The sequence below is a fragment of the Mustela putorius genome, unplaced genomic scaffold, assembly GCF_011764305.1.
Source record: "Mustela putorius furo isolate JIRA1106 unplaced genomic scaffold, ASM1176430v1.1 tig00003836_pilon_pilon_pilon, whole genome shotgun sequence".
NCBI classification, from domain to species: domain Eukaryota; kingdom Metazoa; phylum Chordata; class Mammalia; order Carnivora; family Mustelidae; genus Mustela; species Mustela putorius.
In genome coordinates, this window is record NW_025421989.1 from 19,181,441 (window position 1) to 19,321,411 (window position 139,971).

Genomic DNA, 139,971 nt, shown 5'->3' on the forward strand with positions numbered 1-139,971 from the left:
TGTGATTTGCTGTTTGTGGAATTCTTTAAGATCTGTCTCCTCAACCAGAGCACAAGCTCCACAAAGGTAGGAATCCTGTCAGTTACAGGTCCACCATTGCTAGGTGAGCAGGAAGAGGGCGAACATTTTGCACAATTCTTTAAAAGTGAGTTGGATTTGTCTAGTTTGACAGTGAGGATTGGCTTGGCCGTTCGGTTAACAGAGCAATCACCTTCCATCAATTGGCTGAGCAAAATGAGCTGTGCCAAGATTTTGAAACAACAAAAACAGATTTAACGTGTAGGTACATAATATATAGTATATCAGAAATCACATTCTTTGCAATTACTTAATCTATGTTTTTACAAATAGGTCAGTTTGAAATATGCATGAAAAATTTTAAAAATTAAAATTTTAAAAGACAAAGTACATCAGGGGGCAGGCACATAGTTGTTCAAAATTCTTTTAGGGCACTTGGGAACAGAAATACTTGAACAAAACTGACATAGTAAAATCACTGCCTTAATGTGGACTCCCATCTCTACTGCTCCTGTGTGGGGGTCAGTCAGCATCTACTTGAACACATTTGGTGATAGGGAAATTACCTACATGTAGCTCAAAGGATTTCTGGAAAGCTCCATTTGTGAAAAACTTCAGCTAGCCTGGACTCGAAAGCTGCCTCTTTGTTATTTGCATTCACCCAATGGTGGCCTTAATTCTGCCCACTGGAGCTGGAACAGCATGTCATCCCCTGAGCAGGCTTTTGATGATTCTAAGACAGATGCCTCAGATATCCAATCCTTCAATCTTTTTTATTAAGCATAATTTCTAGGCAGGGCACCATCCTTCTTTGAAGATCTCGGTTTCCCTTTGCCTAATTAACTCCTACTCTTCTCAGCAGTTGGCTTCAATGTCACTTCCAGCACTTCCAAGCAATGTGACCATTTTCCACACATGGAAAAGCTAGAAGGCAGAGGGTAAAATACCCAGCCTGTCCTCATATAGCTTCCCCCCCTCCAACATTTTCTTTAATTCTGAAGAAGAGCATCTTTATGCACGGCTACCTACACTTTAATTGCTGGGATATGTCACATGGTAAGCTTTGGCTGCAAGGGAGGCTGGAAATGCTAATATTTTGCTTTCCAGTTACTTCTATAGAGAAAGTCATGGTGGTAAGATGAGCAAAGTGATAAAAACATATATTGCAAGAATTACAAGCTATAATTTTTAAAGCAATTTGGAGGAGACTATAAGGTAAACTAAGTAATCAGCTAACAAAATACTTAAACAAAACAAACTTTTGCCACCGGGTAAAGCTGTGCAACTTTCCAATTGGGTTTAAAGCAAAAATATAAACAGGTCACCAAAAAATGCAAATTCTCAAAAAATAAAAAGCAGGATGTATGCCCCGACACTGCTCTGTTCTTAAACTTTTCCAGTGACTTCTCCTTCCACTTCCAACTCCATCGACCTCATCCCTGAATATTAAAGGTTGTGACTTTCATGTTATCAAATCAGCATGTAAGTCAGAAATTCTTAAAATACATTTTAAACTGTGGATCACACCAACAGATGCCTTGGTCTATTAAGCAATGTGATTTTTTTAAAGGCAACTTCTTTTTAGAAACACAAATGTTCAGTTGATTACGCTGAAGACCATTTTCTTCTGGTGCGTCAGCATGATTTCTTCATCAAATTAGGTACTTTGTCTGCTTTGTGAAACACTGTCAGTTTCATTTCCTGCTAAGGAAACAGCATCTCCAGAACCCAGATAAATTTTGCCTTTCCAATTTGAGTACTGAAAATAAACTAAGAAAAAATTTAAACACATTTATGTATATTTGGGAATAGTATAGCAAGCCTGTTTTTAGAATCGTTTAAAGGTTTAGAAAGGGATTATTGTGACTGAAAAAAATCACCTTTTAATATGAGCATTTACATATGGAAGATCTATTTTTGAAGCTTCTGCCTGATGCTGCTGGTTTTGTGCCTAACTTCTTTCTTTTTGTAAAATAGTTAAAAATCACATAATCACCACAACCTATACACACCCACAGGGACTCTTAAGTGAAGTCTGGGGTAGGTCCGGGGCCCCAGGCCTCCCCAGTATATGTTGCATCAACATCCGAAAAGCTTTTAGGAAAGTTTTTTGTTTATTAGTGTTTTGTTTTAGAAAGAGTCCAAAAGAGGACATGATGAAAATCTAAAGGCTAAGACAAGGAGGAAGAGAAAACATCTAAAAATAGAATCGCATGGTTTGCAAGTGGGAAAGAGCAAGGAAAGGGGGCACTTGGGAGAAATCGCAGAGAAAATGTGCTGAATGCCAGGGAAGACAGGCGAGCAATGTAGTGAATGTTTTCTCAAACACCTGCCTAGGGCTCAGTATGACAATGACTTTCATGTGGCATCCAGTAGGTAGTGGAGGGGGACTACATACTACATACTACATTGTTTGGCTTCTGGTGTGTTTATGAAACAGCCCAGATTGGTTGGTTTTCTGTCTAGAAAGCAAAAACTCCGAATTCCACATATCGTGGCCTGTGGTGGCTAGTCTTTGCCAAGCCCACTCCCCATTTCCCTTCTTTGGCTCCTTTGCAGAACCCCCCATTCCATCTTCTTGGCCCAGGTGTCCCAGTAAGGTTATCAGTCACAGTACCCTGCCCCCACCCCCAGCCTCCTGCCAGGAATTGGCTCAGTGCTGGGTAAACCCAGGCTTCACAGCTCCCACTATTTCCAGATAGTTCTCAAGCCAGAGGCTGTAGCCAAGGGCTGTTGGCTGCCATCTTCCTTGCCTTGAGGGAGCACCTGCTGCAAATGTAGCTGAGGCCTGTGGGAAAAAGAGCCAATTACTAAGGTAATGGCCTAGTCATTTGAGCTGTTCCTCCTTCTTAGAATCCCTCCTCATTCTCTGTCCTTGAACTCCCAGCTCAAGCTCCACCCCAGCCCGTGGGAAAGAGCCATAGCCCCAGCTTACAGACTGCTTCATATTATTGAATATATCATACGGGGGTGGCTCTTCTCCCCACCTAGGTAGGTCCTAAAAGGCTTGGTAGGGGCCATATTCCTGTTTTTCTCTGCCTCCTGTTGTGTACAGCACAAACCTGGCATGTAGTAGAGTAACAGATAAGATTGTTCAATTCAGTTCTTCTCTTGTGACAGAAAATATACTAAAACCAGAATGTTTTTCTAATAACTGATCACATTAAGGGGCTGCTTAAGAAACATTTACTGTGCATAACTTGTATCATCTCATTTAATCTGCACAATCAACCTGTGGGGTAGATGTTCAAGTTTATGACCTTGGAATTTTGAAGTTCTGCGTTATCAGCTGCAAAGAACACAAGGAACCTCTGACTCCAAATTCTGTCTAAGAAAATATACTGCCCATAATGCCTCCTCTCCAACCCCTCCCACCAACCAGCAAGCAAACTTGCACCACACTACTATCCCTGGCATCTCCACGGTAAAACACCTTCAAGGACAAGGCCTTACAAGCTGAATAAACTGGGACAAATCATCCATTTTGAGTTCTGTCAAACACATTTCCCAAGCAACAAAATATGTGATTCAGCATAGAAAAAAACTAACCATTCACCGAGATAACACGTTTTTTGAGAAAGCTTTTGGCTAACCTCAATAACCCTGCCCCCGCAGGAGAGGCGTCCGTTTGGGGAATGGAGGGAGGGATGACAAGCCAGTTGTTGGACTGTGACCTTCCAGAACCACAGCTGTGACCCTTAACAAGATAGCTGACCTGGGCCTTTCATTTGCTTTTATTTCATTTGTGTGTTTAATTCCAAGGTTGCAAATAACAGGAAATGAACCACAGTTTAGCCAGTTAACATCAAAGATACGAGACCAGGAGGCCGACTGTGAAAAAGAATTAAAAGGGTAAAAAAAAATCCAATGAGTCACACCCTTTCAATACTCCCAAGAATCACAAGAAGCAAAATGTGTGGGAAGCTACAAGTGGACACCCCAAATAAGAACAGACCTGGAGCTCTTCAAAAACTGTGAAGTTCCACATAAATGTGAAAAATAATACATAAGCCATAGTTTGGGCAAATACTCATCAGCTGGAAAAATGACTTCTAATGGTAATTAATTTGGGGACATTCTGATTTGGAATGCATACATTTCATCCACTTGTTATTTCTTTTTTTTTTTCCTTTTAAGATTTTATTTATTTATTTGACAGACAGAGATCACAAGTAGGCAGAGAGGCAGGCAGAGAGAGAGGGAGAGGGAACCAGGCTCCCCGCTGAGCAGAGAGCCTGACTTGGGACTTGGACCCAGGACCCCGGGATCATGACCTGACCCGAAGGCAGAGGCTTTAACCTACTAAGCCACCCAGGCACCCCACTTGTTATTTCTTGTAGAGAGAATAATCGTTGTGGGAACTTGTTCTCATATTTCAGACCGTAAATATCACCGATTTTGTGGTACTTCAACTTCAAAATAAAAGTTCGTATGCTGTTCTTTAATAAAAATGGCAAGCTTACAAATCATGCTGCTGGGGAGAAAGCAGTAGCAATTTGCTCTCTGTCACAGTGGCTCTCAGCCTTGGGGAGCTTTGCAAAAATGCTGATGCCTGGGTCGCGTCCCTCTCAGCTACCCTCCCCAAGATTCCAATGTCACTGGTTTGAGTATCTGAGTTTTTTAGATTGCCCCAGGTGATTCAAGTCTGTGGGTAAGGGCAAGAAGAACCACTGTCTTCAGACCTTCCCAGGAAGAAAGGCAGCTGCCCAGAGAAGGAAGGAAATTTCCAGAAGTAGGCAGAATCCCCCAGTCTTGATTCCATACCTGTTAGCTTAGCACCCTCCAGTCCGGGACATGTCCTTGGAGTGCTTCTGCTACAAGCAACCTGGACTTCAAACAGCACCTCTTAACCTTCCTATTATTTCAGATGTCTGGGAGAAAAAGGGATAGAAGTCGTACTGGGTCTGCTCAACCCCACCGCTGAGGCTGAGTTTGGACAAAACAAAAATGTTCAAAATGAGACCGTTTAAGAGATGGGACCCTCATAGAGTGTGTATGTGTGTGGGTATGTGTGTGTGTGTTAGCTGAAGTACAGCTGACATACAATATTACATTAGTTTCAGGTATACAGCCTAGTGATTGCACAACTCTACAGATGACGAAATGCTCACCATAAATGTAATTACCATCTGTCACCATACAAAGTTCTTAGAGTATTATTGACTATATTCCCTTGCTGTACTTTTCATCCCATGACTTATTTATTTTTTTAAAACAAGATTTATGTATTTGAGAGAGAACCAGAGAGAGGGAGCACACAAATGGAGAGGGAGAAGCAGGCTGCCTGCTAAGCAGGGAGCCCGATGCGTGGCTTGATCCCAGGACCCTGGGATCATGACCTGAGCCAAAGGCAGACACTTAACCAACTGGGCCACCCAGGAACCCTGAGTTATTTATTTTATAATAAGAAGTTTTTACCTCTTAATCTCCCTCACCTGTGTGTGTGTGTGTGTGTGCGCACGCGTTAACAACATTCAGAATAACCTGCTAGAAAGGGGCAGCACAGCAAAGCTTGACAGCAAATGTATGGCTAGCACATGTACCAAAGCGCACATAACCTCAGCTATAAAAATATTCATGGAATGGTGTACATGCACAGGTTTTGCTCCCTGTCGGCTTGTATTTCACCTAATAATCAAAGAGAACCAGCAGAGGGGCACCTGGGTGGCTCAGAGGTTAAGCCTCTGCCTTTGGCTCGGGTCATGATCTCAGGGGTCCTGGGATGGAGCCCCGAATCAGGCTCTCTACTCAGTGGGGAGCCTGCTTCCCCCTCTCTCTGCCTCTCTGCCTACTCGTGATCTCTCTCTCTCTGTCAAATAAATAAATAAAATCTTTAAAAACAAAGAGAACCAGGAGAGGAAAAAGTGATCTCTAACTCTTACGTCTGACAATTCATCGGAGTAAAGGAGAATGAGTTTTAATGAGAAAGGGCCACAAACAGTATAAAGAAGTGAAAACCAGACTGAAAAACAAAGACACATTCTCAAGAGTCTGATTTCAAAATGAAAGGTTCATTGCTGTGACTTTGCTCTAACTGCATTTGGATAATTTTGATTTGATTTAAATTTGCCTCCCCTTTTTTTCTCAAGGGTCTGTCAAAAACATTGGTGTTTCCCTGATGTACGCTTCTGAATCTGCCCAAGGGTTAAGATATCCATACCTCTGGGTTAACACTCAAAGAGGAAAACAGTATGGAGGTTTCTCAAAAAAAAGAAAGAAAGAAAGAAAGAAATTAATTAGAACTACCACATGATCCAGCGCTCCTGCTTCTGGGTATTTATCCAAAAGAACTCAAACCAGAATCTCAACGAGATGCCCGTCCTCATGATCACTGCGGCATTATTCACAAGAACCAAGACAGAGAACCAACCCACGTGACCAGTGATGGATGACTGGATAACAAACCACAGCAGATACATTGAATGGAATATCATTCAGCCTTAAAAATGGACAGCCTGGGGCACCTGGCTGGCTCAGTCAGGAGAGCACGTGACTCTTGATCTCAGGACTTTGAGTTCAAGCCCCTCATAGGGTGTGGAGCCTACTTAGGAAAAAAAAAAAAGGACATCCTGCCACATACTACAACACAGATGAACCTCAAGGACATTATGCTAAGTGAAATAAACCAGTCACAAAAGACAAATACTGTAAGATTTTATTTGTGTGAGGTATTATCTAAAGTAGATTCATAAAACAGGGGCTGAGGGGAGGAGGAAATAGGGAGTTATCTTTATTGGGTTTCAGTTTCGGTTTTATATGATGGAAAGGTTCTGGAGCTCTTTTTCACAAAAGCCTGAATCTATTTAATGCTACCAAAATGTACACCTAAAAACGGTTAAGATGGTAAATTTATGTCATGTGTTTTTTACCACCAATTCAAAAAAAAAAAAATCTTGGTTTCAAGCATCAAAAACAGACTTTGGGCAACTTAAAGGAAGAAAATTTTGGAAAACTATTTGATTGTTCTGGGAATGTCTGGGAACCCTGAAGATTCACAGGTAGCCTGTAAGAACAAAAAAGGGTAGGAATCCGGAAATTCAGTGTTCCTTCCCTTTAAGCTGGAGAGTTTTCTGTGTTCCCTTGACCGGAAAGCATCCAATAATAAATCTCAGGTTTGTAAATATCGTGAAAAAAACCCTAAAAACAAAAACACTAAAAACTACAAGAGGAAGACTGAGCTCAAAGGAGTCAAAGGGTTTGGGCAGCAGGTGCGCTCCATTCTAAATTAGGATGGGAACATTCATTCTAGGGCAGACTCGGAAAGAAAGGCAGGGGACTTAACAGCCCCGCTCAAAGATACTCCATTGTGATGTCAGCATTTGACCGGAGTCTATTCTCCCTGTATTAAAAAAAAAAAAAAAAAAGTCTCTCTTTGGTGGGAACTAACAACATGATCTGATTCATATTGAATTTTTCCCAAAAGTTACACAAAGGGAAGTAATAATGCTGACTGTGAGAACTGAAGTGGAAATCAGATCTCAGCCCAACCAGAACGACCAATGGAGACAATAGACAATAACTGTGACTCTGATGAAATTCATTTCTCAGCTGAAGGCACTGGGCCCATGTTTCTCTTGCTCTATTCTTAGTACTAAATCTAACTGTTTCCCTTCCAGGGAAACAGCTCTCTTCAGTTTGAAACAATAGATATTCACACCGCATTCCATATTTTCTGGGTTCTCTGTGTTGCCTAAAATGTCACGACCAGCTCACTTCCCCCACAAGGTATGGCCAAGATTTCCCCATCCGCAGGGAGTCATGGCTGTTTCCAGAACATGAATGTGCAGAGCCAGGCTGGGCAGCCTAAATCTATGCACTGGAGCAGTAGTGACAAAGGGAGGGAAGGCTCAGAAGCTGTGTCTTATTCATCTCTTCATTTCCTCGGCCATGCTTGGCATTTACTGGCATTCAGCAAATGTTGTTGAATGAATAGGGCAACTTTGGTATCCTTATACGTAACACATCGAAAGGAGCTCAAAGTTTTAAGGTGAAAGTGGTTCTTGCATTAAAACCCCTTAATAAATGCTAAAGGAACATAAACTGGATTTCCTAATGACCATGACAGGCTTAATTGCCTACCAAATATCTATTCTCCAATTTGCTCTCAAATTTAAAACAATCCCAATTTCTCGGTTGGCATATTATTTCCCAGCTTAAAAACAAAAAGACAAAAAACAAAAAACCTACATTTGTCAGACTCCATTGCAGCAAGGTTAGGTTACAGTCAACAAGTAAGCTGAAGTAATGAGCTCAAGTTCTGTGAAGTCTTGAAAGGGCAGTGGCATGTGCTCCTGCCTCTCATCTTCCATTCTGCAGCCTGGAACTAAGATGTGATGGCTGGAGCCCCAGCAGCCATTTTAGACTCTAAGGATGATGAGCACATCTTAGGGATGGCAAGGTGGAAAGCTTAGAAGAAGCCTGGGTCCCTTACAACCATGGAGATATCATAACAGCCCTCGATTGGTACCTTCGAAACCTCTTTTATCTGAGAAAGAAACTTCTTTTTTAGCCCTTAGTTGTAGGGTAGCTATGACTCACAGCTGAACCCAATCCTAACTGACACAGCTGTCAGAAAACACAGAATTAGGGGAAAGGTCTCAGGAGTACACATCCCTTCTCCCCCTCCTCTCCTAAAGATATCAAACTCTGTCTAGGGAGGGTACCGGTCCTCTACTGCATAAAGGCATTCCAGCTTAGACTGTTTTTATGATACATTCCTATAAAACAGCAAAGGTGGTTTAACTTGACTGGCAATCTCCCGGCTCCTGACTTCTCTCCCCTCCCCTACTCCTAGAAGCCAGTGCAGTGCCATGGTAATTACCAAAGACTCCCTGACTCCCTTTGGCCTATCTGTCTCCCTCACTCCTGCCTCTTTCTTTCTTTCTTTCTTTTTTAATATTTACTTATTTATTTTGGTGGGGGAGTAAGAGAGTGAGCAGGGGGAGGGGCAAAGGGAGAGGGAGAGAAATCCTCAAGCAGACTCTCTGCGGACTGTGGAGTCCAACATAGGGCTTGATCCCAGGACCCTGAGATCGTGACCTGAGCCAAAACCAAGAGTCAGACACTTAACTGACTGAGCCACCTGGGTCACCCAACTCCTGACCCTTTCTAAGCCGGCTTCATACAGCAAAATTACCTAGTGTCCCCTTGAAATCTGATTAAACTGATTCACAGTAGGAGAATAAATGGCCCTGGCCTTAATCTGAGAAGAAGAGTAGGAGAGCACATGTTCTACACGTGTATAATTCAGAAAGCATTTGTGACAGGTAGAAGGAGTGAGAGTGGAACATGGTTGTTCAGGCCACGTGGGCAGTGAGGTGCACACCTGGGACACGAATCTAGGCCTTCTAGCTTCCAGCTCAGCATTCTTTCCTTTGAGCCAAGGGGCCAGACACCTTAGGGGATCCTTCAGAACCGGTGTTACCAAGTTCAGGGTCACCACAAGGAGCATGTGGATGAGATGGGCGCCTTAGGAGCTCTGCCAAGTTGGAATCTGTTGACAGAGCTGAAGCCACAAGAAGCCACAGGAGTGGGAAGCATGTGGGAAAGATCGTGGGTTGAACTCTCAACCCAAAGTCTCTTGGTGGCACATGACAGGAAAGGAAGTGGCTCACACTGTGTGCACTTGACTTCTTTTCCTGTGTAGCCCTTCCACAGAGGTCTTCTGAGGAAGGATGAAACTGTCCAGAAAGTATCTCTCTCACTTCTTTCCAGGGCAGAGTTTGTGTATGGGTCCCCTATCTTGCTGGTGATATTCAAAAGTAACAGGTTAGGGGCGCTTGGGTGGCTTAGTCAGTTAAGCGTCTGCCTTTGGCTTAGGTCAGGGTCCTAGGACAGAGCCCCGCATCGGGCTCCCTGCTCAGCGGGCAGCCTGCTTCCCCCTCTCCTTCCCACTGTGGTCTCTCTATTTCTGTCTCTCTCTCTCAAATAAATAAAATCTTTTTTTTTTTTAAAGTAACATTATACAGAAATCTTTTTTTCCAATGTGACAGAATTTACATAACATAAAATCCACCATTGGAACTATTTGTGAGTATAGTTAAGGGTCATTAAATATTCACATTGTTGTACAGCTGTCCCCCACCATATTTTCATCTTCCCAAACTGAAACTCTATCCCCATTAAACACTAACTTCCGGTTCCCCTCCCCACTGGCCCTGACAGCCACCCCTCTCCTTTCTGTCTCTATGAATTTGATTACTCTGGGTGCCTCATAGGAGTGGAGTCACACCGTCCTTGTCCCTTTGTGTCAGGCTCCTGTTTTACTTAGCGTAATGTCTTCAGGGTTCATCCATGTTGTAGCAGGTGTGAGAACTTGATGCCTTTTTAAGGTTGAATAATGTTCCCATGTATGGATATACAAAGGAATTAAAAATTTTTTTTAAAGGTTTTGTTTATTTGACAGAGAGAGAGATCACAAGTAGGCAGAGAGGCAGGCGCGGGGCAGGGGGAAGCAGGCTCCCTGCTGAGCAGAGACCCCCCCCCCCATGCAGGGCTCAATCCCAGGACCCTGAGATCATGACCTGAGCCAAAGGCAGAGGCTTAACCCACTGAGCCACCCAGGCGCACCAAGGAATTATTTTAAAGGAAACACACACACACACACGTACATAAACACAGCTACTGACCATATCTGATATTGTACAGGGGGTCTGGATTTTGAGTCTATGGTTCCTGCAGTGAGCACATAAAGAGCTGTTAGCCTTCCACATACAAGGCGCCAGTGAAGAGAGAATACGTGGTCCTGTCCTCCAGGACAGCTCAGAATTGACCTGGGAGGCGGACATAAGTAGCTTTAACATAATATGATGGATGTTGTGTCAAACCAGGCAACACAGATGAATTCTCCCTAGGAGGCGTCAGCACGATCACACAAAGGCTGACCTTCGACAAAGCCTTGAAAAGCAATGAAGACAGGGGTATCCAGGCTGGTGACCTCAACGACAGGGCTATAACTCTCACAGGTGTGGGATGGGTGTTCCAGTTGCGACGGCTGCGTACCAAATTAACCCACAACTTGGGAGGCATAAAAAATAATCCATTCATTACGCTCCTGGTTTCAGTGAGGTGTCGATTCCATCGTGGCTCAGCAGGGACAGGTTGTCACGTCAGCTGGAAGACCTGAAGGCTGGCTCTGTCACATTTGACAGCCGGTGCTGGTTGCTGGCCCGGACTGCAGCCGGAACTGTCAGTGGAACTCCTACCCGGGGCCCCTCTGGGAGCACTGTGCTTCCTCGCAGCATGGTGACTGGGCTCTGAGGGTGAGCAGAGCGAGGCAAGCAGGTGGGAGGAAGTACCTCACCTTTTATGACCTCACCTCAGAAGTCAGGCAGCCTCGCTTCTACTGTGTCCGATTTGATAGGAAGAAGTCACGAAGGTCAGCCCATATTCCAAGGGAGGAGAACTACACTCCACCTTTTGCTGGGAGGGATGGCTGGGTTCTCCAAGAACATGTGGAACCAGAAATATTGCTGTGGCCCTATTTGATCATCACAGGTTTGGCGGTACACGCCTGGGGCTGGAACCACCTTAGCGTGGGGACTCCCTTTGGGACAATGGCTAAGTCCACGAGTATAAATCAGCTGCTAGAAGAGTGTGAAGGGTTGTAACCTTGGGCCACAACGCCAGCCCCTGTAATGCCTAATTTCTTCTTTTTTAAAAGATTTTATTTATTTATTTGACAGACAGAAATCACAAGTAGGCAGAGAGGCAGGCAGAGAGAGTGGGGGAAGCAGGGTCCCTGCCCAGCAGAGAGCCCGATGTGGGGCTCGATCCCAGGATTCTGGGATCATGACCTGAGCCGAAGGCAGAGACTTTAACCCACTGAGCCACTCAGGTGCCCTGTAATGTCTAATTTCTATAGATAAGAACCATGCATCTATGTTTCATTTAGAACTGATTAATGCAGGCCTAGCAAAACCCTGGGGTTCAAATTTCTGGGGTTCTTCTTGAAAACAATTTGGTGAAGGGGAAGGGAGGGAGAGAGAGAGAGAGAGAGAGAGAAGGAGCACACAGTACTGGATTGCCTACTAATTTGGACATGTAAGTGTGTGAGCAATTAACTCAATTATGGGGAAGTGACACTTGAACCTCCAAGCTGGTGAAGAGCCCATACTATAATTTTCATATGCTAATTTGTGGGCCGGGCTTGCCCCTCCACCAGACTGGAAGCTCTTTCCAGGAGAGAACTCTTCTTATCAGGTCTCCCCAAAAGATTCAACAAGCTTGGCCTCTAGAATCACACCTTTGATTTAAATCTCAACTCTGCCACTTCCTAGTTGCATGGCTATAAATGTTATTTGATTGTGCCAGACTTGAGTGTCCTCACCTCAGACTTATTAAAAAGATTAAGTAAGATTATCTTGCCCTGCACCTGGAAGGCACTCAATAAATGGGAGATCCTTTCTTTCCCTCTAAAAATGGTGAATGGCCAGGAACGCTCCCCTCCCCCTGTCCTCCCCCATTCAGCTTTTTTTTTAATAGTTTCCAGGAGTCCTTCCTCTCCAACCACTCCTCCTCTAATGCTTAAGGTCCCAGGGACTTTGCCTGAGTCCCTCAGGTCTGCTTTTCCCAGGGGCCACTCCCCAGAAGTTTCACTCCCTCCCTCCCTGTTCCCATCAGAGTAAGAGGAGGATCTGGGGAGGCAGGAAGGGGTCAGAGGCTTTAAGACAAAGAGAGAAAGAGGAGTTGGCTTACGCCCTAGAGGACAGGGAGGAGGTCAAGTTACTAGAGCAAATTAAATCCTTTTCACTCTTTGATGAAACAAATACGGAGTTCATCTCACTAGGACCCAAACATTGGCAGTGAGGAAAGAGGTCTCTCATCTTTGCAGACTTCTGGAATTTATATTAGTCATTAGTATACTGCACATGGAGATGGGGGATGATGGTGCAGACAAAAGACACACAAGCACAATATAACAATAGTGTAACCAAAAAAGCCCCCAAACTACTTTATGTTGGCTGATCAGGACCCACCCAAGCAAAGATCAACTGAGGTCAAGACCTGGGTGAGAGAAGGAAGGAGCTAGCCCTGCAAAGCCCTCCAGGGCACCGGGGCTGGCTTGCCTTGCTCCAGCACTACTGGATCATTTTCTGTTGGGGACTGTTCGGTGCTTTGGAGGAAGTTCAGCAGCATCCCTGACCTTCCCCCAGAAGGGGCCATTAGCACCCAGCCTCCCCAGTTGAGACAACCAAATGTGCCTCCAGACATCACCAAGGGTCGCCTGAGGGCTGAACCACCTGACTAAGAAGCCCAGGGCTAAGGCATGGGCCCTCCGGACCCCCAGGCTGCCTGACTTCACCAGTTCCAGCTGCCCCTGCCCCACAGGAATCTGTCAACCGCAAAAACTAGCTGGAGATCTTGGAGAGCAAAGGGCTAAAGCAGGAAGTGAGAATACTTTCTGGTTCAACACCACAGCTGTTGGCTGTTTGGTTTCCCCACTCACAGCCTGCAAGGGGCCAGAATGCAGCGGGAGAGGAGTGGGGGTCGGGGGGCACCAGCACTCTGCCTCACTTCCCTGAAGATGAGCAGCTCCCCGGCTGCCCACCAAACTCGGAGAAGGGCCAGGCGGACGCATTGCCATCATCCAAGACCAGATCTTACCATCTTAACCATTTCCAATTCTGCAGTTCGGTGATGCTAAGTATTTGCACTGTTCTGTAGGAGATCTCCAGAACCTTTTCATTTTGCAAATCTGAAACTATAGCCATTGACCAAGAACTCTCCATGCCCCCCCACCCCGACTCCTGGCAATCATCATTCTATTTCTATGAATTTGACTACTTTAGACAACGTCCAATCAGGGGAAGCACACAGCATTTGTCCTTTTGTGGCTGGTTTACTTCACTGAGTATAATATGTCCTCAAGGTTCATCCATGATGCAGCACAGGACAGGATTTCCTAACTTAAAAAAAAAATTGTTTGTTTTGGACTTCCTTCCTTTCTAGGGGTAATATTCCACTGTATGGATATCTCACATTTTGTTTATCCATTCGTCTGTCAATGGACATTTGGGTTGCTTCTACCTCATGGCTATTGTGAATAGTGCCGCTATGAACACGGATGTTCAAGTACACATAGAGTGTGTATTTATACCTTATTAATGATACTAATATCTTTATAGAGATATAACTCACAAACCATACAATTCATCCATTTAAAGAACATAAATCAATAGTTTTCCATATATTCACAAAGCTCTGCAACCAAGACCACAATTTTAGAACATTTTCATCAGCCCAAAAAGAAACCCATTAACAGTCACTCCCCCTCCATGCCCCACACCCACGATGGTCAGTGTTTGTTTATTTTTTCTTTCTTTTTTTAAAAAAGATTTTATTTATTTATTTGACAGAGAGAGAGTGAGAAAAAGAATACAAGCAGGGGAAGCGGGAGAGGGAGAAACAGGCTTCCTGCCAAGCAGGGAGCCCGATGTGGGGCTCCATTCTAGGATGCTGGGATCATGACCTGAGCTGAAGGCAGATGCCCAACGACTGAGCCACCCAGGCGCCCCTGTTTTTTCTTTTTAAGGAGGCTCCACTCCCAGCATGGAGCCCAATGTGAGGCTTGAACTCAGGACCCTGAGATCAAGACCTGAGCTGATATCAAAGGTAGAAAGCTTAACCAAATGAGCCACCCAGGTGCCCCAATGACGGTCAGTTTTGTGTGTCAACTCCGTAGTGCTGTGAAGATATTTTGTGGATGGGATTAAAGTCCATAATTAGCTGACTTTAAGGTAAATGGGCTGAATGGTCAGTTGAAAGGCCTAACAGTAGAAGTGAGATTTCCCCTAAGAAGAAATTCCACCTGTGGACTGTGGCTCCAGCTCCTGCCCAAGCATCTTAGCTGCGCACTTCCTGATGACTTGCCCTGTGGACTTTGGACCTGCCTAGCTGACCCCAGCAATCATCTAAGCCATTTCCCTGCAATCAACTTTTGACACATATCTCCTCCTTGCTCCGTTTCTCTAGAAGCCTGATACCCTCCACTCCCACCCTGCAGAGTGCTAAGCGACCAGTAATCTACTTTCTCTACGGATTTACCTATTCTGGACATTTCAAATGTATGGAATCATCCACTATGTGGTCTCACCATACAGTACATGACTGGCTTCTTAGCATAATGTATTCAAATGTCATCAATGTAGCACATAACCAGTACTTCATTCCTTTTTATGGCTCGGTAATATTCCACTGTATGAAAATGCATTTTGCTTCTCCATTCATCTGCTGGTAAGACATTTAGTTGTTTCTACTGTTCAGCTGATAGAAATAACAATGCTATGAACATCCGTGGACAAGTTTTTATGCACACCATGTTTTCATTTCTCTTGAGTATTTACCGAGGAGTGAAATTTGAATCAAACGAGAACTCTGTGCTTAACAGCATGAAGAACTGCTGGACCACTGGACCATTTCCTCCACATCCTCACTACACTTGCTACCGCCTCTCTTTCTTATTCTAACCATCCCAATAGATGGGGAGTGCTATCTCATCGTGGTTCTCATTTGCACTGCCCTAACACTAGTGATGGTGAAGATCTTTTCATCTATTTATTGGCCACTTGTATATCTTCGTTGGGAAAATGTCAGTTCCTCTGCTCAGTTTTAATTGGGTTGTCTTTTTATTGTTGAGTTACAAAAGTTCTTTATGTATCTGGATACAGTCTCTTATCAGATATATGAGTTGCAAGGATTTCCTGCACTCACTGGGTTATCTCTTAATTTTTATCCTATTGTTTATATATGGCACAAAAGTTTTTAAATTTTGAAGGAGTCCAAATTATCCATTCTGCCCCTGGTGTTGTAACTAGAAACCACTGCCAAACCTAAGGTCACGATTTACTCCTTTACCAAGGTTTACTCCTAGGTCGTCTTCTAAGAGTTCTGGTTTTAGCTCCTACATTTGGGTCTATGATCCCACACAGTTTCCTAAAAGTCTTACCTATTCGGTAGTGTTTTCCCAGAAAATATTTATAGCACCATCACAAGACAATTAAACTGTTTTGTTTAAAACAAAATGTGCAATGTGTGCTCTTTAGCATTCTAATCTAGGCGAGAACAATATTCGAAATGAGCCAGTACTCTGTCTGTAGGACAAATAAATGCTTTCATAACTACGTCACTGTTGAATGGAGTGCAGTTTATGACCTATTTGCTTATGAACCAGCCCAAACAGCTTGCCTCCATAGTGTTAGGGAAGGAAGAAAGACCCTATTGTGAGAATCAGAAAAAAATCTAATCACTAATTTGGTCTAACAAGGGAGCGTAGAGCTTTCTGTGGCTTTCAAAAACTACTTTCTCTTTGCTTGGGAAAGATAAATAAAACTGTTTTTTAATGTCTTGTGACCTGGAAATATTTAATATAAATATAACAGTCCTTTTATTTATATTTTAACTCTAAAGCTGAGGGGAAGAGAACAAAACATAAATGAGACGAATACCATCTCAACATGCTGTTTCGGGGGGTCCCCGAGACTACCCACGCATGCGGCAATTTACTAAAATGACTCACAGGACTCGGCATACACTTGTCCTTAGGCTCAGATTTATTACATTAAAGGGCACACGACATGACCAGCAAGGGAAAAAGACACAGGCAGAGTCTGAGGAAATCCATGCACAGGCTTCCTCCATGGGGTCCCTCCTCCCCAGCCTGCGAAGGGATACACTGAACCTGTTCTTTTCCCTCACAGAAAAAACCCCAGCCACACCAGTATAATGCTCCTACCTAGGGAAGCCCATTAGAGACTCAGCACCCAAGATTTTTACTGGGAGCTGGTCACACAAGCAGCCCTGGCCTAGTGAACATCCAAATCCCCAATGCCCAGAAGGAAATCAGGTGTTGGCCATAAATCACATCATTTACACAAACAATATACCCGTACAGTCTGGTGCCCCATCTTTTATTGGCTTGGGGAACTAGTGAGATGCCGAGCTTCCTAAGGGCCAACTATGCAAGCAGCCTTTCTAAAAGCCGGTGGCTTGGCACCTGCTATGTTCACTCTCTTCTGCACGGAGGCCGTGGCACTCATTCAAGGTCTAATTTACAGTTTACTTAGGGAAACCTTCAAATTTGGTGTCTAGTAATATTCCTAATCTATCATCATTATAGTGAGGTGAAGTTTATCCCAACTATGAATTTTTAAAAAGTCAGTATATTATTCTACTAAATACTGTACAGTGGCATGTTTAAGCTCCTAAGAGATTTTTAAAGGTCAATGGCATTAATTTTAAATAAAATGTATCTATTCATTAAAGCACAACTTGCAGGATCTCATCTGGATTTTTAAATTCCTTTTTGTACTTAAAAGGAATAAAATATCAAATCTTGTCTATCTACAGTAACATTAAGAATGAGCTAGAGGACTACATCAAGAATGCCCCAAAAGCCCAACCCTAAGGTAACTTTTGCCAGACTTGCTGGAGACAGAAGGTGTTCCAAGAAGAAAACAATAATCACACGAAGAGAGCACTGGTTAGGTCCCAATAGACTAAAAGTTAAAACATCCACTCAAAACCAATGTCCTGTTGTACGAGACTTGTTTCCTCTGATAACTCTTCCTCCTCTAAAAAAGCTAGGGTACACAAAAAATGTAAAACCACAACCTAGGTACATCATGTTCACGTTTTAGACAAATATCCTTAGGTGTTTTGCCCAAGACCAATATACGGAATTACTATCTATCAGACAGCTGCTCTGTACATTATGCTGCTGCTGCCTGGAATTACTGTTTTGTGAACTTGCTTTGTCTTCCCATCTGAACCGGAAACTCCCTCTACAATGTAAGAGAGTATCTAGACCATGCACTCAAGGGGTGCTCAACCAGTCTAAGGGGGAGAAGTCACAGAGACTGGAGGCCTTTAGGGAGTACCAAGCTCAACCTCCTCCGTGTTTAGATTCGGAAGTCAGAAACAGAGGGGCATGCGCTCTTGGGCTGGTGGCCCTCAAACAAAGTCAATGCTATGGGTAGCCTCAAAGGCTCAAATAAAACCAGATCAGAATTGCAATTCTGAACTTTAAAGCGCATGCTCAGCCCACATTTTGCCACGTGTATGTCAGCGCAGGTGGTCAGCACTGTGGGAACACTGAAGAGAAAGACAGCTGCCCCTGGTCTCAGGGAGAGTAGTCTACTGGAAGCCAGGTGCGAACTCACGAGGGTAGAGCACACATGGGGACACGGGAAGTCGACAGTGATGCGGGAGTTCAGAGAGAGAAGGTGGTCACGTCTGGAAAACGTAGCTCTTTAGCAAGGTAAGAGTGATGGTGAATTCAGCAGGACTACAAACAACTTAAAATGGTTTCGTAAAGAAACAAGCTTTTCCTTAAATCTCACATCCTGCCTAGAAATGAGGAACAAGAACAGAAGGCAACCCAAGGGGAAAACAAGGATCGCACAAAGAAATCTCTTAGTAGGAAGTTCACAGTTTTTAGCTCAGTGGGGCCCACAGAGAGCCAGGAACACAGGGTGAGGAGCAGAAAACCATGTGACGTTTGCCCAGCAGGTCAGAGAGGAGACGCAGAAAGGACGCTCTTCCCACCTCACCGGCCTCGCCAGCAGGAGGCAAGTGGGGAACACGAAGCACGGAAGGCCCTGGGAGCCTTACAGCCACGGGCACGTCTACAGAGCCTCGGTAAGTCCAACACTACATGACGGGGTCTGTTTTTCTTCACTGAAACAACATGACTTTCGATCCCGGGGAACAGGCCCTCGGACAAATCACAGCTTCCCTCTTGAGTAATGCGTTTCTGAAGGAGTCAGAATGAAATCCGAGAGATACGACCCACAAAATGCCAGAGGTGAGAGTCACACCACAACCTTCTAAATCTTGAAAAAGATGGAGACAAATGTATACTGCACGCATGGCAAGAACTCACGGAACCAAAGTTTACAAAGTATGAGACTTTTAATGTTAACTTGCTTGCTTTTCTTAGATTTCTTTTAAGAATGTTTTTGTTACTTTTATTTGTGTCTGTGTTCTAGGGGGACAGGGTTGCAAGAACCCAACAGCTCCACGAACCGTGTTGCAACGGGAGGGTCCCATTGCCTCCCTCTCCCCATCCTCCCCTTGCGTGCTGATGGCCTAAAAATTCCTCTCTTGCTAAGGAAAAACAAAATTCCCCTCTCTTACAGTCTCCCTGGGGTCTCAGGAGAAAGTCATGCGCATTCAGACACTCATTAGCTGAGAACCATCTTCTCCCAGTTTAGAAGAGATATGGAAGATAAACCAGGGACGCATGAGTGGCTCAGTTGGTTAAGCATCTGCCTTCCACAAAGGTCATGATCTCAGAGTCATGGGATCGAGCCCCCCATCAGGCTCTCTACTCAGCGGGGAGCCTGCTTCTCCCTCTCCCTCTATCTCCACCCTCCTTGTGCTCTTTCTCCCAAATAAAATCTTAAAAAAAAAAAAAAAAAAAACCACAAACCAGACAGCTGATGTTTAAAAGCTGCTATTTTCTCTCTAGTGAAGAAAGCATGCCTGGGTGGCTCAGTTGGTTGAGCAACTACCTTTGGCTCATGTCATGATCCTGGAGTCCCAGGATAGAGTCCTGCACTGGGCTCCCTGCTCGGTGGGGAGTCTGCTTCTCCCTCTGACCTTCCCACTCTCTATGCTCTCTCTCTCTCAAATACATACATAAAATATTTTTAAAAGTAAAATAATAAAATAAAATCATGCCTCCAACACACTCAAATTTGGAGTCACTAACAAAATCTGAGTATTGTGTCATCTAAGCCCTGGAAGGACTCACTGTGACTTCACTCTTTTTTTTTAAGATTTTATTTATTTTTTTGACAGAGAGAGAGATCACAAGTAGGCAGAGAAGCAGGCAGAGAGAGAGGAGGAAACAGGCTCCCCGCTGAGCAGAGAGCCGCATGTGGGGCTCGATCCCAGGACCCTGGGATCATGACCTGAGCCGAAGGCAGAGGCTTCAACCCACTGAGCCACCCAGGAGCCTCTGTGACTTTACTCTTGAGTGTGGGGAGCAGTCTCTGGATCCTGTTATTTCTCCATCTTTGCCTTTACTTTTGTGTCCACCTGTCCTTTGCACTCTCAAGACAGGCGAGCGCTGAATGGAGAGTGTCCCAAGGTGTACCTGAGAAGACAGAGTTTACAGACTGACTCTGCAGCTACAGAGTCTGAAGACTACTTCACAGGTTGGGGGTGCGCAGAGAGAGCCACTTCCTACGCTGTTCCTCTGCTTCCCAGAGTCACAGCTAAAGTGCATCAACAAAGCTCTAGAATTGATTAAGAAGACAAAGGCCCTTAAATGTGAAACACAGGTCACTCATTTCAGCACTGCTAAGTGAACAAAATGTGAAACAGTGAAACACTGGCTTATGAAAACAAACTTCTGCTCCGTCCAGAAATTTCTTTGGCGATCATTTCCTAAGTACAAATAAGCCTGAACTTTGGTCATGTCTAGAGTCTGACCTAATTGTACCTTCAGAACTATGTGCTAGCTAACTGTGGACTTGAAATGTGAACCTATCAAAAGGGAAACAAAACATAAGACAGGCGGTGTACAGGGTGAAAACCAAGACCGCAAGCAACTTTCAGCTCGTGGTGAACGAAACCATTATTTCTTTTATCATTTTTTTCTTGTCATGATAGGTATCCTCTTTCATTTCCATCTCCTATTTCACCCATTCCCCCACCCTTCTCCCCTCTGGTAACGATCAGTTTGTTCTCTATAGTCAAGACTGTTCCCTGGTTTGTCTTTTTTCTTTTCTTGTTTGTTTCTTAAATTCCACATTATGAGTGAAAGCATATGGTATTTGTCTTTCTCGGACTGACTTATTTCACTTAACGTTAACACTCTCTAGCTCCATCCATGTTGTTGCAAATGGCAAGATTTCATTCTTTTTTATGGGCTGAATAATACTCCATTATACACACACACACACACACACGTGTAATGTATACATATAAAATATAGGTCATTTCTCTACCCATTCTCCATTGATGGGACACTCTGCGGCTTCCATAGTTTGACTATTGTAAATAATGCTGCTCTAAACATAGGGGTGCGTGTATTGCCCTGAATTATGGTTTTGGCACTTCTGGAATAAATACCCAGGACAGCAATTACTGAATCCCAGGGAGTCTATTGTTATTTTTTTAAGGAGCCTCCATACTGTTTTCCACAGGGGCTGCACCAGTCTGCATTCCCACCAATGGTGCATGAGGTTTCCTTCTTCTCCACAACCTTGCCAAAACTTGTTGTTTCTTGTGTTTTTCATTTGAGCTGCTCTGACAGGTGTGAGCTGATATCTCATTGTGGTTTTGATTTGTATTCCCCTGATAATGACTGACAATGATCTTCTTTTCACATGTCTGCTGGCCATCTAGATGCCTTCTTTGGAAAAACGTGTCTATTCGTGTCTTCCATTTTTTAATTGGATTATTTGTTTTTTGGGTGTTGAGCTGTTATCAGTTCTTTGTATATTTTGGACACTAAGCCTTTACCAGATACGTCATTTGCAAATATCTTCTCCCATTCTATAGGTTATTTTTAGTTTTGTTCACTATTTCCTTCATTATGCAGAACTTTTTTTTATTTTGAGGTAGTCCTGAAGGTTTATTTTTGCTTTTATTTCTCTTGCCTCAGGAGAAGTATCTAGAAAAAATGTTGCTCTGGCCCATGTATGAAAAATTACTGCCTGTGCTCTCCTGAAGGACTTTTACAGGTTCAGGCCTCACATTTAGGTCTTCAACCCATTCTGAGTTTATTTCTGTGTGTGGTGAAAGAACATGGTCCAGTTTCATTCTTCTCCATGTAGCTGTCCAAGTTTCCCAACACCATTTGTTGAAAAGACTCTTTCCCACTGTATCTTTACTCCTCCTTTGTTGAAGATTAATTTACCATACAATTGTGGGCTTGTTTATGGGTTTTCTGTTCTATTCCATTGATCTATGTGTCTATTTTTACGCTAGTACCATACTGTTTTAATGGCTAACCCTTTGTAATATAAGGTGAAACCTGGACTTGCAATACCTCCAGTTTTGTTTTTCTTTTTTGAGACTGCTTTGGCTATTTGAGGTCTTCTGTGGTTCCATACAAATTTTAGGATTGTTCCTTCTAGTTCTATGAAAAATGGCTGTTGGTATTTTGATAGGGACTTCATTAAATATGCGGACTGCCCTGGGTAGTACAGACAATCCAATTCTTCCAACCCACGAGCATGGACTGTCTTTTCCATTTCTCTACGCCATCTTGAATTTCTTTTTTTTTTTTTTTTTTAAGATTTTATTTATTTGCCAGAGAGAGAGAGAGAGAGTGTACACACGAGCAGGCAGAGAGGCAGGCAGAGGCAGTGAGAGAAGCAGGCTCCCCGCTGAGTAAGGAGCCCGATGCGGGACTCAATCCCAGGACCCTGGGATCATAATCTGAGCCGAAGGCAGCCGCCCAAAGACTGAGCCACACAGGCGCCTCAAAGGTTTTCTATTTGTCATCTGCAAAGAGTGAATTTTACTTCCATACCAGTTTAGATTCCTTTTATTTCAAATATTTACCTTTAATTTAAATTAAGCCTTGCATGAGAATTCAGTCCCACAAAAATATTACTGGTTCCTCTGACAGAAGTTTTTGCATTAGATTGGGTGGGTGCATTGAATTAAAAGGAGACAATGTTTATACTCACTCACGGTACAACGTTCAGTTTATATAATAAGCATGAATACTGCTGGTCACAATGAAAAGAGTTTCTCTACATAGCAAACTTTTCCCAGAAAATGAGTGCAAAGTGCATTCATTAATATAGGACAATGAGGAGAACATAATCTGTCTCTTTTTCACTGAACTCAAGGATTCTGAACTTTATCCTTAAATGAATAAAAATCAGCAATATTCACCAAGGCCTAATTTTAACTGTCATTGGTTTAACCGCAAACAAGTCACATTATTTCATCTGTATATGTGAACTAAAGCATTTTACCTTATTTTGAATTTCTTGTAGGTCACTTGAATCTAATGTCATTGATCCATTAGGGAAGTACTTGGGAGTACTGGGGCCACATGTGCACTGGGATCCAGCAGTGCATTTACAATAAAAGCTAACCCAGTGGCCTCGGCACCTGTTACTATATGGACAAGGTGGGCGGTCCTTCAGCTCACCTCGGTTCTTCTATCGGCAACTGTTGTTTTAATTTTGTCCCAACAGGCCACACAGTTGATAAAATTGATGAAGGGATTCTTTAGCATCTCTGGTCTCTATTTTCCCATTAAATCAATTGTTTTACAATCTTGATTTGTGATAAAGCAATCTTTCTTAGGACTCCAACTACCACATTAGCCCAGAATAGACCACATCACATTTGTCTCTTCTGAGCACCTTAAATCACTCTATGGTACAGAACATTCCCTCCAAAGTCTCTAAATTTATTCAAATAGAATTGTGCTGATTAAGTTCCAGATAAACTGAACCGAGAGTCAGTTTTATCATAAGGGGAACTGGTCATAAAAAAACAGCATAAAAAGTATAAACATAAATAGAAAATAATTACCTCAGGACAGAGAAAAACAGAGTACAAATGTACTGAGGTCAGGAATAAGCCAAGAAAGGAAAGATATCAACTAGCACTGTGAAAAGTATAAAGAGCTGGACAAATGCAAGATCTTCTAATATGCAAATTTTATATTCCCTACAGTTCAGGGTTCATGGAAGGCAAGCAAAGGGTAATACATGTAAAAGGCAGGCAACACTGGATACAAATCACCACGGAAGGAAAGGATTATAGTATAAAGAGTAACTGAGTTAGCCTGGTTGGAAAGTGATGACCTTGCTGTCCTAAATACAGGCCACGTGCGACTCCGAGCTGGCTCTGTGACCCCCACCCCACCACCCCACTGGGAGGATTTGAGAGGTTTTAAGGTAAAGTTCAATACTGACTAAAGGGTTAAAAATGGGCAGTAATACCTTACAGGTGATCTCAAGAGCCATTTCTTCATCTTCTCTAGGTCAAGCATTCTCGAGGATGAGGAAACTTGTGGAGTTTTACTTTCCGGGGGTGATAAGCCAAGCCAATGGGAAAACTCTGAAATAATAACAGTACATTTATGAGATGTTACGTTTAGGGCACAGCTTTAATATATCTGGATGACTAGCACAGTTAACACAAAAGTATTTCAGCAAAAAAAGGAAATAAAGATTTCTGGGTCACTATGGGGGGATTAGTCTTGGGACAAATTTGCTTCAGCTCATTAGTCGGGTGATGATGCCGGCATCATTCTTGGCCATTCTGGCTCCATCAAATGTGGTGAACGTGAACATGAGTGTGTTCCATTTGTGTCCTGCTGTCTTACCAAATGCTATCAAATCTGGAAGGTCAACAATTCAGAATTAAACTGACACTACAGGGCACCTGGGTGGCTCAGTTGGTTAAGCAACTGCCTTCAGCTCACGTCATGATCCTGGAGTCCTGGGATTGAGTCCCGCATCAGGCTCCCAGCAGTACAGGGAGTCTGCTTCTCCCACTGACCTTCTCCTCGCTCATGCTCTCTCTCAAATAAATAAATATTAAAAATATTTATATATTTTATATATATATAAGTATTAAATATATATATTTATATAAATATAAATAAATATTAAAAATATCAAATAAATAAATATTTAAAAAATAAAGTGACACTGCAAGAAGACCAAGACAACTTTGACTTTCCGATCCGACTGCAATTAGGAAATTCTCAATTCTCTCTCACATGCTGTTCCCCTGCCATCTTCCCTCTCTTAGCTGATGTGTCAAAGGGGGCTCTTGCCGTTCCCACCAGCACTGAAAATACAAATTTCAACGAGCCTTGCATCCAGGGGCCACAATCATGAACACACGGCCGACATGCACAGAACCAACACACACGACCACATACCGTTCCTCCACTGGCGAGGCCGGGCTGCTTCATTACACATCTCCCACAGCATGCGAGAAGCGGAAGATCTGTTTAAGCTGGGAGGCAACGGAACACAACAAGGGGTCATGGTGACTGTTTTCCTGTCGCAGGTCTTCTCACCACTGAAGGGCCAGCTATTACTTCCGAGTTACGTTCTCACACTGGCCGGTGAAGCCTCGTGTCTCAGCTCTGGAGCTGCTCTGCTTGACTCAACTCTCGTGGGGCTTGTGCCGTGTACACCGCCAGCTGGTACTGCCCTGGGGGGAGTTAACGGTTTTCTTTCACACATGCACGTGCGTGCACACACACATGTACACTCAGACATACCACACACACAACCATGCATACCACACACATGGGCACCGGAGAGGCTTCAACTGTCACTCAAGAACATTAAAAAAAAAGCAAAACAACTTTTTTTTTTAATTTGGAATTTTAATTATGTACATAAATAGCAACATGAGAACGAGTTCTAAGGCTAGACATTCTCTCTAGGTGAAAGGATTTCCAATTAGTCCACTTGTAGTATGGTATCACCCAAGATAACAAAGAAGCCTAGCATAGTTTATCCTGAAGAAGAAAGCCAATTTACTACATTCGGTACTGACTTCTCTGCCATTTTTCTGTAGAAATATTGGTTTACTGCATGGAGTTTCCAATGTTTACCTATAACTGAAAGAAAAAGAAAGCCATAAGTAAACTGCCGGGGGAAAAAAAGAGACTCTAAAACTTTGTTTTTTGAAAATTCATTAGGGCTAAATTGAGAAACCATATCAAATATTTACATTACTATTATGACCATAAGGACCATCGTGTGCCAGAGAAAACTGTAATTATTTCTATTTTACAGACACTTAACTACAAAGCAGGAAGGTTTTGGGTTTCATCCAAACTACATTCAGATTCTCAACTGGCTGTGTACCTGAGCATAATTAAACAGACAGATGGATGAATACACAAAAAATAAATGCTTAAATGGCACAGTGCACACCACAACTCTCCCCTTATGAAAAACCAAACAACTACATTTCCGTCCATCTGCTTAAGCAGAGAGTGTGATTACATCACCGTCAGACTAGCGTAGACCTGTGCTCGTACCACCTCACTGTTCTTCTCTGGAGTGGAACACACATTATCCAAAGACATACAAAAGACAAAGGAATTCTTCTCCAGATTGCTTTCTTCCCAAGATGTAAAGAAACTACTTGGCAATTAGAGGTTTACCAACATTTTAGAGATACGGTTTTAGATACAAACATGTCTTTTAGTATAAAACCAAAACTTCTTAAGTTAAACATGTAAACCTCTAGCTTACCTTTTCCATTTTGGTTTATTATTTCCATTTGGTTTATTTGGTTATTATAACTCTTTAGGACTTCTTTTTTTTTTTTTTTTTTAAAGATTTTATTTATTTATTTGTCAGAGAGAGAGAGAGTGAGAGCGAGCACAGGCAGACAGAGTGGAAGGCAGAGGCAGAGGGAGAAGCAGGCTCCCTGCGGAGCAAGGAGCCCGATGTGGGACTCGATCCCAGGACACTGGGATCATGACCTGAGCCGAAGGCAGCTGCTTAACCAACTGAGCCACCCAGGCGTCCCTCTTTAGGACTTCTCTAAGAATTCAATACATTTACTGCTTTGTTAAAACTGCAAAGTAGAAATGACCTATACTAATAAGGATTCAATAGGCCATGGGAGTCCATACTAGGAAATTATTAAGCAGCAGCTAAGAAGAGGAATGAGAAAGATCTCTAAGTACTAAGAGAAAAAGATGCACGTAAGAAATTAAGTGGAAAAAAGGCAAGTTATTTCATTTGTTCGACACAGCTAAAGACAGTACTGCCTTATGAAGTATTCTTACCAAAACTGAGCCTCAATCTGATGGAGCCTTCAGATCTAACTATCTGTTTACAGAAAATGCAGAGAAGAGAAGAACCAAGAGGTAAACAGAACAACACTAAATGGATGTACTCAGCCACAGCCAGAATGTGGGATCTTCTAGAGGATAAATAGGCCTGTTTTTCAAAAAATGAATGGCAAGGGGAAAATGAAGGAGAAGGAACTATTACGGTTTAAAAGGGACTTAAGGGACCTATCAGTCAAATGTAATGGGAAGATCTTGTTCAGATCCTGATTCAAAAAAACCAAACACAAAAAGACAGTCAGGGAAATCTGCATACTACCTAAATATGAAATGATATTAAACAATTAGTGTTAATTTCTTTAGGTGTGATAATAAAATTGAGATATGTTCCCTCATGGAGGTTTCAATGTACTTGCAAAACAATTCTAGGAATATGAGCTCATTCTGTCAAAAAACCAAAAGAAAGTATGGCTGTGCACACATTTACACACAGAGAAAAAAGTCTGGAATGGTATGTCAAACTATTAACAGAAGTTAAAAAAGGAACAGAGGACTAGACAAACTGAAAATATTTATCTAAAAAAATTTCCTTTCAAAATGATTTTATTGGGGCGCCTGGGTGGCTCAGTGGGTTGGAGCCTTTGCCTTCGGCTCGGGTCATGGTCCCAGAGTCCTGGGATCGAGCCCCACGTCAGGTTCTCTGCTCCGCGGGGAGCCTGCTTCCTCCCCTCTCTCTCTTTGCCTGCCTCTCTGCCTGCTTGTGATCTCTCTCTCTCTCTGTCTGTCAAATAAATAAAATATTTTTAAAAAAAGATTTTATTATTTATTTGAGAGAGAGCATGAGAGCACAAGTGGGGGGAGGGGCAGGGAAAGAGGGAGAAGCAGTTTCCCAGCTGATCAGGGAGCCGGCCACAGGGCTTGATTGGATCCTAGGACCCTGGGATCATGACCTGAGCCAAAGTCAACTGCTTAACCAACTGAGCCACCCAGGCACCCATAAAAAAAATTTATTTACAAAAAATATGTATTGCTTTTATAGTTTGAAAACTCCATCTCCAACAGAGACGTAAAAAAGGGAAGAATGAAATCAAGGTTGTATATACAGTAAGCTGAACCCTGGCCCAGAGTATTTGGGAAAGAGGAAATAGATATTTATGTAGTTTCCCTGTATTCCAAGTCTCACTGTCCCTGCAGCAAAATGTAATATATTCAATGTCAAGTTTCTGGAGGACACATGTGGTTTCCTGGCTGCTCAAGTTCTAGTCTCTCTTCCAATAGCAGATCCACCCCGTATGCATCTGACCTGGCTCTCCAGAGATGCTGATTATGGGGGTGGGGCTTAGGCCTCTGTCTTTTAACACGTTCCTGCAGTAATTTGGTTGTATGATAAAATTTGAGAAGTACAACTCGGGGCTACCATAGGAAGGGCTGAGATGTGAAAGAGGATCTGGCTTTGTTTTCTGTGACCCTTAAGGCAGGATCAGAACCACTGCATCAGAGTTACAAAAAGACATATTTTTGCTTAGTATAAGAAACAGCTTCCTAAAAAATCAGAACTGTCCAAAGACGGCTGCCCTGTGGGGTGAGGTGCCTATCAGTGAAGATGAAAAGTGAGAACACATAGGGCAACAGGGTATTTATGCTTGAGGCTGGCTGGGGGGCCAGAGGACCCCTCTCAAATTCTAAGACTAAATGACTCTCTACATCCCTAAAAATATGGAGACAGCTTGAGAAAGAAAAACCTCACACTGAAGGCTTTCATGGATTGTAAATAGAAGTCATGGTTTACACTAAATGTAGCGGTGATTTAAAAAAAGACTATAAAATTCATATTCACTGCAGAATATTTTAAAATATAGAAAGTTATATAGAAAAAAACTATAAAAAACATCCATAATTCTACTATACCAAGATATATACTTAAATTTTTGTCCTATTTCCTGGTCTTTATTCTTTCTCAAAACATACCATACTACCTTGATTTTTCATTTAACGAATTTCCATGCAATTAAATATTACTGAAATATAATAACATTCCTCTTCATAGATATGGCAGAATTAAGCCACTTTTTGTAGCTCAATATTTAATTATTTCTGAACTCAATATAATCTTATCAGGAAATCACAAGTGCTATTACAGCATTTTTAATATATACACAAACTAACATTAATATAACTAGTGTTTTGTACTTAGCAGGTATTCATGAGTAAATACTGAACAAATGAATGAAGACAGTGAATCGAGTATAAGAGCAGAAGAAATCACGCCCATTTTCTGACTTCATCTGGTATCCTAAATTCCTCTAGCCTGAGGTAACTCAATCTTTAAAGAAAGAATAATTACACTTATGAATTCCCTATGGCACTTAATGATAATATTTCCATATAATCTTGAGCTTCTCTACAACCATCACTCATTCGACAAATGTTTATTCAATGACTATCAGATGAATAGAAGCATGCCTACAATAGTAAAGTGTTATTTGAAAAAAACACAAACCTAAGAAATAATGGCACTTTTCAATTGTTTGAAACAGTTTTGTAGGCAAATCTCAAGTGCCAAGTTCTAGCTTGTCTAAAAAGGAACTTCTCAGGTATGGACACAAACAAGTGAAGGCACCTAAATCCACAAATTAAAGATGGAATGAAACATCACACTGGCCCTAATGAATCTACATGAAGCTGAAACTGCTATAATTAATTGAGTTAAATCAAGAACAAGCCATTTCAGCTGGTGCTAACAAGGCTTAAAAAAGACTAGAGAATTCTCTTGGTTTTTACCTGATTAAAATGGGCAGAGCATGCAGCATTCTATTTATTTCCAGGTGAATTCTTCACATTTCCTGGCTTATAAAACAAAAATTAAGAATATTAATACAGTTTAAAAAGAAATAGTGATGCTTCTAAAGAAAGACTGGAATGTCTCAGCATGCCCACCTTCAGTATTTGGCTGAATACAACATTAAATATTCTTATAATGCAACCTGACCCATTTCTCAGTTAACTGAAGGAATTATGAGGGCTCCCTGAGGGCCCTGCTGTAGACTGTGACTTAGGCATGGAGAAGAGCAGGAACTAAAGCTCCATTAATCCTCACCACAGAGATTCAGCCAAACAGCTGATTCTATTAAAAAAAAAAATCCAAAAGTAAAAAGATTTCTTTGTTACTTCATGCTGCTGCCAAAGCTAAGGAATTTTTTTAAAAATTAAAAATAAAGAATAAAGCTGTTCTTCTCTGTGTATCATCCACCATAGGGGCCAAATCACAAAACATGTTTACTGCGAAAAAGGTTATAATTGGACCACACCCATTCTGTCTGGCCACCATCTGGGAACGTATAATTAGGTCATGTCATCTACCAGAAGTGATGTAGGAAAGTTTCTAGTAGGAAATGTTCATGCGGTAAAGGTTGAAGGCTTTACTTTCCTCCCTATATGTTTTCAATACTGTAATTCTGAAAACATGTTAGTAAGAACTGATATCCATCAAGGAGATGAACTCTCAGGAGATGGCAACAGAAAAAGAGTAGGCTGTAGGTAAGCGGGCAATAGGGCTGGGATCCCATGGTCTAGACTAGGTGCGGGTTCTCCTGGTGGACTTCTTGCAGTTATCCATGGATGAAGGGGGGGGGTAGTGAGAAAGCAGGAACATATAACCAACCCTGTAATTTCAGAGCATGGTTTCTAGGCAACTCCAGGCTTATCGGAGTGGCTGAAAACTGGTCTGTAAGCATGGTGATCATATATCCCGGCATGCCCAAGTTCTACAGGTTTATACCCACTGTCCCAGTATAATTAACAGCACCCCCTTTCACTCTCAAGCATATGCTGACTTGGATAATAAATTATATGGTTACCCTATCTCCAGACCACATCCACTTGATGATGAAGTTGTGGGGAACAAGGCCCTGTGTATTGCTTGGCAGATCATCACACAACACCCACGTCTACTTGTTGCTCTGAACAGAGTTCTCTCTACAAGACTCAGTACCGTGTGCCTTACTGTATTCCTTGAGAGCCACAATCACACACACAAACACAAACGCACCCAGAGGCCTTCTTGCTGTTGCTTTCGCAACCTGCCAAGCTCTTTCCTAGGATGAGAACTTTGCAAAATGTATCCCTTGACCTAGACTGGTAAATCCCACTTCTGCCTGGCTAAATGCTATTCATCCTCTAGATCAAGGCTTTTCCATCATGTGTCCTTCAATTTAGATGAGAACCTTTTATTCACATTCACAGCACCCACGTGCTTCCTGTTTTGTAGAATTCCTCCATTCATTTACTAATATATAAGCGGAATCATTTACTAATATATAGGATTTGTGAGGGCACAATATCCCTAGGACCTCCTAAGCACATGGTATTTAAACATTTGTTGAATAAACAAATGAAATGCAACAGAACCTAGAGATCTGATGAGGGTAAAAAAAAAAAATGTTCGGGTATGCAATTAATGAAGAACAAAAAGAGATAAAAATAAAAAGAGGCTTCATTTATGAAGGTAAGTGCGATAACCATGTCCGGCAATTGGGTCCATCATAAAAGCCATATAGTTCTCTACCTAGTTAAATATATTAGGTGTGAATTACCTTAATGTAATGCTTGTCAAGTACTTCTAATGATATTCTTATATATTCTACTATCCATATTCGCCAGCATCTCGATCTCAAAAATATAAGATGCTAAATTCATATTAAAATATTTTGGACATTCAGAAAATGGGAACATAAAATATTCTTCTGGTTGAGGAAAACAACTCTGTTGCTAGGAAATTTTTCTTGTTTGGTTACATATCACTTATAGTATAACAAAACATGACAGTCAAATATCTCACTAAAGAAATATTGAACCCATCCACCCTATTACAAATCAGATCTCTCTTGGCAGAAACTGCCATGATCTCAGAAAAAAAAAAGAAATTCTCCAACTTCAAAAGACAGACTGTGATTAAGTACAAAAGCCAGAAATTAACTTTTTGGGGTATTTTTCAGATAGTTGTATTTGAAATATTTTATAACTGATTCTCCTTATAATTTAATTTTGATGTCTATCAGGTTTCACTTTTTTTAGGACTGATTTATTTAGGGGAGCCCAGGTGGGGTGATTGCTCTCAGATTTACTTATTTAAGAGAGAGAGTGTGTGTCAGTGGGGGGAGGAGCAGGAAGGGGAGAGAATCCCAAGCAGACTCCCCACTGAGCATGGAGCCCAACACAGGGCTCTATCCCAGGACCCTCAGACCATGACCTGAGCCAAAATCAAGAGTCAGAAGCTCAACCAACTAAGGCACCCAGGCACCCAGGCTTCATTGTTTTTTAACAATTAATACATTTTACTTAACCCAACATAACTAAAATACTAATATTTCAACATATAATCAGTATAAAAATAATGATAGTTTACATTCCTTTTATTTGTACGGTGTCTTCTAAGTTTGCTGTGAATTTACATGTACAGCACACACCTCAAATCAGACTAGCTATATTTCGAGAACTCAAGAGCTGCTGGCTGCCATATTAGACTATATAGGGCTAGAGGAATGAGGTAAATAGCGCTATGATGGCTCGTTTTATGTGTCAACTTGGCTAAGCTATAGAAGAAAATTTATTTTCTTACCACAGCCATGAACATGAATGATAATTTCTATTAGCAAAATCAAAACACTTGTTTTAGTCCAAACATTTACTTCTAATTAGTATGCACTGCCATGTGAAGAGGGATTTCCTCAGACAAACCTCTGGGGGAGACCAGCCCACTGAAATGTCCGAGCCCCTCACCAGTTGATTATTTAGATCAACTACTTAACTTCCCCAAATGCAGTTTTCTCATTCACAAAATAGGGATAATATGCCACGGACTCTTTGTAAACAAAAAGTTTGGCACCCAAGACCGAGCTCACAGCAAGTACTCAATAAACATTATTTATCCTAGGTAAAAGATCACATATCTTTATGACAAAGAAATGAAAGTAAGGATAAATGTCCTGTTAAAAACCCCAGTGATATCCTAGTTCACTGGCTAAGGTAAGCAGAATCAAGCCTCCCCCCAAAATGTCTGCATCCTAATTTACGTGGCATGGAGGTTCAGGCTGCTCTTGGCTGACTTTCCAACAGGGAGATTATTCTGCATTATTACATGGGTTCCGATAGAGAGGGAGGCTGAAGGCAGGGTCAGAGAATGGGACATGAAAAGAATTCAACGGGCAGTGGCTGGCTTTGAAGATGGAGGAAGAGGGCTGTGAGCCAAAGAGAGCTGCAGCCTCTAGAAGCTAGGAACAGGCCTCAGCTGGCAGCCAGCAAAACAGACCTTGACCCTACAACCACAAGGAACTGAAACAAATTCTGTCAAGAGCCTGAAGGGGTGGTGGGGGGGTGCATTCTCCCTTGGAGCCGCCAGAGAGGAATGTAGCCCTGCTGACACCTTGATTTAGACTTGTGACCTACGACCTACCGGGTCTTAAGAGAATATAAATTTGTATTACTTTCAGCCAGTACATTTGTAGTCATTTGTTTTGGCAGGACAGGAAACTAAAACACTGGTGGGAGGACTCTTGACTAGTGGATATAAGCCCTCCGGTTCCATTTCCCATTAGGAGATGTCAGCTTCTCAAGCAGAAGCAAAAGTATGCAGTGTCACAGGACATCTGTCATGGCTATCACGTGCGAGAGTCTGGCCATTTTATAAGTTTCTTACAGGGATAAACTCATTTCGTCCTCAAAGCGGCCCCATGTGGTCCTACTCCCATTTCCCAGGGTGCCTGAGCAATGTCCCCGGGTTTCAAGGCTTGTAAGAGGCAGAGGCGAGGCGGGGCCTGGAGCATCTGCTCTGGAGTCCAGGCTCTGAGCCACCAGGTGAGGCCGCACTCTGCTTGGTCCACCTTTGCTGATGCAAAAGCCTTGTGCCTTTCAAAACAGGAGATGCTCCCCTTGTTCGGGATTTTTAACTTTTTATTTTGTTAAGTAGTGATGTTAAAAAAAGAAAAAAGAAAAGAAAAATTCATTGCCGAGTACCTTTAGTTCTTAAACAGCCGACACCAGAAAAGGCACCAATTCAGCACAAATTTAGCTTTATGGAAAACCCACCACATCGCCCTTATTTTTATTTATATTTTATTGTGTTAAGAAGACTTAACAGGAGATTGACTCTCCGGACAAATTCTGAAAGTACGGTTCAGTCCCGTTGACTTGCAGGCACAGTGGTGTACGGCAGATTCTAGAACATACTCATCTCACGTGACTGATACTTCATGCCCCTTGAACAGTAACTCCCCGAGCCCCTTCCCCACACCCAGCCCCTGGAAACCACCATTCTGCTCTCTGAACCTGTTAGTCTATTTCAGACACTTCATGTAAGTGGAATCACGCAGTATTTCTCCGCCTGGAATAGAAATACCCAAAAGGATCACTGTGAAACCACGCAACTTACTGAGAGCTAAACTCGAGTGTGTTTAGCAAGCTGTGGAATTTGGAATGGAGGAAGAGAAAGCGCAGCGTATTTACTCAGGGTGGTGGCTGTTGCTTCCCTTTCGTTTTCCTGCTGAGCCAGCAGGGGCCTGAACACAACTATTAAAAGCCCGGCTTCAGAAGTTCTCCTCGCTTTTCGCGTTAGTAACAGGTTTATATTTCTTCGTGGATTTTCCTGCCCTTTCAAGAATTATTAAGATTTTGCTTTTTAGTTTTTGTTGGCCTTTAACGGTCATTCTACAATTCTTTCATAGTAACTTCTTACCTTTTTTTTTTTTTAAACCTAGTGAAAACTAAACGTGCCATTTACTGAGACACACTGCTGTGTCTGGCTAATTATAGGACAACTCCAAAAGAGCCATCTGTGACCCTGAGGCCCCACGCCCACAACTGGCATCCATCTCGGATACTCAGACGTTGGCTGATACTTGCGAAAGGGTTTCGGGTCAACAATGGACAATCAGTAAATAGTTTCAGGCTTTTGTTAAGCTCCTAGACTCAGAGTGAAAACCATAATGGAAAAAAATCAATAAAATCAACTACACTAAGAACTTCTGATTGTCAAAAGACACCCAAACTGAAAAGACAACCCTCAAACTGGGAGAAGGCATCTGCCAACATGTGACCCACAATATTAGCTAGAAAGGAAAAAAAAAAAAAAAGAACCCCTGTAAATCACTAAGGAAGAAACACATTCCTCATACCAAAAAATGGCCAAAAGACAGGAGTAGTAGGTGTGTCAAGAAGAAGAAACCAATGAACACGTGAAAATGCTCAACCTCATTAGTGATCAAGGAAATGTACATTAAAACTACAATGAGAAATTCTGAAGCCATTGTGACATGCCAGATAATGAGGAAACCATCAGACTACTTGGGTCATGTCAAAAGGACTCAAAGCCAACTTCTACTAGCTGAAGTGGGACAATTTGAATTGAAATAAGGACTATGAATCATAAAACATTCAAATCCAAATATGTATAAATCTACAAATTCATAACTGTATTTAAAAAACTGGTGACCCTCTGAGGATGAGAGGGAACCAATCCATTATTTTGAAAACTGGATGCATAAGAGAAAAAACAAAGCATTTATCCTGTCTTTCCTCTAACTGGGTAACTAAACAGTAGATGAGCAGAAGTAGTTCCAGTATTAAACTATTGCAGCTAATATGTGAAAAATGACATGACAGAGGTAGAATATAACCATTTTCTAACCCCCAATAAATCCATGGGTCTAGGCACTGGGCGTCAATACCCATTAATATCAAAACGGCAAAGTGAAAACCAGACTTAGGTGCCTATGCAGACCTACAGCCTTGCCCAAAGGATCAAACACAAACCTCATCAATCAATCATCTGAATCCAGCTGCCAATCTGCAGGAAATGCAGAGAAGACAGCAACATGGTCAAGTGTGCCATCAGCAAGGCCCAAACCAGTGGAGACTCTTTAGGTCCCACATGCCATGTTCTGTTAACAGATACATTGTAAGGAAAATAAGAAAGATGGAAGGGGAACCTGTAGATTCAAAGTGACTTAAAAAGGGGGGAGAGGGAAAAAGACTTAAAAGGCATATAAAGTCAGAAATAACAAGAGGCAGGGGCGCCTGGGTGGCTCAGTGGGTTAAGCCACTGCCTTCGGCTCAGGTCATGATCTCAGGGTCCTGGGATCGAGGCCCGCGTCGGGCTCTCTGCTCAGTGGGGAGCCTGCTTCCTCCTCTCTCTCTGCCTGCCTCTGCCTACTTGTGATCTCTGTCTGTCAAATAAGTAAATAAAATCTTAAAAAAAAAATAACAAGAGGCAAAACTAAAGTGACAGGGATAAATACTTAGGTGACAAAACCATAAAGAAAAATAAGAAAGCTATTATTATAAAAGTCAGGGTAATAGATATTTTGGGATGGAGGGAGAGAACTGTAATTGGAGTGGGCTACATGGAGGGGATTCTAGGAAGGCTGGAAAAATTCTGTTTTTTGTCTTTAGATGATGGTCACAAGGGAGCTTGCCTTACACTAATTCACTAAGCTAAAAAAAGAAATTAAAAAGTTGTTGAAGGAATGCACATTATTGGGGCAGCTGGGGAAACCCGAATACAGACTGCATAGGAGGTAAGGCTTACGGAAACAAGGAAATGTTAACTTTCCCCAGTGTGATAATGGTATTGCGATTCTATTAGTGAATGTCCGCATTCTTTGGAAATACACGCTGAATTAGGTATGGGTGGGAAGTGCCATGATACCCACAACTAATTCTCACATAGTTCAGGAAAAGAAAATACATGTGTGTGAGTGCCCACACATGTGTAAAATAAGAGACCAAGCCAATGTGGCAAAATGTTAACTGGTGAATCGAAGTGAAGGAGATAGTCATTATTATTTCTGCAACTGTTCTGTAGTTTTGAAATTTTTTCAAAATAAAAATTGGAGAATAAAGTAAAATCGCACTTGCATGCGCACACACGTAGGCATGCACACAAACACACACCCCACAGTGAAAAACTATTTTAAAGCTACCAGATGGCAAAACTGGAAGCAACCACTTTGTAAAATGACTTGGCGTCGTCTAGTAAAACTGAAGTGCAGACCCTATGAACAGGAATCCCGGCCTAGAGAAACTCCTAATAAACCTGACACAGGTATAAAAATGCTCACAGCTGTGTGTGAAACAATAAATGGAAAATCACCCAACTAGTCACCAACATGGTTATTTTCCCACAAAGGAATATTCTACAGCAGTGAAAATGAATAGACTGTAGCCATACTCAGCCCATAAACATGTTAAGGGGGCAAAACAAGGTACACAATAGTACACATAGCAAGATTCCATTTAGATAAACTCTTTGTATGTGTATTTGATATATTTTAAAGATAAAAAACAGGCAAGTTCCGCTACAATGTTTTAGAAGAAGAACAAGGAGATGAAAAACTAAATTCTGGATCGTAGTGCCCTCTGGGGAGACAGGTGCAGGAGGGGTTGGGCATGGAGAACTTGGAAGGCATTGGTAATTGCCTGTCTTTTAAAAGTGGGTGGATGATTGGTATATATGTGGTCGTTATAGTGTTGGATTTTATTTTATTTATTTTTTTAAGGTTTTATTTATTTATCAGATAGAGATCACAAGTAGGCAGAGAGGCAGGCAGAGAGAGAAGGGGAAGCAGGTTCCCTGCTGAGCAGAGAGCCCAATGCGGGGCTCGATCCCAGGACCCCAAGATCATGACCTGAGCCGAAGGCAGAGGCTTTAACCCCCTGAGCCACCCAGGCGCCCCTCTAGTGTTGGATTTTAAACTCTGTCTGTCTGTGTGTGTGTGTCTATAAACAGAAGGTTTTTTTAAGATTTTATTTTTTTAAAGTAATCTCTGTAGACACCCAATGTGGGGCTTGAACTCACGACCCCAAGATCAAGAGCTGCATGCTCCACTGACTGAGCCAGCCAGGTGCCCCTGTAGACAGAGTTTAAAACCCAACAGGTTATCTGAAAAATAAAAACAAACATTGGACAACTCTAGGCTCACAATATTTTCTGGACACACCCATCACTGCTTCACAGTTCTGAAAGAGAGTTCATTTTAGCTGAAGCGGATAAATTTCTCTGACCTGACCAAAAGCAACGACAGAACTGAAAGACTACCTCATCCAAACTACTGGTCAAACATTCAGTGCAAACATTTAGTATCAATTTCTAAAAGGGAAAAAGGGATGTGGCAGAGAAGAAAAATGCCACAGACTTATTTAGGGTCTCTGAGAGTAATACAACTCCATGACAAATAATGTCATTGAGAACTGAGCCATCATTCCTACCACTGAAAATTTCAGGGCCCTGTTTTAAATACGCTGTCCACAGATTCCTTTTGACCATTTAGAACCACAAACATGTACCTTTGTTAGATCACTACAGTGGTAACTATGGACAACCATGAATTAGATTGCATCTAATTGAGACTGCTAATTTCAAGCCTGACTTGAAAACCAATTTCCAAATAAGCTAAGAAACAAACAAAACTCTCAATCATGAAGCATCCCCCCAGGTCCCTTCAGAGACACAGTTCCTGGGTCCCAAAGGATTCCTGTTCCAGGGTAACTTAAATCTTTGCTCTCATCCGTGAAACAAAATAAAAACCACTGAAATCCATAAAAGCCAACAAGAAGGGGGAAGCGCAATCAATAAAAAACAATGGCATTTCACCATCAGATAATTTCTGAAATCTATCAATATTTGATTAAAGCCTCCTGTTGCTCTTCATTTAAAACTTGTGCGAAATGTTTAAGTAGTCAACATCAATTTTATTACTTTCTAGTGAGAACACACAATGGTCAGGAAGAAATTACACTTTCACGGTAAATAAATGAAAGAACATTACATTCTCAATGACTCCGAAGAGGACAAGAGCACAGAAGACCAGAGAAAAAAAATCCAGGCCAACTGTAAGCTAATTGGACATCTTTACTCTCTCATTCCCCAAAGACTCACATATAAATGTGAGCGGCTTTAATATCTAACGTTTTCAAATTACCATAAAATGCTGGCCTGTTTAACCTGCATTCCAAACACAGTCCCGCTGCTTCTCCCCTGGGCTGAATTCTCAGAGCAGAGAAAGCTATTTCCAAGCTAGAGGCTCTGGAGGGATCCCCTCCTCGGCTTTCGTGCACAGTGGGACTGAGCTACCCACGGACACCACGGTGAGCACTCAGAGGCTCCCAGGAGATCTCCCCACAACTGGCTTTGGGGCACATGTGTCCCTGCCACCACCACAGTGAGCACTTGGAACTGAGCACGAGTTTCATTTTCCACGTTTCTTTCTAGGGCTCTGTAGAGCCTTCCTGATGTTCTTTCTTTTTTTTTTAAGATTTTATTTATTTTTGACAGAGAGAGAGAGAGAGAGAGAAATCACAAGTAGGCAGAGGTGCGGGGGAAGCAGGCTCCCTGCTGAGCAGAGAGCCCGATGCGGGGCTCGATCCCAGGACCCTGAGATCATGACCTGAGCCGAAGGCAGAGGCTTAACCCACTGAGCCACCCAGGCACCCCCCTTCCTGACATTCTATTTCCTTTCCCATATAAAACTCAGTGTGGACTTAAGGAATTCTTTAAACAGGAAAGCAAGCTGCCAAAGAAAATGTCAGAGGAATGGAAACAAAACTAGGGGTGTTTATTCTTTAAAGGAGATTGCCAAAGGGCACTTGATATTAACACTGAACTTCCTATTCAAAGCTAGCTTAAACAGGCTCCAGAGAGACTAATTCCTTTAGCTACTACTAACACAAACATGAGTCTTAAGATTTCACTGGAAGACTATTTCTGTAAGTAATGAGGATGGTTTACAACTGATTCTATAATGTTACATCCAAATTCCAGTTCAAAACTGGATTTCAATTGTGACACAGTTCTTTGTATTTTTAAAGAGTATTTTGACTTGAGATAACAGAACTCAAAATCAACTCCTTCCATCTACAATGTAGAAGGTATGTTAATGTAAGAACCCTAATTCTTCCTTATCGAGCAGTGCCTCGGAGGGCTTGGAGGAGACATGATACTTTCTTCTATACTCATTCTTCCTTATCAGAGGAAAGAATGTTCTAGCGAACAGGCAACATTCATTCAGCTATGGGGCTGCAAGAAGAGATGAAAGAGGACATCCTCTTACAATTACACAGCCTTCTCCCTCTGCTGCTCATCCACCAGACATAACAGAGAATATGGGCTGTGGCTGGTGGCTGATTGCCCCCTTAGACCATGGCTCACGCCCTTAACGGGGCCAAGGAAGCCAGGGAATCCGGTCATGCTAAAGTAAAGGAGAGAGCCCATAATAAGTATAACAGCAAGAGGAGGAGCCTTGCTTAGTTTTGTGTGTGTGTGTGCTTTTTTTTTGGTGGTGGTGGTGTTTTGTTTTGTTTTTTGTTTTTTTTGTTTTTGTTTTTGCCTGGGAACACAGTATGTTCCCTAAGAATCAAGTTTTGATAAAACTTTCAGAAAATATGCTACACTTTGAACACATTATAAATACAAGAGAGAGAAAATGATGATCTACGAGTGCAGTGGAATGCATTTCATGGTCACCACTTTTTAGCCTTACTGGTAATAACCCAATACACAGAGGTTCTCTTGCTCCTCCAATAAAGGCCACCAATAGAGAATCTGAGCTAGAGTCGTAATGAAAACAAACAGAAAAAGCAGGATCAGGCAACAGAGTTATCAAGAATCTTACAAAACCCTAAAGAGACCATATATTTAAACCAAAAGGAAAATAATGAAAAAGATCTTTCTCACCTTTTGAAAGTTCTCCTTCCACAAATCTTCTATGACTATGTATCCTCGTAAACCCCAGTCATATAATTTCTCCCCACTGACCTTGAAACAAAATATAAAAGATCCATTACTATTCCATACATGACTGGTAAGAATAAGAATATTCCACTTTCCTTTTTCCTGCATCCAAAAGAACTGTGGTTAAGCATACAATGACCCCAGAAGCCCTGGGGTATATACATTAAGGCCAGGCAACGTAAGCAAATACAAAGATAGTGAGAGTCGCAGCATTATAAAGAAAACACAGTTTGGTCATGCAGTCAGTGTTTGAAATAATTCGCCATAAATTACAGGTGAATAAGGGAAAAGAATGAAGGACGTCAACCACTGACAGGTGAAATTCCTGAAAACGAGACACAGAAAGAAGGCTTCTGCCTATCACATCTAACACGTCATAGCCAACCAACAAGGCACACGAAAATCACTCACTCATTTCAGGGGCCTAGTTTAAAAAAAATAGGTGAACCTAATGAAATGGTCTTAGTTTTCCCAGGTCCCCCCAAACATACAAGTCTTCACGTTTCTATAGGGATTTTGCCTCTTGATCCAATATCCTTTCCACAACACCCTGAGAGGTAGGCGCCAGGGTCAGAGAACACTCTGGGGCCAAGACGCTCACACCTTCATATAATACTGTGAAGGCACTGCACGGTGACAGAAGGGAGCTACACTTGTGTGAGCACAGCATAATGTATAAACTTGTTCAATCACTATGTTGCACACCTGAAGCTAATGTGACATTGTGCGGCAACTACACTCAAACTGAAAAAGTTAAAAAAAAAATTTTTTTAAATGCCCTGGTCCACTTTTCACTAGCTGACATTAACTGTTGAATTTTTAAGTATTGAGTTTTTTGGGTGTTTTTGTTGTTGTTGTTTTGTTTTGTTTTGTTTACTTAAAACCAACTCACTCGGATCTATCTGCTTTTTCAGTATTAAAAAGGGGACGGGCAGATCGCAGCACCCAGGCATCCCGCAAAGTAGGCGGGTCACCTTAGGAGCAACCTTTACCTGCTCAAAAATCCGTCTCACATTAGCAATGAGGATTCAGGCGTCACCCCGAATCGTTATTTTCCTTACTCTTAAGTTGAAGGCATTAAGTATTGAGTTTTCTTTAAAAAAAAAAAAAAAGTTTCCAGTAATTCGCATGCATCAGTCCCACATGTGACAAACTATGTTGATTACTCTTCCACACGGAATTTCTACTGTGAGGTTCTGAAAGCAGTTTCTATTCTTTCTAATTTTTATAATAATTTATCTACGTGGAGCACTTTAGTTTACAAAGCACTTTCACATGAATTATCCCTATTCTAAATAACAACCTGTGCAGTAAGTAGGCAAAGATTGTAAGGAAATACTCAGTAGCCAAGTGACCAGTCCAACTAAGGTCACAGTACTAGTAGTTATTTTCTTCCGGTTGCTCTAACCGTTCTTAAAATATATGATTCTCAGACCCACTGGTAGACATATCGAGCATTTACCACATATATGACACTATTCTTGGTACTTTACATTTCCGAGAGGAAAAGAACATTTGCCATCACTTTAAGCATTTTCTTACAGTACTTCTCTCCAAACACTACTGAACAAAAAACAATGCGAGCAATTATGTGGCTGGTCCAAGGTCAGGGTATTCATAAAAAAAAAAAAATTAAAACTGTTGACACAGGAACTAAATGGCACTAAAACAGTAACAGAAAATCCCTTTCAATTTATTGTAGCCAAATATACATACAATTTACCATTTTATCCATTTTTAGGTGTGCAATTCAGTGGCATACATGCATTCACAGTGTTATGAAACCATCACCATTATCCATGTCCAGAACTTCCTCATCATCCCAAACAGATCGCTAATGTTTTAGGTCTAGTGAAAATGAAGTTAATTGTTTTGTTCTGGCTTACTCTAAGTACCAAATAAAAGACAAAACACTCCTTCCCACTGACTTGAAAAATAAATTAGAATACAACTCATATTTGCTTCCTACGATCTTGGCTGTGAATACAAAAGCTCTTTTGCAACATATGCTGTGGCCTATAAATAAAAAGACCTCTACTCAGGGGGCAGCCACATGTGCTTCCGGGGCAGCAGCCCAGCCCACCCTCCACCCCCATCCCTTTACTGGTGGAACCACAACACGCCGAGATGATGGATAATGGTGCTGATGAGCCAGGGCAGGCAGACGTGATTCACTGTTCCTGAGCCGGGGCTGAAGCAGGCATGGGGACATTAACTCTCTGCCTCCAGGACTGCATTAAACAGTGTCAAGCCCATGTGATAAAGACCTTCCCGGCATCTGCTACCAAAGCCACCCGTTTCTCACAGCTGCGGCCACTGGGCGCCCACCTATGACTACAGTGCAATCCAGGAATCCAGCCTCAATCCCGTCAGGAGCACTCCAGGGAGCTCAGGGTCAGAACGGCTTGGCTCAGAGCCCTAAGCGCCCAACTCTAATGACGGCACGGCTACGCCTCTGGGACCAAGTCTCAGCGTGACAGAGTACCTCCAGGAACTGGGCAGGTCCCTGTCTCCAGATGCTGTCCAGGACTTCAAAACCTCGAGCCTGCTTTGTTCTTGCCAGGTTTCCAAGGCACTTGATGTCTAGAGTTCCCCACTGCCCTGAGGAAGTCTAGCCTCTCTCAGAGGTGCTCAAACATCAAGGACCCTCAAACCCCCCGGGGAGCTTGCTAAAACCCAGATCACTGGCCCTCATCTTCAGAATGTTGAGTCAGTCAGTCTGGCTTGGGGCCTGAGAACGTGCATTTCTAACAAGCCAGGGGATCCTGATGTTGCTGGTCTAGGGACCACGCTTTATAAACAGCTGGTCTAGCTGTTAGGGACTGAATTGTGTCTCTCAAAATTCACATGCTGAAGTCCTAACCCACAGCGTGACTCTATTTGGAGACAGAGCCTTTAAAGGAGTGACCGAGGTTAAATGAGGTAATGAGAGTGGGGCTCTAATCCAAAACGACCGGTGTCATTAGAAGACAAGGGTGAGACACGAGGGATGTCCACGCACCATGAGAAGGTGGCCATCTGCAAGACAAGGAGAGAGGTCCTAGGAGAAACCAACCCTTCCAGCACCGTGATGTGGACTTCCAGCCTCCGGAAGAGCATGGAAATAAATCTCTGTTGTTCAAGCCACTCCATCTGCGGTATTTTGTGAGGGAACCCTGAGCAGACTGAAACACAGCGTTACCCATCTTGCCTGCCAACTCAGTTCTCCCACTTGACAGGATGCCAACAAGTTGAGGTCTGAAGGGAAAGAAAGGAGCAGCCAACTGAGAGCCCTGAGAGGGGCACGCCCGGCAGACGGGACTGCACGCCTTGAAGCCCCCAGCAAGTAAAGTGAGGCTGACACCAGGCCCGGGGAGAAGGTGCAGAGGGCCACAGCCCAGGCCTATGCGTGCAACTCCAAGGAAGACCGGTTGTGATCACATGCACCCAAATGGAGAATGACCGGTAACTGGCAGCTGTGGAGTGTGAGTCTCTAGACTTGCATGTAAATACGCCCCCACAAAAGGTATCTCGATTCTTTGGACTAATATTCAACTTAGTGTGCATTCTCTGAATACTGACATGATCGGAAGGAAGGCCAGAACTGAGGCACGTGGTGGAGAAAAGCACTTAAATATGTGGCAGTTCATTTTATGTGCAAACAAATTCTAGTCAGGTGCAATAAAAGCTGCAAAATAAAAAATATTAAGCAGTAAACCCAAACATACACAAGCAAGAAAAAGGGACACCCCAGCTTACTGCGTCTAACTTACCTGGACAAATACGATGGCTTGTTGTGGGTAATAAAGAGAAGCAGCAAGTCCCATGAATCCAGGCGGATATACCAGCTTCTTTATTTTTGAGCCTATAGAATAAAAGCTTGTAGATGTCAAGAGATGATTCATGACCCTTACCATCTCCGTTTGCCCTGGACACCTAACACTGAATAAGACTTCTTTTCTTTGACCCTAGATTAGCAGAGAATGTGCCTCATAATGTCATACACACCAAAAAGAACCATCACATCCCCATAGCTTTGGTGAGATATAATTCACACAAGTCACCCATTTACAGTGTACATGCATTCTGATGTATTCACAGAGGTATGCAAACCATCACTACAATCAATTCTAGAATATTTTCATCACCCCTCAAAAGAAATGCTGTATCTACTAGCAGTCACCCCACCTATTCCCCCATGACCCCAATCCCTAGAGAACCACTAATCTACTTTCTGTGTCTACAGAGATGCCTATTCTGGACACTCCACATATACACAAATATATAAACGCAGTTATATAATGCATATATAAATGCAGTTATACAGTATGTAGTCCTTTGTGACTGGTTTCTTTCATCAGCACAATGTTTGCAAGAGAACCACCACTTCTAAGGGAGCAAAAATAAAGAACGTTCTGAAAAGAAGCACATGGCACTTTGGTCTCCAAGGTTTATGTTTTTTTATAGTAAACTGATTTCCTATTTAAGGACTCAACACAAGCCTTGCTCTCCTCTCCTTTCTAATACTCCATGAAAATAACAGTAAAAGAATAAAAAACAGGTAATAAACCTGCAGTGAAGAGGAAATGGGTGGAGGGGCCACTGGGAAAGAAGAAGTGTCATCCAACTTACAGAAAACAGAGTGGACAGAAGCAAGAGGACACACAGCTATGACGTCCCAAGGACGAAGCAGCAGGTCCTCGGCAGCCCAGAGCTGGCAGGTACTGTGGGCGGCGAGGGCAGCCAAGGATCAAGAGGGAGGGAGGCGGGGGGATGTGGGGGCTACGGACGGACACAAATGCAAGCCCTGTGCAGAGCCTAGGGGTGATTCTCTCCTTCCTCCGTGCCATCTTGGTGCAAAACTATCTGTGGCTAGGCAGTCTGTCCAGCCAAACTTTTACAAAGGGGGAGAAGTATTTCTAAAGAGGGGCGCTCCAGGGGCTCAGTCAGTTAAGCATCTGACTCTTGAGCTCAGCTCAGGTCTTGATCTCAGGGTGAGTTTAAGTCCTGCATTAGGCTCCATGCTGGGTACAGAGCCTACTCTAAAAAAAAAAAAAAAAAAAAAAAAAAGAAGTATCTCTAAAGAAATGCCATAAATTTTCTGCTGAGAACCAAGACAGCCAGTGTGTGTGTACATGTGAGTGTTGTACCCAAGAGCAGAGTTTTCCCCGAAATGGCCTCAGGTATAGGCACCCTCTGTATAAAGTCAGTTCCCTTTCAGCTCACCCTGAGGTAGAACCTACTGGCCAGTAAGCCCCATCTATGCACAAAAAATTCTTATTAGCATTTCAATCGCCTTGCTCTTCTACTTGACTGTATAACCAATAACCACTAGTCATTTGAGGAAGGCCTGCAGCATAAAAGGTGAGATTGACACAAGCAAGAAAGGAAAAAAATGACCCTTCAGGCAACAAAAAATCTTAAAAACAAAAATACACCTGTTATTAAGTATGGTTGAATCAACTTAATCAGCTACTACATTAAAAGAAAAAAAGGTTCCATGAAAAGGAGATAATCAAAGAACAAGAAAGAGCTACTTAGAAATGACAAACGTAAAAACAATCAAATCAAAAGGAATAAAATGAACAAGAAAATAAAAGAGACAAACAGGGTCACTTAAACAGCTTCATTGCTAATTCAGAAAGGAGAAAGAATGAGAGTAAATTTTCTTTTTTTTATTAAAGATTTTATTTATTTGACAGAGAACGAGAGACAGCAAGAGCAGGAACATAAGCAGTGGGAGAGGGAGAAGCAGGCTTCCTGCTGTGCAGGGAGCCCAATGCGGGGCTCGATCCCAGGGCCTTGGGTTCATGACCTGAGCCTAAGGGCAGATGCTTAACGATGGAGCCACCCAGGTGCCCCGAGAGTAAATTTTCAAAGAAATACAAACCAGATTACATCCCTACAGCTGAAGGTTGCAAGCTACAAAAATGCCCAACTAGGAATGAGGCATCTACAGGCAGCCACACCACCCTGGAAGTTCAGAACACTTAAGACTGGGGCACCTGGGTGGCTCAGTGGGTTAAAGCCCAACATGGGCTTTTTTGAAAGTTACTTGAGCATGTAGTTCAAGAACATGGCAGAGCAAACCAAGGAAAAGAGGACATGGAACCCTCCAAAAGGAGGACAGACCCAGGAGAGCAATGGAGCCATGTCCCAAGACCACCACAGAGCTGAGTCTTAGTCCAGACCGCAAGGGGGTATATGAAAGATTAACTACCTCCATTTTTATCTCAGTCTGCACTTTCTGAAAAATTTTTAAGATTTTATTTTTAAGTAATCTCTACACCCAACATGCGGCTTGAACTACAACCGTGAGATTAAAGAGTCACCTGCTCTAACGACTGAGCCAGTAGGCACCTCTCAGTCTGCACTTTCTAAATGCTGAAATCTCCCTTTGCAGCTTCTCCTTTAACTCGGGCAAAAGACCCTGTGTGCAAAACGTCCCCTGGTGGGAACCAAACCTACCCCCTCCCTCGATTAGTAAGGACTGCCCTGAGTCAGTAGGAACCACACGTGACTGACTCCAAGACAACGATGGACTTGACCTCCACTGACTACCTGCACTTACCTTTGCCCCACATTGCCCTTACATAAACCTGGAAGCATTTTCGGCACTTTGGAGATAGTCTCTAGTCCACTGTCTTCTGGGTGTTGGCCTCACTGAAATAAATTCCTTTCTTGTTTCAACACCACTCACCTCTCTGACTTTGGATTTTATCAGCGACGACTGACTGAAGCTGGCCTGTTTAAGATCCCTGAAGACAGCTGCTCTTACACCCTTGTGCCGCAGGTAGAGCCCTGGGCAAAGGGGAATGGCAGGAGAGGGAGCAGCACGGAGAACCAGGGAAGCCTGAGAATAAGGTTCAGAAAACCAATAGAGGGTAGAACAGGAGACACCTCTAGAAATGAAATTGGACCTAGAGAGTGTCTGCCAAGAGGCGCAGGGCTCTTCACGTGGGCCATGGATAGACGCTAGGGCAATGTATGTTAGTAACACACAAAATAACCTAAGTGCTGTTTACTGGTTTTAAACTCTAAACAGACATATCTCCAAAGATGGAACTAGAGCCATAGGAGACAAAACAAATGTTATCAACTAGACTCGTAATAATTTCATGTTTCTCTTCTTGTCTTACTGCCTTGATTGAAAGGATACAATTATTCTAGAACACAATGTTTTTATCCCTGGGGTCCCACCTATACACTTGGAGCTCATATAGGTAAGGACCAAGTAAAGGATAGCACACCTGACAACCAGCCATTTCTGGGTCATTCGCAAAAAACTGGTAAGCAGCAGCTCTTGGGCCTCCAGCTCCTAATGGTTCACTCAATGAGCTGGGGGCTCCAAAACTTGAGGAAGGATGTGGGGGAGGAGCCACCAGAAGCCAATGATAGTGGGCAACGACCACCTGCCACCCTTGAGTGACCTGGCTGAGTCCACATCCTCGGAATGATCACCCACTCACCTCCTAGAGAGGTGTCTCTTATCACCACCAGTCATGGCCATTCTCATCAAATGAGGAGCACTACCTTAGCATTTATGCTCAAGAAACTCTACCTTATGACCCAGCAATCCCTCTTCTGGGTATATACCCAAAGGAAATGAAGCCAGTATCTCAAACAGATACCTGCACGTTCGTGTTCACTGGAGCATTAGTCACAAGAGCCAAGACATGGAAACAACCTAAGCGTCAAGGGATGAGGAAGTAAAGAAATTGTGATACCTATATGAATGGAATATTATTCGGCTTTGAAAAAGGAGACCCTGCCACCTGTAATAACATGGATGAATGCAGAGGACATTATACTACATTATACTATGTGAAATAAGCCAAACAAAACCTGCACAATCTCACTGACAATCTGGAATCTAAAAGAGTCAAATGCATAGAAGCAGACAGTAGAAGTGTGGCTACCGGAAGAGGTGGGGTGGAGATGGAGAGATGCTGGTTACAGGGTACAAAGTCGCAGTTATGCAGAATGAGTAAGTCTAGAGAGTAATGTAGACCATGATGGCCATGGCTAACAATACTGAGTCCTGGAGACTTACTAAGAGAGATTATTGGTGCTTTCATCTTAAAAAAAAAAAAGGTAACTATGATAGAAGGCATGTTAAATAGCTTGACCAGAGTATTCATTTCACTATGCATATGTATACATATATGTATATCAAAACATCATGTCATACACCTTAAAAACATACAATTTTTATTAAAAAATAAAAATTTGTAGACGTTAAACCAAAAAAAGAAAAGAAAAGAAAAGAAACTCTGTGCCTGGAGGGGGGTGCAAAGCACTCCAGACCCCCACTAGATATGCTCGCCGTCCCGCCCATCTTATTCAGTGATCACCTGACATTGTTCACTGCACGCCTTTCTACCCCAGCCCCAAGGCAAAGACCCGTTATTGAATATTTGTGCATGAATGTGTGTGTGCCCATATAGTTTTTTTTAAGATTTATATATTTATTTCAGAGACAGAGAAAGTGCGTGAGAGCAAGGAGGGGAAGGGCAGAGGGAGGGAATATCCAAACAGACTTCCACTGAGCACAGAGCCTGACGCAGGCCTTGATCTCACAACCCAGGAGACCAGGACCTGAGGGGAAACCAAGAGCTGGAGGCTTAACCGACTGAGCCAACCAGGTGCCCCCATGTGTTCTTTCTTGAAAAAGAATTGGGGTTTTACATTATTTTAATGCTACTGAGCCCTCCTGGGAAAAGGAAAAGATAAACCAGCAAGCAAAAATGGAGGACTAGAACCCGCAGGAGTATGTGTCCTGCTGCTGCTGTTTTGCCCGGGAGAGCAAAGTCCCCAGTTCTCCTTAGGATGGTCACCCAGTGGTCATGCAGGGGGATAAACACTAGACAGCACAGCACAGGAATCATGCTTTAGGGCCATGCTCTCACCATGGGGGTGGCGGGGGCGGGGGAGAGCTAATCTCACTTGATTCCACATTCCTGGCTCCCTAGCAGTAGCCAAGATTCCAACAGCCTGGCCCTGAGATCTTTATAAATTTCAAACGCTATCTAAGTAACACAGAAATGCTTTTTTGGACAGCTTTACAGAAAGGAGGGGGAAAATGTTCGCGGCGGGGTGGTGGGGCGGGTAGTTGGTTCAACTTTTGCAGCTGGTTAGTAAAAATGAACTCTAACTTTAATTCTTATATATTCTGCACAGGATGGGAGGAGGGCACAGAAACTATGATAGGAGTTTGTTCCACAGGCTGAGGGAGGGGCACCAGTGCCACCTGCCTCCAGACTAAAATAATAGATAAGGCATGTACAGAAAAAGCTTTTTAAAATTGGAGGAATGGGTACCGAAGGATTCACAATAGTTAATCTTTTTTTTTTTAAAGATTTTATTTATTTATTTGACAGAGAGAGATCACAAGTAGGCAGAGAGGCAGGCATAGAGAGAGAGAGAGAGGAGGAAGCAGGCTCCCTGCTGAGCAGAGAGCCCGATGTGGGACTTGATCCCAGGACCCTGAGATCATGACCTGAGCCGAAAGCAGCGGCTTAACCCACTGAGCCACCCAGGCGCCCCACAATAGTTAATCTTTTATGAGGGTCTGATTGCAGGGTTCATAAACTCTCCATTTTAGGAATTTTTATAAAGTCTGAATTTTATAATCAGTGAAACCTCAGTAGTTTATAACAAACTGATCTCATTATAGTGAAGTACCTTGTCATCCTTTATTTCCTATGAATGTTTGGAATCCAGCAGTATAGTGTAGTAACACATTTCAGGTGACATTTATTAGCTTTTAAGTGTTTTCAAATTTTTTGTATCATCACTGGTAACTGAAGCTATGACAGACACATCAAGAAATTCATAAAATCCCTACAAAATCACTGTTCTATTTACTGTGATTAATAGCCTGATTTCAATAGTGAAAAACAATAGAAACAGAGACTCAGGTGTAACAGACTTGTGGTTAACAAAAATTCACTCTTTCTGTAACAAAGAAAGATGGAAATTTGATCAAGTAAATGTGCCTATAAAGGACATAACTATATTATCCTTTCAACCAGGGGTATATAATTTCTTCCATTTCATATTTTTATAATTTCTATGTATGTCTAAAATCAAACACACTGGAGAAAACAACCTTATCAATTATATATTAAGAAAGTCATATGTTAGGAACCAACTCATTATTCTGACAACTGGCAAATAAAAAGAAAGAACCAAGTATCTATCTTATCTCTTCCTTATGAGCGGTTTTAAAAAAAACCCATAAAAGTGCACCTACCTCTAGCCAAAAGAAGTCCAACAATGCCAGCAAAACCGATAACACCAAGTCTTGGAAAAAATCCAGGAGGTGCATTTTGGAGATAGTCATAGCTGCCTACAACAGAATCAGACCAGGAAACTGTTCTATAAATTGCCCATTAAGAAACAAACCAAAAAAATCTTACACATAACTAGTACATATAGTATCAAACACTTCTCAAATAGTGTGTTCTTTGCTTTATGCTAATATGCTTTTTTTAAACACATTCTTTTTAGGTGATAAATATGCTTTATTATTCACATAGCAAGTAGCCAATTTTCAAACACTTCTGGTTTGATGACCTACTGACAGGAAAGTCATGTTAGACCACCTTCATACTCCTGAATGCAACAGATCTGAGTTAACTATGCACAGGGGGAGAAATACCAATATAGGGATTCCTTGTCTTCCAGACACAGAGACGGAATAGATTTGGAGAGATCTGCCGCTATCCTGAAGCTCTGCTGCTTGCTCTCTGAAACTCAGGAACCAAATACATGAGGCTTAGGGAAAAATGTATCCTTTGCCATCTGAATTCATGATTTGAAATCAAGAAGAGAATCAATCTGAACAATGTAGGAAACTTTTAGTGCACATATTTGAGGGAAATAGTCACTGGTGAGAGATAAACACAAAGAAATGCAGCACGTGAGCCTAGGTACCCTGCCTGAGCATGCCTTATGACCTCATCGGAATGATGACTCCTCTCCCATCCACTGAGCCAATCCCACCAAGTAAGAGCCATCTGCATTCCTAACCCTCTCGGAAAAACCTTTCCTAGACTCCTCAGCCCACGCCTCTCTCTCCACTAAAGTCCCATCATATTTATTTTCGGTACCATCATTTGGTATGCAATCCTATAGAGCACGCTGTGTGTAATTACTCACGTGTGTATTGTATGCCTCCTCAAGGAGAACATATGCTCCTGAATGGTTCACTGGTTGGACTTCTATGTTATTTTCCCTCAGCGGAAACAGTCGATGTTCATCCAACAGCTGTTTACCGAAAGCACTGCTAGGTGCTGACGGATACCAAATGAATTAAAAAATGGGTTTCAGAGAGGCTGTTAACTTCAAAACCCTTCATGTCTGTCTCAACCCCATCTTCAGCACTCTCTATGTGCTTCCAGTTTCCGGCTCAGGAAACACCGAGTCACTCCTCCAAGCCCTGATCATGCTGTGCCCTCCGTGTGGAATGATGCCTAAGTTCCACCCCCATGTCTTCGTGTGGCTGACTCTACTCTAAGATTCAACTCAGAAATCCTTCCCTGACTTTTCCCCGCCCTGCAAACCCTATTAAACTCATCTCCTTCCTCTGTACCTTCAAAAGTGGCCTGTGAGGGGCACCTCGGTGGCTCAGTGGGTTAAAGCCTCTGCTTTCGGCTCAGGTCATGATCCCAGGATCCTGGGATCGAGCCCCACATCGGGCTCTCTGCTCAGCAGGGAGCCTGCTTCCCCCTCTCTCCCTGCCTGCCTCTCTGCCTACTTGTGATCTCTGTCTGTCACATAAATAATAAATAAAATCTTTAAAAAAAGAAAAAGAAAAAGAAAAAGAAAAAAGGTGGCCTGTGACTTTCTCTGGATTTGCACTACTGTTGAAAATGTATTACATGGCCCTCAGTGGTCGTGACCGTTATCTGAATCAGCTGTGACTGTCCATGCCTGCCATGAGGCTGACTTCACAAATGTCTGCGGAACCGAACTGACTGGAATGCTCGGTAATTCTCTCCCCCAGAAAAGAATAGACACAGGCTAGTTTTCCTTTTCCTGGCTGTTTGGGAAATATGGTGATCATTTTAAACACTACTATAGGGCTTGTGGTGTTTGCACGAATTCCTGGCTGGCCTTTGACTTATTCTGCCTTTAACTTAGTTTTCACTTTCCAACTCTTTGTCTGGGTCATCTGAAGCAATTTTCTACTTCCCTTTATTTTTGCCAACCGGTGCAGTGTTTTCAATTCGAGACGTGCACACAGAACACTTGATAGGAGGCCACCCAGATGGCCTTGGTGAGCTGAGCTGGAGTGGGTAAATCACAGAGAAATGGGAAAGAAGGTACGCTAAAAGGCTGCAGTGAAGCCCCAGCCCGGCTCCTGGTACGGTGTCCTGGCTAGGACTGCCGGGAAATGGACGGACCGCCTTGGCAGACAACAGCGCAACTCATAATGGAATGTTTCTTAAGAGCTTTTGCAGTAACCAGTCCAAGAGAAGACAAACAAGACTTAGGTTGCTAATAATGCCTATTGCTGTGAATCGACGGGAAGTGATAGGTAACAATGCAAAGCCCTTCATGACAAGAGATCCGGAGTTTTTGAGTTTCCTCAGATTAAAACATGAAGGTAATAAAAGCACCTATCTATCAGGGTTATGAAGATTATACATAAATTAATATTTTAAAGCACTCAGACTAGTTCCTGGCATGTAATAAAAACTAAGTAAGTGCTGATGAAATTAATAAAATGAAGATGTTACTTATTAACATACATATTATTCATGGGTGTTAATATCCTGTATCAGCCCATCAATACCTGATGATCTCTGGAAGGAAATAAACTATATTCGTGTTTGTTTTATTCAGTCATGGAAGCAAACGCTTGTAAAAATAGGAGTTTTTCTTTGCTGAGATGCCCAGCAAAGGGAATGAAACATGCTCAATGTCCATTAATTCACCAGTGTCTGAAGGAGATGAGTCAGAATATAGACTGTGAACCCAGTTTACGAGTGTATAGGATAAGTGGATATGGAAAACAATCAAGGACAATAAAAACCCAATGAGAAAAATCTAAGAACACTACTCCATGCAGTAAGGCCTTTCCTAGGCACACCAGCCCAGTTTCTTCCAGCCTCTAAATTTCTGTAACGTGTATTAACAGCCATACAGATAAGCTATCCTGATTCCGAAAACCTACTGATGAGTTAGTGGGGGTTAGTGTTAGTCGATGACACTGCACCTGGAATTAGATTTTAGGAAAAAACATCCAGTGTATCTGAACTTGTTAGCCCAGCAATCCCAATGATCTTGAACAGACTTCCCAAATGTTGGGGGACACTAGTACTCTGAAATCTGATGAATACAAGAGAACTTCTTTCCAGAAAAATCCACATAGTTCTAATATTCTGCATTCAATTTCAAGGAATTCCCAGATCTCCTGGATCCCATCCACGGTATCCTGGTTAAAGAATCCAATGTTAATGAAGAAACTGATTATGCCCAATTAAAGATCAACTTACCTAACCCCCATTGAACCAAGCTCTGCATCTTGGGCTTAGTTTGGGAGTACGTTTCCTAAAAAGGTGAAAAGAAAATGAATGAGAAGGATAGGCTGATTAGAAAGTAACAAGAAATATATTTGTCTTTACCGTATAAATTATCATGTTATTAACACTTTTTGGACAAAGGGATATATTGTCTATCTGGGTTTTTCTGTGTTCTTTTTCTCTTGTGTAATTTCCCCTTCACTGCAAATTGCTCAGCAGAGCAGTTTAGTATTGTCACAGGAAGCAAACATTCCAAGCAGAGTGATTTCAACAACCCAGCCTTTTTTTTTTTTCTGTTAAATTCAAGAGAATGGACAAAAATCAATCTCCTTGATAACGGAAGTGGCAATCCCCTCCCTGTGAGACGCAATCTCTTTCATATTAAGTCTATTTCCTGATATGTCATGATTTTAGAGTCTGTATCTAAAAACTGCCCTTCTGAAGCAGGAATGACCATCTTGAATGGGACAAAGGAGTCTATATCCAAGTTTTGAGAGACACTTAGCCTAATCCTGGAACAAATGAAGTACTAACATTCTCTTAACAACAACAAAAATAAAATGGCTTTGTACATGAACATCATATAACCTAAAGAAAACAATGGACTAGCTAGAACGTATTCCACCTCAAGAAGTCTACAATGGGGCACCTGGGTGGCTCAGTCAGTTAAGCATCTGCCTTCAACTCAGGTCATGATCCCGGGATCAAGTCCTGTGTGGGGATCCCTGTTCAGCGGGAAGCCTGCTTCTCCCTCTCCCTCTGCCCCCTTCCAATCATGCGCTCGCTCTCGCTATCTCTCGCATAAATAAATAAAATCTTTTTAAAAAGAAGTCTAAAACAAAGTTAGAAAAAGAGACATATGGGCATCAGAAGGTATCAGAACCAGTTGCCACTTGGAAAAGGATTTGTTTTGTTTAATTTGGTCGAAGTCAGAACAAGTTATCCTAATACTATTAAATGCCCTTAAACAATAAACACTGAATTTAGGGGTGGACATAAAAAAAATTTAAAAACTGAATACTGCTTCATTAAAATTCATTATTGGTATTTTATGCCCATAAAAAAAGAAAACTACATATAAATGGCTACAGTGATGACCTATTTCTTTTGTTAGCATAATCTTCTCACTATAAAGAAAAATTAAATTAATTCTTAAAGAAAGGGGCTAGAAATCACTGGCCTGAAAAAGGAGCCAGGAATTAGAAATATTTCTATTGAAGAAGGCATCATCCTGAAGAAAAATAAAGCCAGTGTAATCACAAAATGGCTTTTTTATTTAGAAGCAGTACAAATAAACATGTTGATAATTATTCTGTCATTTAGAGAGGTATTTTGCTACACTGAGCATCATGCACAGATGAAAAAGTAAAAAACAAAAAGCAATCTGAGGTTGAAAGATTAAGAGACAAAGTACTTTTATAACCAAAAAAAAAAAAAAAAAAAAAGCGTACAAAATAACCTCAGTCAATGCCTACATGATAGAAAAATATTTGCACAAATTTGTGGACCTTATCTTAATCAGCAGATGGCTTAAAAAATCTTCTAGTACAAGAGAATAAAGTCTAAGCTTTTTACAACACATTATGTAAGTCTTTAGATATTCATAACTCAATAATATGATTACGATACTTATGTATACTGGCCTAATTTATATTGCTGACAGAGTCTATGCTTACTGTTTTCTTCTAAATTGATAAAAAAGAAGTTCAGCACTGGCAGAGAGAGTGGAAATGAAAACATTAAGACAAGCTCTGGATGAAAATTCTGTCTGTAAATCTCGAGCAAAGTAGAGCTAGACCTTATCACACACATCTACATACTTTGTACTAATCTGCTATCAATTTTCAAAGTCCAGACCAAGTATGGCAAACACTTGATAGATCAAAGCCCACAAGAGCATTCTGTAGATTGTAATCTTCCATTTCAGATGTTAAAAATTGCAGAAATGCTTCCATGAACATAATCACAAGAGGCTGATCTAAAACCTGAGCGGGGAGAGAAGCCCATCTGCGTATGTAGCTCTTTGGTCACCTATTAGAGCATTCAGAATGTTCTGTAGCCATTCCTGTTACAATGGCTCTGGTGTGTACACTTTCTGGAGGGGGAGAAAAACTTCCCAATTTTTATATAAATGCTTACATTATATCCTCTTCCTTCTACTAGAGTTCCAGCCCCATATCCTCCCCTGGGAGACAATGATGGCTTCCTAGCTGTGACCAACAAGACAGTGACCAGTCCACTCTCCAGTCAAGGTGCCACACGCTGCCTGGCAGGAGGGCCATTCTCCCTGCAACGATGGCAAAAGCCACCACCAGGAAGCTAGGGTTCTCGACTCCCCTCAGAGAGGGCACTAATGAACACCGTTAAGTCAGGCCCTCTGAAGTTGGAGACCTCTGTTGTGCCTTTTTCTGAAAACATGCAGCCAATAGAGACTTTTCACTCTGGACTCCAAACAGAAATGTGTCACTACACTTTCAGAACAGCTGTACCTGACACCAACTTGTATACGGCTCGCAATAATGTCGGAGATGTGAAATGCTTTCCTCAAGTGGGGTCCTTGGCTCTTCCACATATTTAGACTGACCCTCGGGAACGGAGTAGAGTGAAAGCTGCATACATGAAAAAAACAAAACAAAAAGAAATTAAAAAGCACAAACAGTCACGAGATAATGTCATCAATCATCAAACTGTTAAGCATCACTCTTTCTAATAATTCAGGAACTGCTGTGACTCTAAGGGTTTCATCCCCCCCGAAACTTACTCCAGAGGATCTTTGAACCTGATTTATCAGTAAGAACAAGGCCAAGAAGACAGGACTATCAAGTGCCCTCTCCTCCTCCCACTCCAGTGGTAGCAGACAAAGCAACACACCCCCCCTTATCCATTTTCTATCCTGGCATTTGGTATTTCACCTTACATACTGTATGGGAAAAGGATTCTATTACTCTAAAGTGGGGAGGAGATGTAAAAAAAAAACAAAACTGAGTTCAAATGATCAGTCTGGTGCTAATCCAAGCAGGAGAGCAAGTTTGTTCCCCACCCAGAGGAAAAACTGCTCATAGTCATTGCTGGCTGCCTTCTTCACCCTCAAAAAACACCACAGTCCCAAGGCCTGAGAAAGAGTATAAAGGGCAAAAGATAAATTAATTAGCTTTTTGAAAACACCATTCAAATAACCTGGTTCATGACTGAAGGCAGATCTTTACATCATTTTACTCTAAAATCAACAGAGAACAAATATCCAAAATAATCGGTGGGAAGTATATACAAAAAAGAAGGTAAACAATGGAAAGAAGATTTCTTCTTTTATTTATTTAGTATTTATTAAGCATCTACTTATGAGCCTCTAATGTGCCCAAGAAGAATGAACCCAGATCTTTAATTTCTTAGAGAGGGAAAAATGCAAATGTTTTCCTGGCTTAAAAGCAGTCTTGGAGGGGTGCCTAGGTGGCTCAGTTGGTTAAGTGTCTGCCTTTGGCTCAAGTCATGATCCCAGGGTCCTGGGACAGAGCCCTGCATTGGGCTTCCTGCTCAGCCAGGAGCCCACTTCTCCCTCTCCCTCTGCCTGCCACTCCCCGGGTTTGTGCTCGCTCTGTTAAATAAATAAAATCTTCAAAAAAAAAAAAACCACACTGAAAAAGAAAGCAGTCTTGGATGAGGCGGGTCACTTAGAAGTGACAAGCAGATTCCCCACAAAAAAAATCTAGGAAATATTCCTTAATTATGCCCTTAGCTAACTACCATTCATTAAAGTTTGTTGAAAAAGCTACCCTTTAGTAGCTTCCCATGAAGAAAAACTGTAGGGAAATCCACTTTCTACTTGGAAGTGTCTTCTAAACTGTCCTATCTCCTGATGTACAATTTGTAGACTTCGTATAGTAACTAAAGCAGATGTTCAAAATATACAACATGAACGGCATGTTACCTCATTAACCTTCACAGAAGCTTTGTGAGGTGAGTCCTTTTTAGGTGACGCATAGACTTTGAAGGTGAGCAGACTCAGGCTGGCCGGCCCCACGGCCCTCTGGATTACCTGAAACACAGAAGCAATCTTAAAGCCTTCTTCGATGCAATAAACTGAACATGCATAATGTGAGCACATTTATAACTTCAGCGACTTCTGCCCTAGAAGGCTTCCTGCGCTTTATGAGAAACAGATGTGTTCCTGAAATTTTATGGAAACTTGAAGAAACATGTACTCACAAACTTAAAATTTCAGGTCACCTTCACCTTAATTTCCAAGACAGTAGTTCCTAAGTTTTTCTACTTAGCCTGTCAAGTGAAGTAAAAGATACGTACCCAGACACGTGTGCATGCTTTTAAAAATAACAGAGAAATGTTATGGAATGATTTTAAAACTGTAAGAGTCTCGATCTCTCTCACACACATACAAACACCCTCCCCCCACCAACAGTGGAAGAGGTTTCGAAATGATCTCAACTAGTGATTCACTGAAGAGAGTGAAGATTATTTCCGTAATTCTAATAACCAAATTTTCACAAGCTTTCTCTTTCCATTCCCATTCAGAGCTGGTCTCCTCCAAACTAAGTTCCCCAGCTCAGTATCTTTCCGTGCCTTGCCCACCCTCACTGGGTCACTCACACCCAGGGCTGCAACGCGAATGTAGTCCCAGCCCAGAGCTCCCGACTCACTTATCCAATGACTCCTGGACATTTGTATTTTTTGGCAAGCCATGTCCAAAATCAACTCATCGCGATCTTGTCTTGTGCCTCCAAGTCCACACTTGGCCTGATGGGTGGGTGTGTGCTATAGAATCAAGTCAGAAGGCTTTCTTTTCTTTTTTTTTTTTTTTAGATTATTTATTTATTTATTTGACAGAGAGAGAAAGAGATCACAAGTAAGCAGAGAGGCAGGCAGAGGGGGAGGGGGAAGGAGGCTCCCCGCTGAGCAGAGAGCCTGATGTGGGGCTGGATCCCAGGACCCTGGGATCATGACCTGAGCCAAAGGCAGAGGTTTAACCCCCTGAGCCACCCAGGTGCCCCCAGAAGGCTTTATTTTCTATCGTAACCCCTTACCTTACGCGGCACGTGACCAGCTAGCATCTCGACCCCAGACCTGTCCCTTCTTCCTCTACTTCCTCGCAGGTGTGGTGCCACTACCCAACCAGGCAACCCGGTCAGAAACTCTGAGGTCGCGTTCACACCACCCCGGCCTAGCAGTCAGCAAGTCCTGTTAACTCTGACTGTTCAGCAACCTCCGCTCACTCTCTCCACTTAAGCTCCTGCTCTACAATCTTCCCTTGAGCCCTCTTTTCTTTCTTGGATTGTTTCCAGCAGCATTCTAACAGCTCACCTGGCCCTCTGATGACTCGAACCACCACAATGTAAAAGAATGATCTTTCCATACTGCAAATTGATGATCTTCTAGCCTTAGTTTGAGATCCTTCCTTATTTATTATCTTTTATGCAGACTTTTCTGCCGGCCAAGCAAGGCCCATTATGATGCGACCGCAACCACCTTCTTTCACCTGGCGTCTGCCTTCCCCACAACACACCGACTCCCTCGATTTCTCCCCTGCTGTTGCCCAGCTTCCTGGGTTTACCTATGCTGCTTCCTCTACCTGGAATGTCCTATCCTTGCTTTGTCTTGCTGTACAGCTGCCTCAGAGCAGGGAGTTATACTGCATTTTTCTTTTCTTTTCGTATTTATCCATTTATTTACGTCTATCAAGTTCTCCCTAACAGATCGGAAGACCTTTCGCGACACTGCCATGTCTTACTCTGTCTCCCTACTGCCCCTGCCTGTGCCGAGCACAAAAGAAATGTGCAGCAGTAACTGTTCACTGCCCGCATGGATGGATGGAGGAGAGGTGGAAAATAAATGAGTGGCTGACCTGTTCTAACTCTGTAGGCATGCTTCAGCATCATGGAAATCATATTACTGAGATCTGCAAGACTAGGCTATTGTGAAAGACTAGGCTATTCCACAATACTCATAAAACATACCGTGCTAAATAAAACATAACAAAATGTCTGTTGAAATGTGCGCCTGGGGTTACACACAAAAAAAGAAATTCCTACTTCGGAAGCAAATAAAGAGCTGGAGGCTATTTAGAGGAGTGGCTATGACTTTAACTGATTTAAAAATAATTAACATAACCTGAAATAGTAATGTTCACCTTGAAAGGACTTAATTTCAAGGCAATATTGCTACAAATTTCTTTTGTTTCCAGAGTAAAGCTTAACCAGCTACTGCTGACAGTCGGTGTGGTCCCTCCTGGCACCCCAGGAGAGAGGCCTATTAGGCTGCTGGTATCTGGAGGTGCCAACTCAGTGCTCTCTGCCCCCTGGGTCTGTCCACAACCTACCGACAACACTGCCTTGAACTGGGGACTTTCCCCCTGAGCCAGCTAGCCTTACTCTGGACTTTGATCCCAAGAGCTGGCGCCTCACCCTTTCCCACTCCCCATCCAGCACCGCAGCCCCCACGCATTTGGGGTTCATACTGTCCTCTACTTCATCATTCTTTTTTAAAGATTTTATTTATTTGAGAGAGACAGAGAGGAAGAGAGAGAGAGAGAGAGAGAGCAAGAGAGAGAGAGAGAGCACACAAACAGGCAGAGGGGCAGAGAGAAACAGATTCACTGCCGAGCAGGGAGCCCGATGCCAGGCTAGATTCCAGGACTCCGGGATCTCAACCTGAGCCAAAGACAGACGCTTAACTGACTGAGCCACCCGGGCGCCCCTACGTTCATCCTTCTTTGACATAATGCCTTATGCTGACCTTTTTAATTCTCAATTCCTGCTTTCAATCCTTAATCCAATCTATTTCTCACATATTTTGTTTTTCACCTTGTAGCCTTCTGTTTTAATGCAGATTTCTACTTCTTCTGTTCTCAGTGATTATTTTTACTCCCTTTGATCTTTTTAACCTCAATTTACTCACTTTTTAAATGTAACATTTTATTGGACTCTTGATTACTTTTATTTTTCCCTTTCATCCACTTCTCTAATTTCAATATTAAGTAAAGCCTGGTCCTTTATTGCTCAAGTTGTTTTCTCCCTCTTCTCCAGTCAGTCTTCCGCCCCCTCCAAAGCCATGGCCCCTCCCATCCCACAGCAAGAACTGTGCCCTCGAGGGCGGGAGCACCCAAGAAAGGTTCCTCCTGCAGCTGCCCTTTCAGCTTCCCGAAGGCTCTCAACAACAACCAGGAAAAAATAACCCTCACCCCAGAAGACTTGGGAGAACTACAGATTAACACTCCCTAGGGCCACAGTTCTCTCTGCCAAGAGCACATAATTTACTTCAGGGTTTCTCAACCTCAGCAATATTAACACTTTGGCCTGGATCACTGTTTGATGTGAGCGCTGTCTTGAGCACTAGATGCTTCCTGACATCCTTGGCATCTACCCACTGGATGCCAGTAGCACCCCTCCCAGGCATGGCTCAAAAGAATGTTTTCTGACATCTCTCACCATCCACACTTCAAGCAAATCGGTATGTCTTTAAAAATCCAGGGCCTCGGATCTAATACACAGTGATAGAAATCAGAAAAGTCATGCCTAGGGGAGGGAGACTGAAGTGTGGGGAGGGGATGGACTTACTGAGAAAGGGCAGCAGGGAACTTTCTGGGATGATAGAAATGATCCATGCCTCAACTGGGCTATGGGTTACAGAAGGCGTATCTACATGTGTTAAAACTCTTAACTGTAAGATCTGTACAACCTAACAACTGTGCATCTCACTGTACATAAACCGTATCTCAAAAATTCCATGCATGCCTAAACTGCACCAAGACCATGCTGAAATATGAGTGGAATCTGGAGGCCAGGGGGGATTCCTAAGGAATCTGACCGTGGTACCAAACCAGGTGCTACTGACCTTTGCAACAGCAACCCACACAAGGAGCCTCAGTACCAGGTCCACAGGCAGACCAGCCTGACGCTCGTGCACTACCCAACATCCTGGGTGGTTCCCTTTCCTTTTTGGCATCAAATGGGGCTCCTCTTGGGAGTGACTACCGCATCCTGCCTCAGCCAGACCACGTGTTATCACAAATGGGGGTTCTGGAGGTGGGGCCCCTACCAGGTATTTAACGTAACTTGTGAGAGCTCATACTGAGTATTCAGGCCAACCCATTTGATATCAGAATTTAAGAAGAGAAAGGCTATTTAAAAGGGCAGAGATCACCCCATGAAAGTGAGAGAGCAAAAGAGGAGTCAAAGAAGAACATTTTTTTTTAAAGATTTTATTTATTTATTTGACAGAGAGAGATTACAAGTAGGCAGAGAGGCAGGCAGAGAGAGAGAGGAGGAAGCAGGCTCCCTGCTGAGCAGAGAGGCCGATGCGGGACTCGATCCCAGGACCCTGAGATCATGACCTGAGCCGAAGGCAGCGGCTTAACCCACTGAGCCACCCAGGCGCCCCAAGAAGAACATTTTTCAATCTCCTGTCTCCTCCAGGAAGAAAAAAACCCCACTAATCTGGAAGTGAGAGGACTTGAAGAAAGACTTAACCAACTTCCAGGATCTGGATCACTAAATCACTTCAGCTCTGGCTTTATCATCTTTTCTCCAACGGACACTTCTGTTGGGTTGCCTTGTGTGAGACTAGAGCACAGAGGCATCCTCTCTCCAGGAGGGGTCTCGATCCATTATGGTACAACCAGACTGAAAACACCTCCTGGGGCCTTTTCTGGACCTTTTCTGATGAGAAGCTGGAACCTCTAGGCTGTGCATACCCCTGGCCTTACTGTCCCAAGAGATAGTACTTGAGAATCTTTGTTTGCAAGGTTTACTCTCTACCCAGGACAGATGGCTTGGCTCAGAAAATGGGTACAAAAGCACCTTCCAGTATGTGCTTTGGTGAGTGCTGTGAAGTGTGTAAACCTGGTGATTCACAGACCTGTACCCCTGGGGATAAAAATATATGTTTATAAAAAATAAAAAATTTTAAAAAAAAGCACCTTCCAAGAGCGGATTAGACATGCTCTAGTTCAGATTTGATAAGTTTGGCTTGTTATAGATCAAAGTCAAGCCCACTCTGTTAAGAACTGCATCTTCAATGAGCTCTAAGCTACAGGTACAGAATAACTAGATTCAACAGCTTTGTTGCTTTAGATCCAGCCTATCCTCTGGAATGTATCCTTGAAATGTACTAGATGCCTCCCCTGGAACTCAGACAGTTGGGGTCTCTAAGTAAGGACCCCAGTGTGGTGATTTCAAACTAAGGACCTCAGTATGGTGACTGGTCTGAGGTTTTAAATACAGCTGCAAGAGACCTCAGTCACAGGGAAAACTAAAATCTGACTCAGACAAAGGTAAGTTGGTGACACTTAGCCTTACAAACCTCAAGGGGAGTACCAGCAAGTTTCCTGGCTCATGTGGCTAATCCTTCTTTCTTTCTGTCTGATTCTATTCCCCAGCAACATATCTTAAACTCTCCCTTATTAAGGTATATTCTCCAACTTAAACATTTGGATTCTTCATCTTTCAACATTTGTTTTTACATAACCCATAAAGGGTTTTCATCAACATTAGAAACTGAGCTCTAGGATTTGCAGGTGGTTGGACGGGCCTAACAAGAAGTGCCATAAATGGCATAGACCACAACCATCTTTAAGGATTTCTGCTTCTTACTCTCTTCAGTGAAGGTCATCAAGGACTGATGAGAGCAAAACAAATCTGGCTGGGAAAGCAGGGTTACAAACAATATAATAATTAGAAGAGGTCAACTATGATTTTATTGCAAAAATAAATTTGTTGTACACCTACTCCACGTCAGGCACAGTGCAAAATATGCCACAACATATAGGGAGATATGGTCCTTGCCCTTATAGAGTTTCCAGGAAGCTAATGAGTTTACTCAAAAAGGCTCAGGTCACAATTTAAAAAATAAATTAAAAAGAAAAAACACGTGGGCTTGAGATTGAGTTTAGCCTTCAGCTCCAGCAGCAAAGGAGATCTTGGACACAGTTAGCCAAGATACGGATCTGGTGAGGTCATAAACACTCAGCTCATAATGGGTACCCAGAAGGCTAACCTGTCCTTGTTTTGCAAATAAACACTGTCCCAGACTCTGTAACTCCGTGATTACTTTCTGATTGTGTCCCAGTAAAACTGTCTTAAAGACAAATAAAAATCTCGAGCTAAATAAGCCATTTTCAGAATTACTCAAGCATGCTCATAAATGGTAGGGTTCAAACCCTGACAACCTGCTTTCTTTTTAAACTTTATGGAGAATCCAGTATATAGTCTCTCCCACCTTCAAGAAGGGTGACACTTTTTTTCTCCCTAAATTAAAGAACTATGATCTTATTAGACCTTTCATTTAAAATATATGTCAGTTTCCTTTTGGACAAAATGTAAGCCTGACGTTGTGAGCCTGCATACAGAAGAGGTTTCAGAATCACCTGGGGAAGGTTCTTTTTTTTTTAGGAGCAGAGATCCCAACACATTTCCCCATGGTATCTGATTCAGTAAATCTAGGGGGGGGGCAAGAATCTATTCCCACAATCAGCCAAATTTAGAAAACCACTATTCCACAAGCAGATGCTTGGGGAACAGTTATTCAACTTAGGTTTGTATAAACACTCAAATGTACATACTTTTTAAAAACATCTGAAAGCATGAAATGAAAATTGTCCTTAATTTAAAAATAAACAGTGACTGGCCAGCAACTAAAGAAGTTAAGTTACTGGATTTATTTACATTCAATAAAAATCTTTCCATCATAAACACAACACAATCAATACCCTCTACCCCTAATTCTCAGTCTATCACCCATCCTTCTATCTTTCTTCACTGACAAATTTACTTTAAAAATAGACTATGGTTAGAATGGAGAATATTGGATATCCATGGAGCACCCAGCTGGCTTAGTTGGAAGGGCATGTGACTCTTGATCTTGGAGCTGTGAGTTCGAGCTCTATGCTGGGTGTAGAGATTACCTAAATAAATAATATATTTTTAAAAAGAGGAGTAGAGTCCATGATGGCAGAGGAGCAGGAGACCTTAATTTCTTCTGGTCCCAGGAATTCAGCTAGATAGTTATGAAACCATTCTGAACACCTGCCAACTTAACCCAAGATCAAAGAAAAGAATAGCTGCAACTCTACGAATAGAAAAACGACCACTTTCTGGAAGGTAGGACGTATGGAGCCCTGCAAGAAATACTGAAAGGAGTCCTCTAAGCAAAGAGAGAGCAAAAAGTAACACAGACCAGAAAGGAATAGAGACAATATACATAATAGTCATCTTACAGGCAAAACAATGGCACCAAATTCATACCTCTCAATAGTTACCCTGAATGTAAATGCACTAAATGCCCCCAACCAAAAGACACAGGGTATCAGATTAGATTTAAAAAAAAAAAAAAAAAAGACCCATCAATATGCCATCTGCAAGATACTCATTTTAGACCCAAAGACACCTCCAGATTGAAAGTGAGGGGGTGGAAAACCATTTACCATGCTAATGGACATCAAAGAAAGCTGGGGTGGCAATCCTTACATCAGACAAATTAGATTTTAGACCAAAGACTGTAATAAGAGATGAGGAAGAACACTCTATTATAATTAAAGGGTCTATCCAGCAAGAAGATCTAACAATCGTAAATATTTATGCCCTTAACATGGGAGCAGCTAATTATATAAGCCAATTAACAACAAAATCAAAGAAACACATCAACAATATACAATACAATACAATAATAGCAGGGGACTTTAACAGCCCCCTTACTGCAATGGACAGACCATCTAAGCAAAAGATCAACAAGAAAATAAGGCCTTTGAATGACACACTGGATCACATGGACTTCACAGATATATTCAGAACATTCCATCCCAAAGCAAAACAATACACATTCTTCTCTAGCGCACATGGAATAGAATAGATCACATCTTGGGTCACAAATAAGGTCTCAACTGGTACCAAAAGATTGGGATCATTCCCTGCCTATTTTCGGACCATAATGCTTTGAAACTGGAACTCAATCACAAAAGGAAAGTTGGAAGGAACCCAAATACATGGAGACTAAAGAGCATCCTACTAAAGAATGAATGGGTCAACCAGGAAATTAAAGAAGAATTTAAAAAATTCATGGAAACAAATGAAAATGAAAACACAACTGTTGAAAATTTTTGGGATACAGCAAAGGCAGTCCCAAGAAGGAAGTATACAGCACTACAAGCCTTTCTCAAGAAACAAGAATGGTCCCAAATACACAACCTAACCCTACACCTAAAGGAGCTAGAGGAAGAATAGCAAATAAAACCTAAACCAAGCAGGAGAAGAGAAATAATAAAGATCAGAACAGAAATCAATGAAATAGAAACCAAAAGAACAGTAGAACAAATCAACACAACTCGGAGCTGGTTCTTTGAAAGAATTAATGATTGATAAACAATAGGCCAGACTTATCAAACAGAAAAGAGAAAGGACCTAAATAATATCATGAAAAAGAGGAGCGATTATAACCAAAACTGAAGAAGTACAAACAATTATAAGAAATTATGAGCAACTATATACCAACAAATTAGGCAATCTGGAAGAAATGGATGCATTCCTGGATACCTATAAACTACCAAATTGAAATAGGAAGGAATAGAAACCTGAACAGACCCATAACAAACAAGGAAATTGAAGCAGTAATTAAAAGACTACCAACAAACACGCCTCCAGGGCTGGATGGCTTCCCAAGGGAATTCTACCAAACATTTAAAGAAGAATTAATACCTAGTCTTCTGAAACTGTTCCAAAAAATAGAAATGGAAGGAAAACTTCCAAACTCCTTCTATGAAGCCAGCATTACCTTTATCCAAAATCAGAGAAAGACCCCACCAAAAAGACCAGTATCCCTGATGAATATGCATGTAAAAATTCTCAACAAGATACTGGCCAATAGGATCCAACAGAACATTATTCACCTCAACCACATAAGATTTATTCCTGGGCTGCAAGGTTGGTTCAACATCCACAAATCAATCAATGTAATACATTACATTAATAAAAGAAAAAACAAGAACCATATGATCCTCTCAACAGATGCAGAAAAGTCATTTGGCAAAGTACAGCATCGTTTCTTGATCAAAACTCTTCAGAGTGTAGGGATAGAGGGTACACACCTCATAGTATCATCAAAGCCATCTATGAAAAACTCACAGCGAATATCATTCTCAATGGGGAAACACTGAGAGCTTTTTCCCTAAGGTCGGGAACACGGCAGAGATGTCCACTATTTCCACTGCTATTCAACATAGTACTAGAAGTCCTAGCCTCAGCAATCAGACAACAAAAAGAAATAAAAGGCATCCGAATTGGCAAAGAAGTCATCAAACTCTCACTCTCTGCAGATGATATGATACCTTAAACCCAAAACATGCCACCACAAAACTGCTAGAACTCATACAGGAATTCAACAGTGTGGCAGGATATAAAATCAGTGCACAGGAATCAGCTGCATTACTATACACCAACAATGAGACAGAAGAGAGAAATTAAGGAGTCAATCGCATTTACAATTGTACCCAAAACCATAAGACACCTAGGAATAAATCTAACCAAAGAGGCAAAGGGTCTATACTCAGAAAATTATAGAATATTCATTAAAGAAATTGAGGAAGACATAAAGAAATGGAAAAATGTTCCATGCTCATGGATTGGAAGAACAAATATTGTGAAAATGACTATGCTACCTAGAGCAATGTACACATTCAACACAATTCCTATCAAAATACCATCAACTTTTTACAGAACTAGAACAAATAATCCTAAAATTTGTATGGAGCTAGAAAAGACCCCTAAGAGCCAAAGGAATGTTGAAAAAGAAAACCAAAGCTGGTGGCATCACAATTCCGGACTTTAAGCTCTATTACAAAGCTGTACTCATTAAGACAGTATGGTACTAGCACAAAAACAGACACGTAGATCAATGGAACAGAACAGAGAACTCAGAAATGGACCCTCAACTCTACGGCCAACTAATCTTCAACAAAGCAGGGAAGAATATCCAATGGAAAGAAGACAGTCTCTTCAATAAATGGTGTTGATAAATTTGGACAGCCACATGCAAAAGAATGAAACTGGACCATTTCCTTAAACCATACACAAAAATAAACTCAAAATGGATGAAAGACCCAATGTGAGACAAGAATCCATCATAATCCTTGAGAAAAACACAGGCAGCAACCTCTTCAACTCAGCCACAGCAACTTCTTGCTAGACACATCTCCAAAGGCAAGGGAAACAAAGGCAAAATGAACTACTAGGACTTCATCAAGACAAAAACCTCTTCCACAGCAAAGGAAACAGTCGACAAAACCAAAAGAGAACTGACAGAATGGAGAAGATATTTATAAATGGCATATCAGATAAAGGGCTAGTATCCAAAATCTATAAAGAATTTATCAAGGGCGCCTGGGTGGCTCAGTGGGTTAAGCCTTTGCTTTTGGCTCAGGTCATGATCCCAGGGTCCTGCTATCAAGGCTTGCACTGGGCTCTCTGCTCAGCAGGGAGCCTGCTCCCCTCCCCACCTCTCCTTGCCACTCTGCCTACTTGTGATCTCTCTAAATAAATAAATAAAATCTTTAAAAAAGAAAAAGAACTTATCAAACTCAACACCCAAAGAACAAATAATCCAAACAATAGGCAGAAGACATCAACAGATATTTCTGCAAAGAAGACATCCAGATGGCCAACAGAAACATGAAAAAGTGTTTGACATCACTTGGTATCAGAGAGGTACAAATCAAAACCACAATGAGATACCACCTCACATCAGTCAGAATGGCTAAAATTAACAAGATGTTGGCAAGGATGTGGAGAAAAGGGAACCCTCCTACACTGCTGGTGGGAATGCAAGCTGGTGCAGCCACTCTGCAAAACAGTATGCAGATTCCTCAAAAAACTGTAAATAGAGCTGCCCTATGACACAGCAATTGCACTCTTGGGTATGTACCCCAAAAAAACAAATGTAGTGATCCAAAAGGGCACCTGCACTCCAATGTTTATAGCAGCAATGTCTACAATAGCCAAAGTATGGGAAGAGCCCAGATGTCCAACAACAGATGAACGGATAAAGTCGTGGTGTATATCTATATACAATGGAATATTATGCAGCCATCAAAAAATGAATCTTGGGGTGCCTGGCTGGCTCAGTGGGTTAAAGCCGCTGCCTTCAGCTCGGGTCATGATTCCGGAGTCCAGGGATCAAGCCCCACATCAGGCTCTCTGCTTGGCAGGGAGCCTGCTTCCCCGTCTCTCTCTCTGCCTGCCTCTCTGCCTACTTGTGATCTCTCTGTCAAATAAATAAATAAATAAATAAATGAAGTCTTAAAAAAAAAAAAAAGAAATCTTGCCATTTGCAACGATGTGGATGGAACTAGAGGTTATTATGCTAAGTGAATTAAGTCAATCAGAGAAAGACAATTATTATATGATCTCACTGATATGCAGAATTTGAGAAACAAGGCAGAAGATCATAGGGAAAGAGGTAAAAATGAAACAAGACGCAACTAAAGAGAGAAACCATAAGAGACACTTCATCTCACAAAACAGAAGGTTGCTGGAGGGGAATGGGTGGAAGCAAGGGGTGGCTGGGGCATGGACACTGGGGAGAATATGTGTTGTAGTGAGTGTTGTTTGTCGCGTAAGACTGATGAATCACAAGCTTATACCCCTGAAACAAATAATACATTATATATTAATTTTAAAAAAGATAAAGGGGATTAAGAAGTACAAACTTCTGCTATAAAACAAGTCATAGAGATGAAAAATACAACATAGGCAATATTGCCAATAATATTATATAATGTATGGTGACAGATAGTAACTACATTTATTACAGTGAGCAGTGAGTAATGTATAGAATCGCTGAATCAATGTTGTACACCTGAAACTAATAAAACGCTATATGTCAACTATACTTCAATAATAATAATAAAATAATTTCAGGCCAAAAAAAAAAAAAAAGAATAGTGGATACGCTTTGCAAGCTGGGGAATGACCAGGACCATGAGGGGTTCTAGAGTACTAGATATGCTAGTATGGTCAGTTTGTAAAAATTTACTTGTTATCCGTGTATTTTTCTGTATGTGAAATTTCTTCTTTTTTTTTTTTTTAAAGATTTTATTTATTTATTTGACAGAGATCACAAGTAGGCAGAGAGGCAGGCAGAGAGAGAGAGGAAGAAGCAGGCTCCCTGCAGAGCAGAGAGCCCAATGTGAGGCTCGATCCCAGAACCCCGGGACCATGACCCAAGCGGAAGGCAGAGGCTTTAACCCACTGAGCCACCCAGGTGCCCCTGTATGTGAGATTTCAACACAAAGTTAGAATAATAGACTCTTGGGGAGCCTAGATGGCTCAGTCAGTTAATCATCTGCCTTTGGCTCAAGCCATGATCCCACGGTCCTGGGATCAAGACCCACATGGGGAAATCCTTGCTCAGCAGGGAGCCTGCTTCTCCCTCTCCCTCTCCCTCTACCACTTTCCCTGCTTGTGTTCTCTTGCTCTCTAATTAATTAATTAATTAATTAAAAAAAGAAAAGAAAAATAGACTCATACTTGCTTTCTCTACTTCATTCCCTCCCCCCTCGCTACTCAACGTACCTAAAATCATTCTTCTGAAGGCAACCAATGGCTTCCCAGTTACTAAACTCCAATGCTCATCTGGCATCCTGGCTGCACCCCAAAACTGGTGACCCCTCTACCATCTTCATACTCTCTCTTGCTTCAGTTGCCAAGATTCTACTCTAGCTCCATTGTACATGCTTTGTAGGGCATTCTTTCCCTTTCCTTTTGGGCCTTATCTTTCTCTGCCCATTTCTTGAAAGCTGGTGAGTCAGAGCAGTCCTTCACCCTCTCCCCTTCTCACTCTGGAGCAATTTCATTTGAATCTAAGTCTTTGACTTCGATCATATGCCACTTATACCCAAATATGAATTCCCAACCCCAGCCTCTCCTAAGCCTCAGGCTTGCACATGGAACTCCCCATAGACTTCTTCACTAAGTGTTTCAAATGCTACCTCATAATGAATTTCCTTTCTCCCAAACCCTGTTTTTCTCCATTTCCCTACCTCAGTTAATGGCCCTATAAGCCACACAAAGGACATCAAAGCAACTCTTTAATGGAACAATGAAAACAGACTTCAAAGACAGTCAGATGTGGTTGCTGCCTCCGCCATCTAAAAAAGTGGACAAATAATTACACCACTTGTGATGAGTGCACTAACCGACAAAGGACTGGAGAAACACAGAGAAAAGAATAATGTACCACAACTGGAAATTCTGGGAAACAACTACAGGGAGAAGGCAGAATCAACAATCGAAAGTTTATGCATTTCTTTCTTTTGGCAGCCACCCAATGGACTGATGTTAAGACTTAGTGTCACTAGGACCAGCCTCTGAAAAGAGCAGTAACAGAGAAACCAAAGGTTTAGAGCGTGAGGATGATTTTTGAAACACCACAATCTTTTCAGCTATCCCATGAGTAGGTACAGTCTCTAAACACAGCAAATACAGAGCCATAAACCAAGTCTGCTGCTTTAATAATATCAAAACATTCTCACACAAGAAGTTCCCTTTTAATATCAAGGTCAGATGGGTTTTGATGATAACATACACAAAATTATTCAGTATCAAAAACTGTACAAATAAACCTAAAGCCTTAATTATTGCATTTTAGCTATTATATAACTTATCGGTCATATAATCTATACATTAAAATGTGCAGCTGTTTCCAAAGTTATTATATGAGACCATTTTCTATCACTGCGGAAAATAAGCGCATGTGGGGACATTTTTACAGTAAATGTCATTTAAAATTAGATATTCTCCTATTTATAGGAAACGAGGCATAATTATATATTTTTCCTCCAAATGTTACACTGGTTCTTTGATCTTCAGTCAACCTTTTCTGCAGTAATTTCCACATGAAAACATTCTTCATTAAAAACAAAATCTTTTAATCTGATTCTTTTCGGTTAAGAGATAAAAATCTGAAACGTATTTTTTTTAAAAGCGGTCTGGGGTGCTTGGGTTGCTCATTCAGTTAAGCATCTGCCTTTGGCTCAGTCATGATCCCAGGGTCCTGGGATCAAGCCCCACATCGGGCTCCCTGCTTAGAGAGGAACCTGCTTCTCCTCTTCCCTCTGTCCCTCCCCCTGCCCCTGCTTGTGCTAAATAAATAAAATCTTTTAAAAAATTAAAAAGGTCTATGAAAACTGACAATACTTTTGAGGATATTCTTGTCCAAAAAAAAAAAGAACACAAAATGAAAAAATAAACTATGTAAAAGAGTTTAGGGTAAAACAAAATGATGAAATCAATGAACAATTCTACCCAAATCAGGCTACACTATTGTCCTTAGGAAAGTGTTTTACACCGAATTAAAAATAAAGAGAAACTAAATGAGTCCATATTTGTGAAATATAAAAAAAAAAAAAGCCTTCCTGCCATAATGAGCATTCATGACCATATCTACATTTTATACAGCAATCCTTTCCCATCTGGAGAGCCACACACCAACTGGTTATCGAGGCTTTCTTTCTCTAAGAGGGTTAAAGGGATACAGACAGTGGGAACCTGAATATTATCTCCACTGTACTGTTTTGGCTTTTTAAAAGAACAGTTTATTCAGTATTACTTATATACTATTTTTAAAAAATAGTTATAGTCTCACCTCATATACCTTAAGATGGCCACTATCAAAACACCAGAAAATAGCAAATGTTATTAGCAAGAATACAGAGACAGTGGATCCCTTGTGTACTGCTAGAGGGACTGTGAAATGGTGCAACACCTAGGGAAAAGTGTGTGGAAACTCCTCGGGGCACCTGGGTGGCTCAGATCATGATCTCAGGGTCCTGGGATCGAGCCCTGCATTGGGATCTCTGCTCAGCGGGGAGCCTGCCTCCCTCCTACCCACCGCCCCGGCCTGCTGCTCTGCCTACTTGTGATCTCTGTCAAATAAATAAATAAAATCTTTTTAAAAAAATAAGAGTGTGGAAGTTCTTCAGAAAAATTAAACATAGAGGGGCGCCTGGGTGGCTCAGTGGGTTAAAGCCTCCGCCTTCGGCTCAGGTCATGATCCCAGGGTCCTGGGATCAAACCCCGCATTGGGCTCTCTGCTCTGCAGGGAGCCTGCTTCCTCCCCTCTCTCTCTCTGCCTGCCTCTCTGCCTACTTGTGCTTTCTCTCTCTCTGTCAAATAAATAAAATCTTTTAAAAAAATTAACATAGAATTACCATATGATCCAGCAATTCCATGTCTGGGTATATATCCCCAAAAAACTAAAAACAGGATCCTGAGGATATATAGTCCGGTTCATAGTAACATTATTCAAAATAGCCAACAGGTGAAAGCAACCCACTGTCAAGGCCATTATGCTAAACAAAATAAACCAGTCACAAAAGACAAGTACTGTATGACTTCATTTACGCGAGGCATCAAAGTAGTCAAATTCATAGAAACAGAGAGTGAAATTGAAATGGTGGGTACCAGGGGCTGGAGGAGGAAGAAATGGGGAAAAGTTCAATGGATAGAAAGTTTCACCTTCCCAAGATAAAAAAAAAGTTCTGGAGATTATCGTGCATCAGTGTGAATATATTTAGCACTACTGAACTGTACAGTTAAAAATGGCTAAGATAGGGGTGCCTGGGTGGCTCTGTTGTTAAGTGTCTGCCTTCGGTTCAGGTCATGATCCCAGGGTCCTGGGATCGAGCCCCACAACGGGCTCCCGGATCAGCGGGAAGCCTGCTTCTCCCTCTCCCACTCCCCCTGCTTGTGTTTCTTCTCTCACTGTGTCTCTCTCTGTCAAATAAACAAATAAATAAAATCTTTTTAAAAAATGGCTAAGATAGTAAATTTTTTGTTATGTGTGTGTTGTTTTCTTACTGCAATACAAAAAAAAAAGGCTAAAAAAATGGTTAAGGTGGTTAAAAAAAAAAAAGTGCAGCCAGAGAGAAAAATAAACAGTATGCCTTCTCAAAGAGTTCTTTCTCTTCAAAGTAGTAGTAACCTTGATAGATCAAATACGGAGTCAGAATTTATTCCAACTATTTATGTAACAAATTAATAAAGGGAATTTACTTTTAATATGTGATCATGTGGCTTCCATTTCCAAATGCTTTCAGATCAAAATTTAAGCTTGTCAGAAAAGCAGTTTCGGTACATTTGAAATGTAAGTGAGAAAAGCAGATTAGAAAATGGCACTGTTTAAAGGGTTGGGGGTTGTAAGTTTTCTGGAAATGGGAAACTGAAGATATGTGTAAGTATGCCCACAAACAAGTCTGAAAAGAGGTTAACTGTGGTTGTCTATAAAAGGTGGGGGAATTAAGGGTGAGTCTTTAGTATCTTCTGTATTTCCTAAAGATTTTACAACATACATTGATTCATTTTGTAATACACAAAGAAGGAAAGTGCCTGGTTCCTAAGTGTATTCTCAAGAAACTTCCAAAGTATGAAGATCACTCCAAATGAAGAGGAGTAAAAATATTTTGATGCATGAAGATATTTTTTGAATAAACCTACTGATCAGCGACACCGTGCCTTGGAAAAAAATGTATTGACAAGATAATTAAATCTATCCTCTCAAAACAACCATTTGGATGGGCATTCATTTGGATGTATAAATTTGGGAGCACTTACACTTTCACAACAACGGAAACCACAATCATTTCAGACTGTTTCACAGTAAATAGATTATGAAGTCAGTGAGCTGCTGTGAAGTCAGTATTTTAAGAGTTTAGACTTTAACCTACAAGTAGAAAAATGGTCTTCCAACTACGACAAATACAGAACTATTTTTTCTTTAAAGATTTATTTATTTATTTTACAGACAGAAATCACAAGGAGGCAGAGAGGCAGACAGAGAGAGGAGAAAGCAGGCTCCCCACCGAGCAGAGAGCCCGATGCGTGACTCGATCCCAGGACCCTGGGATCATGACCTGAGCAGAAGGCAGAGGCTTTAACCCACTGAGCCACCCAGGCGTCCCCAGAACTATTTTTTAAGAGTTCATTTATTAGAGAGAGAGAGGGAGGGGAAGCACAAGCAGGGGGAGGGACAGAGCGAGGGTCATAGGGAGGGGCAGAGGGAAGCAAGACTCCCCACTCAGTAGGGAGCCTGATGCGGGACTTGTGCCAGGATCAGGACCTGCCCAGAAGGCAGACGCTTAACCGAATGAGCCACCCAGATGCCCCAATACAGAACTATTTTGTGAGAAACTCAATTCTGTAATTCTGCAGTAGAGTAACTGATATCTCCTGGGTCTTCCTCATCCACCATAAACAAACTGTGATCTAAAGAGATAAGAGGGGAAAATGAGGCTGTCTTTAAGATAAACACTATCTCTGGCTTACGTAAAACCAACTTCTATTTTATCTTCGGAGGGCAGAATTCACCACAAAATTAGGTCAGCAAAGAAACTATGGTTCATCTGCAACTGTTCCATATTCTACTCTTTAAAAATAGTTATCGGTTTCTGTTAAAGTCACACAATAAGTAACAAACTTGTCTGATAAACAGGAAGGGAACCTCAAGGCCAAGGAGTGAGATTACCATTTCTTCAGGCACATTCTGAGTCAGCTGGTCAGGCTGTACTGGCGTCACAGACTTAGAACACACATGACACATAATCTACCATGTTTCAAATTTATCTGAACTTCCTCATTCAGACAGAAACTTACCACTGCTTACCTATTTCTCTCTCTCTCTCTTTCAGAATGGCACCCCAATATCCATTCAATCTTTTCTGAGTTAGGGGACTACAAGGAGGAAAAAAATCAGAGGGGAACAATTTCCTTCAAGAATTGTCTTTCAAACGCTTCCATTTTTTCAAGTAACTAAAAAAATCTGTATGTTCTAAGAGGAAGAGCTATTTTGTCAACACAAAGTCTATCAAAACCCAGGTTTCATTTCCTAATAAGCCACTGTGCTACAAAGAACACAGAACTCACTGACAACTGCCTACAACCTCATCTCATTTACTCACAGCTTTTTCTTAAGGAAAAAAAAGAATAGTAACATTTTTTAGGAAAAACGCGGCTGTGTAAGAAGGCTCAATTCAGTTGATGATAATCTGGATTCATAATGAAAATCTCTGCAAAAATACGAACAAAAACAAGAAAAGTCAATGTTTGGATTATACACAGCAACTTCTAACAGTGCTCCCGAATGATTTGACTCCACAAACAGGCTCAGGGTCAATATTTGCCAAGTGAGGTAAGCAATCAACAGAGGAGTCAGGAAACTTGTTGGAGTCCTCGTATCACTCGGTGCTTGCTTACTTACTCACTTGCCAGTTTAACCCATGTCATAACACAACACGTGAATCAGCACCTCTAATGGGAGAGGAGATTCATTTCAGCAAGCATAAAGAAAAACATTCTGTTATTTCACAAGGACTGACGTCTGTGGGATGGAAAGAAGAGAAAAAGAAACCTTTACTATTTTCATATATCCTACTTAAAAAGACCAGTCAAATCTCAAGCTGTTTACAAAGCTATAATCATCAAGATAGCATGGTATTGGCACAGAAACAGACTAACAGCTCAACGGAACAGACCAGAGAACCCAGAAATGGACCCTCAACTCTATGGTCAACTAACCTTCAACAAGGCAGGAAAGAATGTCCAATGGAAAATAGAGAATCTCTTCAACAAATGGTGTTGGGAAAACTGGACAGCCACATGCAGAAGAACGACACTGGGCCACTTTCTTACACCCTACACAAAAATAAACTCAAAATGGATGAAAAGCCTAAATGTGAGATAGGAATCCACCAAATCGTAGGGGGGAACACAATCAGCAACCTTTTTGACCTAGGCTGCAGCAACTTCTTTGTAGACACATCTCTGGAGGGAAGGGAAACAAAAGTAAAAATGAACTACTGGGAAATCATCAAGATGAAAAGCTTTTGCACGGCAAAGGAAAAAATCGACAGAACCAACTGACAGAATGGGAGAAGATATTTGCAAATGTCTTATCAGATAAAGAGCTAGTATCCAAAACCTATAAAGAACTTATCAAACTCAACACCCAAAAAATCCAGTCATGAAACAGGCAGAAGATATGCATGGGCATTTACAAATGGCCAAGAGACACATGAAAAAATGCTCGACATCACTCAGCATCAGGGATATACAAATCAAAACCACAATGAGATACCACCTCACACCTGTTAGAATGGCTAAAATGAACAACTCAGGAAGCGACAGATGTTGGTAAAGATGCAGAGAAAGGGGAACCCTCTGACACTGTTGGTGGGAATGCAAACTGGTGCGGCCACTCTGGAAAACAGTATGGAGGTTCCTCAGAAAGTTAAAAATAGAGCTACCTTACGATGCAGCCATTGCACTGCTGGGTATTTATCCAAAGGATACGAACATAGTGATTCAAGTGGGCATATGCACCCCAGTCTTTACAGCAGCAGTGTCCCCAGTAGCCAAGCTATGGGAAGAGCCCAGATGTTCATCGACAGATGAATGGATAAAGATGACGTGGTCTATATATACAATGGAATATTGCTCAGCCATCAGAAAGAATGAAATCTTGCCATCTGCAACTACATGGATAGAACTAGAGGGTATTATGCTAAGCACAGTAAGTCAGTCAAAGACAAATACCATCAAATACCATGATTTCACTCATACGTGGAATTTAAGAAACAAAACAGATTAACAAAGGGGAAGGGAAGAAAAAATAAAATAAGATGAAAACAGAGAGGGAGGCAAACCATAAGAACCTCTTAACTCTAGGGAACAAACTGAGGGTTACTGGAGGGAAGGTGGGGGGTGGACAGGGCAACTGGGTGATGGGCATTAATGAGGGCACATGATGGAATGAGCCCTGGGTGTTGTATGCAACTGATGAATCCATCAATTCTACCCCTAAAACTAATAATACAGTATATGTTAACTAAATTGAGTTTAAATTAAAATTTAAAATTTAAAAAAAAAAAAAGGCCAGTCAAATGAATGAATAGATATTTCTGAAGAAAGAAACCACTGGATATCCCTCCCAACTAGAGCCATTAACAAATGCCTGTGAACCTGTCTCCAGTTCCCATGAAGGGCTCCTCATCCTCACCCAACCAAACAAAGACATCCTTAAGTTGGAGCCAGTGTGGGCTTTGAATAAAACACACTGAGTTGCTTCAAAGAGGCAGAAAGAAGTAGGAAGACAAAGGGTGACTGTATTTAAAGTTCCCTTAAAACAATACTCATTCAAAATACAACTGTACTATCTATAATGCCATTATCATAAAAATACAGCTTAATATTCAAAGTTATAGGCTCTCAGCATATTGAAAACTCTCCAGCCCTTGCTCTAAATTCTTGCTTCTACCACTTTTAGTATAGAATGAAGTTTTAAAACCCACTACATTAAGAAGTTGGCACTGTTCAAGTTTTCTAAAAGAACTGGCATGAGGCCATGCAGAAATTAGGAAAAACTCCAAGTGAAAAACAAGTAACTTCCAAATTCTAGGATTTATCTTCAGACTGAGATTTCCACACACACACCCCCGAAAATATCTACATGAACTTTCATGTTATATGCACTAACCATAAAATTCCACTTAAGCATTCCTGGGGAAAATCAACTCTTTTTAAACTTTCATTTCAAAAATCTTTTGGCACTTTCCTGTCATATTATAAATAAGTTAACTGTCGAGTTTTGGAAACAGATATGTTTCTTTGCAATAGAGATGTCTTACGCATCTAATTACTTGCAGTAATTTTAAATGTACCATACAAACAAATAGCAAAGTTCATTTCTTAGCTCTAAAAACTTCCAGTCTAGCCTAGAAAAGACTGAAGTGTCAAGCACACATACACAAAGATCCTCTAAGCATGAAAGTCTACAAACATGCGTAGGCTCCACAGGGTAATGAATTCACTTATCATAAATATCTAGTCGATTGTCTACTGTTTTCCATTTGTCTCTGCTCCCCATTCTTTTAAGGTACAATTCATCTACGCCTTCCTTCTCTTCTCCCAGCGTTAGCTGCACACAAGAGGCCATTAGCATTTTAGATGGAAAATTGTTAGGGTGTCCTGAGCAGAATTCAGTTCTTTTTTTTTTTTAATTTTTATTATTTTTTAAAAATATTTTATTTATTTATTTGACAGAGATCACAATGAGGCAGAGAGGCAGGCAGAGAAAGGGGGGGGAAGCAGACTCCCCGCTGAGCAGAGAGCCCGATGCAGGGCTCCATCCCAGCACCCTGGGATCATGACCCGAGCCAAAAGCAGAGGCTTAATCCACTGAGCCACCCAGGTGCCCCCAGAATTCAGTTCTATATAAGAAGTGAATTTATGCAAGTTTCATCTATTTGTGACAGTCAGTCCTAAATCCAGGGTTCTACCCAAAACTCTAGATCACTTCAGGAGACAGATGCAATGCAGAAGGGATAGAAAATAGCTTACATTCATACAGCGCTTCATAGTTTACGGTTCTTTCCACATGTTATTGTATTTGAACCTCCCAACAATCCTGTGCCAAATGGAGGGGCATATTATTGGTCCCGCTGTATCTTGATAATGGAACTCTGAGAAATTAAGGAACTTCATTAAAGTTGCTCAGCCCTAAACCAAACATACTATCAACTGAACCTGAGCCTGTGCTTTCTGACATCATCCAATGGGGCTGGGCAGATTTTCTTCTTTGTGATCCACCACCCAACATCTTTGAAGGGTCAGAAAGGAAAAAAACCCAGTTAATCCTGCACATAAATATGTATTTATGTGAGTAAATACGCATGCATTATATACACATATGACAAATATATATACATAATAAACACATATGTGTATGTATAAATATACATATTCATTATAATTTCTCAAGAAGTCCTTTGGATATGCTTATATTGCAGGGGAAAAATCTTTACTATCTTCCCAAATGTGTGCGTTTAAAATAATACATAAAATAAAGTTACAACACTTCTTTTGCAATTTACAGGTGATTTTCCTTTTCCATTTAGCAGTATTATTCTCCCCTCAATCTGCACTAGTGATATACTATTCATGGTAAGAAAATTAATTTCAGAAAGATAGACAATTACATCAAGACCAAACAGCCACAGAGTATGTAAGGTAAAATGCCTGCTAGCCAAGGACACGGTCACCTCAGGCTCCTGGGAGTGGGGAGCTCTGAGCAGAGGTCAGATCTCTGTCCTTCAGGAAGGAACTGTTGGAGTTTTCGGGAGGCCAAGTTCTCTCCCTCAAGATGTCTGATGATTCCCCAATCTCCAACCCACATCTCTCATGAAAACGTCATACCCTTGGGTTTCATGTCAACAGATCACCACATGATAATGTCCACAGACACTTCAAGGGGGCCAATCTGTGTCAGATCAAACCCACCTCAGCCTTCTTCCACTTTCCCATCCCACCAAGTAGTTCTAACCGTCCCTTGGTTTTCCAAGCGAAAAGCCTGAGCAGCATCCTTAAATTCTCCTTTCCCCTCTTCTCCCACAGCCAGTCAACAAACAAATTTTGAAAGTAAAAAATACTTTTGGAAAGCCCCAAGATCATGCACAACCCCAACAGTATGTAGCAGCGTCCTACAAGCAGCCCACTAAAAGTCAGTAAGAGCTCACGTTTATCGAACCCTTACTTGATCCCAAGCACTGTGCGAAGCTTGGGGTCCAAGTTAATTTATACCCACACAAAAGTCTGAGGTCGGTGCTAGTCTTATCCTTGCTTTACCATGAGGACACAGCTTCAGAGAATTTGAGTCTCTCGCCCAGGGGAACACGGTGAAGCCCAAGGTCTTAAGACAGCGCCGAACCCTGCTGCGTCCTTGCACCCACTTCTCTGCTCTCCCTGGAAGGCCCTGACAATCGTCCCGGGTCCCCCTCCTCCCCGCCAGCTTCAGAGGTCAGCGCAGGCAAAGTTCTACTGTACTAAGTCTCCTGATGCCCCCTGCTGGTGCTCGCTCCTCTAAATCACTAGTTCTCAAGGGCGGCTACGCTACAAACTGGATGCTTACGCCCCAGTCCTAAAGGTTCCGACTGCACTGACCTGGGCACCGCCTGCGCAGCAGGACTTGCTCGCTATGTGATTCTAATGTGTAGCCGAAGTTGTGACCCAATCTACCCAACTTGCCACAACTTTGACATCAGAGCGGTTACCACACTGCATCGGCATGGGCCATTTCTGCGCCACTAACCTCCAGTTTCGGTCGCCTGCGGGGCGGGCTGGTTCAAAACCAGAGGTACCTGGACCTCACATAAAAATGAAATCAGACCCATGGGCAGGGCCCTGGAAAATACCTCTTGAATAATTCTGGCATGCGGCCAAATCTGGGGACTCTCTCCGGAGTAAGAACTAGGACTTTTTATTTGTACCCACGAGGGTGTAGCACAGTGCTCAGTCACAGCTGGACTATGATAAACATTTGTGTAATGAATGGAATCGAGTAACAGGAATCTGGGGACTGGGTATATATATTCAATTCTAGCAGCAGCACCTAGAAAAACTTCCTGGAATAGTGAGTGTGCAAATAGGGACCGGGCAGCTTTTCAAATGTGTTTTTTAATCCGCCAGTGCCCCCTACTGACCTGAAGATGGATAAGTCAAAACAATGGTTCTGGTTTAAATATTTTAATTGTATATGCACATACTGGTCACACACACAGTACTTTTTCCACCAACACCTATATTATCAATTCCTTTCCGCCCCAAGCTGAAGACTCTTAAACCCACATCAATCCTACCATTTGCTTGTCCCCATTTCCAGGAATCAGTCATGATAGACCTCCCGAAGCCGTTCTCAGAACTGAGTCCTCAAAGCCCCTCACTGACCTTTTCCTCCTTTGGCCAGTACCTCTTGCAAATCCCACCACACTCATAAAATCAAACACCTTTTAAAAACACAAGGAGCCGGGCGCCTGGGTGGCTCAGTGGGTTAAGCCACTGCCTTCAGCTCAGGGCATGATCTCAGGGTCCTGGGATCGAGTCCCACATTGGGCTCTCTGCTCAGCAGGGGCCTGCTTCCCTTCCTCTCTCTCTGCCTGCCTCTCTGCCTACTTGTGATCTCTCTATGTCAAATAAATAAATAAAATTATTAAAAAAAAATAAAAAATAAAAAACACAAGGAGCCATTCATCTACCAATCTGCTTCAGTTCTTGCTATTCAAAGTACAATGGGGGACCAGCAGCATCTGTATCATCCAGGAGCTTGCTTTAAAAAAAAAAATGGACACCCTGAGGCCCACCCCAGACCTGCTGAAACAGAGCTCCATGTATTTTAGAGTTTGAGAAGCGCTGGTTCTCAACTTTTTTAACTACTAGACCTAACACTATTTTACGACAAATATTCTAAGTAACTCTTTTGCTATCTTGAAATAAAAATTTATCACCCATCTACACATGTAAGACCAAAAAAAGAGACCAGTATACTGATTTGATGGTAACATGATGGGAGAACAAAAGGAAAAGATTTACAGTAAGAATTATATTTCAGTATATAACTGTTCAACACAACTAAAGACATGCAGAACAATCCAAGTTTCCCAAATGTACCCTAAATGGCTGGTACTGTCTGGCTGAGAACCACTAGTCTACCATTACTCCCAACCTTTTCTTTCCAGCTCACAGAAGGCAGGCAACATCTTTCCTCCTTTTTGAAGCTGAGGGATTCTCTCTTCTAAAAGCCCCCTTCCCAAAAAAATGAAACGAGATGGGATCAGGAGGGAAACAAACCATAAGAGACTCTTAATCTCACGAAACAAACTGAGGGTTGCTGGCAGGTCGGTGGGTAGGGATAGGGTGGGGGGGGTTATGAACATTGGGGAGGGTGTGTGCTATGGAGAGTACTGTGAATTATGTAAGACTGATGATTCACAAACCTATACCCCTGGGGCAAAGAATACACTATATATTAATAAAAAATGAGAATAACAAAAATAAAAGCCCCCTTCCTATATTCCTCCCTAAGGCCATAAACACTGCCAAATCTTGAATACTGGAACAACCGCAAAAACAACTCTACAAATCTTGACCAACATGTCTCTCTAGTTACCATATTCTCTCCTTTGTTTGAAGCAGAAAATCAAATTTATCAACCCCCCCACTATGTCCATTTACTCATGTCTCAGTCACCAACCCATATTAATATAGCTTTCATTTCCATCAGTAACCCAAGCTTTCCAAATTGCCCAAATTAACAAACACTTCTCTAAATTCATCTAACTTATCTTACTGTAACAGACACTGTTGGGCGCACATCCAAATTCCATTCCCCACTGTGTTAAATTCATTTCTTTCCCACGTGATTAAGATAAACTAACCCCATCCCTACCTGATCCTGTTTAATCCAAGCCAATCAGAGCATGGCACTCCCATGGCACTGGCTATCAGGTCAGGGGCGGACATGTGACCTAAGTTGGTCCAATCAGATTGAAGGAAAAGCGTAATCCAAGCGTGGGAGTTTTGTCCTCTCCCCTGCTCTAGCGAATGAGAAAGCATGTGTTACTACTGCCAGTCATGCTTAACCATAAGGAGAACCAATCTTCGCATGGAAAGCCAAGAAAAGAAACCAGGTCCTTAATAACACTGTTGACCTACTGGAGTCCACCCTTCCTCTAGACTTTGTGAGAGAATTCTTACCATTTAAGTAACCATGTTTTCCCAGCTGAAAGCACCCTAACATAGCCTGCCCTTCTTGAACCACCTCCCTTGATTTTCTAAACATCACCCTTTTGTACACCTACTTACCAGAAGCTGCTTCTAGAACATCTCTGGCCTCCCCTCTTCCTCTGCTTATTCCTTACATTTTGGTGTCTGCCAAGGTTTGTTGTGATCTTTTCTACTCAAACTATGTATTTGAATAATGGAAACTGAGCTATACTAGCACTTCCCCCAAAGGAGTATCCCAGCTCATCCACCTGAGGGACTCCTACCAGTCTTTCAAAACTAAATGTAAATGTCTCCTCTGTGAAGTCTCCCCTTAAGTTCCCAGGGGTTCTTTGCCTTTTTTGCATCACAGACCCTATGGACCCCTTTTCAAATTAATGCTTCTAACTGTATAAAATGTTAACTGTACTTCAATAGTTATAAAAACATTTTTAAAATTCAAAATGTGATATAGTAATACATACTCCTTACCTTATTAAATAAAAGGACCTAACAGTGAATCTTATAACTACCAGAATTTTGAAGTAGTAATGACCATAAATGATATCTTGAGTTCTGCAGCAACCGTGATATAAAAACATCCGTGACATCTATTGGTCCTGTGAGTCCTACTGATGACAGGTACTACTAATATTACTGTGATTTATTGCTATACCAGCCTATTAAATTAATTGCTCCCAATGAACCTCCTCATATCCATGCTCTTGTGTAGTGTCCCCATACTGACTCTGGCTTGGCCACGTGACTTGTTTTGACATCAGCAAATGTGATGCAAGCAGGTAAGTGTTTGCACAATCGGACTTACCCTCTTGGAACCCAGTGACCATGTGAGGAAGCCCAAGGTAGGCACAATGAGGGGCACCAAGCTCCCATACATGACAGTAAGGCCAACTTATAGTCCAAGCACCAGCTGAATTCAGCCACTGGGAGATGCCAGCAGAACTGCCCAGGCAACCCACTGATGGCGAGAAATAATAAATTATTGTAGTTTGAAGGCACTGGTTCGCGTTGGCTTGTTACCCACCAATAGCTAACTAGAACAGTTACCTACACTACACTCATAACTAAAGGAAATGTTAAATTTCAGTTGCAGATTGGTGAAAATAAAGATTTTTCCCCCATCAGGGTTTAGGGACTCCCCTGGATTTTATATACAGACCCTCTGAGGGGCTGAAGACCACAGGTCAAGAGCCCCCAGTGTAGAGGGGAATCCCTGAGGCAGAGGAGACCCTGCTCTCCTTTCTACTACCACAGTGCATCACTGACACCCATATAAACTGATCATAGCATATCCTTTGGTGTTGCAACCCTAAAACTGAGCTGAGCTCCTAGCACATAATAGCTGTTCAACACAAATTTATCCAGTGAACCCAAGTTGCTAATGGATCTATCCTGGTAACTAAACTGTGAGCAGCCTGGAAACAAAATAAAAGCAAATACTTAGATGACACTCCTATATGCCAAGGGCTCTTCCAAGTGCTTTACACTTACTTATTTAGTCTTTATAACAACCCTATTAAGTATATGTTAGTCCCCCAATTTCACCGACAGGAAAATAGGCACAAAATGGTTAAGTAACATGCCCAAGGTCACCCAGCTAGAAAGTGGCAATGCCAGGACTGTAAGGCCGAATCCACGTTCTGATTTTATAGCCTATCCTAATGTGCCCAAAGCACACTGCAGAAGCACAATAAAACTTTCAAACAAGTTGTACAAATTTGAGATTTCATTAGCACTATTTTATGGGCTATGTTTCTTTAAGACTCAATTTTGTAGACTAATTTCTGGTAGCTTGTGATTTCTCATGATAAAAAACAGCATTTACTTTTTTTTTTTTTTAAGTAGTAGAATAATGGCCTCAGGTCAAAATCAGATTTTCTAAACAAAGCCTTCACTCTGAAAAGCGATTTCTTTCAAAAGACATAACTTTGTCAAATGTAAAGGGGGTCGACTTGTCCATATTAAATAATGTTCACTTGGAAGGGGAACTAAGTTCCAGCTGCCCATCCTTCCAACCATTCCCATACCAGCTTCAGCTTCTCCAAAGGTGACCCTCCCCCCATTCACACACCAGGTTCTGAAACCTGACCCTGCCAGGCAACCGAAGCCGAACCCTGCAGTGCCCTGAGCTGGCCTCTCCTTACCCACGAACCCAATAGGTAACGATCGGGGGTGGGGTGGGTGAGCACTTTGCGGGGTACTTTAACTTTTCAAAGTGTTTCATTCACGAGAGCAAGACCCACAGGACCCGCCTACCCACCCTGGGATCTCACGCCTCCGCCCGGCAACCTCCCGCTCCTAGCGGCTCAGTGAATGAACCGCGGGGTCCGGACGCACCCGGCCCGGAGGCGGGAAAAGCCTCGGGGCGAACCGGGCCTGGCCCCCGGAAAAGCCCACGAGAGCGCGAGCTGGGCTCCGTGAGGCCAGGAGAGGGCGGTGACAGCTGTGACCCAGCTCCACGCTCTCACCTTGAACATGTTGCTGGCAGAGGTGGCTCCGGCGGGGTGACCCCGGCCTCGGCCCCGCCCACTACAGAGAGGTGGCTACGGCGGCCGGGTAGGGCCCTGATTCGTCTGACCGCTAGCGGGCCGCGGTGCGTATGACTGCCGAACAGCCAATTCGATCCCGCAAAGGATTAGTTCCGAAGCCGGGTGTGGGAGCGGCGTCGCCGAGCTGCAAACGCGTCGCTCCTCAGGCGGGAGCGAACGTAAGCCCCGCCCCCCGGAGGCTCCGCCCCTGCGCCGGCCGTTGCTAGGCGGCAGGAAAGCGCCAGCTCAGTGTAGGCGGTACGCGGGGGCGCGAAGAGGGAGGTGCCGGGTTTCTCGCCGCGCTGGGAATCGGCCTTCGCTGCGGCGATTGGGCGCCCAGCGGCGTGGGCTGGGAATCCTGAGCGCCGAGGCCACCGAGCGGGGGCGCTCGGCTGGTCTCCGGCATCTTTGAAAGTCTCATAGCCGGAAGCTGCTGACCCCTGGGGCCTGGAATTATCTCACAAAAGGTTTTCAGATTTATTTTTTCCGTGGGCTGGAAGTTCCTAAGGTTTTAAATTTAGTTTGCCATATCCTTTAGTCTCGAAAGGCCCTGACTTTTTTTTCCCCTTTAAAATACTTAAGCATATACCCCTCTCTGGGAGTCAAATGTCCCTTAATACTACTAGAAAAGGTAGTAACGAGAATAGTGATCTAATTAACAAGAATACCAAAACACTAACACAGCGTTTACTATGTGCTCAGCTCTGATCTAAACTGCTTACTCATATTCATCTAATCTTTCCAACAACCCAGGTAGGGGAGTACGATTATTATTCCCAATCTAATAGATGAGGAAACTGAGGCACGGAGAAGTAATTTGTACGAGGCCACATGGAAAAAGTGGGAACCCAGAATCCAAACCTAGGTAGTCTGCCTTTAAAGCCTGTGATGTCGCCTAAATAATTGTTATACTGTCTCATAGTGGGGGGGGGGATTCATATTTCGATCTGTATCACACGTCTTGACCTCATAGAAAGTGTAAATTCATTCAGGCGGGCATCCAAAAGATTAGGGAGGCTTGTGTGAGGGCGCGTCACTGCCCTTCAGCCAAAGACCACTAGGAACACATCTGTAGGTGAACAAGTTGGGTTTATTATCCCTCATTGCTGCAAGGAAAACACACAACGTGGCACAGCGGGGCATCTCAGCGAGGGAGGGAGATAGATTTATTGTAAGATTTGGGCTGGGTCCCCTGGGGTAGCACAGTGAGTTAAGCACCAGGCTCTTAATCTCAGCTCAGGTTTTGATCTTAGGGTCTTGAGTTCAAGACCCCTGTTGGGCTCCATGCTGGGCATGCAGCCTACTTAAAAAAAAAAAAAAAAAAAAAAAAGATTTGGACTTTGGTTGGTTGAGAGCCCCAGGCCAACTCCCAGATGCTAAGGGCTGCTTTTCTGTTTCTCAAGAGAACTGTATGTTCCAAGCCACCCCCATCCCTATCCCCAAGGACAAATATTGAGAAGACTCTGAAGGCTCTGCCTTTGTAATGGAATGTCACACGTATGTAAAAGTGTGAAGTATAGTAATAAATTAGGGCAGGAGCTCTTACATCTTTTTTTTTTTAAGATTTACTTATTTGAAAGAGAGAGAGAGAGAGCAGGGCTGGGGGCAGAAGGAGAGAATTTTCAAGCAGACTCCCGGTTGATCCCACGACCCGAGAGATCATGACCTGAGCTGGAAGCAAGAGTTGGATGCTCAACCTGACTGAGCCACCCAGGCGCCCCAGAGCAGGAGTTCCTAATTCAAGGGTTATATGAACTTAGATGGGGAAAAAATTACTTTATTTTCACTCATCTCTAACTGAATTTTAATATTTCTTTCACTTAGAGTGTAAGCAACAAAGCACAGTAGTCTCAGCAATACCTGGGACTTTGTCACCAGTAGAAAGCACAAATATTTTCATATAGTGTCACAGTCATGGCACACTTCCTGACATAGCATTTCTGCTCATTACCAGTTCAAAAGTACAGTAGTTATTAGAGCACTCATTTTATATAATGCCTAAAGAGGACAGATTCCTGTAGTTTTGTTTTTGAAAATATTTTGACAGAGATTTCAATATAGAGTCCTTTGTGACCCTATGTGTTTTATGTTATGCATTTTAAAAACGTAATTCTTGGGAATCTGTCCATAGGGATCCACGGCACCAGAGGAAAAGGAAGAGCCCCTGCTTTAGTAGATGAAACTAAGCAGTGACTAAGAATTTTGAGCCATATCCAAATCGGAGTAATGCATCAAAGGATAGAAAACCAAAGGTGGAATGAGTTCATTTAGTATACACCCTCTCCCTTTACCACAGAGAGAACTGGGGTACCAAGAGGTTAAATAACTTGCCCGAAGTCTCACAACTATTCCATGATAAAACCAGGACAGAAAGTTCTTAGACAAGCATATAAAAATTCTCCACTCTTGCTAGTGATGGAGGATTTCATAGTTAGCAAGATATCTCTGGCCCTCAATGAGCTTGGTGGGGTGACAGCCAAGAAAATACATCATGACATAATATGAGAAGTACTGTGAAAGAAAAACCATTATTATTGGACCTTGGAGACAGGGTGAGGAGTTGTATGAAAAAGAGAGGGTGGAAAACTTCAGAGAAGAGGCATCAATTAGCTGGGGTCTTGAAAGATGAATTGATGTTTGCTGGCAGTAGGGAAGTCACTCCAGGAAGGGGAAATGGCATGATCAATGGCACAGAGTTGAAAAACATTGGCTGATTTTGGTGAGAAGTTCTTGTTCTCACGGAGTCTAGAAAGGAATACTGGTGAACGGTGGTATTTTGATATTTGAAAGAGAGAGTGGACTGTAGATTGGGGAAAAAAAAGTCTGGAATACCATTCTAAGGAGTCTGGACTTCAGCGTGGAGGAAATGAAGTGTCCCTGAAAGATTTTATGCTGAGCGGTCAGATAGCTGGATTATTGTGCTATAGAATTAACTCGAGCTGTGGTGTGGAGGAGGACCAGAAGGATACAGAGACTGGAGACTGGGGGACCAGTTAGAAGGCTATGGATAGATGCACTTTTCTTTTCCATGTCCCTCAGAATATTTTTAGCACCTAAGGCATGTAAGCTGTAAGCAACATTAAGAGATCCATGATACCTTCCTTTGTAAAGGGTTCTGGAATTAGCTCAATAATCATATGACACTTGAAAAAAAATCATATGGCACTTGAGTCTTGTCTAAACAGTGCAGCAATATAGATTATGACCTCAAATGCTAAACCTATGTACTTTCAGAGCCTTTCATCGCAAGGAAAATGAAGCGATCTTCAAAGGCATCAGCTCAAAAATCAGATAAACCTCGCTCAGGAAAAGACTACAGAATGCATTTGTTCGATATTGGAAGGAGAAGAGCAATACAAGAGTAAGTAGCCATCTTTCACCCTTTATCGTTTGCCACAACTGGTCAGTTTCCATACCGTATTTACCCAGCTAACATCAAACACTTCTTGTTTTGTAAATTAGAGATTTTTTGGTATGTTTTAAAATTACTTTTGAATTGAATAGTAATTATTATAATTATAGTACTTCATAATTTGCAAAGCGTGTTAACACACATTTCTTTGATTCTGACAACTCCGTGAGGCAGTCTTATTATTATATTTTATAAGTGAGGAAGCAGCAACTGGGAGAAGGTAAGTGATTTGCATGAGGTTAAACAGCTAATAAATGGCATCAGCCAGGATTTAAAGCTTTGTTTCCATACATCAGGCCTTTTCTACTCTACATCTTGTAGTTTGCATTTTGCCAACCAATGGTGACATTATTCAGGGGTATCTGCCTCTCTTCACATGGAGCCCTGTGAGGGGTAAGAACGAGTCTGGGTGGTTTTGGAGAGGGTGATCCCTATGATCTCCTAGTGCTGAGATGTGATCCAAAGTGAGATCATTCTCTGACCTGACTGGGATGAGCCTGTTTCAAGCAAAGATCAGAGAAAGGAGTTTCTTTTTTTAGGGCCTGGTTGTCTGTTCCCAGAAAAGAATTGGACCTACTGTAACTTTGAGTATTCTACATTCTATTTTCATAGCACTTGGACTAGTTGGACAGTGTTCTTAAGAACTAACTATAATGGAATCATTTTAGGTCATGGATGTTTTTAGAAAGCAAATTTGTCTCTTCTTACGTTTTTAGTTATATATGCCTTTTGCTGATAAAGTTTTAGCCAGGACTTTTTTTTTTTTTTTAACCCCAAGGGAAATCTTCTCAAATATCTTATATCCTCATTTTACTGGATTCTGCAAATGACCAGTTCCAATGCCCACATCCCAGTGTTCCTCATTAGGTCAGTCTTAGGGTAGTGGACAGGAGGGTGCAGGTGGAAGAAGCAGAAATGCAGAGTTCCCCAAGATTTTAGGAAAATGAAAACTACTTCACTAATCTTAATCTCTTGCTTTTCTTCTCAGAGCTGTGAAAGATATTTCAGCTCAAAGGATACAGAGAGCTTGGTTATCTTATATAGACAAAACGATATTTCGACTCTTAAAGCACGCACTTTGTGCAGTGGTATGTATTTTGCTTTTTGTTTTCTCTGACAGATCTAATTACTTATAAGCTAAGAGGTCTGTTAAGTAAAGATAGAATAGATAACCTCTTTTTTTAAGATTGTATTTATTTATTTATTTGACAGACAGAGATCGCAAGTAGGCAGAGAGAGAGGAGGAAGCAGGCTCCCCGCTGAGCAGAGAGCCCGATGTGGGGCTCTGGGGCTCAATCCCAGGACCCTGAGATCATGACCTGAGCCGAAGGCAGAGGCTTTAACCCACTGAGGCACCCAGGCACCCCTACATAACCTTTTTTATCTCTTCTATTTGAATTTAAAGTAGTGCATGAGGTTCTGGGATTACTTCTTTGGTTAGTCCTAAATGACTATTTCTGGATTTATTTGTAAATAACGTGGGTGACTGTTATTTCTTTTTCTGAAACCAAAATCATGTTTTTAAAAAATTCAATTTCTTATTTGAAGATGTGGAACATCAATCATCCAATAAGAATAATTTCTGAAATAAAAGTGCCCTTACCTTCTTCCACCCACCAATTTCACTTCTAGGAATCCATTATACAAGATATGTACAATTTCATTGAAGTATTGTTTGTAACAGGAAAGAAATAAGCCATGTAACGTCCACCAATGGGATGCTATTGGTGCTTTCATGGTGTTAAACCTTGCAGCCTTGTATGTGATTCTGCAATACAAAGATAGCTAAGATAGCTCATTAATGAAAAAGGCAAGTACAGAACAGTATGAATAATATGGTCTTATTAAAAAAATAAACAACAACAACAACCCTAAGCTGCGTATCTACCTCCTTCCCCCCCGACCAAAAAACAACTCTGGCAATGCTTGCAGAGTATGTAAAGTTTCCATCACATAATACCAAGTATTCTGATAAAAATCACACATGAGGGGCGCCTGGGTGGCTCAGTGGGTTAAGGCCTCTGCCTTCAGCTCTGGTCATGATCCCAGGGTCCTGGGATCGAGCCCCACATACAGCTCTCTGCTCAGTGGGGAGCCTGCTTCTCTCTCTCTCTCTCTCTGCCTGCCTCTTTGCCTACTTGTGATCTGTCTGTCAAATAAATAAATAAAATCTTTTTTAAAAAATCACACAATTATAATAGTTTATAATTAATAATAGCCACATTAAGGGATTCTTAGTAGCTCTGAAAAAAATCATGAAGTCTGAGAAGTTTGTACATTTCTTCACCATCTGACCCACAGACCCTTTTCTGATGCCAGGAAAAGCAGAATACCTCAGAGAAAACACACTCAGGTAAACAGGTGACATTTCAGGTCCATAACCAATGGTCGTCTTCACATATGGAACTTAAATTTTGTTATCATTATACTGGTTTTGTTGTAACTGTAGATGCCTACAGTAGCAGAAAAAAGGAAATTAATTCTTTTTTTTAAAATCTGTTATCCTAAAACTTCAAGTTTCTACCTGATATTAATAATGCTTTGTCGTTTTAAAATCCCTTTGGTGTGCATTTTTATGTGATTGTCATAGGCGGAAAGGTTGGCAGGGTCATGTCGGGAGGTGGCGTGGGGACTTTAGACAAATAGATCTATGTTTGCCTCCTAGCTTGTCCATTTACTACCTGTATGCCTTTGAATAAGTTAACAGACACTCCCAAGGTCTCAGCCTGCTCATTGGAAAGAAGGGAATGAGAATTATTGAATAATATTGCTGAGTTGTAAGGATTAAATGAGGTCATGTCTATAAGGCATGTAACAGAGTATGTGGTATATAAAAGGAGCTTAAAAGCTAGTAACATTACTATCATCTTCCTCATTTTACAAGGACCATTCATTCAACATCACATACTTGCTCAGCACCTGCTATGTTCCAGGGACTGTACTAAATACTAGGAAATACATGGAGAAGAAGAAAAACACGATCAGTACCTTCACACAGCTTACAGTTTAGTAGAAGACACAGATTAGTTCATAGTTAATTACAATACATGGTGAAAAGTGTTGTCATAGGGAACGAACAGTGCCTGGGATGTCAAGGAGGGACACGTACTCCACCTTGGGGGCTAAAAGGATGAAGTAACTGACTCAGGGTTGCACAGTTAATAAATGGAGGAGTCAGGACTAGAACCCACGTCTTTAGGACTCCAAATCTGGTGTCCTGTTCACTTTACCATGCCACTTCTGTTATTCTCAGTAAATTAGATCTGGGCAGGGTACCATTGTCCATTTATAGCATCATCATCTATTTCAGGAATATTGTGTGACACATCAAATCCTGAAGAAAGTGAGCCCCTTAGAGGCTGAGCTTCTGAAAGATCCCAGCATGAAGTATAAAGTTAGATTCAGGTAATATTTCTATGCTCATTTATTCCCAGAATCCCTTGTTAAAATGAGGAAAGCTGAGAAACTTATTTTCTCAAGTCCTCATAAGTTTTCAGGGTATAATCACAGAGTAAATGTGTCGTTCTTATTCACGTTTGTTATGTGAGGAAAACAGGCGTGACTCTTGGGCCAGAAGGTGCCTTGAGATGTGGCTACTCTCCCATGATGAGTCCAGTCTGACACGTGAATGAGAACACTGGTGAGCGCACACACTCCAGTACGACTCTTTCATCTCGGGAATCCATGCCGTTGCTCATTCTTTCCATGCTCTGGCATAGCCTTTACCCTGCATGCAGGAAACCATGAGAATTATCTTAAGTATAGGAAGAGAAGTAACTGAGTCCCAAGTCTGATGCCCAGTCACTAATTTTTGGTCTTTATTTCAGGTTTAGTGGTGAAACGTTTCCACCTGTCATCGTATTTAAAATTTTTCTTCATAATGAAGGCCATGGTTACAAGTACTTCAGCGGAAAAAATTTATTTAAACCATCAAATGAGGTAATGTTTCATGATGTATATTTTATGTTCTTTTATTTTTTTAAGATTTTTATTTTTTATTTGAGAGAGACAGAGATAGCGACAGAGAGCATGAGTGGGAAGGAGAGGGAGAAGCAGATTTCCCACCGAGCAGGGATTCCTCAGTGCAATACTCAATCCCAGGACCCTGGGATCGTGACCTGAGCCAAAGGCTGATGCTTAACCCACTGAGTCACTCAGGTGCCCCCGTTTTATGTTACTTTCACTTCTTAACATCTGTGCAGTATCTGAATTGCATTCAAAGTGTACAGACTAAGTGATTTCACCATTAAACAGCCCAGCAGCCAGGTATTATTTTTATAATCATCATGTTTCAGGGTGTCTCTGTTTATTAGCTAAAAAAATATCTGGAATGAATGACTTTTAGAGGCCCTTAAAAATACTCATCACTTTTCTTTGTATTAAAGTTGGGTTTGTTCCCAAGAGACTCTTAACTGTGCAAAAGGAACTGAGGGTTGAGAGAGGGGAGGTGGGGGGGCGATGGGCATTAGGAGGGCATGTGATGTGATGAGTACTGGGTATTACATGCAGCTGTTGAATTACTGACCTCTACATCTGCAACCAACAATGTTCTGTATGTTGGCTAAGTGAATTTAAATTAAAAGAAAAGAAAAAAATAAAATTTTGGTTTGTTAATAAGGGACTAAAGTGGCCCATTTGTCAGGGCTTTTACGTTATGCAGAATATTTAATGCAATTTTATTTTAATAACATTTTATCATGGTTTCTTTCATTCTGGTAGCATATTTAGAAAAAAGTGTCCTGGACTATTTATTGAAAATGAACCTTCAAAATATTTATCCTTCTTTATATGAGTTCTCATGCTTTTAAGTCTCATGAATATTTACCATAATTGTGTCTACAGCAGAGGAATCACCTGAGAATTTTGTTAAAATGTAGCTTCCGATTCATTAGATCTGGGAAGGGGGATGAGATTCTGTCTTTCTAACCAGTTCCCAGGTGCTGCCGCTACTGCTGGTCCATGGACCCCACTTTTAATAACAAGGATCTGCAGTGCTACTACAGTGAAGGTTTTGCTCCTGTGGCCCTTAAACATGACCATGATTAAGAAAAACATGTGCACATTCTCATATTTAGCCTTTTATAAATCCTACATCAAAGGTTATTTTCCTGTAGCCTTCTGGAGATAGAAAAGTATGGCCCATCTGAAATCATCAATAATGGCACATGTTTAGGATAGAATCTGAGCAGAAACTCCCCGGCTGTGTGGTCAAACACAGCCGGGGAGTTTCTGCTCAGATCCAGGATGTACTGCATTTATACTCTGAAAAATATTAGAAAAGAAAAAGAGACTGCTTTTCTCTGTTCTCAGGCAACATCAGAGAACATTTCATTCAGTTTCAGAATATATCAAATGGACTATGTGTTTGCAGATGTAATATGGTGTTCCAGAAACATTAGTATTTGTTCATTTATATAAAATGACTTCACATACAAAAGTTGATATTTATCCTACCCTTAAGGAACAAATTCATGCCACACTTAAGTACAGAATAAGCTTGTCGTCCCTATAAAATATCATCAACTATTGCTTCTCTGAGGTTGCATAATTAGACTTTTCCAGGAACAGAAATTCTCCCGGGTCTGCTCCTGGTGGTCCGCAGGCCGGAGCAAATGAGAAACTTAGAGGCCGTGACTAGAAAGGATTGTGTGTACATTAAAACTTGTTAAAATGCTGTATAATAACTTTTATTTTTATTTAAATTACAAAGTAACTGTTGGGGAAAAAGGAAATAGCACAGAGATTTTTTAAAAAGGAAACTATGCTTCATGCCCTTTTTCTCTGTGCTGGGACTTTCACTCGCCTGGAGTGATCACCATTAATTGTTTACTGTGCATCCTTCAGGGTTTTTTTTTTTTTTTTTTTTTTTTTTTGCCCATAAAAATGCTCACACAAATATATTTTTTAAAAACTTTTGTTCTTATTTTAAAAATGTGATAACACTAGTTTGGATTTTTCACTAAAGATTCTAAGAGGATTTAAGTGATCAGAACATGAAAGAACAGATTAGGATTCCTTTTTCAGCTTCATAACAAACTCTGGTAACACTTGGATTCATGGTTGATAGAAAACCTGCAGAAGTAGAATTTTTCTCACTATAAGTTTACACTGGCCCTTTGAATGTAGAAATTGTGTGTTGAGCAAACTGATCCAACTTTCCTAAGTTCACTTATCTTGTTTTTTTTTTTTAAGATTTTATTTTTTTAAGTAATCTCTACACCCATCCTGGATGTGAACCCACAACCCCAAAATCAAGAGTCTCACACTCTACCAACTGAGTCAACCAGGAGCCCCAACTTATTTCTTAGTATGAAATAAATAAGTCGGTTTCAGTTCAGTTACAAAGAAGGGGAGTAATTTAAGTTCACTTATGAAGAAGGAGAGTTTCACAGTTTTGCTGTTGTTCTGTCTTTTCCCTGGGTCTTACTTCCATTTCTAGTTTCATTTCCTTATTATTTCCCGATAGTATTTCTCATGTACTTACACACACACACACACACACACACACACACACACAGAGTAAAAACAGGTGAAAGAACATAGAATGGCTTTAGCCACTTTAGAGAAGAAGAACAAAGATTTCCATTATCTGACTTCAAGACTTAAAAAGCTGCGGTGATCCTGACAGTGTTGTGATGGCTTAATGTAAATCAATGAGATAGAATAGGGAATTCAGAAATACACCCACTCATAGATATCAATTGATTCTCATCAGATGTGCCAAGTCAGTTCAAATGGTGCTACAACAGTTGGATAGCCATGTGTACAAAAGAGAGATCTCATTTCAGTTACCTACTTCGATGATCTATTTTCAGAGCAATGCTTATTTACAGAGGATTGTCACTATAATTCATCCTCCAACTATATTTAGAATATTCTAAAGCCTTGCTATTCAGAGTGTGGTCTATAGACCCACAGCACTGGCATCACCCGGAACTTACTAGAAATGCGGACTATCAGGCCCCACCCCAGACCCACTGAATTAGCACTTGCATTTTAACAAGACCCCCAGACAATCCTAGGCACAATATAGTTTGACAAGCACTGTCCTAAAGGCTCCCCCCGCCCTCCGAATGCACAGACACCGCGGCCTGGAATACCTCTGGGTAATGGACAGTTCTGAAACATGAAAGTCCAATTGAAGACCCAGCTTCTTTTTGAGGAGTGGGCATTTATGTAAAAAGGAAAAAAGCATTATTATTAATAGCTGCCCTTATTAAGCACTATCAAGTACTGTGCTAAACATCTTGTGTGGATTATCATTTAATTCTCCTAAACTCTAGAATGTAGATTCTGTGGTTATCTTCCGTTTTAAAAAAGACTAAGTAACTTGCCTGAGGTCTCACAGCTAGAAAGGGAAGGAACCTATAACAAGACCCAGTGATCCTTACTCCAGAGCCTGTGCTCTTAACCACGCTCGAGCCAGGAAGCCTGCTAAGCAAGTGGTCTTCTACGCACCCCCTGATCACTCTGGTGAGGTGCGTGTTGTTCCCATCTTGCCTGCAAGGAAGCCGGACCTCGGAGAGGCTTGACTACTTCTCTGTCTGTTGCCCTGTGCACCTGTGGAGGTTGAAACAGCCCTAGCCGTTGTGGTAGTTTCATTAATTTGGAGCCTGTATATAATTAAACTGTTCCAAACCGGGACACTCTGTGCCCGTGCAGGGTACCAGTTATCGCCACCTCCGTGAGTGAGAATTTCCAGCTGGCTGAGGAAGTGACTTGAGATACTAGAGTTAACTTCCAAGCACAGGTATGGATCTGGGCCAGCGCGGAGCTGCAGGCCTATGGGGGCTTCTGGGCCACACTGATGCCTGGTATCAGGGGAGGTGTCAAGTTTAGAGATGCCCCCCTTTGACATTTGGAGTCACCCACTAAGAATGGAATCCGCTTCTCGAATCCTACTCTGATTGGCTGCTGTCCTGGGCCCCTTGCCTAGTTTCTGCCCTTCCCTTTCACCTGGGCCTGGGCTCTCCTTTCCCGGCCCTTCTGACCCAGAAGCACTTTCCTGGAGCTGGCCATACCCGGCAGATGCCGGAGAAAGAACATCCTGGCCATTGGACAGCGAACTTTTTTCAAGCCCCTGTCACAAGTGGGCAGCGAGCCTGCCCTGTGCTGCCAGGGATAGGGTTGTTTTGGCTGGATCCTGGGATGGGCCTGACACAGCTGAGCCACACAGCTGAGGCACTGTACAAATAAGGAAACGGGGGCTTGGAGAGTTGTGGGTGGAGGCTGAGTGGAGCAGAGTGGGGAGGGCTTGACAAGAAATGCCCCTCCTGAGTAACCTGAGCTGAAGTAAAATACAGTTATAGCTAAAGAACTTCTCAAAGCAGAAATTATACAGCTTTCAGATGTGTTCACTCTACAGTTTATTTGCTTTTACCTTTAGTGTTACTGTAAGGATGGCTAACGAGAGCCCACAGGAAATTAATTGCACAAAGCATGATGGTGACACGTGCCAATATTGCCTTTTGTTTAGATGCGTAGTATGTAAAGAAACTAATGAAATGGAAAACAAAGACGATTTGCCTAAAGGAAGGGTCACCACGTAAACTGTTTCTGTCCCTTCAATTTAGTGCATTAGGAATAAAACTACAACCCTTGAATATTCTTTCATTTTCCATGTGGGTCTGTGTTCAGAGCTTTGGAACTAGAAAAATAAAAAAGGAATATTCTCAATAACAAAAGTGAAGATTGAAATGGAAAATACATTCAGGCTCATGGTTGTATTGTGTGTTAAGTAAAAAGAACACATTCCAAATTTCGATCTCGTCTGAAGCGGCCTCATATCAGCATTATAACCCGGAGTTCCCATGCTTTCACAAATACACATTCTGAGATACAAAGGAAAGAGAAACTGATCTGGAATCCAAAGATATTTGAATTTTCATCTACACCAGTCTCCCTTCTCATAAGCATATGCTTTGTGGCCAGAAGCACAGATATATAATATAAATATGTGTTAGAAGAGTCAGCACATACTTATGGGGGGTGGGAACAAGGGTGGGGAGTACTTAAGTCACACAGTCTATGTATAGCTCTTAGCAAAGGATGGGCGTATGTGGAAGAGTATGGTACAAACAAGACCAGAGGAGATCTGGGCTTCTGCATTTTCTAGCGTTCTTCTACCTCTGTCCTCTCAGATGCTGTCCTTGGGTACAAAATGCCAACATCTCAGAGAGGAAAAAAAAAATGATTTGCTACTCTGGCCACAGAGAATGAAGTCTGCCAGAGAGGGAGGTCTAAGCAATTTGAAATGTACAGTTTCCATTTGGGGGTGAGGTATTAACTAACACTCAAGAGAGCTGGCCTTAGTAACACCTTTCACTGCAGTTCCTAGGGCAACCTATTTAATAACCAAGGAAGTTTTCTCTGCCTTGACAGCACGAATAATGCTACAGATTTGTTTTGTTACGGGAAAATAATGTTTTTTAATAGGGAAAAAACAGATTTTTTAAAACACCGTGTTTCTCTGACGGTTGTGGACTCAACTACTCCTCCAGCTACATTTTAAAACTATGTAGATATGGTTATGGAAACATTTTTAATGGCTTAAAAACTCCTATACAATCTTTTCTTTGTAAATACAGTGTTTTTATTGAATAGCAAGCTGCTAGAAAAAAGGAACAATATTTTATGTATTTGTCAGAAGAAATGTGTAAAATGTGCACTGATAATTGTTGCTATTATACTAGTGTTTAAAGGTGTATTTTCTATTCTCTTTATAGGGAGTGGCTGATGCTTGCAAAATGATGGGGAAAAAGAAGTTTTACTGTCAAATTATGGAAGATGAACATCGTTTCCAGAAATTCAAAATAACTGATGAAATAGATATTGTCACCCTGAAAGATTACATGCAAGTAAGGGACCGAGATTTAGATATTAGAAACAATTAAAAAAAAAACCCTTCTGGGGGCATCTGGGTGGCTCAGTCGGTTAAGCAGTTGCCTTCAGCTCAGGTCACAATCTCAGGGTTCTGGAATCGAGCCCCATGTTTGGCTTCTCCCTCTCCCTCTGCCCCACACCACTCATGCTCACTTTCTCTATCTCTCTCAAATAAATCTTTTTAAAAAATAATCTTTAAAAAAGCCTTCTGACCTTGTCCTCCAAAAAGAATGGTCCATTTATTTTTTTCCCAGTAGAAAAATATGCACAATATAAAACTTACCATTTTAAAGGGTACAATTCAGTGACATTAAGTACATTCGCAATGTTGTGCAAACACTACCACTATCTAGTTCCAGAACGTTTTTGTCACCCCGAAAGGAAGCCTCACATCTATTAAGCTGTCATTCCCCTTTCCTCTAGCACTCCAGCCCCTATCGACTACTAATCTGCTTTCTGTCTCCCTGAATTTACCTATTCTGGATAGTCTGTATTAATGGAATCATGTAATATTTGGCTTTTTACACCTGGGGAGTGATAGCTAATGAATGTGGCCCTTTTTTGGGGGGTGATGGAGAGATTTTAGAATTAGATCGTAGTGCTACTTTTAAAAATGATTAAAATGGTGAATTTTATATTATGTGATATCAAGTATGTGTTCCTAAGAGAGTGCCTGATGGAGATTTGACCTAGCAAGGAAAGCTTCTATTAATATTTGGATTATTATTTGGGTGTTTTGTGCTACAAGTGACAGAATATTCTCAACCACAAGAGGCTTAAACAACAAAGGACATTTATAGTTCCATGTCAGAAGTCCACAGATAGGGGGTTCCTGGGCTAGCTAATGCAGCAGCTCGAGGACATCACGGTTCTGGGTCAGCTTCTCTACAGTGTTCTTGGCTTCCTTCACATGGTAACAAGGTGACTATCACCTTCTCAGCTTCCTTCAAAGGCAGGAACAAGGGGACTCTGAAGCATCATTTTCCTTCTTATCACAAGAAGAAAAATCTTTGGGGGTGCTTGGGTGGCTCAGTTGGTTAAGCATCCAACTCTTGATCTCAGCTCAGGTCTTGATCTCAGGATCCTGAGTTCAAGCCCTGTGTTAGGATCCACACTGGGTGTGGAGCCTACCTTAAAAAAAGAAAAAAGAAAAATCTTTGCCAGAAGCCCCCAACAGATTTCCCCTCAGGTCCCATTGGTCAGAACTAGATCACATACTCCCCCCTAACATAATCATTAGTAAAGGAAAATGGGATCATTTTCCATGAGTGACTTAGAACCATCATGGTTCACGTGCTGGGGCCCTCCTTCCTGGAACATACTGCTGTTCCATACTTAAAAAAAAAAAAAAATCTGGGCTCTGGAGGCAAGGGAGAAGTGGGAAATGGTTGACGGGCAGGCAATCAACAATGTGTCACCCATCAGTCCGGGGCTGAGCAGGTGTTGCGCCCCAAGCCGAGGCTCTGTGGCAGGAGGAACTGCAGGGCCCAAAAGCAGATCTGTGGGGGTGGAGAAGAGGGAACAGAGGGTTTGGTATTTAGGAAGCCTGGAGGGCTGATAAGAGAGCATCAGGCAGGCCTTTTGACCAAAACAAGGTGTTTTTCTTTTTCTTGATCCTATACGCAAGTAGAAGCTGGTGCTTCTTAATGGGTTAAGAATTGAGATGATCTAATCTAATGAGTGAAGAGATCCGTCTGGCTGTGGTGTAGGGAATGGATTGGAGGACAGCAAGAGCCTTCTCCTAGCTTGGATGTCCCTGCTGTATTTCAGGAGAGTTGGTGGTATCTTGACTGAGGGCTGTGAGGCTGGAGAGGCAAGAGATAAGTAGACAGTAAAAGCAGAGGGCCTTAGTGACAGACAGGGAGGCAAATTAAGGAGAGGTGTCCGGCATGGCTCCTGGGTTCCTGGTTTACATAATGAGTTGGACAGCAGTACTAAGTCAGGAAACTTTAAACTACATACGTGATTAATAATAACAGTAAATGCTCAGTAGGACCGATTCCTTTTATTCTTAAAACAACGCTAAGAGGTAGGGACTATTATTACCGCCATTTTACAAGTTCTAAAGACACAAGGGATCCCAAAATTCTGGCCCATAATAATGGTAATATGTGGTTTTAACTGTTTATTCAGTTGCTTCACTGTGACACATTGAATTAATGCAGTGCCTTGGAGACACCCAATTGTGTTTTATTTCCTTTAGGGTCTTAATCTGGAAAATGAGGGAACTGAACCAGGAAATAAGTAGTGCTGGGGGATGCCAGCTGTCTTTGCTAAGGACATGGGTCACATACTTGCAGAGTGTGACTATGCCAAGGACTGGTGTCATAGGAAGAAATCCCCAGATAGACACGTTGGGAGACAGAAACATGATGATTGTTGACATTTTTTGAGTCCCTTATGGACACAGCTCTGTTTTGGGCCCTGTTTTTTTAGAGATTTTATTTATTTATTTATTTGAGAGAAAGAGAAAGATGGAGAAACAGAGCACAAGCAGGTGGAGGGGCAGAGGGAGAAGCAGACTCCCTGCTGAGCAGGGAGCCTGACATGGGGCTCAACCCCAGAACCCTGGGATCCTGACCTGATTCCAAGGCAGATGCTTAACTGCTTAACTGACTGAGCCATCCAGGAGCCCCTTGTTGGCTCTTTTCATGCATATTATCTCCTTTAATCTTCAAGTTTGTACATTATGTGACCCTCTTTAACGGATTAGAAAAATGGAGTTTAATAAGATTTTTTAAATCTTGCCCAAGGTCACATAGCTAAGTACATAGCAGGTTATCAATGGTTCTGAAATGTTTACTCATTTTACTACTCCACTCCCTGCAAGTAAAATATACAGGCAGTCTTCACTTTGCACAGTAGTGCAGGGCCATAAAAATTGACTGTGCCATGATGCCTGGATTTCTCAGCCAGAACATGCAACTCATGATCTCAGAGTTGTGGGTTCAAGCCCCACACTGGGTGTAGAGATTTTTTTTTTTAAATAAAATCGTTTTTAAAAATGACAATGTAAGCTGAAACCATGCATAGCAAATTTAATAATCAATGTGAAAAATTATGATTGTTCCATGCCTTTCAAAAAAAATCTTGTCGGAACTTTAAAAACTCTCCTACTGTCTGTTATAAATATGTAGGAAAATGAAAAACAAATCATTTATTATGCTATAATTTAAAACATTGGAAACACTAAGGATTAAAAGTGTTTATTTCTTTGTAAAAACTTAACCAACTGTAAATATAATAAACACCATTGAGTTGTATGCTTTATATGGGTGAATCTATAGGCTGTGAATCTCAATAAAGCTTTAAATAAAGCTTTAAAAACAGTGTCTGAGAAGTAGTTAAAACAGTGCTTTCCTTCTTGTTCTTCTCATATGACTTACAATACGTAGTAAGTATGCCTTGGTGAATTGTCACACTCCTTTCTAAGTTCGGATTACCTACCAACATTTTATCCTTTGCGCTTTAAATGTTGTGAAATCTCTCAAAGTTCCTTTAATGTGAAGAGGCTTTTTCGTCAGCGTCACTTCCTCTGGAACAGCTTCATCCTTTCTGTCACAACTGCTTTCCTCATTTATGCTGCTAAATTCGCCTTCAGCACATTCCCCTCGCTGCCCACCCGCAGTCTCTTGAATGAAGACAATGTCAGTATCCCCTGGGTCACCTATTTCTTCTAGAACTCCATTTACATTTTATTTGAATTTCATTTCCAGCAGTAGCACTTTTTGTTTCTCTTTTGGCCTGTTCTCTTGATTATATATATATATTTTTTTTGTAAAATGGTACATGGGTTTATCACTGGGAGACAAGGAGGTGACACAACTACATACTTTGCTGATTGTGTGTGAACTAAATAACAAATCCTCAGTAACCGATTGTTGCCCCTTGGGAAGAAGCGACATGATTTGTCACTAATCACCACGCATATCTGTTATTTCTGTAGAGACCTATGGATGGGAGAGCAATCAGCCATGTTTGTACTTTATGCAGTTAAGTTATACTGGGGAAACTGAAATTTGAGATGTTCTTAGAGGACTGGGCTTATTCAATCAAATGGTAGTAATTAAAATTTGTGCATGCCTGGGGCACCTGGGTGGCTCAGTGGGTTAAGCCTCTACCTTCTGCTCAGGTCATGTGGGATCAAGCCCCCGTATCACACATCACATCCGGCTCTCTGCTCAGCAGAAAGCCTGCTTCCCCTTCTCTCTCTCTGCCTGCCTCTCTGCCTACTTGTGATCTCTGTCTGTCAAATAAATAAATAAAATATTTTTAAAAATTTGTGCATGCCTAAATGATCCAAAAGAAAGACTGCTTGTATATGCATGTGAGAGAGAGAGAGAGCTACCCTAAATGTCTAGCTGGTATCCTGTTTCCCAGCATTGTAGATCCTCTGGCCCTATTCCTGTCTCTTAAATGAACATTATAAAAGGTTGCATCGATCATATATACTTGCATTTTAGCATTCCCAATTTGGTGTTTTAACTTAAAAAAATAAATGGAAGTGGGATTTCTACAAATCCTCCAAATGAAAGTAGTGAAATTCACCACTTAGTACCAGAGGTAAACTCATGATTTCTAAAAAGTTTTGTGCAAATGTCTTCTCAACCCAAGCATGTTACAAACAAGCACTACCAGGTATGCAGATCATGTATTTGGCATTAAAATGCTTATTCATTACATTAAAAATATAATGTTTATCATTAAATACAGGTTTAGTGAGTGTGGTACTATGTGCGTGATACTGTGTGACAAGGGTCGTGCCTTCTGGTGGGGGAGCTAAGTACACAGATAACTAAAACATCAAGTAGTCAGGAGTGAACCATAGAAGAAAGTTGCTGATCAAGTTCAGAGATGGGATCAAGGATTGTTTTTTGGATGATGTAACAGTGGGCATTTGGACCTTGGGAAATGTGTCTAAAAACATTCTGGGTTCCCACAACGGATCATTCTTACTTATTTTTTCCATACAGTATTCCAGTCTCCTAGATGAGACTCCTGCATCTTCCGGTGGCAGAAGTAACTACTGGCGAAAATTAAACCTCAAAAACATCCCCAGGACCATGATAATATACGACATAGTTGATTATGCAGAGTCTGGGATCATCTCAAGCCGTCTACAAAAAGAAATGAAGTATCTACTACAGAGACCAGGAACAGAAGAGATGCGTCAGCACCAGCTACAGATTGTTTCTGAAGTTAGGTAAAAGCGATATTTTAATGGGGTCACAATACTAGGGGCATTTCTGAAAGCCTTCACATTCTGCCAAATAGTTCGAGAAAGATGATAATAGGGCATATGGGAAAAATAGGGTTGGGACAGTTTGCTCAAAATGTAGGCATGTTTGTAAACAGAGCGCTAACGAAAAGGACAGTTGGAACCTGGGGAGATAACTCACGCCACCAGACAGGCAGCTCAGGATGGCTGGAGGACACCACAGCAAATATAAAAAATGTACATCAAGAGGGTGGAAATGCTGGCAACTCTTTAATTAGAGCAGATAGTGGGCACAGAGATAATGCAGATGGAAGTGGAGCCCTGGGCTAGTGTGGTTGGCTTTTAAGTAGACATGAGAGGCAGTGCAGCCGGCCAATAACCAACCCCCCCACCACCAGGGTGGGGAGTATGGCAGAGGGGAGTAAGGGTGGGCTGGGGGTGCGGCGTCCCTCTGCGGAGAGAGCCCGAGGTGCAGGTGCTAATTCTTGTTTTCATAAATACAGCCAAAAGGGCTCCCATTGCCTGTGCTGCACAGAGCTGAGGACCTTTTCCTTTTCTGCTGAAGGTTATAATTCTACTCCTGTGATTCTGGCTCCCCTTGCTGAGGACAAATTGCATATAAATTATAGTGACATTATTCCCTTCTTTAGCAATAGCATGTGAGGCAATTCACATTATAGAAACTCATGTTGTAGCAAAGTAGATGGTATTATGATCTGAAACAGTACGGACAGAATATGATTGCCCTAATTATAGTCCTTTTTTCTTTCCATTACGAGTCCTACCTAGCCCATCTTATTTACAAATGAAGCTTTCTTTCTTCAGAAAAAAGGAAGACATAATCAGATTGAAGAGGATCTATTGGTAGTCTCTTTCCACAGAGTCATATTTGAAATGAAAAAATACTCCTTTAGTACATGAAGACGCTGGTGACCCACTGTCAGGCAAACACACTGGGTTTTTTCCATGGCTAGAGATGAGTGGTACTGACCCAATAAGATAATTTAGCCCATATATTTTATGATCGAGGCTATACATTTGCCAGACAGATGGCCTGGTATAAGGTGTGGTCTGTCATCATGAAATAGATTTTCTCTAACTCATCTGTATAAGCACTGAATTCAGAAATTAACCCTATTACCATCAAGGTCAAATAAATGATGTAATTTTCCCTGCCACCATATATAACCCTAGGTCCCCTGCTATTTGGACTATTGCTAGTGATTATCTAAGAATGAGTCACTTGAAGAGCCAAATGAAGTCGCCAAATCCTAAATCAATTAAAGAGGGGAAAGTACTTCCTTACGAGTTTCTTTGAACGCAGTGTTAGTTTGGGATCTCCCAGGAGATCAAATATTTGGATATGAGTCTATTTGAGAGGTGATTCCCAAAACCACTGATGAAAGGAAAACAAGGAGGGGTAGGCAGCCCAAACAGCATGTGGTAGCAAACAAGTTACCTCTGTGGATAAATGGTGCTCAGTCCCTCCTGGGAATGTCCAAGCCCTTGCAGAACGTGCAACTCAAGTTATCTTGCAGGGGCAAGGGAGTTGGGATATTTATATGCCGATGTACATCAGGCATTGGCTAAGGACTGTTTAGGAGGGGAAGTATTAATTCTCAGGCACTTTCCCTGCACATGGGCTCTTGTTTTCATAAGAATGCTGTCAGGCTGAGTGAGGCTGATGCCAGCAGTTGGAAGTGGCCCTCTGTGCTTTACAGTAGTGAGGCCTAGGGGACTATGGGCGTGGCATCACCTGTATCTGATCCCAACACTGGTAAGAACAGCTTGTTTTTTTCAGCCATTATGAAATTTAACACTTTTTTGTGTTAGTATATGGTGTGTGTGTGTGTGTGTGTGTGTGTGTATAATTAAATGACTACTATATGGTATTTTCCAGGAAAACTGACTTTAAACTGATACCATGTTTTATACACCTACACAGGGTGCAAATAAAGAACTATGCCATATAATTTAAGCAGAAATGATAACTCTGGTCTAAAACCTTGCATGCAATATTGCTCCAGATGCTGAGGCCTCTGATCTAGTTGCTAGAAGATGCTTTAATAAAATTTGCAACTTGCATTACATTTGAATGTTATTTTGTACATTTTTTCTATTATTCAAATCTTTCTAGATGCCCTTCATCCTTTTCAGCTATCAAACCTTTATATCGGCCCTACCAACAGCAGAATCAAATTAAACATCTGGGTCGTCGATCCAAGCAAGCTCAAATGAAAGTTGAAAAAATGAAAAAAGCTTTTAAGATGGCTAAAGAGAAAAACGCTTCCAAGGCGACGGTAAGTCGAACTTGTACTGAATCCATTATTCAAACTGTAAGTAATTCTACATGTATAAATAGAGTTTCCCTAATCTACAAGTTTAAGGCCGAAACACCTTTAGTATATACTTGGGTTCCTCTTGGTAACACATAGTTTAAAAATTCTTCAACAATATGGCTAACCTGATAGATACCAGCTGTTTTGGGTCCACATCAATATGAGGTAACAAACAACAGCAAAAAATAGTCCCTGTATGTTGACACTGTTCATTCAGCACATCTCATATGGTGCTTTTCTCAAAATCAAAGTCATTTCTATCAAAGCTTATTAAGAACTACATGTGTAAAGTCTGCCCCAGTATATTTCTACATGGTAGGATATTTATAACTAACACATATAAATGTATTGCTTTGTAATTTTTTAAAAATCTGCAATAAATGTTTTGAGAGAAGGCTGAATGTAAACAGTCAATATAAAAACAGAAAGTAGTAAAAACCAAATATAAATTTTTTTCCTCTTTTATTTATAATTCTACCTAGGAACCACAAACAGACAAGCGAAGTACAAAGCAGCGACAGACGATTATCTTCTCTACCCCATCTTTTAACATTGTGAGAATTGATGATCTCTCGCCAGATGAGGAATTGGAAAAACAGGAAGAGGAATTATTTGCCTGGTATCAAGACTTGTGTATTAATAGTTCTCTGTCATGTTAGTGCATAGCTAACGGATAGAAAAACAAATTGTTTAACAATCTGCTTGTCTTGCTAATATGCATATTAAAGGAAAATGAAGTAAAAACAAGTCTTCAGGATGGTCTCTTAACCAAATGTGTGACTGATTTTTAAGCCATTTTAATATTACCACAAGTACTAATATTTTTTTTACTGGCAGAATTTTGGTCTGAATAATGATTTTATTAGATGCCCTTGAACTAGCTGGATACACTTTTACTCAAGAAATGATGAGTAAGGGGACCCTTGGGTGGCTCAGTAGAGAAGCATTCTGCCTTTGGCTCAGGTCGTGATCCCAGGGTCCAGCAGGAAGCCTGCTTCTCCCTCTCCCTCCGCCCGCTGCTCTGCCTACTTATGCTCTCTATCACTGTCAAATAAATAAATACAATCTTTAAAAAAGAAAAAGAAATGAGTAAATTAGTCCCTAGAACTTTTATTCAATTCTGATTTCCTTTACTTTTAAAAACTTGTGAACAGGCCATGCTTAGCATAAACATTAGAATTCACATAATAAAAAGCTACCCTTGAGTCAGCTTCCAGTGCCTTTTTTTCTTTAACTGGCATGTTATTTCTAAAGAGCACTATTCGATTGACCTATTCTGAATTATAATAAAAATAATTATGAATTTGTTATTACAGTAGGCATGACGTATAGCATACCTAATCATTATGGAGGATTATAAGGACCCGGGGCAGAATGTCGCATCTGTTTCAATGTTGTGTTTAGATGTTTTTCAAGTATAAAAACTGGTTTGAGTAATGTTTACCAATCTCCTTTTGAATTGATCATTTTATTCCTGAGACAGTACAAATTATTGATCCTTTTTGTGATCTAGGCTGTTGGAATATATCAAACCTTACCAGGGACTGTGATAATTAAAGTGCATTCTTTATTGAACTTTAAAGATACAATTTTTAAAAATATTTTATTTATTTATTTGACAGAGATCACAGATAGGCAGGCAGCGAAAGAGGAAGGGAAGCAGGCTCCCTGCTGAGCAGAAAGCCCGATGTGGGGCTCGATCCCAGGACCCTGGGATCATGACATGAGCTGAAGGCAGAGGCTTTAACCCACTGAACCACCCAGGTGCCCCTAAAGATACAATTTTTGATTTTTGGTTAACATGTAAGATATGGAGGTTGATTGCTGACTTAACTTGGGTAAGCAGCCTATAAATGGATCTCATTCTCTGTTGAAACATTCTCTTAAATGATAACGAAATACTGGAGTAAAAGTGTATGATTTAGACTAGAATATATTTAACATAAACACGTACTCTATCATATTAATATATTATCATTTGATATCCAAAAATAGGATGAATAATCCCCTTGTTTTCAGAGCTTGTACTGCCAGTTGAATAGAAAACACGTATTTGTCCTCACAAGTCATACATACTCATTCGTTAAATTGGGAAGCAGTGCCTCATCCAAATCAAATGTGTATCAGGTTCAGTCTACCCACAGTATTGTGCAAGAATAAAGCTAAGGAAGATTTCAGGTAACAATGAAAGAAAAAGACAAAGGAAGGACAGACTCTTAACATTTCATGGCACCCACTTCTCATCTTTCATTAGCTCTGACTTTGTCTCATTGTAAGGCCGAGCTACAAGAAAGGCTGGGAAATGTACACTTGTTTGGGGCAATTATGTGCCCAACTAAAATTCTATTGTTATAAAAGAAAAGGATAATGAATATTAAGGCATAAGTAGCATCAGCTGCCAGACAGAGATCAGGTCTTCTACTGATTATTTTAACTTGCTTTAAACAGTATAACCACATCACAGAAAATCTTTTTAAAGGTAGAATTACACATAATCTCATCATTGTAATGTAACAACTCTTTTTATTTGTTTATATCTTTCTAAATACGTACATATTTTCACTTGGCTGTAATAATAAATACAATAGATTTAAAATTTTTACCTAATATATTATACCTTAAACATAATACATTTAAAAAAATAATTTTTAATGGCCACATGATAGCCCATTGTGTTGATGTGGCATAATTTACTTAACCATACCCATATCATTGAACATTTCCATGACTCTAATTTCTCATTGTTGTTGCTAATTAACACTAGAGTGAGTATCTTCATAGATGTTTTTCCTTCAGTTATCTTTCTGTTACTTATTTTTGACCTAATTGCGCTGTAATCAGAAAGCATGATTTGTATGATAGTGATTCTAGGAAACTTGTTGGCTTTATAGCCAAGTATATGGTTGGTTTTCATAAATGTTTCTTGCATTCTTAAGAAAAAATATACCTTGTCTCTAGTTGTATACATGATTCTATTCATGTCCTTTTGATCAAGCTTATTAATTATTTACATTTTCTTTATGCTACTAATTTTTTATCTGTGTGACAACAGTTACTGAGAAAGGCATATGTTATATCAGTTTCTCCTCATACTTCTGTCAGCTTTTGCTTTATGTTATTTGAAGATATCATCAGGTACATATGTAACTTCAGAATTAGTGTTTCTTCCTGGCAAGTTGAATGTTATCTTTATGTAGTTACTATCTTTATTCCTTTTTTTTTTAAAGATTTTATTTATTTATTTGACAGACAGAGATCACAAGTAGGCAGAGAAGCGGGCAGAGAGAGGAGGAAGCAGGCTCCCAGCTGAGCAGAGAGCCTGATGCGGGCCTCGATCCCAGGACCCTGGGATCATGACCTGAGCCGAAGGCAGAGGCTTTAACCCACTGAGCCACCCAGGCGCCCTCTTTATTCCTTTTTAAAAATATATTTATTTATTTGAGAGAGTGAGCGATAGAGCATGAGCAAAGGGAAGGACAGAGGGAGAGGGAGAAGCCAACTCCCTGCGAGGCAGAGCCCGATGCGGGGCTCCATCCCAGGACCCCAAGATCATGACCTGAGCCAAAGGCAGACACTTAACCGACTGAGCCACCTAAGCACCCCATTATCTTTATTCCTAATAAATTCCTCTGTTCATAACAGAGCTACTCTAGCTTTCTTCTGGTTAGAGTCGGCCTGGCATGTCCTTTTCCATCTTTTCACATTTTCAACCTTTTTATGTGTCAGAGACTTGCTAGATGCTCACTAATTCCATTTCTTCTTCCTGGAAACACAGGAGTAACCCCAGCTCTCTGCAGTTATGCTAGGACCACTGAGGAATGTTGGCAGAAGCGATGTATGCCACTTCTAAGCTCGGCCCCTAAAATGCCGTGCATAGTCTGATATATGCCCTCTCCCCTGCTTACATGGCTCAAGGCAAAGAACTCCAAGATGGTAAAACTAGGATCGACAGATCCCAGATTCCTAATGTCACTGACTGAAGGAGTGACAGCTAGAGCAGCAGCCTCACCCGATGAACGGTGATGTGAGCAAAAATTAAGGCTTGTATTAAGCCCCACTGATCTTAGGGGTGTTCGTGCCAGCAGCTAACATTAATTATTCTGATATACCATGTCTTTGTATTTTAGGTTTTCTCTAGGACACAGGAAATATCTGGATTGTTTTGTTTTGTTTCATTTTAGTCCAATCTGAGGATATCTTTCTTTTGACTGGTGAGTTCAGAACACTTACACTTCATTGTGATTTTAATTAATTGTCTGAGGAATTCTCTTGATCTTTATTTTGTGGTATCAGTCCTGCTTTTGCTCTCTCTTCTCCGCTTCCTGTTTTCTTTCAGATTATTCTTCTGATTCCACATTTTCCCCTCTATTGGTTTGGAAGTTGTGTACTTTCTCTTCTTAGTGATTACTCTTAAATTTCAGCGTGTGTACTTAAAATTTAAATCAATAGCTCCACCCCCTCCCAAACTATCCAGGGGCTTAAGGATGGCCAATCCCCATCCTCTTGTCTTAAAAGTTATTGTTAGCCAATATTTTAGCACCATCTTATTTTTTAAAATCGACCTGAGCCGAAGGCAGAGGCTTAACCCACTGAGCCACCCAGGCACCCTTAGCACCATCTTATTTTTAACCTCCAAATTAGACATTATTGTTGTTTTATAAATCCCAGACTTTCCTTCTGGGATCATTTCTCTTTATCCTTATGTATACTCTTAAAAGCGCCTTTCATGTGCACTTTTTGGTGATAACTCTTACAGGTTTTGGTTTTCTGAAAATGCCCTCATTTCGTCCTACTCTTAAGTACATAATTTAAGTCATATCAAATTCTACATAGACAGTGGCTTTCTCTCAGCAAGGTTAAGTTATTGTTCCACTGTTGCTGCCAGGCTAGTTTTTCCTTTTAGATGATCTCTCTTTTCTCTCTGACAACTTTGAAGATTTTCTCTTTGCATTTTGTGCTCTTCAGTTATGCGGAAGAGCGATTCTTCCCATCTTCTCTCTCATCTACCTCCATTTTGTCTCACTTTACTGTCCTTTGAGAGTCTGGCTTTATCCAGATGCCTCGGTTCCAATTCCCTACCTTCCCTGAGTCCAAGATCTTTTCTCCCACACATATGAGGTCGTTAAAACCCAAGACTTTAGGTTCCTGAGAGTGACGAATGTGCTTGGAGTCATCAATCACAGACCACAGTTTGGAGCTCCCTCTTTATTTTTCACTCCTGGAGATTTTCCTTCTTACAAGCTTAATGATACCTTTTTAAAAAAGATTTATTTATTTTGGTCGGGGGAGAGACGGGGAAGAGGGTCAAGCAGACTCCCTGCTGAGCGCAGACCCCCCACCCCCAGACCCGGCTCGATCTCAGTGCCCTGACATCATGACCCAAGCCTAAACCAAGAGTCAGACACTTAGTGGACTGTACCACCTAGGCAGCCTCTCAACAAAACCTTTTAGAAGACGTTTTTCTGTATTTTTTTTTTTTTAGGGTTTCTTTGGTTTTTGCAGTGGAATGGTTTTTCAGACTCTATAGTCCACCGTTTTGTCACCATAAATGAAAGTCCACATTGTCTCTTCATTCTGTTGAATTCTATCCTCACGATAAAATCTTGAGAGTGGTACTACTTACTGCATCAGAGAGCTTAAGAATTTTTATAGCTATTCACATACATTGTTGGATTGCTTCCCAGCCATTCTCTTCTTGAGTGGTGAGTACTATATTTGTTCATCCACTTCTTGGAGACAGAGTAGTACCAGTAGCGAATGGGCTTTGAATCACTCGAACGTGCTTCTCCCTCTCCCTACCCCATCTCTCTCTTTCCTTCCACTCTTAACATGTATTGAGAATAGAGAAATATTTTCTTTACAAGTTTTGTTATGGTTTGAGACGTGAGAGAATTAAGAAAGAAACCACCACTTGAGAAGGAAAGAATGAAGATACACATAGAAGAACTTTAGGCTAAAAATGCTGTTAGTTTCAGCTCTACCCTCAAACCCCAATAAAATTAAAGTAGAGAGATCTTTTTTAAAGGCATAAACCTTCAATGATAAAAAGAGAACAGAGAGAACAGAGACAAAATTTTGTCAGTTGGAAAACTTACAAATGGTAGTTTTCATTTCATTTCATTTCATTTCATTCATAGCAGGTCTGAGAAATTGAACTTGAACTGGCTGTAAGGAAAGCTATGGAACCACTTCACACCATGGGACCCCCACAAGACTCAAGAATTGGCAACAGCAAACAAGTTACCTTTGGAAGTGAAGGGTGAAGGGAAAGGATTTGGCTGAAAATCTGTGTAAGAAGAAATTAGAACACCAAATCCCTTCCCCACTGTTAGGGGTTGAATTGTGTCCTGTCCTCTCCCTGGGAAAAGATGTTTTGAAGTCCTACCTCGGAATGTGACCTTATTTGGAAATAGAGTTGTGGCAGATGTAATTAGTTAAAATGAGGTCATACAAGATAGGGTGGGCCCCTAATCCGTTTGGACTGGTGTCTTCAACAGAATCAGTTAAAACAGGAATTGAAGGGGTTGCGTCTACGGATCAGAAAATCGGGGAAAGAGAGGTAGAGCCTAGTGGATTTTATATAATCATTGTAGAACTATTTGACCTTTAAGACTCTGTGCAAGTATGAATTTTATTTTAAAAACTAAAAAAAAAATGTAAACACAAGAAAGCAGGAGAATTGTTGGGACAGAGAGACAAGAGTGTGCCAGAATAGACAATTCTTAGCTTGCTCAAGCTGGTTGTGAAATTTCTGGAAATTTCATGAACCACTTGTTAAATACAGCCATTATTAAAAAAGAAATTGTATAAGCTTATGATTGAGTAAATTATTATATTAAAAGCACAGTTAGTTACTCAAAACTCATCACTTCTGGGGCACCTGTGTCACTCAGTGAGTTAAGCGTCTGCCTTCGGCTCAGGTCATGATCCTGGAGTCCTGGGATGGAGGCCTACTTTGGGCTCCTGGGGTCTGCTTCTCCCCCCCTTTCTGCCCCTCCCTGTGTTTGTGCTGTCTCTCAAATAAATAAAATCTTTTTAAAAAATCATCACTTCCTACTAACTTTACATTCTACTATGATCCTCTGGCCTCAATGTTATTTATGTGTATTGCATCTCTCTGGTAGAAATGCCAAACAACAGTGTGCTACTGGACAGCTCTGCTCACCTCTGTGTTGTGATATCATGTTGAATGTTTATTTCTTAAACATTTTTTTAATTTCTTAAACATTTTAATTAAGTATAACACATTTATAGAAAACTGGATAAAACATATATACAGCTTCATGAATTATTGTAAGGCAACACACTTTTGTAACTACCATCCATGTCGGGAAAAGAACCATGGCCGACCACTGCAGAAGCTCTCAACTTGCTCCTCCTTTCCTACGAGTAACTGGACTTTTGACTCTTCTGGTAACCATGTCATTTTTTAATAGTTTCATCACCAAGTATGCATCCACAAACACAAACACTATGGTTTCTTTTCCCCTATCTTCTTCATATGGCTTTTACCTCTTTTTAATCTGGAGGCCCCGCCCCCTCTCTTTGTCCCCTTGCAAGTTGTTGACAAACCAGGTGGTTTTTTTTTTTTTAAGATTTTATTTATTTATTTGACAGACAGAAATCACAAGCGGGCAGAGAAGCAGGCAGAGAGAGAGGGGGAAGCAGACTCCCCGCTGAGCAGAGAGCCCAATTCGGGGCTTGATCCCAGGACCCTGGGATCATGACCTGAGCCGAAGGCAGAGACTTTAACCCACTGAGCCACCCAGGTGCCCCCAAACCAGGTGGTTTATCCGTAGCATCTGCCATGGTCTGCATTTTGCCGACTGAATTCCCATGGGATAACTTAGCATGTTCTTCTGCTCTCTGTATTTCCTAGAAATCGGTAGGTGCATCTAGAGACTCATTCTTTATTATTAACAACAATGACAACAGCCAAAATACTATTCAGCAACTATGTATTGAACACTTACTACATGCCTGAATGGGATGCTATAAAAATATGAAGTAATTTTTTTTAAGGACTTTCATTCATTCAGGCAACAGACAGGCTCTTCTCGAGGGACAAATTGTTCTGGTTCGCTCTGTAACGTTAGCTTGGTTGCCAACTCAAAAGTCATCTCCGAAAGTGTTAGGCCTTATGTGCAAAACATACATTAACTGACAGAGGGACTAGTGATAATAGTTCAGAAGTGGTGCAGCAGTGCCTTCCTGAAGAACTAATTAATGGTAGAACCACTTGTACAGAAAAACCTCTGGTCTGTTTTTCACAGCTGGTTTTAACACCGGTACATTTACGAAGCACTGCTGACAATGATGGCAAATTTCATAGGAACAGTTTCTAGGAACTCAGCAATAAAGGATTTTTAAAAAGAAGAAGAAATGTCATTATATATTACTAAGTAATCAGAACCCTAAGTTACAAAAAGGACGCAGAATAGTAAGATTTTATAACTCGGTGCTTTCAGCTTTTTCCTATGAGAAAGCAGTATTTTAATACTCTAACTAATGCTGATTACTTTTAGAATAATACTGACAACTTGAAGAAATGCTGATTTGCTGAAAATCCAGCATGAAGGCTTCCTGTTCATGAACAGGACTTGTCTAAGATGTTTTAAGTATGGTTTAATTTAAAATAGTTTTTAGGGGTACCTGGGTGACTCAGTGGGTTAATCCTCTGCTTCAGCTCAGGTTGTGATCCCAGGGTCCTGGGATCGAGCCCCACATCAGGCTCTTTGCTCGGCAGGGAGCCTGCTTCCTCCTCTCTCTCTCTGCGTGCCTCTCTGCCTACTTGTGATCTCTCTCTCTGTGTGTCAAATAAATAAATAAAGTCTTTAAAAAATAGTTTTTTTTAAAATTTTTATTTATTTGTCAAAAAGAGAGCGCACAAGCAGGGGGAGTGGCAGGCAGAGAGAGAGGGAGAAGCAGGCTCTCTGCTGAGCAAGAAGCCTGACGTGGGGCTCCATCCCAGGACCCGAGATCATGATCTGAGCTGAAGGCAGACACTTAACTGAGCCAACCAGGCGCCCCTAGTTTAAAATAGTTTTGTGGCTTATTTTCATAGTGTATTAGTGAACATTTTATGTTATATGTATGTTTCTAAAATTAGTTTTAGGAACACGAACTTAATTCACTTCTACTATTAAATCTTTGCTTGAAAGTAAGGTAAGATGTTCATATTTGTGGACCAAGAAGATAGGAAAGAGTGAAGATTGCCCCAAACCTCAAAATTTTTAACTCTACTCTATAATTTTACAATATTATATTCAGCTATGATTCATAGAAATGACATTAAGTTTAAAATATTCATGTGTATCATTTTTTAAAGTTCTCCAAGAGGAAGTCATTTCCTTCTGTATTTTTGGAAAAGTGAATATTCATTTCTTCCTCATAATATTAAATTATGACAATCCTTGGCATTCAAATTAACCTGTCAAATTATATTCTGCAAAATTCTCCAACATTTGCAGAGATATGAGAACTTCTAAAAGTGAAAATATTAGGATATAATGGTTATCGGTCAGACTGAAAAAATAAATACCAAAAATTACACTATTCCATCATGGAATACTAAGAAAGAACCAAACACAACCTGAGCTTATTTTGGATCAATAATTATTACAGGTTTCTATAAATAACAGGCCTCCAGTGTTAAAAGATGTTGGATCAGCATTTCCGGAAATCTATGACTAATGCCATTATACTATCTGTCCCAGGGAGTTTTATTATGACATCATCTCTTCAGAAACTTTAAATATTAATCCATAGGTTATTCTCAGCATGCAATCCATTACTTTTTTTTTTCCCATTCAGAGTACTTTCTCATTTAGCACAAGCAAGTTAATGTAATTCTTCCAACATATTAAGGAAAGTAAGATCAGATCGTGATGTTCAGGTTTACATCAATTTAAATAAGTAAAAATGCTCTATGCAAAGACTATACTTTGCCAGTCCCTTTTTCCCTTCCCAGATTATTTCTGAAAACACAGCATCAAAGGAATATTATTTTTGACAAAAATTTTACAGAGTCATTCCCAGGAATATATTTCTACAGTTTGAACAATTTTGGAATAAATTAAATCATGGTATTCATATTTTCCTTCTAAAGAATGCAAACCGTTCTCTGGAAGGTAACTTTTCTGTGTCCCAACTGTGGTTCCCTCCCCAGCGTGGCAGCTGCTGCGCAGGGGCTGGTCCTCGCCCGTTGCCTTCACTGCTTTGGTGCACACGGCCTCACCGCCAACTTAGCAGCCCCTGACCACCTTTTTTTTTTTTTTCTTATTCACAAATTCTGTATTCCTGTTTAATGGCATCATTAGGAAGACCATTGCAATGGGCTGATGGGTAGACAACTTTTTAAATTTAAACCTGGGGGTGGTGTGCCTGGCTGGCTCGGTTGAGCATCTGCCCTTGGCTCAGGTTGTGATCCCCCCCCCCCACCCCCCGCCCCCGGGCCTGGGATCCAGCCCTGGGTCCCCTGCTCAGCGGGGAGTCTGCTTCTTCCTCTCCCTCTGCTCCTCCCCCCATAAATAAATTTAAACCTGAGAAGTTGTGATTTTGTAAATTGTCAGGATAGTGAAACAGCTGTGAAAAGAAGAGCAGAGTGGACTGAAAGACAAATGAAAACCTGGAAAAGGAATAACTATTGGGAGCGACAGGTAAAACTGACGCTTTTGTTTTTTAAAGATTTTTATTTATTTATTTGACAGAGAGAGATCACAAGTAGGCAGAGAGGCAGGCAGAGAGAGAGACCGGGAAGCAGGCTCCCCACTGTGCAGAGAGCCCAATTCGGGGCTCGGTCCCAGGTTCTCAAGATCATGACCTGAGCCCTAGGCAGAGGCTCAACCCTCTGAGGCACCCAGGCTCTCCTTGTTTTTGTTTTTGATAAGTAGACTGACTTTTTTCAGGGCGTTTAGCTGACAGAGCCCACTGAGGCTGGTTTTTACACTGCAGGTCAGGAGTGCCAAATAATACCACTTGGGAGGGGCTCTTACTCTGTGCCTGAAGGAAGTTGGTGTGTAAATATCCCAGCTCCTTCTGTCTCTGGTGGAATAACTGAGGGATGTGTGTGTGTGTGTGTGTGTGTGTGTTATCCTGATTCTCAGAACCTCCCGAGCACAATTAAATCTAATCACCCTCAGTGGTAAGAAACTTAACACACACTATATTGGCTGTCTTGTCTTCCTTGTCTTACTTCCGTAGTAACTTCCTCTTTCGCCTCCTGAGATTTTCCTTTATTTGTTTGTTTCTGTACCTTCCAAATAAACTACTTGCGCTGGACTCCTTAGAGTCAGCTTCTGGGAAAACCAGCCTAAGACTTACCAGCTCTTACTGCTTTGGCTTATTCTTTCCTCCAAATTTGGACTCCGTTGTCATGTCCTGATTTTATAGGGCAGTGGAGAGAGCAAATGTCAACTTAGTTAGGAAATGACTCTTCCACTCCTTCTGACCAACCGGTCTTCTTTTTACACGCGTCATGGATAGTCAATGTAATTCCTTTGCTCCAGGGTATAGATCTCTACAATTGAATTTGGCTGGGGGTGGGGGGGCGGGGGCAGGGGGGGGGTGTTGTTCTCTATAGTCAAATCAATGTCCCAGTCAGGACTTGGTGATTTCATGAGTGTCTTCCACATTTAAAATTCTGTGAGTTTTGGCACCAATTCTATGGAAACTATTTCAGAAAATTGAAAAGGAGGGAATACTTCCCAACTCATTTTGAGTACAATATAGTACCCAAACCAGACAAAAGGAGTACAAAAAAGAAAACTACACAAAAGTATCACTCGTGAGTTTAGACACAAAAAATCCACAAGAAAAATTCAGCAAATCAAATCCAGTAATATATAAAAAGAAGTATCCACCATGACCAAGTGGAGTTTATTCCAGGATGTAAAGGTTCAATATTTAAAAATCAACTAGTGTAGGGTGCCTGGATGGCTCAGTTGTTAAGCATCTGCCTTTGGCTCAGGTCATGATCCCAGTGTCATGGGATCAAGTCCCACATCAGGCTCTGCTCAGCAGGGAGCCTGCTTCTCCCTCTCCCTCTGCCGCTCCCACTGTGTGTGCTCCCTCACTCTCTCTCTGTCAAATAAATAAATAGAATCTTAAAAAAATCAGTTAGTATAATCATCATATCAACATGCTGAAGTACAATAATCACGTGATGATATAAGTGATGCAGAAAAAGCATTTAGCAAAGTTAAACACTCATAATAAACACTCTCAGCAAATTGGGAATTAGGGGAACTTCCTCAATTTGATAAAGAGCATCTAAAAAAAAATTCTATAGCTAACCTCAGACATAATGGTAAAAGACCAAATGCTTTCCTCCTAAGATTAGGGAGAAGGCAAGAATGTCCACTTTCACTACTATTTTTTTTTTTAGTTTTTATTTAAATTTCATTTAGTTAACAAACCATGTCATATTAGTTTCAGGTGTACAATTTAGTGATTCAGCACTTCCGTACATCAGCTGGTGCTCATCAGGACAAGTGCCCTCCTTCATCCCCATCACCTGTCTCACCCATCCCCCACCCCCACCCACCTCCACTCTGGTAACCGTAAGTGTGCTCGCTATAATTAAGAGTCTGTTTTTTGGTTTCTCTCTCTCTCTCTCTCTCTCGTTTTCCCCTTTGTTTATTTTGTTTCTTAAATTCCACATATGAGTAGAATCATATTTATCTTTCTCTGACTGACTTATTACCCTTAGTGTAATCCTCTAGTTTCATCCATGTCACTGCAAATGACAAGATTTCATTTTATTTTACAACTGAAAAATATTCCATTATATATATATATGCCACATCTTTACTCATTCATCAATCGATGGACACTTGGGTTGCTTCCATATCTTGTCTATTGTAAATAATGCTATAAATATAGAAGTACAAGTATCACTTTGCATTAGTGTTTTTGTATTCTTTGGGTAAATACCAAGGAGTATGATTGCTAGATCATAGGGTAGTTCTATTTTGAACTTCTTGAGGAACTCCATACTGTTTTCCACAGTGGCTGCACCCGTTTGCATTCCCACTGACAGTGTCCAAGTGTTCCTTTGTTCTCTCCAGCACCTGTTGTTTCCTGTGTTGTTGATTTTAGCCATTCTGACAGGTGTGAGGTGATATCTCATTCTGGGTTTGATTTGCGTTTCCCTGTGGTAAGTGATGTTGAACATCTTTCCATATGTCTGATGACCATCTGAATGTCTTGTTTGGAGAAATGTCTGTTCATGTTTTCTGCTCATTTTTTATGGGATTATTTGTTTTTTGGGTGTTGACTTGTGTAAGTTCTTTATATATTTTGGATACTAGCCCTTTATCCAATGTGTTATTTGCAAATACCTTCTCCCATTCTGTAGGCTGCCTTTAGTTTTGTTGATTGTTTCCTTTCCTGTGCAGAAGCTTTTTATTTTGATGTAGTCCCAGTGGTTTATTTTTGTTTTTGTTTCCCTTGACTCAGGAGACATATCTGGACAAATGTTGCTATGGCCAATGTCAGAGAAGTTGCTGCCTATGTTCTCTTCTAGAATTTTTATAATTTCAGGTCTCACCTTTAGGTCTTTCATCCATTTTGAGTTTATTTTTGTGAAGGGTGTGAAAAAGTGGTCCAGATTCTTTCTTTTGCATGTTGCTGGTCAGTTTTCCCAACATCGTTTATTGAAGAGACTGTTGTTTTTCCATTGGATATTCTTTCTTCCTTTGTCAAAGATTAATTGACCATATAGTTGGGAGCTTATGTCTGGATTTTCTATTCCGTACTTTTGATCTATGTTTCTATTTTTGTGCTAGAGCCATACTGTTTTGATAACTGCTGCTTTGATATATAACCCGAAGTTCGAAATTGTGATGCCTCCAGCTTTGCTTTGCTTTTTCAAGATTTCTTTGGCTATTTGAGGTCTTTTGTGGTTCCATACAAATTTTAGGATTATCTGTCCTAGTTCTGTGAAAAATGCTGTTGGTATTTTGATAGGGATTGCATGAAATATGTAGCTTGCTCTGGGTATTACAGACATTTTAACAATGTTTGTTCTTCCAATCCATGAGCATGGAATGTCTTTCCATGTCTCTGTGTCCTCTTCAGTTTCTTTCATCAGAGCTTTATAGTTCTCAGAGTATAGGTCTCTCAGCTCTTTGGTTAGGTTTATTCCTAGGTATCCTATTGTTTTGATACATTTATAAATGGGATTGTTTTCTTAATTTGTCTTTCTGCTGCTTCATTTTTGGTGTATAGAAATGCAACAGATTTCTGTACACTGAGTTTGTATCCTGCGACTTTACTAAATTTGTTTATCAGTTATAGCAGTTTTTTTGTGGAGTCTTTAGCGTTTTCTATACATATGGTATCATGTCATCTGCAAATAGTGAAAATCTTACTTCTTTCTTACCAGTTTGGATGGCTTTTATTTCTTTTTCTTGTCTGACTGCTGTGGATGGGACTTCCAGTACTATGTTGAGTAGAAGTAATGGGAATAGACATCCTTGTCTTGTTCCTGTCCTTAGGGGAAAATCTCTCAGTTTTTCCCCAGTAAGGATGACGTTAGCTGTGAGTTTTTCATAGATGGGCTTTATTATGTTGAGGTATGGTCCCTCTAAACCTACTTTGTTGTGGATTTTTATCACGAATGGATTACTTTCAACACTCTTATTCAGCATAGTACTGCAAGTCTTAGCCAGTGCTTTATTGAAAAAAAAAAGAAAAAGGGGGAAAAAGGAAATAAGATCAGAAAGAAAGATTGTATACTAACCCTATTTGCAGATGGCATTATTGTCTACATAAAACATCCCAAGGAATCTACCAAAAAAACCCCACAAAACTTGTAGCACTAGTAAGTTCAGCAAGGATGCGGAGTACAAGATAAATACACAAAAATCCATCAATTCCTATAAACAGCAATAAACATGTGGAAACTGAAATTTAAAACAATACCATTTAAAATCATTACCTCCCCCAAAGAAACCCAAAACTAGGTAGGAATCTAAAAAAACACATATAGGATCTGTATGCTGAAAAAATTTCAATGTTGCTGAAGGAAACCAAAGATTTAAATAAATGGAGAACCATACTGTGTTCATGAATTGGCAGACAATATAGTAAAGATGTCAGCTCTCTCCAAATTGATATACAGGTTTAACACAATTCCTATCAAAATCCCAGCAAGCCTTTTTTTTAGAGATATAGACAGGCTTATGCTAAAAGTTATATGGAAAGGCAAAGGAATTCAAATTGCTAACACAATTTTGAAAAAGAGGAATAAAGTGGGAACTCTCACTCTATCAGATGTTGGTACACTCTGTGGCTGCAGTCTAAATGGCACTGTGATATTGGTGGAGAAAGAGACACAGAGCTCAACAGAACAGGATGGAACCCAGAAATAGACCAAAACAAATACACCGAATTGATCTTCAACAAACATGCATAAGCAATTCAGTAGAGGAAGAATAGTTTTTTCAACAAATGGTGCTTCAATAATTGGATATCCATAGACAAAAGAAGAAGGAGAAGGAAGGAAGAAGGAGAAGGGGGGAAGGAAAGGGAGAAGTAGATTTAACCTCACACCAATGTTTCTCATCTTTGGAACTTACCTCATTTTGGTTAATTTTTTTTAATACTACGTTATGTTAGTGACCAGTGGTTAATTTTTCATATGCCATTAACAGTGTTTCCAGTTATCTTTTCTGAAAGGGCCATGACTCCCTTAAATATCTGAAAATATTTGCCCTTGCACAGGATGAAGAGCTGGAACAGAGGCTGAATTACAGATTTGCATTCCTTTTCGGACAGAACTGCATTTTTTTCTCTCCTTTGGTTCCAGACTTGAGGTTCCATGCTGGTGAAATTAATAATACTTAATAGCATTTTGGTCAGATTGAAATGAGAGATCAACAATGATAACAGGCAAAGCAGCATGAACAGATTTTTTAAATTCAAGTTTTATGTTTTCTTGCCTTTTATTTACATCCTCCCTGACTTGACTAAAATAGTTCACATTTTAGCCAAATGTTTAAATGCATTGATTGAAGAATTTTAACTCTGCAAGTAAAAAGATGAATAATTTTCAAAGAAGAGAAACATAACAGCCTTCTTAATCCCTGTTTTTTTTGCTTCTGATAACTAATATACGGTAGGTGCCTTGTCAAGCATGACCATGATTACAATCTTCACATAGAAAATTGGGCCAGGGAAAAATATTCTCAACACACAATACACAAAACACAAATCTTAATTTAAAAAATTTCGACTGCTTTGTCAAGGTATGATTGACATATAGTGAATTGCACATATTGAAAGGACCATTTGATAAGTTTTAACATATATACATACCCATAAAACCATCACCACAATCAAAATAGTGAACATATCCTTCATCATCCACAGAAGTGTCCCTGTGCCACTTTAGTCCCTCCCTTCTGCCTTACCCAGCCCCCATCTCCAAGCAACCACTGATCTGCTTTCTGTCAGGATAAATGAGTTTGCATTTTCTAGAGTTCTGTAATAAATGGAATCAAATAGCATGTGCTCTCTTTTGGTCTGGCTTCTTTCACTCAGCGTAATTATTTGGAAACTCATCATGTTGTCGCATGTATCACTAGTTCATGTGAGTACCATTCCATTGTTTGGATAGACCACATTTTATTTATCCATTCGTCAGTTGATGGACGTTTGGATAGTTTTTACTTTTTGACTCTTAAGAATAATGCTGCTAGGAATATTTGTATACAACCTTTACTCCCTACCTCTGGAAACCACTGATTTCTATTTTGCCTTTATAATTTTGCCTTTTTCCAGACTGCCGTATAAATAGAATCACACAGTACGTAGCTTTTTGAGACTTGCTTCTTTCACTTATCATAATGCATTTGACATCCTTCCATGTTGTTGCATGCATCAGGAACTCATTCCTTTGAAGTTTTTTTTAAAGAGAGAGAGAAGGGACAAGAGCCAGGTGGGGTTGGGGAGGCAGAGGGAGAGAGAGAATCTTAAGCAGACTCCACACCATCTCAGGGCTTGATCTCACTACCCTGAGATCATAACCTGAGCCCAAATCAAGAGTTGGATACTTAACCAATCGAGCCACCCAGGCACCTGGAATTCATTCTTTCTTAATGGTAATATTCCATCTTATTGATGTGGCACTGTTTGCTTATCCACTCTCTAGCTGAAGGATATCTGGGTTGTGTCCCATTTTTTACAATTCTGAATAAAGCTCCCATATACATTAGCATGCAGAGTTTTGTCTAAATGGATGTTTTCACTTCTCTTGGGTAAACAGGAGTGGGATCGCTGAGTGGTATGGCAAGTTGTACCAGTTTCCTATTGCTGCTAAAACAAATTTCCACAAACTTAGTGGCTTAAAACAACACAAATGTATTCTCTTATAGTTCTGGAGGTCAGATGTCCAGCATGACTCTTAAGTGGCTAAAATCAAGGTGCCACTAGGGCTGATTCCTTCTGGAAGCTCTGAGTAGAGAACCCTTTTCCTTGCCTTTTTCAGCTTCTAGTGGCCCCTTGTATTCCTTCTTCAGGTGGAATACAGGAGGATGGATGGAGGCCTTTTCTTCCATCTTCAAAGCGTATCACTCCAATCTCTACTTCCATCATCACATCACCTTCCCCTCTTACTCTGAATCCTTGCGTCCCTCTTAGAAGGACCATTGTGATTACATCAGTCCCACTCAGATAATTCAAAATAACGCTCTCATTTCAGTATCCTTAATTGAATCACATCTGCAGTTTGTTCTTTTTGCCATATAAAGGACCTTTAACAATGACAAGGACTGTGATGCGGGCATTTGGCGGGTGGGGGGGGCTATTATTTAGCCTATGTATATTTAACTTTTCAAGAAACTGCCCAACTGATTTCCAAAGTGGCTGTAACGTTTTACATTCCCACCAGCAACTATGAAAGTTCTAGTTGCCCCATGCTTGCTTTGCCCTTGATACTATCAGTCTTTCTAATCTTAGCCATTTTAGAGGGAATAGAGTGGTATTTCATTATGGTTTTAATTTGCATTTCCCTAATGACTAATGATGTCAAGCAACTTTCCTTGTGCTTTTGTTGTTGTTGTTGCCTATACCTCTTATTCAGTGAAGTGTCTGTTAAAATTTTTTTACTATTTTCTTTTTAGTTGGGTTGTTTGTGTTCTTATTATTGAGTTTTGAGAGTTCATCATGTATTCTGCTTACAATATTTTTTATCAGATGTGTGTTGCAAAGATTTTTCTCAGGCTGTGATTTGTCTCTTACCTTTTCTTATGTTTTTCTTTTTCCTTTTCCTAACAGTGTTTTTCCAAGAGCAGAATTTTGATGAAGTCCAATTAATCGATTTTCTATGGATTGTCCTTATAGTGTCAGAGATAAGAAACCCTTGTCCAACCCAGGTCACAAAGATTTTCTTCTGTGTTTTCATCTAAAAGTTTTATTGTCTTAGGTTTTACATCTAGGTCTATGATCTATACTTAGTTCATTTTTGTACGTGATGTGAGGTATCCAGTGAGGTTTTTTTGTTTGTTTGTTTTGCACATGAACAGTGAGTGGTTCCAGCAACATCTGTTGAAGATATTATATTTCTAAAAATTGCTTTTTCACCTTTGTCAAAATTCAGTTCATATGTGGGTTTTTCTCTGGACTCTCTGTTCTAGTCCACATACCTATGAGTCTACCTTTTTGCCAATACCACAATGTCTTGATTACTCTAGCTTTGTATCAAGTCTTAAAATCAGTCTTCCAGTCTTCCAGCTTTGTTCCTTTTCAAAATTGTTTTGACTATTCTAGTTCCTCTGCTTTACCATATAAATTTCAGAGTCCACTTGACAATTTCTACAAAAAAAAGTCTTCCTGGGATTTGGGCTGGGATTGCATGGAATCTGCCTCTCAAATTAGGGAGGATTAACATTGTGTTATCTATTACTGCATAGCAAACTAACCCCCCATTAAACAGTCAACAACACCGAATACTTTTCATCTCACAGATTCTGTGGGTCAGGAATCAGGATGTGGCTTAGCTGGGGTACCTCTGCCTGAAGACTTTTCGCAAGGTTGTGATCAAGTTATCATCCCGGATTGAGGTGAAGGCTCAACTAGGGGAAGTTCTGCTTCCGAACTCATGTGGTTACTGGCAAGGCTACTGGCTGGAATCCTACATCAGTTCCTTGACCTATGGGCCTCTCTATAGAGTGGCTCACAACATGGCAGCTAGCTTTCCTCAGAGCAGGAGAGTGAGAGACTGCTCAATACCAGAGCCACAGACACTTTACTGTCTCCTCTGGGAAGTAACATCATTTTTGCCATTTTTTTTTAAATTAAAGGTGCATGACTAGGTATTGCCCACACTCAAGAGAAGGGAGTTATGCAAGGCTGTGAATACCAGAAGTTGAGAACCATTAAGGGCCATCTTGAAGGCTGCCTGCCACAGGCATCTTATCAATGAGTTTTCCAATTTATGAAGATATTATTTATTGGGGCGCCTGGGTGGCTCAGTGGGTTGAGCCTCTGCCTTCGGCTCGGGTCATGGTCTCAGGGTCCTGGGATCGAGCCCCACATCAGGCTCTCTGCTCAGCAGGGAGCCTGTTTCCCTTCCTCTCTCTCTCTCTGCCTGCTTCTCTGCTTACTTGTGATCTCTGTCAAATAAATAAATAAAATATTTCTTAAAAGATTAAAAAAATAAAATAAAAATTTAAATTTCAAATTGTTTATTGCTGGTATACAGAAATACAGTTGTATATGTATATTGTATATTGACCTCATGTTCTATGACCTCAGTAAAGCCACTTATTAGTTCTAGTAGTTTTTGGTAGGCTCCTTAGGTTTTTCTACATAGGCAAGTTGTTTTATTTTTCCTTTCCTGATATGCGTGCCTTTCTTTCCCTGGCCTTTTTCACTGGCTAGGACTTCCAATACAAGGTTGAATACTGCTCCCTATTCCTTCTTACATCCCAGATGTTCTTTTTAGAATCATTTTTGTCCTTCTGGGATATATTTTTTAAAAGTTCCCTTAATGATATCTGTTAATGTCTGAAAATACCTTTATTTCACCCTCATTCATAAAAGTTTATTTGCTGGGTATAAAATTCTAGGTTGACAGTTATTTCTCTTGCCACTTCAAAGGTATTATTCCACTGCCTTCTGGCTACTGTTATTGGAAAGTCTTCTGCTTGTCTTTGTTATCCTGCAGTTTTATTACTATGTGCTTAAGTGTGGATTTATTTTAATTACTCTGCTTGGAATTCTTGGGTTTCTGCATCAGAAGATTGGTGTCTTTCATAATTTCTGAAACCTTATCTCTTTGTATATTGTCTTTCCTCTATTATTGTTCTTAACTCCTGGAGCATACATTGGACCTTCTCTAGGCTGTATTTCCCTTAACCCTTAGTTAATACTTTCTATCATTCTGTCCTTTTGTCCTATATTGGTTATTTATTAGATCTACCTTCTAATTCTTTAATTCTGCCCTTAGTTCTATCTGCTATTTATAGCATCCTTTGAGTTTCTAATAAATTATTACTTTTTATTGTATAAACTCCTATTTGATTTTCTTCCAAATCTGTCCAGTCTGTTGTCACACTGTGTGCACCCTTATCCTAGCAATGCTATCTTTAATTCTTTATACACAATTAACATCATAGTTTTATACTCTGTGTTTGAACATCCCACAATCTGTAGTTTGGGGTGGGTGTGTGTGTGCAAGGCACACACACACGCCTGATCTTGAAGTTTGATGTGTATGCTGATCCTTGGGGATTTAGTGATTTTTTTTTAAATTCTGAATTTGTAACTTTATGGTAATTCTTTGAAGTCTATAAACGTATTCCTCCAAAGAAAAATTTTTGTTTTCTTCAAGCAGTTTTCTATGGGTACTACCGAGGTCTGCTTTGAACTCTATTTTTGGCACAGGGTTTATTTTGAGTCACAGAGACTCAGGTTTAGATCTGGCCCACATTCACGCGAATTTGCTTGTACTTTGCCATTCCCAGGGAGTTCACTTCTTCCGGCCCTGTCCGCAGGGTGGGCCTTTTCTAGTTGAACTTCTTGAGGCTGTTGCTCTTGGGCCCTCCTGCCTTTATAAAAGGGTCCAAGCTGACCTTTCACTCTGCTTGGGCTCTAAGCTTTGTCTCCTGTCCCGCACAGCAAGGGCTGATTAGAACCTGGCTCTAGGCTGTCAGGAGCCAGCAGATACCTCCACAGAAAATATGATTTCTAGCTCATGTAGATTTGTGCTTTCCTATCATTTCTGCCCCTCACCCCATTACTTACCTACCACTTCTCTACATATCAAAATATTAAAACCTCTTTCTTGGCCATTTACTGCTTTCTGAACTAGAAGGAGTTTCTCTAGACATCTAGCCAGCATATTCTTGGAAACACAAGTCCTGCTGTTAAAATATTAGTGTTTTTCCTTTGCAGAAATTTTTCCTATGCAGATGTATAATCTGTGTAATAGGAAAACACCATGCATAGTGCTTTCTAACCTGTCGTTATCATTTAGCAACATATTTGGAACCACTTTTTACGTGAATAAATGTAACAGGGATGCTGTGGGTGTAGGAAACAGACACCAAGACCAAGATTTGAGTGCAGGAAGTTCATTAGGGAGTGCTTTGAAGATCAACACCATTGTGGAATGGAGTTAAGTAGGTTTAGGCAGAAGGGGGACATTTGGCAGAGTGCAGTTGTTAGTCCCCTGTGGAGTTTGATGTGGGCTGCCTTTGGGAAGGAGATGTGACATTGGGCAAGTCAGCCAACTTGAAGTGAGTGCAATTCCTAGAGCTAGCTGGCAGTTGAAGACTGTCAGCCTATTGCATTCCCAATATCTGCAAGTCCTGAAGGGGGATTGTGGGAAGTGAATCACAGTATCCACCATAGTGAGGGATATTTGGGGCTCCAACTAACAGAAGTCCAACCAACTCTTTTTTTTTTTTAAATACGGAACGCTTCATGAATTTGCATATCATCCATGCACAGGGGCCATGCTAATCTTCTCTGTATTGTTCCAATTTTAGTATATGTGTTGCTGAAGCGAGCCCCAACCAACTCTTGCTTAACGAATGGTTAATTCATGGTTAATGGTTAATATAAGGTCTGCAGTAGATGATTTTTTTTCCATCAACAGCATCTTTCCCTTTTATTAGGACAGCAAAACAAAAACAAAACAAAAAAACAAAAACCGCTTTCTCAAAGCCTCCAGTAGACTTTTCCTGATATTTCATGGACTGGAACCAGATCCTGTGGCCCCTTCTAGGTATAAGAGAAGCTGGGAAAGTGAGAACTAGATTTTCATGATTTTGTGCCTGGAGCAGTGAACACTGATGCCCCGAACAGTATCTGGATTCTGTTAGCAGAGAAAAAGGGAGAAAGGATTTTAGACATGCATCTCACACAGCCTGCCACAAATAGACCTCTACAAGATTATTTTGAATAATATATGGATATAACTTACTGAAATAGACCCCGTATTGCTGGAAATTTTGAATGTTGCCAACCTTTTGCTATTATCCACTGTGCTGCAATAAACATCCATGTTTGCCCAAATCCTCAATTCTTTGCTCAGGATGAAATGACAAATATGTAATTTCTGGGCCAAAAAATGTACCTTTTTAAGGATTTTGATACAGATTACCATGATATACCAGGAATAGTTCTCTAAATGTATGTTTACAGGAGCAGTGAATGAAGAGGCCTACTTCCCCTAGATCCTTGCTGGCACTGGATATTAACATTCTTATTAATTTTCATCAGACTTATATTCTCTAAAAAGTAGCTTGCTTTAATTTGCATTTTGATTACGTTGTATTCACCACATTGATTCATTTTTTGAATTGTGGTCCAAAAATAGGATTTGTGTGGTTTCAGCATTTTGAAAATTATTGAAATATACTTAGGGTTTTGTTACTGTGCTATAAGGTTAATCACAGCAGGTCTGTAATTAGCTTGAGCTGTTTGCTTGAATTAAAACTCCTGCTGGAGGGCGCCTGGGTGGCTCAGTGGGTTAAGCCGCTGCCTTCGGCTCGGGTCATGGTCTCAGGGTCCTGGGATCGAGTCCCGCATCGGGCTCTCTGCTCAGCGGGGAGCCTGCTTCTCTCTCTCTCTCTCTCTCTCTCTCTCTGCCTGCCTCTCCGTCTACTTGTGATTTCTCTCTGTCAAGTAAATAAATAAAATCTTTAAAAAACAAAACAAAACAAAAAAAACTCCTGCTTGACACTGACTCCTGGTCAAAGCATGAAACACTGATATATAATGTCTCTGTAATCACGAGTCCAAAGGGTCTCAGAGCAGTTTGACCCAGCTCGTCGGCACTGTTTACTAATAACCATGAGATTAAAGACTCACACCTGTATCACTTGGGGTGATAACCCCCAGGCCTCGCCCCCACAGTTCTGTTGGTTCTGCACCCGGGATATGCGTAAGTGACCACTAAAATATGTACAACCTCTGCAAACAGGTCATTTTAGTCTCCCTGATTCGGAAGGCTGCACTGTGCACACGCCGGTGGTTCTGGATCCAGGAGCCATCTGGGCTGGCCCTTACAGAAATGGGACATCAGGGGGCACCTGGGTGGCTCAGTAGGTTAAGCCTCTGCCTTTGGCTCAGGGTCCTGAGATCGAGCCCCGCATAGGGCTCTCTGCTCAGCAGGGAGTCTGCTTTCCTCTCTGCCTACTTGTGAACTCTCCCTGTCAGATAAATAAATAAATAAATAAATAAATCTTTAAAGAAAAAAAAAAGAAAAAAAAGGAAACAGGACATTAGGAGCCTGCACCTGGCTTCCGCAGACACCTACCGCAAGTCATAGGCTGTGATGTATATTTGGACGTTTGGGCTCTTACAGTAGGTGTCACTTCCCTGTGACAAATGGTACATTGGTAGGCTTTGTCATTCAGGGCCCTGTGAGTCTTCTTCAGCAGTGGATCCCTGATTATATGGCACTCTTAGTGCAGCCCAAAGTCAAGATTTGTAAGGGTTCTGTGGGCACTAGGAAAAAAGCCAGACTGTCTATAATACATCTACATGTTTCTTTCCAGGAAGCTATTAGGTAAGACATTAATTATATCATTAAGGGAACCTCTGTCTTTCATATTTTGATTGTACATATTTCAGCGCCATTTTGTTTCATTTTCTTGTCTCAAATTCTACTCACTTAAGCATTTTGATCTTTGGTTTTCCTTCATTTCTGTCTGCTTCTTGTATTTCTTGCCATTCTCTTTATTGATCTTTTTGTGCAATTGTGGGGTTGTTTTTAATTAACACAGAATTGATTTTTAAAAACCCAGTCTGGGAAATTTTATTTGTAAATAAGGGAATACGTTCCATTTATATTTCTCATTATAATGAATGCATTTAATATACTGTGGTTCATCTTCTATGCTATTTTTAAATGCTTCTTTGCCATTTCCTTTGTTTTATGATTTCTCTCTTACGAGTATTCGTTTTTATCTTCTTCATTGCTTTGGAGGGCATATGTACTCCTTTTACTCCTTTTAGGACTGGTATGTATGAATGGCCTTCAGGCATTCTGTGGGTCTTGTTTTGATAGCAATATATCTAATGAGACACATTAGGACATGACAAAAGGACTCAGGGGCCAACTCAAAGCTCCCCCTGCCCACAGCTGGGATAATTTGATGTGAACGTAAACATAATTGCAGGGGCTTGAAACATGTCAAGTAAGTGTGAATCTGAGTTCATATTACAAAAACACTCTTACTATTTACCCTTTAAAAAAAAAAGACAAAAATCTTTTTGTTGTCCTTTAGAGGAGTTTATGGCACCAGCTGTTTTTGGAAAACTGCTAAATAAAATATTGAAGCAGGACAACCATAAAAAGCATTCTGTGGCCTGTATTTTTTAAATGATCAGAATTTTTTAAATGAAATGGTAATCTTTTAGTACCTCCTGATCTGGCCAAGTTGAATTTACTTTTAGTATCCTCCCTCTTCTTTGCTACTAAAATCTAAGATTTAGATAGAGAGTCATCATTTAAACTTTTAAAAACTGTGATTTTCACAGTTTTCTCATTTTTGAACTCCTTTTTATCTCTCGTTATTATGGCGTATATTGAATTTTTTTCAGGAAGTGTGTGTTGACGATATGGATTTGAGCCCTGAAAGTCTGGAAGAACAGTTCACAGCAAGGCTCAGAAAATCCAGTCGCCTTGGCCCCATCCTACCTCTTAGAGAAGTTACCTAAACTCTCGGTTTCTCTCATCTGTAAAATGGGGGGGGGGGGTGTAGAGTGAATGAGTCAGTCCATACAAAGCATTTAGAACTGTTCCTGTCACACCGTGTGTGCTTACTATTTGTTAGCTATTATTGTAAAAGACGATTTGGCAGAGCTTATAAGTCTTCAGTTAGCAATCCTTTTCTCTAAAAAACTCTTGCTGTTGCTCCATTTTGTTCTGAAAGCTGATGTTGCAGAGAAGTCTGAACTCAGACCGACTCTGTTGTCTTATAGCACAGTGGTCAAGAGCTCTAGGTGTGTGACCTTGGGCGACTTGGTTGACCTCTCCAGTCCTTGCTGTCATCATCTGTAAAGTGGGGCAACTCATAGACCTCCCTGTCTTGGACCCACGATATTTGCTGGCCAAGCCCCCCTCCTCTCTTTCATTTATTTTTTCTCACTCCAACCTTTTAATTCTGCCAGGACTTATAATCATAGTACCCTCTTTCCTGAGCGCCTCTCTGGGCTGGGAGCAGCGGGTACCTGTCCGCCTCGGCCCCGATCTCTCCGTTGGGTCCCCGGGGGGCGCGGGCGCGGGGGCCGGTCCTCCCCTCCCCTCCCCCGCGGTTGCCCCCCTGCCCTTCCCTCAGCCCTCCTGGGCCGCGTGTGAGGCTCGGGGGGGAATAAAGGACTCTGAGCCCCCGGCTGCCCCCCCCCGCCCGGCGGCGCAGGCCGTGGGTTCCCGCCCCTTCCCGCTGCCACCGTCCTTCTAGCGGCAGCGCGGGCGGCTGCGTGCGTGTGCTGCGTGGCTTGCGGGCCACCGGCTGGAAGCCGAGCCCGCGGGAGGAGCCCCCGCGCGGCCCCGGGATCCCGGGAACCCCCGCTGCTCGGCGCCGAGGCCTGGCCCGGGAGCTGGTTGGAAATGCAGAGTCTCGGGCCGTCCTGGCCCCGCCGCTGCCGCAGAAGAGCCTGTTCACAGCACCCCCGGGGGTCGGGGGGCGGGGGTCGGGGGGCGGGGGTTGTGCGCGCATGAAGTTCCAGAAGCTCTGCTCCAGAGCCCGGCTCACCGCCCTGTAGCCCTTGTATAACGAATCCGTCGGTTGTGGCTGCTCACGGCGCCATTCTTTACAGCGAAGAGCGTCCCAGACTCCTCGGCAGACCGCCTCGTGCCAGGCTCCGGCTCGACCTCTCACTTCATTTTCATGTGAATTTTCCTCGACGTCGTGTCTCCACCGTCGAGTGGGGACCGCATTGCCGGCCACCTGAGTTCTTACACGCACACCTCACACTTGAAACCTGAATTTCACTCGGTCAGATTCCCGCTGTGTCCTTGGCTTACTTCACCTTTGAGAGAATCCCAAACTTGCCATAGTTGTATCAGCAGCTTCTGTTTTGCTTTTCTCTCCATAAGAGCTCAGTGGTTTCGGTTACCTTTTCCTGAGTTTAGAAACCTGTTTCCACCCAGGAACCTTGCTGTGTTTTGGATCAATATCACCCACTCAACAATAAAAATATGAATGGCTTACATTGGTTACCACATACTGTTGACATGATTAATCTCTTTTAGTGTCACCAGAACTCCCTGAGGTGGGTTGGAATATTCTCATTTTTCAGATGAGGGAGCACACTGGAGTAAGCAGTGGGAATTGGGATCTTTCTCTTTCTCCTCAGGGGAATTCCTATTCTCATGGCAAAATAGTATGGGTACTGTGATGGGTAACGATTCAATATATTATTTAGTCTACTTTCATGTATCTTTGAATATTTCCATAAGGAAAAGCGACATAAAGTCAAGATAATTAAGTACTATCAAAAATATTGAGTACTCAAAAATATTAAGTGCTAAAATAATTAAGTAATGGCAGGTGACTGGCCGATGTATCTCTTTAATTCTGACCTTTCTTCTCCATTTCATCCAGATTGACGTATCTGGCAGACATTTTTGATCTCTTCACCCTTGAACACCTCACAAGCTTCTGAGAGCTAATGGGCCTGGACCTGCGGTCCTGTCATTCCCTCCCCAAATTGCTCTTCCACCGTCTTTCCCATTGGAGCAAAAGACACCATCATATGCCCTGTGTCCAAGATGGACCCAGGAGTCTTTCGGTGGCCATCTCTTCTCCGCTACCTCATAGAACCATTTCATCACCAAGTTGTGTCAGTCGATACCTCCAGAGCTTGTCCACATGCCATTCACTCCTCTGTCTGCACTGTCAGCTATCACCCTTGTCCTAGTGGTCATCACCCTTCGCACTGCCCTGGCCCCTTTGGTGAGCTTTCCAATCCCATGCTTCCCCCTTCCAGGGACCAGACGACCTTTGAAAATGTAAGTCACATCAGCTGCCTAAACTTAGAACCCTTTGATGACTTCCCATTTTCCTTAGAATAAAACACAGATTTCTCACCCAGCCTCTGGAGGCCTCATGCGATCTGGCCTTAGTATTTGTCCGTCGTGTTCCTCGCCTCCCTCTCCCCAGCCAGACACCCTGGTCTTGTTTCCGTCTTTCTGATGCCCCACATGCTGTCCTGTTGCAGGGCTACACACACCTGCCCACATTGTGTTTGTTGGTTTTCTCTTACTGATCCTTCCTATCTCCAGCTCTAGCTTCCTTCTTTAGAGAGATGCTCCCTAACCACACAGTTAGAACTAGCTTCTCCCAGGCAAGGATTTTAGGATCAGTTTTTAGTTGTAGCACACATCATCGTTCGCAGTTGTATGTTAATTTGTGTTTAAGTGTTTACTGGCTGCCTGTCTCAGTCTGATGATAATGTGAGGACCTGTAGATCCAATACCTAGAAGTGCTGGGCACGTAGTAGGTGATCATGAAGCCCGTGGTGAAGAACTAATTGTCAGAGTCACCTGCATTCTGGGAAAGTATCTCAAGGATGTCCTTCTTGTCAGCAGGTGAATTTCCTATATAGGCTTTCTATTCTTTACTGACTGCATATGGATTTTAATTCTGTTGTTGCCTTAGGAAATTCCTTACAGTCTTCTTTGCATCAACTACCTTTTCAACTTTTGCTCATCTGCCTATGCCCTTTTGCTCCTTGTGCAGAGAGGTTATGGTTATTTGCAATCATTTGAAGATACCAAATAGTTTGGGCTTTTTCTTCTGGCTCTGAAAGCCAGTAATTTCCCAGAAGTATTTCCTTTTTTAAAAAAATATTTTATTTATTTATTTGACAGACAGATCACAAGTAGGCAGAGGGGCAGGCAGAGAGAGAGAGGAAGGGAAGCAGGCTTCCCGCTGAGCAGGGAGCCAGATGTGGGGCTCGATCCCAGGACCCTGGAGTCATGACCTGAGCCGAAGGCAGAGGCCTTAACCCACTGAGCCACCCAGGCGCCCCAGTATTTGCTTTCTTTGAGTCTTCCAACTATTTCTTTTACACCATAGTCTCTGTTTGTAGACCCCAATTTGTTTTTTCTTTTAACCAAACCTGAACAGGGGAAGACCCTCCCAGACTCAGTGTGTCACCAGAACGTGTGTGTTGCCTTTAACCCCAGCTTGTATGCGTTTGGGTAGTGTTTCCACCTCCTCGATAAATCCACAGCAGGAAAGTGGGATAGTTGTTGGGCATGGCTTCCTGTCCGTGTTCCAGCTTCTAACAGGCATTCGCTTATTGTACCTCCTTGTGCTCTCGTGGTTATCACCTTCCTCTTGTCATCTTTGTCTTTGGTACTGGAAGCCAATGACAGTAAGTGAAACAGTTCTCCCTACGTCTGTGGTCACCTACAGTGAGTGAATAATGGGGGAACATACATTTGATACCCCAGCCAGTCTGCCCTTACTTCCTGCCTCCTTGATTAACAGGGCTGTTCTCTTTCAGTGTAAATATGTAAAAAGGCAGTGGGGAGCCTAGAAGGGGGGGGGCTGGGAGGCTAGAGTGGGCAGAGGGGATGGGGACTAGAGGGGGTGCAGAGGACACAGATGGGTTTGAAGCAAGGGCAAAACTCAGGAATAAAACCTCCTGCTTCACAGTATAGCTTCTTGGGATCAAGAGCTATGAATGCCCAGTCTTCTGGCTAGTAAGGGCCTGAATTTCCACACCAGAACGCAGTTGGTGTAGCAAGAACAATGTCTCTTAAAAAAAAAAAAAGTTCTTTCTACGGATGCTCTCTTTCGTGAAGGGAAGCCTTCCATAGGAGGAAGTATTCCATAGGAGGTGAAATATGCATCTGTTTTTCTCAGTCTAACTCTATTTGCCTCAAAATTATTTCCAAGGCTATTCACAAGTTGATACTATGTTGTCTGTCAATCTCTCATTTTAATGAATTTTTATTATTTTTCTATAAGGTCATGGGACGTTTTAATGAAAAGTTGTGAGGAGTTTTACTGGCAGACTGTAAGATCCAATTTTTCTCTTATCCTCCTTCAACAAAGAAATCTGCAGATCCTCAGAATATTCATGAATATGATTTTTTTTTTTTTGCTTAACATCTGCTCCCATAGCTCTGTCAGTAAGGAATTCATCATTCCCAAAGCATTCCATATGCTTTTCCACTCTGCATTTACCCATGCAATTTCCCCTGGCACAAAACCTCTTCATTTTTTGGCCTCTAGTAGCTCAAGAACAGGATGTTTCGATCCTCTTCTTGTTTTGAGCCCGAGGACACTGTGACTCCATGTTTGTTAGTACAAACATTCTAATCAGAATCATGCCAACATTGAAGAAATTTTATGAAGAACATATTTTCCCAAGCAAACTCAAATCATTTTAATTCCTTGATATCAATTTTCTATATAAGGCAGATAAAATGTTTCTAGTACTTTCATTTGTATTTGAATGCAATTATTTTCATCTGGAAAATTCTTATTCATAAAAACGTCATAATGATTTGTTTTAAAATTTGTCCAAATAAAAATTTTTATGTTTTAACCTCTTATAAGTGAGTTTACTTTTATGGCAATTAGGTCTGCCGGTTTCCTGTGTTGCAGATTCTGTGGGCCTAAATTTTGTCAAGAAAATGTGATTCTTCCAATTGTTTTCAATCACTAATAAACGTAGTAGAGTAGTGGTGACCCACCAATACCCCCCAGCGCTCACCCTTCAGTACTCAAGAATGGTAGTTGGCGGGGCGCCTGGGTGGCTCAGTGGGTTAAGCCGCTGCCTTTGGCTCAGGTCATGATCTCAGGGTCCTCGGATCGAGTCCCACATCGGGCTCTCTGCTCAGCAGGGGGCCTGCTTTCCCTTCCTCTCTCTCTGCCTGCCTCTGTCTACTTGTGTTCTCTGTCTGTCAAATAAATAAATAAAATCTTAAAAAAAAAAAAAAAAGAATGGTAGTTGGCTCCTGAGTGCAAATACCTGCAACTCCCCACAATTCTAAGCCAATGAAGTTGGAGGGTAAATACCCCAGCTTCCATAGCGTCTGGTGGGATGACTCTCGGCTGTGTTCTACATGGTTTTACTTAGTTCCCTGGGCTGTGCGGGGGAGGATCAAACCCAGTTACCTCCGGTGGAAAACTGCTTGAAGACGTACCCTTTACTAGTTCATCCCCATCCCTGTCTTACTTCCCCCTTCCCTAATTGATGATGCTTTCTGGAATGAATGACCTCTTAAGTAAATCCCTTGTATTCTCATTCTCCTCTAGGAGTAAGCATCCAGGGACTCCCACCTTAAGGCTACAAATATATAAAGTTTTGCCGTTGCCGTGTGTCATTTTTTGTGGTCTGAATTTTCCATGGTCAGTGTCTTTTTTTCTTTATTATTCTCAGAGTTAAAATTTTTTTTAAGGAGTTAAAATACGTCTTTGGCCTTTTTTTTTTTCATTCATGACAAATATCCGGTTTTACGTTGATCATTTCTACCAGCACTAGAATCCACGTGGAGACAGATCGGATCTCGTTGCCTGCTTCATGTGACCTCCTGTGCTTTTTCTGCCCATCCTTTCTTGAAACCCTTATGTGTGTTCTCTACCTACAGAGATCTTAATTGCCATGACCAAGTAGAAATGCCAGTCCCTCCAGGAACCTTTCCTTGATTCTCACCAACAGTAATTGTAACTTGGAGCTCCCACAGCATCCTGCTTTTCCCTCTGTTTAGCACCTTTTCTTGCCTTCAGTGATTTTGAATCGTTTTCCTACTAGACTGAGAGCAGAGTGGATCTTGTTTGTTTTCACTTCCACCTAACTACGCTCCCACTAGCACACATTCAATACAAGTTTGAAAGTAGGGATGCCTGGGTGGCTCAGTCAGTCAAGTGTCTGCCTTCGGCCTAAGTCGTGATCCCAGGGTCCTAGGATGGAGTCCTGCATCGGTCTCCTTGCTCAGCAGGGACTCTGCCTCTCCCTCTCTCTCTGCAGCTCCCCCTGCTTGTGCTCTCTCTGTCAAATACATAAACAAAATCTTTTTTAAAAGGTTTGAATGTATATTTCTATTACAGAAGATGGAACCCTAACTAAGAAACCTCTCATACTCCACATCTAAGAATGCTGTTAACTTTTGAATAGGTTTTTTTTAATCTGTAATGTATACCATGCCTTTCTTTTTCGCCTCTATCTCTTAAATGTATTCAATTGTTAATTTTTTTGCTCTATCAATTAACTCCCATCTTTTCTCTAAATTGTTTTGCTTTTCACATTCACTGAAATTTGATTATATAGTTTTTTTTTTTTAAATTGTTCCAGTATTTAAAGATACCGGTCATCTTTTGGAATAGCATGCTCAAGCGTGGCAAAGCATAGCTGATGAGGAATCCTTCCAAATCCATAATGAAACACCGAAATACCATTGAAAGCTACATAAACACCATGTACAGGAATTCACAGGACACACATAGCAAACAGATGTGAAAAATTAATCAACGTTCTAGAACCAAAGAAACTAAAAATACAATTTTCACCTAAATTGTTTATGATTGAATTCTTTTAGTACAGGGTGTAATAAACTCATACTCACTGCAGATGTGAGTGGGGTATGTTGTACAACTTTCCTGGAACTTAACCTAGTACTATTTCTCAGGGACTTTAAATAGTTCATTTTTAAGTTTCATCCTTAGGAAATTACAGCAAGGAAATAATCAGAAGTTTGGACACTCTATATGCATGTGCAAGCGTGCATACGTGCGTGTGTATAATCAAAGAACTTTAAAAATGTAGTTACGTCTCACAAAAGAGGCATGGTTAGATAAATTATGGTATAGCCATATTATGGAACACTAAACAATCACTAAAAATATTTTCAAAGAAATTTTCATGAGCTTTGAAATTATTCCCAATAAAATTTTATGTGAAATACAGGCTACAGAACTGTGATTGTGATTTCCACGAACACTCCGATCCCCTAGAGCTAGTTTTCCATTGACTCCTTATCTTCCTGGGTATGAGTCACACTCTCTTGTTTCTTTGCAGGTCTCCTAATTTTTTGTTGGAAACTTGATATATTTTAGATAATATATGGTAGCAACTCTGAATTCCATGTGATGTTTTTGCTATTTTCTGGTTTGTAGTGTGTTTTGTGAGGAATTCTGCTGATTCTGTTCCCACCCATTCCCCTCTCCCCAACTAGTACTATATACAGCCATTGATGTCTCTGTTCAGTTGTTTGTTTTTTTAAATTTTTTTCTTTTTAAGTTTGGATTTCCGGGGATCACCCAAGTCAGCAAAGCTTGTCATCAGCCAATGATTAATCAGAAGTTACACTTTAACACCTTGAGCCAATAAGGCTTCCACCCTTTGCTAAAGAATGTGTGCAGCCCGGGGAATGCATTCAAAGCCTGAGTAGTTTCCAAGCTTGTTCCAGCTTTTATTCTGTGTTTGCAAGACCTCACATCCATTCAGGGACAAGAA

At 41.4% G+C, this 139,971-nt stretch overlaps 2 protein-coding genes, 1 long non-coding RNA gene and 2 other non-coding genes across 11 annotated transcripts; 2 read left to right on the forward strand and 3 right to left on the reverse strand.

Moving 5' to 3' along the window:
- Positions 1-25,324: 25,324 nt before the first annotated feature.
- On the reverse strand, positions 25,325-86,371 carry APOO (apolipoprotein O). Of its 5 annotated transcripts, XM_004769164.3 has the most exons (10): positions 86,127-86,371; positions 84,464-84,616; positions 57,987-58,094; positions 56,551-56,670; positions 54,035-54,089; positions 50,785-50,880; positions 44,303-44,394; positions 40,494-40,574; positions 29,552-29,617; positions 25,325-25,582 (listed from the first exon to the last, which is right to left on the reverse strand). In XM_004769164.3, exons 2-9 carry the CDS (start codon positions 84,533-84,535, stop codon positions 29,582-29,584), a joined length of 660 nt encoding a protein of 219 aa, XP_004769221.1. In that variant the 5' UTR covers positions 84,536-84,616; positions 86,127-86,371; the 3' UTR covers positions 25,325-25,582; positions 29,552-29,581. The 5 variants fall into 5 exon arrangements, with proteins under 5 accessions (XP_004769221.1, XP_004769224.1, XP_004769225.1 ...); XM_004769167.3 differs by lacking the exon at positions 84,464-84,616 and having other exon boundaries at positions 86,127-86,369; XM_004769168.3 differs by lacking the exons at positions 84,464-84,616; positions 86,127-86,371 and adding an exon at positions 80,728-80,830.
- On the reverse strand, positions 41,479-41,628 carry LOC123394755. The gene has a single exon (XR_006609513.1). It is a non-coding gene; the product is annotated as a U12 minor spliceosomal RNA (small nuclear RNA).
- On the forward strand, positions 85,725-107,781 carry CUNHXorf58 (chromosome unknown CXorf58 homolog). 3 transcript variants are annotated; one of them, XM_013064907.2, is made up of 9 exons: positions 85,725-85,817; positions 89,421-89,547; positions 90,587-90,686; positions 92,891-93,003; positions 93,426-93,537; positions 99,324-99,455; positions 104,454-104,683; positions 106,836-106,998; positions 107,520-107,781. In XM_013064907.2, exons 2-9 carry the CDS (start codon positions 89,441-89,443, stop codon positions 107,694-107,696), a joined length of 1,134 nt encoding a protein of 377 aa, XP_012920361.1. In that variant the 5' UTR covers positions 85,725-85,817; positions 89,421-89,440; the 3' UTR covers positions 107,697-107,781. The 3 variants fall into 3 exon arrangements, with proteins under 3 accessions (XP_012920361.1, XP_012920360.1, XP_044945345.1); XM_013064906.2 differs by lacking the exon at positions 85,725-85,817 and adding an exon at positions 86,421-86,653; XM_045089410.1 differs by lacking the exon at positions 85,725-85,817 and adding an exon at positions 86,421-86,653 and having other exon boundaries at positions 92,909-93,003.
- Positions 107,782-110,941: 3,160 nt separating this feature from the next.
- LOC106007476 lies at positions 110,942-112,733 on the forward strand. The gene is made up of 3 exons (XR_001182229.2): positions 110,942-111,061; positions 111,165-111,248; positions 112,520-112,733. It is a non-coding gene; the product is annotated as an uncharacterized LOC106007476 (long non-coding RNA).
- A 16,216-nt stretch (positions 112,734-128,949) lies between these two features.
- On the reverse strand, positions 128,950-129,056 carry LOC123394768. The gene has a single exon (XR_006609519.1). It is a non-coding gene; the product is annotated as a U6 spliceosomal RNA (small nuclear RNA).
- Between the last annotated feature and the right edge of the window lie 10,915 nt (positions 129,057-139,971).

What these genes read in the sequence shown, in the direction of transcription:
- APOO (XM_045089411.1), bottom strand. Translation starts at nt 58,450, where the DNA reads ATGTGTGTGAGAGAGATCGAGACTCTTACAGTTTTAAAATCATTCCAT. An exon ending in AAGCATGCACACGTGTCTGG is followed by an intron (nt 58,095 to 58,360) that starts GTACGTATCTTT and finishes TCTGTGTTTCAG; the next exon opens with GTAATCCAGAGGGCCGTGGG. An exon ending in CTTGGTTCAATGGGGGTTAG is followed by an intron (nt 50,881 to 54,034) that starts GTAAGTTGATCT and finishes ATTCTGTTGTAG; the next exon opens with GCAGCTATGACTATCTCCAA.
- CUNHXorf58 (XM_013064907.2), top strand. Translation starts at nt 89,441, where the DNA reads ATGAAGCGATCTTCAAAGGCATCAGCTCAAAAATCAGATAAACCTCGC. An exon ending in AAGTATAAAGTTAGATTCAG is followed by an intron (nt 93,004 to 93,425) that starts GTAATATTTCTA and finishes TCTTTATTTCAG; the next exon opens with GTTTAGTGGTGAAACGTTTC. An exon ending in AAAACGCTTCCAAGGCGACG is followed by an intron (nt 106,999 to 107,519) that starts GTAAGTCGAACT and finishes AATTCTACCTAG; the next exon opens with GAACCACAAACAGACAAGCG.